The 144179-nt window shown below is 38.5% G+C and overlaps 1 protein-coding gene and 2 pseudogenes across 1 annotated transcript; all 3 read right to left on the bottom strand.

Moving 5' to 3' along the window:
• Positions 1 to 32152: 32152 nt before the first annotated feature.
• Positions 32153 to 91377, bottom strand: FCRL3 (Fc receptor like 3). The gene is made up of 13 exons (XM_087417606.1): positions 91302 to 91377; positions 61329 to 61571; positions 60606 to 60866; positions 60072 to 60356; positions 58968 to 59255; positions 51406 to 51684; positions 43288 to 43566; positions 42810 to 42977; positions 38277 to 38304; positions 37270 to 37382; positions 37000 to 37068; positions 35484 to 35515; positions 32153 to 35397 (listed from the first exon to the last, which is right to left on the bottom strand). Exons 1-13 carry the CDS (start codon positions 91375 to 91377, stop codon positions 35254 to 35256), a joined length of 2265 nt encoding a protein of 754 aa, XP_087273732.1. The 3' UTR covers positions 32153 to 35253.
• A 110-nt stretch (positions 91378 to 91487) lies between these two features.
• LOC101391010 (non-selective voltage-gated ion channel VDAC1 pseudogene) lies at positions 91488 to 92304 on the bottom strand (annotated as a pseudogene).
• A 13764-nt stretch (positions 92305 to 106068) lies between these two features.
• On the bottom strand, positions 106069 to 114896 carry LOC106802759 (Fc receptor-like protein 2; annotated as a pseudogene).
• Between the last annotated feature and the right edge of the window lie 29283 nt (positions 114897 to 144179).

The following is a 144179-nucleotide window of genomic DNA, read 5'->3' as shown; positions in this document are numbered from 1 at the left end:
ACAAGAATTAGTGTAGGCCAAGGGGAAGCTCTCTGTAGGATGGACTGGGTGTGAAAGGAGTCCACTCATTTCAGGCATCAATAGATGATGGTCTGGAAGGCTCCTTGCTAGGAAGTTTGCAGTCAGGATAAGCACCCCACATGTCACATGACCACCTGCACGTGCACTCCTTGGCAGTAAGTCCCTGAGTCTGTCCCACTATGTCTCTTGCCCCTGGCACAGTGCCTGGCTTAGAGTTAGTGTTTAATATATGTTAGTGGAATGAATTAAAAATGTGAAATGCCCGTCTTCCCAAGGGCAGATAGCACATGCTTCACACCTGGAAAATTTAGTGATTTGGCTACTGGCTGTGTAACCTAAGAGAGTCACTTAGCTTCTGTAGACCTTGGTGTACTCTCTATGAATAAGAGTGTGGCACACTCGAGCAGGAGTTCTGGGGCCACGCTTCCTCGGCCAGCTGCTAGCTGGGTCACTTTAGGTAAGTTACTCAACCTTCCTGAGCCTCCGTTTGTGTGTCTGTGAAATGTAATAATAATGATACCTCTCAAACGAAGATTAAATTAGTTAATAACATGCTAAATGATAGTAACAGTATTTGGTACATGGTAAGCACTCAATATTTGCTATTATTATTTTATTATTATTGTTAGTTTCAATAATTAGCCCAAACCTGGCTGTGCATTTCAGTTACCCAGGGAACCTAAATAAATACAGTTTCTTGGGCCTCATTTCTGGAAATTCAGATTCAGTAAGTCTGGGGTAGAATGGACTTTTTAAAAATCTGTGGATGGTTCTGTTGAACAGCCAGATTTACTGAATCTAGGACCATGTTGCTCAACTCTACGGAGTGGTATCTATATAAACCACAATGTGTATGACATCTTCTGGAGTTGTGCAATGTGATAACTCTGACCTGTTTTTTTCCAGTTTTAAGAGTCTGTGATTCTGTCCTGTCTCCCAAACAGGCACTGTTCAGTGCAATCCCATAATATAAATTCAGGGCATACTTGCTGTTTTGAAATTAAGGGACCTACAATTTTGAATCCTTGAGGATTTTAATTATTTGGTCATCACTCATTTGCTTTGCACAGGTAGTGTGTACTCCCACCTGGAAGGTTTAAAAGGTGAGTATTCAAATGAAATAAGCATGAACTATAATGGGTACCCTCAGCAGGGAGGGCAGCCTTCACTCTGCTGGAGCCTGTATTCTTCCTTCTTCTGTCCTCCAGGTAAGGCACTTTAGAATTCTCTAGAAGCCCTTCAGGGCCATGGAGACCTGGAACCTCCCTCACTAGTTTGATGAGAGCCAGGCTCACTTTGTCCTTCTGGGTAGTTCTTCATGGCAGGCAACATTTCGCTCTGGAGCCCTCCTGCAGTCTCTTTCAGCACAGGGCATCTTAATGGGCTCTTTTTGTGACTGAGGGACACTTAAAAAGGGCTGGGATCTTTTTCCTTTCCCCCGTGTGTTATGCAAAATTTAACCTAATTTTGGCACTTATCTTTATGTGAGCTTGCTGGATATTGGGAGGGCTCATAAGGATGGAGGTGCTGTCCTTAGCACCAACGTGCTGGAGCTCCCTAATCCACCTAGTAAGTGCAGTATGTCATAATATTACAAGAGCCTTTTAAAAGAAGGTGCAAGAACTGGACAGACTCCCCAAAGAGAAACATCAAAGCCTCTCTTAAGATAAACCGCTTATTTTAATGGCGTAAGGATTGAAGAAGGTGATGGGAGGGGGCTAAATTGGAAGAGGAATCATGATTATTTTATTGTGGGTAAAAGACCTAGCCTGTATAAATTTAGGGACAAGTGACTTCTTGGAGTTGAGGTAGTGATATCTGATTGCCTATCACCAGGCTGCTAGCCGGCTTTGCATGCCCAATAAAGACTTCTTTCTTTGGGGAAGCACCTCTCGCCTAATAGATGAGGACAGTGCTTGGTTCACGTGGTTCGGGTGGAGTTGACTTCTCCTTCCACACCCCTGTGAAGTGTGGGACATGTTTCATTCATGCCGCAAGCTGACTCAGGCAAAGTCCTCCTTGAGACTTCTGCAGGAGCAATCTGGATTCTGAGCATTAAGAAAGAGGCAGGCTCTGTCAGAATGGCTATAATTAACAAGACAGGAAACAACATGTGTTGGCGAGGATGTGGAGAGAAGGGAAATCTCATACACTGCTGGTGGAAGTGTAAACTGGTGCAGCCACTATGGAAAACAGTATGGAGATTCCTCAAAAAATCAAGGATAGAACTACCATATGATCCAGCTATTCCACTGCTGGGTATTTATCCAAAGAACTTGAAAACACCAATGCATAAAGATACATACACCCCTGTGTTCATTGCAGCCTTATTCACAATAGCCAAGACTTGGAAGCAACCTAAGTGCCCATCAAGGGACGAGTGGATAAAGAAGATGTGGTATATATACACAACGGAATACTACTCAGCCATAAGAAATGATGAAATCCAGCCATTTGTGACAACATGGATGGACATTGAGGGTATTATGCAAAGTGAAATAAGTCAGAGGGAGAAGGTCAAATACTGTATGATTTCCTTCATTAAGTAGTAGATAATAACAACAATAAACAAACACATGGAGACAGAGATTGGATTGGTGGTTACCAGAGGGGAAGGGGGGAGGGAGGAGGACGAAAGGGGTAATTTGGCACATGTGTGTGGCGATGGGTTGTAATTAGTATTTGGGTGGTGAACATAATGTAATCTATGCAGAAATAGAAGTATAATGATGTACACCTGAAATTTATACAATGTTATAAACCAATGTTACTGCAATAAACAAAAAATTAAAAAAAAAAAAAAAAGAAAGAGGCAGGCTTAGGGCAGCCAGCACCATCCTGCTGCCAAGAGGGACGGTCTGGGACCTGCCTGTGTAAGAGTGCAAGCCGAGGCAAGCAAGCTGTGGCTGACTTCCACTTATTTATGTTTTCCATGGGCCTAATTCTCTATTTGCACTGCCTTCTTCCCTAATGGTGTTTTTGGCACAAGCTTTCTCAAGTCCTTCATGGAATGAGTTGGGGGAATAAATAAATAAGTAAATGAAGTAACACATTTTATATAAAATGATTCTGTATCTCATGCTATCCTTAGAATGCCTCTACGAGGACAAGATGTGGATGCATTGATATTCCCATTTTCAGAGAAAGAAAATGAAGCTCAGAGAGATTAAATTATTGTATGGGTAGATTTTTAATATCCCCCACCCAGTATGAGGCAGAACTGTGGGTAGAACTCATCTCCTTACTTCCAGTCCAATGCTCTTTCTATTCTATTCTATATTATTATATATGGTTGTGCATAATATATTAAATTATATGTATTGTATTATAATATATTATAATTAATATGCCTATTATATTATACTTAATATACACATTATATTGGGTCATATAATACTTAGAATACTCAGACTATTTATTTTATTTTATTTTTTTTTTTTTTTTATTGCAGTAACATTGGTTTATAACATTGCAAAAATTTCAGGTGTACATCATTGTACTTCTATTTCTGCATGGACTACATCATGTTCACCACCAAAATACTAATTACAACCCATCACCACACACATGTGCTGAATTATCCCTTTCACCCTCCACCCTCCCCCCTTCCCCTCTGGTAACCACCAATCCAATCTCTGTCCCTATGTGTTTGTTTATTGTTGTTATTATCTACTACTTAATGAAGGAAATCATACGGTATTTGACCTTCTCCCTCTGACTTATTTCACTTTGCATTATACCCTCAATGTCCATCCATGTTGTCACAAATGGCTGGATTTCGTCGTTTCTTATGGCTGAGTAGTATTCCATTGTGTATATATACCACAGCTTCTTTATCCATTCGTCCCTTGATGGGCACTTAGGTTGCTTCCAAGTCTTGGCTATTGTGAATAAGGCTGCAACAACAAAAAAACTACCAACCCAATTAAAAAATGGGCAAAAGACCTGAACAGACATTTCTCCAAAGAAGATATACAGATGGCCAACAGACACATGAAAAGATGTTCAAAATCACTAACTATCAGGGAAATGCAAATCAAAACTACAATGAGATATCACCTCACGCCTGTCAGAATGGCTATAATTAACAAGACAGGAAACAACATGTGTTGGAGAGGATGTGGAGAGAAGGGAACTCTCATACACTGCTGGTGGGAGTGCAAACTGGTGCAGCCACTATGGAAAACAGTATGGAGATTCCTCAAAAAATCAACGATAGAACTACCATATGATCCAGCTATTCCACTGTTGGGTATTTATCCAAAGAACTTGAAAACACCAATTTGCAAAGGTACATGCACCCCTGTGTTCATTGCAGCCTTATTCACAATAGACTATTTATTTTAAAATCTAGCTCCCTGTTGTATTTCTCTTGCTTATGCATCTTTCATGGAGATTGTTTCTAATTGATAGCTATTTGACTAAAGAGTTCTATTCAGGAAAAAAATTTTAACATATAACTCTGGGTTAAATGCTTTCAGTCTCAGTTGACTCCACATAAGTAAAGCACTTTCTCAGAGGTTTGAATTTCTTGAACTGACAGCCCCACCCACTGGGTGAGAGCTTCCAAACCATGTGTATGCTATCTGCCACACAAATGCAGCATTTTTGATGATAATCAATGACGGAATAACGAAGAGTAAATGCAGAAATTACGAATCTGAATTCCTCTAGAACAGTGGGTAAAAAAGTAGAACAGTAGTCGCCAGGAAACCAAGCAGCCCCAGATCACTACAGCCAGAAGGTGGCTCTTGTCCTCTGCAGGCTCTGAGGAGACATGCACATGTGTGAGGCTCAGAGGGCGGGGACTCAGGCTGGAACCCCGCCGACACGGCAGGGGAGGGGCAGTCCCAATGAGTTTTGCCCTAGTTTGAAGTGGTTAAGTGGATGTTCAATTATTTGTACAATGACCTGGAGTGTAGTCCACTCATTTCAGGTTAGTGTGAGGAGGAGAAAAATAGCCACCTGCTAACTCGCACTATCTCAGGTCTCCATTTCTAATACAAGTCATTGAGAAAATCCCAATCTTAAACCAACCACAACCAAATGCTCCATCTTATAGACTGGCACCCTTGGAGTCTATTCTCTGGAAGGAGATCCCCTAGCCCATGCTCAAGCAACCCACTTATGACATTGGGTAACACCTCCTCACTGCGCTGGACCCCTAGGCCATTGTCAGCCTCACAGGAGTTTCCAGAATGTTCTCTGGTCAGAGAGAGGTTGAAGGATTCTCCTTCTCCAGGGGGGCTGAGCTGTTTCCCAAGGAGACATCCTCATCCTAAAACTGGTACAAGATCAAGGGTGAGCCTCTCTGGGCCTCACAGTGAAGCTCCACCACATCCCCCACCACAGTCTGGGCCCCGGGAACCCTCAGGGTGAAGACAGAGCAAGACACAGAACCTGAGGAAGACAGTGGGCTATCAGAGAGAGTCTCTTCTTCTTGACAGTTTACAATTCCCCCCTGCATCCACTGAGCATAACACATCCTTGAACACTCTCAAATCTCACTCTCCTCACATTCCAGGTTTAATTCTTAGAGCAGAGCTGTCCAATAGAACTTTCTGTGATGATGAAAATGTCTCACATCTGTGCTGTCTGATACGGTAGCCAATATCTACATGTGACTATTGTGAGCTTCACATGTAGCTAGTGCAAATGAGGAGTGAATTTTTTATTTTAATCAATTTAAATGTAAATAGCTAAATGTGGCTAGTGGCCACTGTATTGGACAGCACAGCTGTGAATGCATTTACCCCAGAGCTGTGAGGATGAATTCTAGGATGCCTTTCTCTAGCTTGCTGACTATAACACTCTTCTTTCATCTTACTATTTTCTATACCATAACCAAATTTATAGCTCCCCTAAAGCATTTATTTATTTTGGAAGCTCTGCCTTTGTCAGAAAAGAAATAGCTCTTCGTAGCTCTGGTCCCTATGACCACCTTGAAATGTTCTTATGATTCTATAGGATCCCTGAGCCCAGTTTGAGAGCCTCTGGTTGAACTGTGGGAGGGTGGAACTTACCTCTCACAGTGATGTTCACTGCCTCACTCTGGATGAGGCCATAGCCATTGTCAATTGTGCACTAGTATCCCCTGGCATGGTTCTTCCTAATAACAGGGATTTCCAGTTTTGCTCTCTGGGAATGCCGAGTTTTCCTCCGCATACTCTTCTTCGTGTTCTCTTTGTGCCAGGAGAACGTGGTGTCCCCTGTGCCTCTTAACTATGGAGCAGACAAGGACCAGAATTTCTGTTTCAATCTCCTGCTCCCCTGGGAGCAGAGTTTTCATGGAGACTCGAGACACAGGGATCCCTGCAGAAAGAGGAGAAAGCATCATGGCTGAAGTTGTTGTTATCACCCTGTAAGTAACAGCAGATGGAGCTGGAAAATATAGAGCAAGACCAGAAAACAGAAATCTTTGTAGAGTGAGAAGTGAGGCTGGTGGGTGTCAATTGTGAATATATTTCTATGGGAGGCAAAGAGCCCTATCTCTCACCCTTCAGTACATGAGCTTTCTCATTTAATTGTGTGCTCATTTCAGGAGGCTGATTCCCCTTGGGGGGTTGGTGGGTGACTCCAGGGGAAATATTTGGGCATGTTATTGGTGACTCAATGGGTAAAAGACTTGTATTGAGAGCTAAGAAGGATAATGGGAAATATTAGCCCTTCTTTGAAGTGATGTCACACGAGCTGATAAATTGCCTTCTCTCCTGTCTTTTCAGACCTAGCTCAAGACCCCCTGTTTCTATACTATCTTCTCTAGTTACTCCAATCCCCATAGGTCTTTCTGTTCTTTTAATCCTTATTGTGTTAGAGTGGGTACTAGGTTATTCTCTAGGGGACTGTTAGTTCCCTGCCCATAGCAATTATGCCTCACACGCCATTTGTATCCTCCGCAGCCTCTACAGCATAATTGTGTGCACCCAGTATATATCTGATTATTTTGTAATAGGAAAGGGAAAGTTAAGAGGAATGTGGTGGTCATTGAGAACTTTTGTGATTCTTGAAGTCTCTTGATAACCATTCCAGTCCTAATGCATTAGTAGAAACAAGAGGAGCTCAAGATAGCACCAGGATCTCTCTGGAAGAGACCTCCTTTCCCACCTCACAGGAAAGGAAGGAGCCAAGGTCTAAATGATGCTCCTGCTCTGCCTTCCTCTTTTCAGCTGCAATGTCCCTTTTCACCAAAACTCACTCCTCTTGTGAATTTGGGCTCTCTGACACTGTTTCTGCACACAGGAAGTCACTGTCTGTGCCTCACACCGGTAAGACCCTGAATGTTGTCTCCACATGACAGTGATCCAGAATTCCAGGGAGCTACCCTAGCCTGACTCCAGGGCCCAGACATCTCTGAAGAAGTGGACTTGGAGTTGGGCATCTCTATGGAGAGAGGTGGATTTCACAGGTCAGGGTCACTGGACTCCCCTTGGTGGCCAGAGAGTGCTGGCTCTCAGAGCAGGAGGTAGAAACAGCTCTAGAGAGAATAACAAGCATAATCCCAGGGCAGTGAGGCTCAGAGCTCCTGGAGACTCAACTGTTAACTGTCTTATAAAACCAAGTCAACAGAATTACCGCCCATCTCCCTGACATGACTGAATTATCTGAGTTTCTTTCCATGGCTTTGTAAGGGACCTTGATAAGCACATCCTCTGTCTCTCCACTCCTCGACAGGGCTTGTTTGCACTCAACCCTGTTACACCTGGAGTGTACCCATTCCATTTTGACCCTTACAAGGTTTGGAGTTCTTTTCCTTTGGGACACCTACCCTTCCCCAGAAGCAGTGCAGTTATCAAGCCATTGTTGCTGGGGACTGCTTTTGGTATGATGAAGCTTGAGTTCTTTGTAAAAGCAGCTAGTTTTTCCCATCTTTGTAGTAAATCACTTCATTCAATTCCTCTTCCTCCCTTCCTTGGCAACTCAGAATCACTCTACCTCCTTCCAAGATAGTGTGTGGACATGGAGAACCAGGCAGTCTGCAACAGACAGGGGACACTCAATTCACTCCTTGATTTTCCCTCCTCCACATGCCTGTTAATATCTTACACCCACTTTTCCCACAAAACCTGCCTGCTCATAGATTCCCCAGTGACAATTATGCTTTTTCCTCCTTAATTTTACCCTTACTCAGGTGCAGGTGATTTCTGAAGCCTGACTCTCCTCTCCCTCACCTTAAGAGACTACCAGGTGCACAGGGTCTCAGGGACTCGAGTTCAGGGTACAGCATTGGTGCATACTAGCATGTGTCTCTTGAATAGTGTTTCAAAGGAGATTTTTAGTGCATCTTCCCTCAGGCCCACCGTGCTCTCTCCACCGTGCTCTCTCTGTTCTAGGGTAGAGAGATCCTTTCTATGTCATTGTTACTGCTTCACCTTGGAAGATGGTGCTCCATGGAGGATGGAAGAACAACTTTTGGATGGGCAGCTGATGGAAGGAAACTGACATGAGTTGCGCTTCCACTGGGTACCAGACACCTATTTGTACTCTTTATATGAGGTCATTGAATCTTTACAAATACCCAGAGGGTTGTTATCATCATGCCTAATTTTTAAACAGTCAACTGAGTGAGACTCAGGCGATTTTGCCCATGGTAATAGAGCTAAATGTAACAAAGATCAGATTTTTACTTCACTGTAACTGAATTTTAGGACTATACTCTTTCTACTAAACTATGCTCTCTGCTTAAGTAAGAAAGAGGAGTGACCCTAAGGTTGGATAGGCTGCCTGAACCCTCACCCCTTGCTAGGTGGTTGCCAAGGAACACATTCACTCTGGGGTAGTTATGGAACTTGCTTGTATGATTCCTTATGAGTGTCGGGGCCTGAAATGAATCAGAACAAATGATTAAGTATCTGAGGACAGAATGTTCCTCCTTGTACATCCAAAACAGCTTTGACTCTTGTTCAGACTAGGGGCTAAGAAGTTGAAACAGGGTCATATCAAATACTGAGTTTGTATATAAAAATGGTGGAAATGACAGGAGTCTGTTCTGAGCTTGGATCAAAGATTTGGGTGTAAGACAGTTTCTGCAAATAGCTGCCTCCCTGTTCCTAATATGGACTTCCAGCTGGGGATCCCCCAGGAGCCTTAGTGCACCTGTGACAAGGTGAAGAAACTGTCTCCATGCATGCCTTCCTTGGTCAGGTGTGCCCTCCTCCCTTTGCAGAAGGGGTCAGAAATCAAACTCTTGAACAGAGCAGAGCAGGAAGGTGTCAGGAACAGAGATGTAGACAGGACTAGAGTGACTGGGCCTAGTGGAAAGGGGTACACTCCCCCACAGCTGTTGGGAGAAGGATTGGGAAGGGCTCCTGTGCTGGGCACTATAACTCCAAGGCCATGAAGAAGAAACAGAGAGGATCTTACAGGACCCTCCTCTGCCAGGAACTGTAACAGTGAGAGGCATGAGAAATTAACACAGCAGAGGATCCTTTCCTCAGCGGCACCCTCACACTTTTTCCTCCTTTATGTGCCTTCTCTATGTCACCCTGTCCCTGCTCAAACAGCTGATGGACCCTTATCCAGTTCATCATCAGGACCTATTGGCTACTCAGCAGTTCCATTTTCTGGTCCCCGACACTGATGTGGAATAGAACAGAGGCAGGAAGGATGGTGGAGCAAGAAGTCTAGCCCTTTCCTTTTCTAGGTGCTGGTCTCTCCTACTGCTCTCTGGTTGATTTTGCTGTCCAGAGGAGGGTTTAACAGATGTCTGATCTCAACAAATCCTATTTGAAGGGCTGTCCCCTTGCAAGGGCACTCAGCAGAGGCAACTTCTTTGTTCATTCATTCATTCATTCAACAAGCATTTGGTGAATACTTACTGTGCCAAGAGTGGATCTAAATATTGGAGCTACCAAGAAGAACAAAACACTGCTCCTACCCTCAAGAAACTTACAGTCTAAAATGGAGGCGATGCTGAGTTAATAAGCAATTACAATACAACGTGGTAGAGCTATGACAGTGGGAAGAGAGAGGATTGTAAGAGCACAGAAGGGGGTGTCAAACTTCTCCCTTTTACTGAATAAGAAAAGACCACTTATGTAGTTTGTGATGTAACAGGGCTAAGTCAGAGGCAAAATATTAAACCTATCATCATAATTAAATCTTGAAATTATTTTTTTCTTTTATCATTTTTCAAATATTTTAAATATGAGTTATATTTTTAAAAGCATAACAGTCCAGGGGCTGGCCCCATGGCCCAGTGGTTAAGTTTGGTGTGCTCTGCTTCTGTGACCTGGGTTTGGTTCCTGGGAATGGAGTAGGTCCACTCATCGGCAGCCATGCTGTAGTGGCAACCCACATACAAAACAGAGGAAGATTGGCACAGATGTTAGCTCAGGGAGAATCTTGCTCAGAAAAAAAATAAAAAGCATAACAGTCCACGCATACTCACAATTCCATAGCTCATTGTGTTTCACTATTTCCTTGAAGACATTTTTCTTGTATGTGTATGATCTTAACCTAATTTTAGTGAGTGTGAAGATACAGTTTAGAATTCTGCTTTCATTTCTTCAAAATTATCGTATCATAATAAATACAATGAACATCATTGCGTGTCTTATTTTCTCCACGCTTACCTCTTTATTTCAGGTTCTCAGAACTGGGATTACTGAGTCAAATGCATGCCATTTTTTGTTAACTGGCTTTCCAAATATGCTTTATCATTTCTGTTGTCAGTAGCAATTTGTGATGGTACATCAATCTTCCCACACTGGGTAACTAGCATTTAGTCTTTTTGGATTGTTGTTGCTGCAAATTTAATGACTGTAAACTGTACCTCCATGTTTAATCTGCACTTTTTGAATGGATTTACTCATTTATACAAGAAATATTTATTGAGTGCCAGCTATGCGCCAGGATCTCTGCTAGGTTTGGGGGATAAACAATGTTTTATTGTAAAGCTTGTAATCAAGTAATCAGCTGCTGGAGGAAGTGTTTTTGTATTACATAATCATGATCTTTCTCCATTTACCCAATAACATTGTCAAGTTTTCTTGTCAATTTATATGAATTTTTTTTACATCAATTCTCAACTCTTTGCCTTGTTTGCTGCAAATGTTTTTCCAATGCAACATTCATTTACATTATTATAGTTGTATTATTATTATAATATAGAAATTTCAAATTTTTATTTTATAAAATTTTCTTTGATTTTTCTACTTCTTTAGTGTTTAGGAAGACATAATCTATATAAAAACCCAATATAGCCTTAATTTCATTTTCCTTCACATTTTTGAGAATTAAAAAATACACTTCTCTCTTAATTATGTGAAGTTTATTTTAAAATTTTCGGTGGAATCTGTAAATATCTATTGTTTGATGATGTCTATTTATCACACATTAAGCTAATATGTAATTAAATATATTTATAGGTTTCTATTATTTTCCATTTTTCTATATTTGTATCTTAAACCCACGACACCATCTTTTTTATATTGCTCTGGAATCTATTTTAAAAACATATGAATTAGATTTCCAACATTACTCTTAAAATGATATCTATTCTTTGATACTCTCTCCAATGTATTTTTCCAAATACGTTTTTAATATTTTATTGAGTTCCAAGGAAAATTCTGCAGGTAGTTTGAATGAAGTTATATAGAATCTGTAAATCAGCTTGGGGAGAAATGACATCTTTATAACATTTCTACTCTAGTGCTCCTATCCAGACTAATGACATATCTTCATCGAAGTTTTCTTTGTACAGCTTTATAGATGTCCTGCAATAGGTTAAAAAAAATCTTTTTATCATGCCTATTTTTTTCCACTTTTGTTGCTATTTTGGATGAAATTTTCTCACTATAATCTCAAACTGGTAATTGATGATATTCAAGGATTTCACTGTTTTGGATATTTATCTTGAATTTTCCTAATTAATTCCTTCTTTATGCATTTCTAACCAAACCGCATAGATGATATAATCAAGAGCAGAGGCTGTATAATTCATCACAACAATAGCAAACAGGCAGTTGCCAAATAAGTGTGGTGGGAATGAATAAAGAGTGAATAATGATTTTTTAATCTTGCCTTTCAATATGTATGCCTTTTACTTTTGCTAATGTTAGTGTGTTGGCAGAATTTAAAAACTATTACAAATGATAATGATAGCAAGCATCTTGATTCCAGCTCCAATTTGAATGGCAATTTTAGTGCTGTTCTGTTATGCATAATATTGGCTGTCAATCTAGAACAAATATTCTTTGTCATGTTAAGTAAGTATTCTTCTGTTCTTATTTAAATGATACTTATTTCAGGAATAGATATTGATTTTTAATACCTATTCTAATACCTTTGGCACCTGCTGTTACCACATGATTTCTCTTATTTAGCATTTTGATGTGGTTTATTATATAATAACAGTGGATTTTCATATATTCTTTAATTCTGACAGAAATCCTACTTGGTGATAGTTAGTGTAAAGATGAAAACACTTAACACATATAAATTACTAGTGAGCACTCAATAGATATTAGCATTTCTATTATCATCATTTTTACTTTTATATGCTGCTAAATTCTTATTTGAGAATCAAGGGGCCTATATTCCAAGGAAAGCTTGCCCAGTCCCTTGTAAGCCTAGAGAATGCCTGAGGGAAGACTGGGGGGAGCTTTTATAGGCATCTGAGACTACTGCTGTGGGGAAAGCTGAAGGCTCCATTCCACCCAGGTCCTGCTCCAAGGTGTCCACTCACCTAGAAACAGCAGCAAAGGCCACAGCAGCATGGAGTCCTGTTCCAGGAGACTCAGGGGAAGTTTCTCTTGGAAACAGACAGGTCTGTGGACTGAGACTGTCCACGGTGGCACCAATAAGCATGGCCTAGAAGATTTTGAAGAGGGGAAGCCAAGGACACTACTATTTGCCAATTGCTATTTCCTCTGCTGTGGGTCCTAAGGAAATAAAATTGTTCTCTTGTTTATAGATTTGCTTATATACAGGTCAACACTGTGGCTAAACTAGACAAGGAGCCATCCAGGGACTGTAAGATTTGATATCTTACTATAACAATTCAAGTCTCCTTGTGTCTGTGTCTGGGGGACTTCATTCACTCATTCATTTAACAACTATCTGTCAATTATTTACTGTGTTTCATGTGCTGAGTCATATAGCTGAGTTATATCTCCCTGGTTGTATAGTGATGAACAAAGCTGACGTGATCCCTGCCCTCACGTAATTTTTAGTCTAATGAGGGGAGAAAAACTTTATAGAGAATGACATACCCTCTGTTGTCCTGTTAGGATCCAAAAATTTACTCGATGTCTTTCAACAGAGTGCTTCCTACCTACCACTTACTTACACTTCATGTGGTTCCTTGTAGTTTCTACTCTGCTTACACCTTGCAAACACATTCATTGACTCTAGGGCCTATTGGATCTCACCTTGAGCATAAATATCAACTTCTTCATCATTATTAAATGAGTTAATATGTGAAAGTACTTAAAATAGCACCTGGCACATATAAGAAATAAATACATGAAAAGGGGATGTCTGTCTGTCCCAACTCAGTGTGAACCAAATTGTTCCAGTCCACTTCCAGAGTATATGCACTCCAGCTTTTTCTCCACCCAGTGAGTCCTAATGGCCTCATGAGTCTTACAAGTATCCCAAGTCTTACAAGTACACCCCAGTCTTACACACCCAGGGTGTGTCCTGTCGCAGTTCCACAGGTAAGTGGTTGTCAGTGCTCTGAAGCCCATGGATGACAAGGATATCACGCATGTTGTAGGGAGGCTTCCTTGGAATGAGTGCCTTTAGGGTGGGTCCTCTGTTTTAGCCACCACTGCTGGACACTATCAAGATGCCCCTTGCAGTAGTAGAGTCTATGATTGATTGACCCTGGGACTTCCTGTGACACAGACTGGTACTGGAAACAGTGAGAGGGAGACACTTAGGACTGCCATCTGTTCAGGAGCAGAGGACTACCTCCCTCCTTGACCCAAAGCCTCTCTTTCTTTCCCTTTATTCTCATTCCAGGTCCATTCTCCACTGCCTTTGCCTTCTGAACTCAAAACATCCATTTCCTTCTTCAAAGTAGAGAATAACTGTCTATTAGGAAGGTCTTCGCCCATACAAACCCATAAAGGCCTGTCTATTCTTTCCGGGATTAGCAAGGGTTCAGTACTTAGGAGCCCAAAGGCCTCTTTATCCTCTTGGGGGCAGAGATCACTGTTCCCCCAATCCTTCCTCACACTCTGCCCCACGTGCACATTCACACAAACATATACAGCAAGTATAGATGAGGACACTTCCTGTCATATTCTTGCTAAAAACCATAAAAGAGTCTCAGATTTCACTGGAATATATTGCTACATATAAAATTATTCAGACACATAACAGCTGTTTGCACAGATATAAGCTGGCTTCTTGAATTTGATAGCTGCTTTTTATGAAGAGATATGGAAACAGTTATCTCTACTTCAGGTGTCATCCCTATTCTTTTCTGAGTCTGCTGACTGTGGTGTGCAGTGTCAGGGAGTGTAGAAGGCAGGCTTTTAGAAGTCTGAAGAGGCCTTCTCTATGCAGTCTTGCTTAAATTTCAAATATAGTAACAATAATAAACATAATCGTTAACATCATCATCATAGCTAATACTTATTAAGCACTTACTAAATGCCATATGTTGAGCCAAGTATCTGATTTTCTCCTCACAGAATCCCTATAAGTCAGATGATATTATTATCCCCATTTCAGGACGTCTTCAAAGTAAAGGCAAATTGCTGCAACCCGTTATCACTAAGAAAAGGCACAGAACTTAGTGGATGCCTTTAGATTTTGAAGGCAACATATTCCTTGAAGAACATTGAAGTGTACTGCTTTTACCCAATTATTGAGTAGCCCACAATGCTGTCAGTTTCGAGTGAAGCCCAGGGCAAGAGAAGGCTCTGCAAGTCCAGACTGCCATGGAAGCTGCTTGACCACTTGAGACATACGATACAGCAGATCTGATGTTTCCTGAAGTAACTGTAGCAAATCTGAATGTTGTATGGGTCTTCTGAGGAGCCAGGAGAAGAGAATTATAGCACAGGCTCCTAGAATTTTAGAGCAAAACTGCCTTCTCATCTGGAGATAAATGTTCTTTTTTTGAGAAATAGCATCTAGTTTGCTACTGGGTCTTACCATAAATTTGATGCTTAACCATGGGACATCAAATGACCGTGCAATCTGAACTGCTCATCATGAGCTAGGTCTTATCTAATCATAACATTGTGCCTGAAGAGCAGCAATCCATCCTCAAGAGGAAATAACCTAAAAAACAAGACTGGGATCAAGCAGACATAAGTAAGTTGTATGAACAGATAGCTCAGACTGCCAAGCCACCCACTTTTACTGCATTCTCCCTTCTCCTTCAGTCCACACCTATAGCCTCATGTAGAACTCATTATAACTAGTTAACTAAGGGAGAAAAACAGGGACCTATTTCACAAATGATTTTGCATAATATGCTGGAATTAATTGGCAGTGGACTTCTGTAGCATTTCAACACAAACTTGGATTGTTCCTGAAAGAAAATGATGAAAGAAATCCTTTCAAGGGCAAAACTTCAAGCATTACATGTGGTCATCTTCTCAGTCAGTCTGACTTGAAACCAAATGAATTCTGATTAATTCATCCTTACAGTTGAGGTTCACTGAGCGCCCCTCCACGGACCAGGAAGTCTAGCTTTTAGCTAGGGAGACAGAAACAGCCCTGGGGATGGGAGACAGTTACAGTTTCCAGAAGTGTTCAGAGAACTGGATGAGAAATGGCTAAGAGTTCTTAACACCAGTAAACAGGACACACAACAGAACAACCACTATCCTCCCTCTGCTAAGGCTGTGAAGAAACTGACATGCTAGTGGAGAAGACCAATATTATACAAATAAACAATTAAGTAAACAAGATAATTTCAGATAGTGGGAAGTTATAAGAAAGAAACAAAATAGAAATCGAGATATATGGGCAGCTGGAATAAAACAAGCATCAACAACAACAGCTAATATTTGGGTGATTAGTAAATTCCAGACATAGTTTTAAGCCCTTCACATGTGTTAACTCATTTAATCCTCACAAAATCTTATGAGGTAGATATTATTATTCTTATTTTAAGATGAGGAAACTGAGGTGTACTGAGGTTGAGTAGCTAGTACAAGAGCACAGTTGGCATGAAGTGAGGTCAAGATGGCAGCGTAGGCAGACTCTGAACTCACCTCCTCCCGCGGACACAGCCAATTTACAACTACTCGTTGAAAAATTACCTCTGAGACAGAACTGAAAACTGGATAAGAGGAACTCCTGCAACAACGGACAACACTGACTGAGTTGGAAGAGGCAGAAACTCCCTTCTGGAGAGGAAAAATGCAGGCTTCACAAGACGCAGCGCCTCACGGCCACCCGGGAGCAACCCAAAGGTACACAGCCCTCCCTGGAGGAGTGGGGCCCTGAGCAGGGGAGTGCCCCCGCTGGTGGCACTTTGTGGACCCAGCACAATCGAGACGAGTGGCATAATATCTGACTTTGCCTGCTGCTAAAAATTGGGGAGTACCCCCAGAAAAGCTGGTTCACAAAGAAAGTAAAACCGGCTCTTGAAGGGCCCATGCGCAAACTCACCCATTTCAGAAAACAACCTAAAATCACCAGAAAGAAAGGTGCACAGTGCTTTGGTGAAAAGAGACTCACCTGATAGGTGCTGAGTGCATCTCGGTGACAGGTGAGACCTCTCCAGGGACTGGGACATTGGCGGCGGCCATTGCTGTGGCCTGGTGTGGGCGAGCTGACATAGATGCCATTGGAGTTCTCCCTGAGACCTGCTAGCCCAGGGTCAGCCCCACCCACTAGAGCACCCATTTAATCCAGCTCAGCCAGGGCAGGCAGCCCACCCTAGAGACTGGCCCCACCCAACAACAAGTCCTCAGGCAACTTGTGGGCCTGCATAGATTGGTGACTAGATTCTCTGCAGTCTGGCAACAGAGCCAAGTTCAGTGGGGCAGGGTGTGCACAAGGAGTGGGTGGAGAGTGGGGGGCGGTGGTGGAGTGTGTAGGGCTCCCGCCGTGGAGAGACTGGGTCTGCTTCGGGAGGTTGGGGCACGCACATGGGGCAGGACTGTGTTGACTGTGTGTGTGGACCTGTGGGTCGCAGGGCTTGTCAGCTGATGAAGACTTGTGCTTCTCAAAGACCCACATAGGGGCTTTGCCCCACCTTCCAAAGCATGAAACAATTGGGTGCTCCCGTGCCTGAGGCCAGCCCCACCCAGCTGCAATCCTCAGAGAGCTGACAAGAGACCTAAAGGCTGGAGGCTTATAGCAATTGTAAGACCCTGAGCCTAACAACCTGCCATGCTGGGGGCCTACTCACTTAAAAGAAATGCTGCAACACAAATGTGGTATTAGAACTTAAAGCCAACTGTGCTGGGGCTCCCCACACCTGATAAAGAGACTGAAGGGCCCACAACAACTACAAGAAGCTGAGCATTACAACAGCTAGCCAGGAGCATAACTTGGCCTCTCTGGGAGCCTGCAGGGAGAGCAAACAGGCCACAACAGAAGGACACACATAGCCCACATAGAGGTCACCCCTGAAACATTGAGAACTGAGGGAAGCACACTGCAGGCCTCCTAAGCCACCACTTACATAAGGTCACCTATCCAAGAGCAGGAGACGTAGGTGACCTACCTAATATGTAGACACAATCACGGGGAAAGAGGCAAAATGAGGAGGCAAAGGAATACATTCCAGGTCAGGGAACAGGACAAAACCCCAGAAAAGGAACTAAGTGAAACAGAAATGAGCAACCTACCCAACAGAGAGTTTACACAAAGAGTGTTAAGGATGCTCACTGGTGTGGGGAGAAGAATAGACAAACTCAGTGAGAATGTCAACAAAGAAATGGAAGATATGAAAAAGAACCAATCAGAAATGAAGAATACAATACTGGAAATGAAAAATTAACTAGAGGGACTCAAAAGCAGAGTAGAGGATACAGAAGAACGGATCTGCTGGCTGGATGAAAGACTAGAAGACATTACCCAAGCTGAACAGGTAAAAGAGAAAAGAATTAAAAAGAGTGAGGAAACTCTAAGGGACCTCTGGGACAAAATCAAGCGCACTAACATCCATGTGATAGGTGTCCTGGAAGGAGAAGAGCGAGACAAAGGGGCAGAGAATCTATTTCAAGAAATAATAGATGAAAACTTCCCTAACTTAAGGAAGGAAGCAGACATCCAGGTACAGGAAGCACAGAGAGCCCCAAACAAGATAACCACAAAGAGGCCCACGTGAAGACACATCATAATCCAAATGCCCAGAATTAAAGATAAAGAGAGAATCCTAAAAGCCGCAAGAGAAAGTAAAATTACATACAAAGGAAACCCAATAAGGCTATCAGCTGACTTCTCAGGAGAAAACTTACAGGCTAGTAGAGAGTGGCATGATATATTTAAAGTGCTAAAAGGAAAAAACTTACAGCCAAGAATACTCTACCCAGCAAGGTTAACATCCAAAATGGAAGGAGAGATCAAAAATATCCCAGACAAGCAAAAATTAAAGGAGTTTGTCACCAAGAAACCAGTGCTACAAGAAATGTTAAAGGGACTGATTTAAGGGCAAAAGAGAAGACCACAAATAGGCAAAATTATCTATATGGATACAAATGCACAAAAAAGAGGTTAGATATGATATCAAAAACATAAAACGAGGGAGGAGGGGAGTTAAAGAGTAGAGCTTTCAGACAGAGGTCAAACTAAAGAGACCACCAATTCTGTATAGAAGAAGAAAGGAACAGAGAAGGACTACTAAAACACTGAGAAAAAAAGTTAAAAAATGGCAGTAAGTACATACTTACCGATAGCTACTTTAAATATCAATGGACTAAATGCTCCAATTAAAAGACATAGGGTGGCTGATTGGATAAAAAAACAAGACCCATACATATGCTGCATACAAGAGACACACGTCAGACCTAAAGACACTCACAAACTGAAAGTGAAGGGATGGAAAAAGATACTCCACGCAAACGGCAATGAAAAGAAAGCTGGGGTAGCAGTACTCATATCAGACAAAATAGACTTTAAAACAAAAACTGTAAAAAGACACAAAGAAGGCCATTACATAATGACCAAGGGAACAATCCAACAAGAGGATATAACACTTGTAAATATCTGCGCACCCAATGTAGGTGCATCTAAATATATAAAGCAATTATTGACAGACATAAAAAGAGAAATAGACAGTAACACAATAATAGCAGGGGACTTGAACACTCCACTTACACCAACGGATAGATCATCCAAACAGAAGATCAATAAGGAAACATTGGCCTTAAACGACACACTAGAACAGATGGACCTAGTAGATATATACAGAGCATTCCATCCAAAAACCGAAGAATACGCTTACTTTAAAATGCACATGGAACATTCTCCAGGATTGATCACATATTAGGCCACAAAACAAGTCTCCATAAATTTAAGAAGATTGAAATAATACCAAGCATCTTTTCTGACCACAATGATATGAAACTAGAAATCAACTATAGGAAGAAAATCAGAAAAGTCACAAATATGTAGAGATTAAACAAAATGCTACTGAACAACGACTGAGTCAATGAAGAAATCAAAGAAGAAATCAAAAAATACCTGGAGACAGGTGAAAATGAAAATACGGCATGCCAGAATTTATGGGATACAGCAAAAGCGGTTCTAAGAGGGAAGTTTATAGCGATACAGGCCTATCTCAACAAAAAAGAAAAATCTCAAATAAACAATCTAACAATGCACCTAAAGGAACTGGAAAAAGAAGAACAAACCAAGCCCAAAATCAGTAGAAGAAGGGAAATAATAAAAATCAGAGCAGGAATAAATGAAATAGAGACCAAAAAGAAATAGAAAAAATTAATAAAACCAAGAGCTGGTTCTTTGAAAAGATCAACAAAATTGACAAACCTTTAGCTAGACTCACCAAGAAAAAAAGAGAGAAGGCTCAAGTAAGTAAAATCAGAAATGAAAGAGGAGAAATTACAACAGACACCTCAGAAATACAAAAGATTATAAGAGACTACTATGAAAAGCTGTATGCCAACCAATTCGACAATTTGGAAGAAAAGGATAAATTCTTAGAATCATACAACCTTCCAAAACTGGATCAAGAAGAAGTAGAGAATTTGAATAGACCAATCACCAGTAAGGAGATTGAAACAGTAATCACAAACCTCCCCAAAAATAAAAGTGCAGGACCAGACGGCTTCCCTGGTGAATTCTACCAAACATTCAAAGAAGACTTAATACCTATCCTTCTCAAACTCTTCCAAAAAATTGAGGAGTGGGGGAAGCTCCCTAACTCATTCTATGAAGCCGAAATTACCCTGATACCAAAACCAGACAAAGACAACACAAAGAAAGGCCAATACCACTGATGAACATCAATGCAAAAATCCCCAACAAAATACTAGCAAATCGCATACAACAATATGTTAAAAAGATTATACACCATGATCAAGTGAGATTTATTCCAGGTATGCAGGGATGGTTTAACATTTGCAAATCAATCAATGTGATACACCATATTAATAAAATGAAGAATAAAAATCACATGATCCTCTCAATAGATGCAGAGAAAGCATTTGACAAGATCCAGCATCCATTTCTGATAAAAACTCTGAATAAAATGGGTATAGAAGGAAAGTACCTCAACATAATAAAGACCATATATGACAAACCCTCAGCTAATACCCTCAATGGTGAAAAACTGAAACCTATCCCTCTAAGAACAGGAACCAGACAAGGATGCCCACTGTCACCACTCCTATTTAACACAGTACTGGAAATCCTAGACAGAGCAATCAGGCAAGAGAAGGAAATAAAAGAGATCCAAATTGGAAAGGAAGAAGTGAAACTGTCACTATTTGCAGATGACATGATTTTATATATAGAAAACCCTACAGAATCCACCAGAAAACTTTTAGAAGTAATAAACGCGTATGGTATAGTTGCAAGATACAAAATGAACATACAAAAATCAGTTGCATTTCTATACATTAACAACGAAGTAGCAGAAAGAGAAATTAAGAATACCATCCCATTTACAATTGCAACAAAAAGAATAAAATACCTAGGAATAAACTTAACCAAAGAGGTCAAAGATCTGTAGAGTGAAAACTATAAAACATTGCTGAAAGAAATTGAAGAAGACACAAAGAAATGGAAAGATATTCCTTGCTCTTGGATTGGAAGAATTAACATAGTTAAGATGTCCATACTTTCCTAAAGCAATCTATAGATTCAATGCAATCCCTATCAAAGTTCCAACAACATTTTTCACAGAAATAGAACAAAGAATCTTAAAATTTTTATGGAACAACAAAAGACCCCGAATAGCTAAAGGAATCCTGAGAAAAAAGAACAAAGCTGGAGGTATCACACTCCCTGATTTCAAAATATACTACAAAGCTATAGTAACCAAAACAGCATGGTAATGGCACAAAAACAGACACACAGATCAATGGAATAGAATCGAAAGCACAGAAATAAACCCAGACATCTATGGACAGCTAATCTTTGACAAAGGAGCCAAGAACATACAATGGAGAAAAGAAAGTCTCTTCAACAAATTGTGTTGGGAAATTTGGATAGCCACATGCAAAAAAGTGAAAGTACACCCTTACGTTACACCATACACAAAAATTAACTCCAAATGGATTAAAGACTTGAATGTAAGACCTGAATCTATGAAACTTCTAGAAGAAAACATAGGCAGTACGCTCTTCGACATCAATCTTAGCAACGTATTTTCAAGCACCATGTCTGACCAGGCAAGAGAAACAATAGAAAAAATAAACATATGGGACTACATCAAACTAAAATCCTCTGCACAGCAAAGGAAACCATCAGCAAAACAAAAAGACAACCTAACAATTTGGAGAAGATATTTGCAAACCATACATCTGATAAGGGCTTAATCTCCAAAATATATAAAGAACACATGCATCTCAACAACAAAAAAACTAAAAACCCAATTAAAAAATGGACAAAAGACCTGAACAGACATTTCTCCAAAGAAGATATACAGATGGCCAAAAGACACATGAAAAGATGTTTAAAATCATTAACTATCAGGGAAATGCAAATCAAAACTACAATGAGATATCACCTCACACCCATCAGAATGGCTATAATTAACAAGACAGGCAACAACATGTGTTGGAGAGGATGTGGAGAGAAGGGAATTCTCATACACTGCTGGTGGGAGTGCAAACTGGTGCAGCCACTATGGAAAACAGTATGGAGATTCCTCAAAAATTCAAGGATAGAACTACCATAGGATCCAGCTATTCCACTGCTGGGTCTTTATCCAAAGAACTTGAAAACACCAATGAGTAAAGATACATGCACCCCTGTGTTCATTGCAGCTTTATTCACAATAGCCAAGACTTGGAAGCAACCTAAGTGCTCATCAAGGGAAGAATGGAAAAAGAAGATGTGGTATATATACACAATGGAATACTACTCAGCCATAAGAAACGATGAAATCCAGCCATTTGTGACAACATGGATGGAAATTGAGGGTATAATGCAAAGTGAAATAAGTCAGAGGGAGAAGGTCAAATACCGTATGATTTCCTTCATTAAGTAGTAGACGATAACAACAATAAACAAACACTTAGAGACAGAGATTGGATTGGTGGTTACCAGAGGTGAAGAGGGGAGGGAGAAGGACGAAAGGGATAATTGGGCACATGTGTGTGGTGATGGGTTGTAATTGGTATTTGAGTGGTGAACATGATGTAATCTATGCAGAAATAGAAGTATAATGATGTACACCTGAAATTTATACAATGTTATAAACCAATGTTACTGCAATAAACAATACAAAACAACCAAAAAAAAAAGAGCACAGTTGGCAGGTGGAGGAGTCTTCTGTAGGGGCAGATTATTGCCAAGGTTCCCACAGCATCCCACCTTCTGATTCCAGTTCATTCCTAACCTTCTTTACCAGTATTCTAAAAGCCATCCATTTTTAATGTAATAAATTCTCATTTCTATTTAGGGTCACATAAGTTTTTCTATGTTCCCTGATAGGGAAAAAGTCCTGTCAATATTTTATGAATAAAAGACAAATTCCTACTTTCAGTAGATTTAAACCTGTGTGGAGAGCTTGTCTCTTTTCTTTTCCATATTGGTGTTGGGGGCTTTTCTTTCAACAGGTACTGAGGGACAAAAGGAGTCTGTGTAAAGAAATATTTGAGGCACCTGGTTAATCTGAAGCTGAAGCTAAATACCAGGGTTGGATGTTGAAAACAGATGATGATCACAATGATACTACTTTATTCTGGACATGGAACATCAATTTATCTGTAAGATTCCCTTTATGCATATTTGTTTTCAGGATCCATCTCACTGCAGTCTGTCAACGGCTGAACCCAAAGGACATTTATAGCACAGACATTGTTCCATCAATAGCCACCTGTAAAACCTGCCCTATCTTTGAAGATCTCTTATCCCTTTCTCAGAGTTCCTTGGCAGATATGGTTACCGTTTAGGTTGGGCCCTGCTCACAAAGAATAACAGGTAGGTAACTGGAGTGCCGATGGGTGTCATTACAGAGCTCTCTTGGTCTCAGGTGACAGGGGACCACACTCTTGTAGCTGTTAGAGAGAAGGGCTTAGATAGATATTAATGAGTCTCCTGGGCACTGACCAGCCAACCTTGCCTGGAGATTGTGAAGAAGGGACATAAGTTGCAGACTTTTTTTTCTTCTTCCTAGAAGAAGAAGAACAAATCACAGAGAATAAACCAGAGACTTGCACAGAATTGTTCATTTTCTAATCTTTTCAATTTGCAACTTTCTGAGCACTTTCTCAGCAACCCACTAACCACTACTTCTTTCTTTTGTGCCTACTTCCCTGTCTTCCTTTTTTACCTCTAGCACCCTATGTAAAGTAGCCCTGTCCTAGTTAAAAAGCTGAAGAAATAACAACTGTTGAAGCAGAATCACGTTGATTATCCATTGATAGGGAAGAGGGGAGAGATTGATTTTAAGAGTGGCTTGTGCAGAAAAGTCCATCCAACATTCTTCAACCCAAGGAAGAGAAAGAGAATTTACAATTTTCAGGAGAGTAGTTCGTAAACACGATTTCATCTACAAAAAGTTTAGCATTGGAGGAAACTGAGACATCAAAGTGACCTGCGAGAGGCTACGGCATTGTCAATTAAAATTCTTGATATAAATGTCTCTTTATTGATCAACAAGATACTGCTTATGGCTTGCATATTAAGAGTATTTCCCCTATAAGTGTGTAGTACAGACAAAATGTATGTGTCAATCCATACTTCACCATTTTTGGAAAAATGAAGTTGTTCTCTAGGTGGAGTAACCCAAAGATTATGGTTCTCTTAAACAGTAACCCTTACTCAATGATTCTGGAATGATCTTTTGCTGTTAGTGATTCCCATCTTTAATTCTTTGTCTGTAACACCTAATTTTCAGAGGTCTTGACCATCAAGACACTCTGCTTTGGAAAATGGAGTTGGAGAAGGGGCTTGTTTTCCACATTACACATGGGTATTTCCTCTCTTCAAACCAAGTTTTGGTTTCAAGTTTAGAGAAATTTAGAGAAGTCTCAGCAAGACATCCTTATGTCCCTTAAGCCATGGCTTGAAAAGGGCAGCTTAGTAAATGAATATGTCTTCATAATCTATTAGATAACTTTGGAATGTTAAAATACCATAAACAAAAGTATAATACAAATGACATACCATGAGTATCTACACCACACATAATGGATAAAGGTTTAGTATCCTTAGTTCATGAAGAACTCATATAATTCATTAGGAAAAGAGTATTCCAATTTCTAGAAAAAATGTAAATTTCTTATCCTAAACTGACAATTAATTTAAAAAAAGAACACTACTCAAAACACATAAAATGATATTCAACTTCACTAACAACCAAATATGTCAAAATTTAAACAATAAAATATAATTTCTATCATTTTTGTAAAAATAAAAAATTTAAACCACCTACTGTTGAACATCATGTACAATGTTTCTGGACATTATAAAGTATAAAGCTTTCCTTGATTAAGAGCCATAAAGTTCTTTACCTTCCTTTTCCCAATAAGAATTTATTGTGAGAAATAATCAGAAATGCAGACAAAATTTCATCTCTAATTTACATTACACTACATCTATATGATACAATATTATAAAGCTATTAAATTCAAATTTTAGAAGAATATTTAAAAGCATGAAAAAAGTCCAAATATATTAAGCTAACAAGTATTTAATACTTGTTGGAACCCATGTGTGTAAAATACATAAACATACATATGTGTACATATTCTGAATGACCCAGACTTCATCAACCAATGAGTACAAATGTGTCAATTTATAGTAAAGCTGGAATCTCACTTTTGGTATAATGTTGTAAACTCCCTACAGTCAAGCCTTCCAGCTGATAACAATTATATATGCTGATTAAAATGCAGAAAACAACTACCCGAGGATTCTGTAGAGTAAAGGAGCAGGAAGCTTGTAGAGGAAAGTTGAAATTTGGAGAAGTGACTGACACAGGGGTGAGTTTTCCACTTTTTTGTGGATTTTACCTGATGGCAGGTTACAGCATGAAGAGGTACTTTGTAGGAACTTTAATAGAAAGCTTTCAGTCTTTCTCTCCAGAGAAAATAAGGAATGGAGCCTGGTTAATTGCAGCTACTAGAAAGTGAGGGGAGAATTCTAGAGAGGAGAGAAACAAAGAAGGAGATGCCTTAATTTCCTGTATGAATAATGCGCAAGTCTTGGACCCACACCTGAACCATATACACAGAGAACAGTCCTAAAGCAATGCAACAGAAAAAATAAAGAATTGAATTAAGATTTGAGCTACCACCTATAGAAATAAACACAGAACTTACACATTGGGTCTAGCTGGGTTAAATGCCTACTAAAACAAAACCAACATTCTTCAGATGAATTTAACAGAGCACGGAATATACACACCATAACATTTCTAATGTCCAAGATATAATTCAAAATTACTTAATATACAAAAGACCAGGAAAACGAGATCAATTTTCTAGGAAAAAGACAAGTAATAAACACCAATTTCAAATGCCTCTAATGTTGGAATTATTAGACAAGAATTTTAAAGCAGCCACTGTATTTATGTCCAATGAGGTAAAGGAAGACATACACGAAATGAATGAAAATGCAGAAAATCTCAGTAAAGACATATAAATATTAAAAAAACAAACAAAAATTTTAGAAATAAAATTTATAATATTTGAAAAATTTACTGAATTCACTTTATAGCAGAATAGATAATACAGAGGGAAGAGTTAGTGAAATTGACAATATATTAATAGAAATTATTCAATCTGAAAAATAGAAAAAAATTAGAAAAAAATGAACAGAACCTTAGGGACATGTGGAACAATATAAAAAAGTATAACATACACGTACTTGGAATCCCAGCAGGAAAGGAAAGAAACAATTGGACAAAAAAAGATATTTCAAGAAATTATAGCTTCAATAGTCCCAAATTTGGTGAAAAACATAACTTTACAGACTTGAGAAATTCAATGAACTCCAAAGAGGATAAATTCAAAGACAATCATAACTAAGAACATCATAACCAAACTGCTGAAAGTCAAAAATAAATGGAAAATCTTGAAAGTAGACACAGAAAAATACCATATTATTTGCAGAACAATTATTTGAATGAATTACAAACTTCTCTCAGAAACCATGGATACAATAAGACAGTGGAATAACATCTTTAAATTATTGAAAAAAATAACTTGTCAAACCAGTTTTCTATATCCAGCAAAAATACCCTTCAAAAATGAATGCCAAATTAAAGAAAAAATTCTTAGTTAAAGAAAACCCAGAGACTCATTGCCAGAAGACATGGGCCAGAAGAAATTCTAAAGGAAGCTCTTCAGGATGAAAGGAAATGATATCAGTGGGGCACTTTGATCTTCAGAAAAAACTAAGAATGTTGAAATGGTAAATATCTATGGAAAAATAAAAGATTATGTTTTTCTACTTAAAATATGTACGGCTACTTAAAACGTAAATTATAATAATTGCTTATGTGATTTTTTTAATGTATGAGATGTAATACCTATTACAACTATACCATAAAAGATTAAAGGGGCAGGGATATAAAGATACCTATATGGTTTCAAGATATCTACATTTTTTTTGGAGAAGTAGAATATTAATTTTAAGCAGATTAGGAAAGGTTAAGAATGCATATTCTAATTTCTAGATCAGCCTCTAAAAATAATACAAAGACATATAGCTAAAAAAGATAATTATATTAAAATAGAATACTAAAAAATATTCAAACAATCTAAAAGAAGGAAATGGAGAACAAAGGAACAAAAAACAGTGGAGACAAATAGGAAGCAAAAAATAAAATAAATAGATCCAATCATATCAATAATTACCTTAAATGTAATGGTCCAAACACTAATGAAAAGAAAGAGATTATCTGAATGGGTAAAAAAGTAAGATCCAACTATATGTTGCTTATAAGAAACACACTTGAAATATAAAGACACAAGCAAGTTGAAAGTAAATTAATGGAAAAAGATATATTATTCAAACAGTAAGCATAAGAGAGCTGGAGTGGTTACACTAATGCTGGATAAAACAGACTTCAAGACAAAGAATATTTTTAGAGATAAAGGGGGATAATTCATAACGATAAAAGTGACAATTTCAGGAAGACATAATTATTAATGTGTATGCATCTAGTGCCAGAGCCTCAAAATATTTGAAGCAAAAATTGATGGTATAAAGTGAGAAAGAGATAATTCCACAATTATAGCAGGGAATTTAACATTCTTGTCTCAGTCACTGATAGGACACTAGACAAAAACTCAATAAAGACACAAAATTTGAACAACACTCTCAACTTCCTTTACTTCATTGATATTTATAGAGTACTACATTCCAAAATTGCAGAACAGATGTTATTTTCAAGTGCACTTGGTATGTTCACCAAGACAGATCATATACTGGGTCATAAAACAAGTCCCAATAAATCTGAAAGGACTGAAATAATAGAATGTTCTCCAATCACAATGTAATTAAATTAGGAATCAATACAGACAGTCCCCAACTTGCAATGGCTCAACTTACAATTTTTTGGCTTTATGATGGTGCGCAAGTGATACACATTCAGTAGAAACTGTACTTCAAATTTGAATTTTGATCTTCTCTTGGGCTAGTGATACATGGTACAATACTCACTCATGATGCTGGGCAGCAGCAGTGAGCCACAGCTCCCAGTCACCCCCGGGACCAGAAAGGTAAACAACTGATACACTTACAACTATTCTGCACCCATACAACCATTCTGTTTTTCACTTTCAGTACAGTAGTCAATAAATTACGTGAGATATTCAACACTTTATTATAAAATAAATTTGTGTTAGATCATTTTGCCCAACTGTAGGCTAAAGCAAGTGTTCTGAGCACATTTAAGGTAGGCTAGGCTCAGCTATGATGTTCAGTAGGTTAGGTGCATTAAAGGCATTTTTGATTTATGATGTTTTCAACTCACAGTGGGTTTATCGGAATGTAAGCCCATCATAAGTAGAGGAAGATCTGTATGCATGAGATACTTGGGAAAATCCCAAATACTTGGAAATTAACAACACATTTTTAAATAATTAATGTGCTAAAGAAAAAAATCATGTACGCTATTAGAAGCTATTTAGAACTGAATAAAATACTGACAAATATACAAACAACCTAGAAGAAAGCAGGAAGAGTGAACAGAGAAATAAAAATCAAGAGAACAAAAAACAAATAATGAAATGGAAGGCCTAAATCTAACCATATCAATAATAATAAAATGTATGGGATGCACCTAAACCAGTATTAGTAACAAAATCTTATAGCTTTTAGTGCTTATATTAGAAAGAAAGAAAGATCTAACATGAATAATCCAAGGTACCACTTTAAGAAGCAAAAAAAGAGGAACAGAGCAGACAATGCATTCACTTTCTATTATTGTGTAACAAATTACCACAAATTTAGTAGCTTAAAACCACAAACATTTATCTCACAGTTTCGATGGGTCAGGAGCCTGGCACATTTCAGCTGGGTCTTTTGCTCAAGGTTTCACAAAGCTGAAATCAAGGTGTCAGCTAACTGCACCCTCATAAGGAGCCTTAACTTGGAAGAGATCTACTTGCAACTTCCCTTCATTTCCTTTCGATTGTATGACTGAGATCCTCTTTTTCTTGCTAGCTGTTGGCTGGGGACCACCCTCAGCTCCTAGAAGCCGCCCCTCTCTTCATAGGCATTTCTCAACATGACAGTTTGTTTCTTCTTTGAGGCCTGTAGAAAAATCCCTTTGCTGCTTCATTTCTTTTTAAAGACTTACATGATTAGGTAGCCTAGGAAGATCTCCTTTCTGATAAGTCAAAGATAAATGATTAGTAATCTAGTCACTGAGTGACATCCCATCATATTTACAAGTCCTGATCATACTCAAGAAGAAAGGATAATACAAGGGTGAGGGTCATGGGGAGCAGGAATCTCGGAAGCCATCAAAGAATTCTGCCTGCCACACACAAAATAAGTAGAAGGAATAAAATAATAAAGATAAAAGCAGAAATCAAAAATATAGAAAACAAAAAAAGATAGATTCAATTAACAAAGACAAGGCTGATTCTTTAGAAATCAAAATTGAGAAACTCTTAGCTAAACAGATGAAAAGAAAAAGAGAACAAATACATCAACAATCTTAGGAATAAAAGAGAAGTTAACACTACAAACGCTTCAGATATTAAAAAGATAATAAGAAAATACAATGTAAAATTTTATGCTAACAAATTTGACTACTAGATGAAATGGACATTCTCCTTGGAAAATACAACTTGCCAATATTGATACAAAAAGAAAAAAATGTATAAAGACTCCTTTATCAGTTAAGAGCTTAAATTCCTTATCAAAACACTTTCTCACACAAAAAACTCCAGGTCTAAACAGCTTCATTGGTGTAGTCTATCAAATATTTAAGGAAAATAAAATATCCATCCTACACAAACTCTTTCAGAAAATTGAGGAATATTACCAAATAATACTAGAAATTATAAAATGAAGTAAAAACTTCCCTTATATTAACATACAATATAAAATAATTAGGAATAAATTTAATAAAAGATGTGCAAAAAGGAAATTAAAGAAGAACTGAAGAAATGGAAAGTTATATAAATATATAACTTTATATAACATCACAAAGTTCTTGGATAGGAAGACTCAATGTTGTTAAGATGGCAATTCTCTTCAAGTTGATGTATAGATTCAATGCAATCCTAATCAAAATTCTAACAGGCTTTTTCAAATAAATTAAAAAGCCAGTGTAAATGCTTACATGGAAAGGCAAAATACCTAGATTAGTTAAAACAGTTTTGGGGAAAAAACCCCACAAAGTTGATGAGTTTATACCAACTGATCTCAATTCTTAATACAAAGTAACAGTAATCAAGAAAGTGTGGTTTTGGGATTAGGATAGATGTATAAGATCAATGGAACAGAATAGTCCAGAAGTAGACCCACATTTATGTACTCGATTGTTGACAAAGGTGAGTAGATATTTCATTGGGAAACAGGTAGTTTTTTAAAGAAATGGTGGTGAAACAAATAGATATCTGTATGGGAAAATATTAACATAAACTCTCACCTCATGCCATATACAAACATTAACTTGAAATGCATCACGTATCTAAATACAAGAAGTAAAACTATTAAATTTCTAAAAGAAAATGTAGACAAAAGTCTTTATGACATTCAGTTAGACAAATTGTTTTTAAACAGGGTATACAAAACATTAACTATAAGAGAAAATAATGATAAATAATTTCCATTAAATTAAAAGTGTTTGCTCTTTGAAAGACACAGTAAAGAAAATGTAAAGGAAAGTCAAAAACCAGAAAGAAATATTTGCTAAGCATAAATGTAACAAAGGGATATATATCCCAAATATATAAAGAACTCCAGTAACTCAATAATAAGAAGGCAAACAACTCAGATTAAAAAGAGGTAAAAGAGGGGCTGGCCCAGTGGTGTAGTGGTTAAGTTCACATGCTCCACTTCGGCAGCCCAGGGTTCACTGGTTCAGATCCTGGTGTGGACCTACACACCACTTGTCAAGCCGTGCAGTGGCAGGCATCCCACATATAATGTAGAGGAAGATGGGCATGGATATTAGCCCAGGGCCAATTTTCCTCAGCAAAAACAGGAGGATTGGCAACAGATGTTAACTCAGAGCTAATCTTCCTCACCAAAAAATAAAAAAGAAGTAAAAGAAGGTTTATTCAGCAAATAGTGCTGAAACAACTGCATATACACAAGAAAAAAATGAACACTTTTCCTCACACTATGCACACACATATACAAATTCACTTTAAATGGCACATAGACCTAAATGTAAAAGAGAAAAGTATAAAAAATAAGAGAGAATCTTTTGACCTTGGGGGGTGTACTTTATAGATAGGAAACACAAAGCATACTCATAAAATAAAAAAGTTGATAAACAGGAATTTATCAAAACTAAAACATTGCTCTAAAAATAACACCATTAAGAAAATTAAGGACAAGCTACAGACATGGAGAAAATATTTGCAACATATAAATCAGACCAGAATATATTTTTTAAAAACTCTTGCAACTCAATAATAAAAAGGCAAACAACTCAACAAAGAAGAGATGAAAGGTGTGAACAGACACTTCACAAAAGAAGATCTATAGAGAACCAATAAGGACTTAAGAAGATAATCAATAGGATTAATCATCAGAGAAATTAAAACCACAATGAGATAACACTAGACTGCACTACACACTCCTTAGAATGACCAAAATTAAAGACTGAAAATACCAAGTGTTGGCAAGGATGTGGAGCAACTGTAACTATCATACACTGCTCTTGGGAATGTAATATGGTACAGTCATTTTGGAAAAGAGTGTTGCAACCTTTAAAATGTTAAACATAAATCTACTATGTGACCCAGCAATTACACTCCTAGGTATTACAAAGGAGCAATAGAAACATATGTTCACACAAATACTTGTACATGAATTTTTATAGCAGCTTTATTTTTAATAATGACAAATGAAACAATCCAAATGTTCATTAACAAGTAAGCGGATAAGCAAATGTGGCATGTCCATACAATGGAATATTACTTAACAATGAAAAGGAATATACTATGGATACATGAAACAATGTGAATGAATCTCAAAATCTTTTTGCTTAGTAAAAGAAGCCAGACACAATAAAAGTATATACTGTAGGATTCTATTTATATAAAATTTCAGAAAATACACTTTAATCTGTCGTGACAGAAAGCATATTTGTGATTGCATAAGATGGAGGTGGAGGGAAAGATGTATTGCTTAGGGGACAAGGAAATTTTGGGGGGTGATGGAGATATATGGGATCTTGATTGTCATGGTTGTCTCACGGATGTATATTATCTGTCAAAATTCATTGACTTGTATACTTTAAATATGTGCAGTTTATTATGCATAAATTATTCATCAATAAATTTGTAAACGAATAAAATGAATAAATTGTAAAGAAAGAAATTATAGTAATGCCTCAAATCTTGATGCCTCAATTGTTACCTTCTTGACTAGTTGGAAACATAATTTCCTCTTTGATCTTTTCCCAAATATTCCTTAGACTCTTCCTGACTGCTTACAGGTACTACTATTTGCCCTCAGTTTGAGGACATGGATAAGAAGTTCTGGGAGGGAGGTCCCCATACACTTGGAGTTATTCTGTGCACTGTAGAGTCCCTCTGGTCCCCATCTCTCGCTGGCATTTGTCAATTCTCTTTGTCTTAGAGGCTGCTGTCCTTGGTGCTGATGCACCATTGTTATGCATTCCCGGAGAGTGACTCTCACCATCCATGGGATGCTGCCTAGAAGCTGTCTTTCTCCTTTAGGAATTTTCTCTCTCTTAAGTCAATAAAGAAACATTTGTCTTTTTTCACCACTCTTTAAGATGGATTTCTCAGAGCTGGCACTTAGTGACATGTCCCCCTCCGCCATTATACAGCTTTATTCTTCCTGGATCCCAAAGTGGGGAGGCATTTGGAGAAAAATTTAAGCACAGAGATAGATTACACCTATAGATTACAAAGATTACATGAATTCTTTTCACCTCTAAAGGTCAAGCATACATTCTAGATTTCATTTTGTACCTACTAATATGCAGACAAGACATTTAAGTCCTCTTTCATAATAAAAATATGTATCTCCTCTTTAAGAAAGAAATATTTTTTTTCCTTGGCAAATTAGCTTGCTAGTTGAATTCATAAGCCTATAATTAAAAACCTCAAATCAGATTGCATTTTTCTAAAGTATATGTTACACTTGCTGTTGTCTAAGCTTCTGACCCCCAAGGGGAAAAGCATAAAATTGGAAATACATTTAATACTTTTATGCTTGAGCTCTTTTCCAGGTTCTCAAAGCATTATTGTGTTATTTATTTAAAGTCATGAACAATGGCTGGTGTAAAATCAATGATGTCCATAAATTGTATCAGTTGATATACATCAGTCATCAGTGAATTTACAGATCTTTTCTTCAGGTCTATTGTTTTCAGAGCTATAAAAAGTTCAGTGTAATACTGGGTGATAGAGGCTAACAATTTCAGTTATTCCTTTCCTGCCTAAGCAGAACTTATAAATAAAAGTGATTCTGCCATTTTTCCTGAGACTTAAGCACAAACGGCATGCTTTTTTAAAATTTTTTCTTCGGTGGTAGTTGCTCAATATTTGCCAGTCAGTTGAGGAAAGGGTTAGGAGTCTTTGAGCAATGGGAGGGAATGTCCTCCCTTGAGCCCACTGATTGCCTTGCATCTATCTCTACATCCACCGCTAGCTCAGGTCATGAGGGCTCCCAAGTGACGCTAAGCTTTGTCATGTGAGTCATGTGAATCATTGGCTCTACTGGGCTTCCAACGTTGGTGCTGATGCTTCTGTAGCTTTCAAATAGTGGATGTTTCATAATTATACAGTAAAACTGAGCTGCTACAGGTAGAAGGAATGTTTAGTCTTGTGAAAGAGGAAGTATCTTGAAGACATAAAATTCTGCGTAGGCTGAGAGTGTGTGTGTGTCATATATTTGCATCTATTTTATTTATCTATCATTATCATCATCATCATCATCATCATCATCATCATCATCACTAATCATTTATCATCTATAAATCTATGTTTAAATCTGTATTAGTCTGCTCTGGCTGCCATAACAAAATGCCACAGACCAGGTGGCTTAAACATCTGACATTTATATTCTCATAGTTCTAGAGGCTGGAAGTCCAAGATCAAGGGGCTAGTAGGGTTGCTTTCTGGTGGGACTTCTCTTCCTGGCCACCTTCTGGCTGTGCAGATGGCTGCCTTCTTGCTGTGTACTCACGTGACCTTTCTTCTGTGTGCATGAAGAGAGACAGAGATATTCCCAGTGTATCTTCTTCTTGTAAGGACACCAGTCCAATTGGATTAGGGCCTGCCCTTATGACCTCATTTAACTTAATTACCACCTTAAAGGCCCTGTCTCCAAGTATAGTCACACTGGAGGTTAGGGCTCGAACATATGAAATTTGAGGGAACACAATTCAGCCCATAATACTATTTAGTCAGATAATTTGGAAGCTCTCTCCCATTAAATAGATTGGGTTATTTTTTAAAAATTTCTTAGTACTGATGCACATTGCATGAAGAAATAGTACACAAGTAGATAGAATCAATCCTTTAGGTCATTTCCAATTTGGTAGCTGAAACATAGTATATACACCAGAACATCAGCAAAGCCACTATCAACCACACACAAAAGGAAAAAAAAATGTTTAGAGCGAATTGTTTATGCAGAGATAGTACTTTAAAAGCTTTTGATCATGCTTAGATCAAATGACCATGTAATACCCTCTTGATCCTGCCTAGACCTTTTCCCTCTCCTCCTCTATTCCACAGGCCCAGGTGCCAAAGGCCCACCTGCCTTCATATGTATCTCTACTGTGAAAAGAATGCAGCATTTACTCAAATGCTGCCCACTCTGTTCCTAGAGATCACACAGACTTGGGGACAGAGCAGGCTGGCAGATATTTCACACAGTCTCACATCCCCTACTGCCCAGCCTCCTGGGAGACTGGGTCCTGGAGGCAGAGGGTGCACGGTTGGAGAAAACAGGGAGAATGGCACGGGCTGCTTTGCAGGTTCTCTGGGGGCCGCTCTGAGTAAAGGGCTAGTGGTCCAAGGCTGATGATGCACATGGGACATTCTCATAGTTTTCTGTAGCATCTCCATGGGTGCTGCCTCTACTGCTAGCCTGCACTGCAGAGTCATCTGGATGTGCCTTCTTCAACTCTGAATAGATGACTGTAGGTCCCTAGTGGGAAAAAAACATAAACAGTAAGTACCTAAATATAGGTGAGGAAGAACAGAAGGGAAATAAAGCCAGAAAAAGTGACCCACCTTATGCTCCCAATGCATCCTTGGTGCACTTGCTGTTGGATGGGAGGGGGAAAAAAAGTATTAAACTGTGGGTGATATATTCTAACTTAAAATCTACTCACAGTGCATTCTGAGACAATCTTTTCTCTGCTGACTCCTCTCTTGACTGTTTCCTCTGCTGAATTCTTCCAAGTCCTCACAGACAAAGCATTCTACCAACGCCCTCCCCTCCACACACACACTCATAAGCCTTTCCCTTGCCTATCAAATGCCCAGAATGACTTTCTTGATGATTTCCTTCTTTCTCCACTGCCATCACAACCCCAGCAGAGAAGCTTCCCACAGCACCCCCCAGAGCCTCTAAGACTATACTGATCATCTGGGAGAAGGTGGCAGATATGATTCACTTCATTTTGCATAGGGAAATTGGAGGAGGACAGAGAGGGGCTTGGTATTCTAAGGCCACACAGCAATTTCCCAGGAAGCCAAGGATTTGCAGTAGAGCATTAAGGAAATTCAGTATGTGTATTTCTTCCATTCTTCCTAAGGGTTCTTTGGATCTCTTTCACTTATTTATTCAGCCAATAAGCATTCATTGAACAATGACCTTCTATTAAGCCTTGATAAGCTGTAAGGAGACAGAAACCACACAAACTCAGTCCATATGATCAAGAAGCCTATAATTTTTAAAGGGAGGAATAGACATGGAAAAATGCAACAAGTATTATGGGCACCAAGATAGACATACACATTGAACTACACTACGTAACTATGAAAAGGTAATCAGTTTCTCCCAGGTTAGGACATAAGAAGGGCTGGTGGAAGTCACTCAAAGTTTCATAGTGGCTCCTGAACTGTGTCTTGAAATGTGAGCAAGGGTCAGCAGGTAAACTAAGGTCAAGGACATTGCAAGACAAATAAGAAGCATGAGTACCAAAGCATGAAACAGCCCAGTATGATCAGAAAAATGCCAAGAGATCAATATGGCTAGAATAAGGACATAAGGAAGAGCTTAGAGGAGAGCCAAAGTGCAGAGGGAGGTGAGGGTCATGCTTGAGGATAGACAGTCATTGCAGGCAGTTAATCTAGCCAATGATGTGAACAATTGGGCATCTCAGAGGGATCATGCTGGAAACAGATTGTTGGAAGGTTGGAAGAGAAGAAGATTAGAAATAAAGAGACTAGTTAAGAGAATTACAGTTGTCTGCACATTAGATTATGAGAAGCTTAATTTAGCAATTATGTTCATTCATTCATTCATTCAAAAAATATTTTAGTTTTCTAAGCATTGTACTAGATGCTATTGATACATTAATGAAAAATTATAGTGTCTGTCTTCAAAGAGTCTGTGGGGTAGTGGTAGCAGTGTAGACAGGTAAGAGGGAATTGATATGATTATATGATTGGCAATACAAGAGAGGCAGGTAATTTCTTCCATTTTGGACTCACATTTGAGATGACTTTTTGATCAAAGACTTCTTGCTAGATCTGATAACACACTGTCACCTCACCTCTACTTGGCTGGAAGGTGTCTTACCTAAATTTTCTTTTGTATGCTGGATGCTCCAGATCTGGGAATAAACCAGTTCGCTATCTCCAGGATTCACTGTGAGAGAATAGATCATAGCTGGCTGTACTCAAGAGCCCACATTCTAGATCCTTCCTCCCAGCCACCAAGTTCTATTCCCAACATAGTAACAGGAATGCCATTTTTAAATTTAAAGTGACTGGGCCATGGACTGTTGCTCAATCTCTCCTCCCTCCCTGGCTTGTCTCTGGAGCCCTTTGCACCTTACAAAGTTCTCACCATTGCTGTACACTGGCTGCAGCTCCATTAAGGCTGGTGGCTCAGAATAAGTGGGCTCTTGGGGGTCTATCCTGAAGGGCCTGGATGAGGAAGGCTCCTGACACTCATTGGGACTGTAATTGTGACAGAGGGGGAAAGAGACAAGGGAGAAGCATTTGTATATTATACAGAGTCTCAGGGAAATCAATACCCAGGAAGAGACTAGCAGTTCATGCAAAAGTATCATGGCTGCTGACTCTAAGAATCTGCATGACTCTTTCGAGAAAATGTCAGAAGGGATGTGGCACAAGATGAAGCCCAGAGCAGCAATGCAGAGAAAGCTGGCTGAGGCAAGGTCAGAGGGCAAATGCTCCACAGTCTCAAGGTCACTTTGATAGAGTAAACACTTGTATTTGCCTAATTTTTTATTTTAAAAAATTTAAATGCTTCGACATTGATACACAAAGACTTCTGCATTCTCACAGAATTTGACTTTTGTCTTTTGTAAAAGATCCCTTTCAATTTTCTATCTCATATTACAATAATCTACATTTCTTGTAAGTTACCATGAAGGCTTTTCATGAAAAGTGTTGTGGTTTTCTCCCCCAATTGCATTTCCTTCTACAGTTAATATTATGAATTGAACATTGCAGGCATTCAATAATAATTTCTTGAATGAGTGTGTGAGTGGAGGAATGTACAATAAGGCAATGAATGAATTGTAGCCCTATGAGATATTAAGATGTTAGTGGTCAATTCTCTACTGGAGCACAACTAAGGAAGCAGATAAATTAACATGGATAGCAAATAACATGAATTCTGTATATAAGTAGGTATAAGTGAGTATTAGTCACAAATGTGATTGAAAGTGGCCTTCTTAATCACATTTTTGGACTTAATAAGAATTTGAAAATGTTAATAGGAAGTCCCATCAAATATTTTGTTTAATGTACGTAATTCCATGGCCCTATCTTGTGAGTATAAATAAATCATGAAAATGTTGACAGCGCAAGAAACAGAGACCTCACCTAGGTGTTCCAGTGGCAGAAAGTCCTCCTGAAAAACAAACAAAAGAACATTGATGATAAGTGAGCTGTGTGGATAACATGCTCTATGTTAGAATGCCCTTTCCTAGATATCAGATTCATTCTAGATCTCAGCTACAGTGAATCTTAGAAAACATCCAACCCCACCCCCCATGTCATGTTGTAGATAAGGAAGGTGGGGTTTTGAAAGACATTTGCCCAGAATAACGATTATTCTGAATCTTTATTCAATCAATAATAGCAGCGTGAACTCTAAGTAGTTGTGACCAAGTAGCAGAAGAGAGACAACTAAATGTTTAACCTGGGCCAACTCCTTGCCTCACTCCCACTCATCTATCCTGACTGCAACCCTATGAGGAGAGACAAGGACACTAAGGCCTCAAGAGGGGTTAAAACTGATACAGAATTCTTAAACAAGCATGAATCAATAGGACTACCACAATAAGCTCAGATCTCTCTTTATTTATGACTCTTGCAAAGCCATTCCAACACTAGGTGCATATTGTTTTCTCCATACCCTTTCATTCCTTCTCTTTTCCCTGGCTAATTCCAACTTACTTTTCCTTCTCCAGAGCTTTCCCTGATACCAGCAGGCTGGATTAAGTGATCTATCTCCATGCACATAGAACCCTGCAATATTAAAATTACTATATGTAATTTGTATTGTAATATGTAATATCTATTTCTACATTTGTCTCTAACTCTCTCCTTCATGAAATGGTGTGTAACTTGAGGCTGCAAACCTTGTCTTAATTATTTTCTATTCCTAGTGCCTAGAATGTTGAAAATATTCTCTTCATTTGTAAAAGAGAAAACAGACCCAGAAGGTGGCTATTTATAATACAAGCTAATATTCACTGAAGATATATGGGCCAGGCACTGTGCTAAGCAGTTTACATAGATTGTCTCATAGCACCTAAAAGGTAGGTACTATTATTATGACCATTATATAGCTAAAGAAACTGGGGTTTGGAGAATTTAATTTAGTTGCCAAATACTTGATACTGGAATTATAAACCATGCAGTTAATTATAGAGTCAATAAATTTATCACTCCCTCTGGTAACTTGTATGATACAGTCAGACTTAAGGAGCAAAACTGTTCACATTGAGAAAAATTTGGAAGGGCTGAGCTCCTCCCTGAGAAGTCTGGCCAATAATGAGAAGGAAGATTTTACTATGAGGAAAGTACAGTAGGCAAGATTTTGAGATAAGAAAGGAAGAGAACCTCTGATTGGTGGACTGTCAGAATTCCCTAGTTGAGTTTGCTATTTAAAATAACACTTCCCCTAGATATGGAATGACAGGACTTCCTGGGCTCCTGCCCTCACGGATCACATAAAATGATGGTTGTTGATCTTTCCTTCCCTGGTGGTGTTGGTGTTGGTGTTGTGTTGACTGAGCAATCTGTTTTTTGAATATTATCAACTTCAACACTGAGGTTCTGATGTCTGCACTTCTAGTATATTAGGGATTGATAAATGACATCCCAGATAAGCAATGAGATAGAAAAGTAATTTTGAAAGTAGGAGGTGTGACCAGCCTTCTACAAGGCATCAAGGTGTAATGAAGAGAATATGGACCCAACGGTTAGAAAGACCCAAGTTAAGCCCTAACTCTGACTCTTAATAGATATGTGAATTTGGAAAGGTTACTTAACTTCCCAAAATCTCTATTTCTTCTCTCTAATATAGTGATAATAATATCAGTTGAATTGAACTGAAATGTACTTATTGAAAAATTGGGAAAATGAGACGAACTACAAAATTGCATGTAATAGACCCCAAAAAAATGACAGATTTTGTGATGAGTACTATTGGAATTAGTGCTCTGATTCTCTTTACATATTTTTTAAAATTATATATACACATAATTTTATATGTAATTTTATTTAAGAAAATACTAAGTAGCTTTAAATTATCAATCACAATGTTGATGCCATTTTTCATACAAAGAAACAGAAGAATGGAAGCTCATTGATTGACATGAAAAGAGGGGTAAGAAGACAATGCTTGAGAAGCATCATTAAGAAAAATATGTAAGCTTTTTCATTGAACTGAGATCCATATCTTTCATTATTCGTTTATTTGCTTGATTTTCAGTATGAACCCTGAGAAAGGGAGAACAGAAAGAAGCATTTAGCCTGATAGAAAAGGAGTCGCCATGTTACACCACATAGAGAGAAAGACAGAAAGTAAAGGATTAGTAATTCCAAAATATAAAGTCTTGAAACCTTAGAAGCACCCAAAGCACTGTGTAAAACAGTCCATACATTCAAAGATTCCTGATCCACAAAAAAAATATTTAGAGAGAAAAATAAGTAGTCTCCCATCGAGGGTATTATGCAAAGTGAAATAAGTCAGAGGGAGAAGGTCAAATACCATATGATTTCCCTCATTAAGTAGTAGATAATAACAACAACAACAAACAAACACATAGAGACAGAGATTGGATTGTTGGTTACCAGAGGGGAAGGGGGGAGGGAGGAGGGCGAAAGGGATAATTTGGCACAAGTGTGTGGTGATGGGTTGTAATTAGTATTTGGGTGGTGAACATGATGTAATCTATGCAGAAATAGAAGTCTAATGATGTACACCTGAAACTCATACAATGTTATAAACCAATGTTACTGCAATAAACGAAAAATTAAAAATAAATAAATAAATAAATAAATAAAATAGAAGAACAAAGATAAGAATAATAGCAGATTTCTTGTCAGAAACAACTCACACAAGAAGACAGTAGAGCAATATCTCTAAAATACTGAAAGAAAAAAATTTTCAACCTAGAATTCGATGCCAGCAAATATATCTTTCACAAATGAGTGCAAAATACTTTTACAGACACACAAAAGCTGAAATAATGCATCACCAGAAGACCCATACTATAAGAAATGTTAAAAGAAATCTTTTGGGCAGAAAGAAAATGATACCAAATGAAAATATGGATATACATAAAGGAATGAAGGACATTGGAAGTTACTACATGAATAAATATATAAGATTTTAAAATTATGTTTAATTTTCTTTAAAAGATAATTGATTGTTTGCAAAAATAAGAATGATGTAGCCAGGAGAGGAGAAATGGAGTACACTACAGTAATATTCTTATACTATATGTGAAGTGATATAATATCACTTGAAGATAGACTGTGATGTTACATATGCATACTATAAACCCTAAAACAATGACTAAAATAACAAAGAGTTATATAGCTAAAGCCAACAAACGAAATAAAATTGAATCATGAAAAATACTCAATTGATCCAAAAGAAGGTAGAAGAAAAGGAAAACAAAGAACAGCTGGTACAAATAGAAAACAAATAGCAAAATAATAGACAAATCTAAGCCTATCAATAATCACATTAGTGAACGGAATGTGGTAAATAAGTAGGTATTGCCTTGACATCAATTCAGAAAAAAGCACGACAACAAAAAGCAGCTACCAACCAATAACCCTTATGAACATAGATGCAAACATTCCTAACAAAATTTTAGCAAATCAAATCCAACAATCACGGCCAAATGAGGTTGACCCCAGAAATGCAAGGCAGGTTCATTGTTCAAAATTAAAAATCCATAGCAATAGATTAGAAAAGAAAATCATATGATCATCTCAAGTATGTAGAAAAAATATCTGACAAGCATTTTTGCCTATAAAAACTCTCAGAAAATTACAAATAGTAAGGACTTCCTGAGCCTAATAAGGAGCATCTACAAAAAATCCATAGCTAACATATATTTAATGGTGAGAGAAAAAATACTTTCCTCTTAAGATCAGGAACAAGACAACAATGTCTGCTCTCACCACTTCTGTTTAACATTGTATAAGAGGTTCTAGCCAGTGCACTAAGGCAAGAAAGAAGTAAAAGGAATCCAGATTGAAAAGGAAGGAGTAAATCTATCTTTATTCGCCAATGACATGATCACCTACATAGAAAATCTGACAAAATCTACAAAAGAGATGCTGCAACTAATAAGTGTGTTTAGTGAGGTTGCAGGATATGAGGCCATACAAAAATCAATTGTGTTTCTATATACTAGCAATAAACAAACAGAAATTTTAATTTAATTTAATTTCATTCTCAGCATTCTGTGTTAATTTTATCCAAATTACACTATATTTGACAAGAATTCCAATATATCTCAGAGTTTATGGTTTACACCTATGGCTATTGGCTTTTTGTTGTTACAAATAGAGGACTTTATTCTTCATTCTTTTTGTTTTCAGTAAGCTTTGGACTGGGGGTAGAACAGTAAGTACTTAACTTTCTAATTTTTAATTGGAAGCAAAACTCTGCTACCTGATTTAAATCTCAAACACATGGAATAACAACTTCATTGAAAAACTTATTCTATCTTTTTGTCACTATTGCCTACAGAGTGGCAGTGATTAGAACTGAGAGCCTAGTACTTGGAGGGAATAATTGACATTTATCAGATGCACCACACAAGTCCAAATTATTATAGCAATGGCGTAAGTCACAATATCAAAAGGTAAGAAGTAGATACCCACCTGATTTCCTTTGGGTCTTGAAGTTGCCCATCAGAGCAGCAGTAGCAGCAAGGCCAAGGATACTTAGCAGCCCCCCGATGACTCCCACAGTGATAAGGATTATTTTGTTCCTGGAAGACCCTAAGTGGAGAGACCTACACGTGAGTTCCAGTGGCAAATATTTGTGATCTAGATAAAAACCATGTAGGTGGGAGCTAGAGATCGATAGACAGATTTTTGCCAGGTTCTGATTTCTCCATTTTAATTATCACTAGTATATTTCATAAATTTCAAAATAATGGCATATTGATCGGCAGCATTTAAGATTAAAATTTATTCCCTTTTCCTCTCCTCCATGAAATCAGTACCAATCTCCAGAAGTCTCAAGCCTTGGTGTCATGTTCAAAAACTCTTTGACATTAATAGTATTCATACAACCTGTTGGAGAAATATTTTATTGACCATAACTGTAACCTATGCCCAGATACCACCAACCCACCTGTAAAGTTGAGTGTCACCATCTCACTGCATTGGACCCCCAGGCCATTGTCGGCCCCACAGGAGTAGTTCCCAGAATGCTGTGCCATCAGAGAGAGGTTGAAGGATGCTCCTCCTCCAAAGGGGGCCAAGCTGTTCCCCAGTGTGTCATTGTCATGATAAAACCAGTACAGGATTGGGGGAGACCCTCTTTGGGCCTCACAGTGAAGCTCCAACAGTTCTCCCACCACAGGCTGGGCCCCAGCAGGGTTGACAGTGAGGACAGGGCGAGACACTGGAACTGAGGGAGGAAACATAGTTCACCGGAAGTTTTAGTTAAGTATATATACAAGATCACTTAATAAAGGAAACACCCAGCATAGTTTTGGAATTCAGGAAAACCTGAGTTTGAATCCTGTTTCTGTCCTTTATTAGTTCTGTAATCTTGGTGTTTTAAAACTTTTTTATCTCTCTGAGTCTCAGTCTATTCCTTTGTAAAATGGAGCTAATAATGATTATATCTCAAGCTATTAGTAAAAAGAATCATATATGTAAAGTGTTCGATAAATCTTAGAAATTATTATTGATAGAAATAATAACTAAAAACAAGGTTCATTTCTCAACATTACTGACACCTGAGTCTTAGCTTTAAACCTATACTTCCACACCTATCTAAAGTAGGATCTCATTACTCTCTATCCAATTACCTTGCTTTATTTTTCTATACAGCATTTAGCACTAACATCTATCTATGTATGTATCTATCTCTCTCTCTTCATCTATCTATCATTGTTGTATATCTGATGCCCGCAATAAAATGTAGGTTTCATAAGAGTGAGAACTTATCTATTTATTCATTGTTGTATTTCCAGCTGCTGGAACTTTGCCTGGCATGCAATAGTTCCTCAATAATTAGTGATTGTATGGGTGATCAAATTGATCCAGATTGGCATAAAAATATCCAGAACAGCAATAGCAACAGTGATTTCCATTTTAATTGATGATTATAGAAATAGGACAGCCAAGAAGAACAGAAAATAATTATGTTTTTTATTAATATATGGGATTATTAATAAATAATGTGGAACGTGAACTGTAAGATTGCTGCTTCTGCTAACCTGGATGAGCCAGTCTGCGTGCAGTGCTTTAGATATAAGCTGTGTGCGTCATTGGCAAGAGAACATTGGTAAGGATCTTAAGCTCTTCTTTGCATCAGAGATTGGCTAAAAGGGAAGGAGTATGGGGACCATTCCTTGAATGGGAATGATTCGACTTGAAAATGTACCGTGTGTTGGCTGCAAAACAGGTGGCACCAGCTGCTTAATCAGGGTGGAAATGCCAAGTCCTGCTTTTGATGTAGGGGTCCTGCTAAATCTAAATAGATGGCTTGAGTTTGGCCCTTCTGTACATCCTTTGCAATATAAAGTGACCTGGGCCAAATGCTAAGCGCCTCAGGGGTAAGTCTTTACATGTACTTTGTGCATCTTAGTGTGCCTTTCCACCCATGTCAGGCCTCATATTTCTTTTTTTCCCAACTTTTTTTTATTGTGGTAAAATACACATAACATAAAATTTACCATCATAATCATTTTTAAGTGCACAGTTCAATGTCATTAAATACATTTATAATGTGATCCAAACATAACCACCATTTATCTCCATAACTTTTCATCTTGTAAGACTGAAACTCTATACCCATTAAAAAATAACTCTCCATTTTCCCACTCTCCAGTTCCTGGAAACCACCATTCTACTTTCTGTCTCTATGATTTTGACTACTCTAAGTATCTTATATAAGTGGAATCATATAGTATTTGTCTTTTAGTGACTGGCTTATTTCACTTAGCATAATGGCCTCAAGATTCATCAATGTTGTAGCACATATCAGAATTTTTTTTCTTTTTAAGTCTAAATAATATCCCATTGTATGTGTACACCACATTTTGCTTATCCATTTACCTACTGATGGATACATGGGTTGCTTCCATGTTTTAGCTATTACGAATAATGCTGATATGTACATGGGTGTACAAATATCTCTTTGAGAACCTGCTTTCAATTTTTGAAGATTTATACCTAACAGTGGAATTTCTGGATCAGATAGTAGTTCTATTTTTAATTTTTTGGGGAACCTCCATACTGTTCTCCATAATAGTTGCACCATTTTACATTCCCATCAACAGTACACAGGGTTCCAATTTCTCCACATCCTTGTCAACACTTGTTATTTTCCATTTTTTTAATAGTAGCCATCCTAACGGTTGTGAGGTGGTATTTCATTGTAGTTTTGATTTGCATTTTCCTAATAATCAGTGATTTTGAGCATTTTCTCACGTGTTTATTGGCCATTATATATCGTCTTTGGAGAAATGTCTATTCAAGTCCTTTACCCACTTTTTAATTGGGTTGTTTGTTTTTTTGTTATTGAGTTTTAGGAGTTCTCTATATATTCTGGATATTAATCCCTTATTATATATATGATTTATAAATATTTTCTCTCATTCTCTGGGTTGCCTTTTCATTCTGTTGATATTGCCTTTTGATGCACAATTTTTTTTAATTTTCATGAAGTCCAATTCACCTATTTTTTAATTTTTTTGCCTGTGTCTTTGGTGTGTGCCAAAAAAAATGTATAAATCCAATGTCATGAAGTTTTTGCCCTATATTTTATTCTAAGACTTTTATAGTTTTAGGTCTTAAATTTAAGTCTGTGATCCATTTTAAGTTAATTTTGTCTATGGTGTTAGGTAAAGGACAAACTTCATTCTTTTGCACGTGGGTATTCAGTTTTCCCAGCAACGTTTGTTGAAAAGGCTATCCTTTCCCTATTGAATGGTCTTGACACCCTTCCCAAAAATCACTTGACCATATATGTGACCGTTTATTTCTGGGCTTGCTATTCTACTCCATTGGTCTATATGTCTGTCTTTATGCCAGTACTGCACTATTTTGATTACTGTAGATTTGCAATAAATTTTGAAAGAAGGAAATGTGTTGCTTCCAGCTCCATTCTTTTTCACGATTGTTTTGGCTATTCGGCATCTTTTGAGATTCCATATGAATTTTAGTATGGATTTTTCTACTTCTGCAAAAAACATCATTGGAATTTTGATAAGTATTGCATTGAATCTGTAGATTGCTTTGGGTATTATTGACATCTTAACAATATTAAGTCTTCTAATCCATGAACATGGGATGTGTTTCCATTTATTTTTGTCTTCTATAATTTCTTTTTTTTTTTTAATTTTTTGTTTATTGCAGTAACATTGGTTTATGACATTGTAAAAATTTCAGGTGTACATCATTGTACTTCTAATTCTGCATAGATTACATCATGTTCACCACCAAAATACTAATTACAACCCATCACCACACACATGTACCGAATTATCCCTTTCACCCTCCTGCCTCCCCCCTTCCCCTCTGGTAACCACCAATCCAATCTCTGTCCCTTTGTGTTTGTTTATTGTTGTTATTATCTACTACTTAATGAAGGAAATCATATGGTATTTGTCCAAAGAACTTGAAAATACCAATTTGTAAAGGTACATGCACCCCTGTGTTCATTGCAGCATTATTCACAATAGCCAAGACTTGGAAGCAACCTAAGTGCCCATCAGGGGATGAATGGATAAAGAAGCTGTGGTATATATACACAATGGAATACTACTCAGCCATAAGAAACAATGAAATCCAGCCATTTGTGACAACATGGATGGACATTGAGGGTATAATGCAAAGTGAAATATGTCTTCTATAATTTCTTTCAGCAATGTTTTGTACTTTTTACCGTACAAGTCTTTCATCTCCTTGGTTAAGTCAATTTCTAAGTATTTTATTCTTTTTGATGATATTTTGAATGGAATGGTTTTCATAATTTCCTTTTCAGATTATTCATTTTTAGTGTATAGAAATGCAGCTGATGTTTTCATGTTGACTTTGTATCCTGCTACTTTGATGAATTCACTTATTAGCTTTAAGTTTTGTGTGTGTGTGTGTGTGTGTGTGCAATCTTTAGGGGTTACTACATATAAAATCATGTCATCTGTGAACAGAGATAATTTTAAATTCTTCCTTTACAATCTGGATGCCTTTATTTCTTTTTCTTGTCTAAATGCTCTGGCTGGAAATTCCAATACTCTCCTGAATTGAGGTGGCAAAAGTGGGCATCCTTGCCTTATTCCTGGTCTTAGAGGAGCACCATCCTGCTCCATCCTGCCTGGGACATGAATCATCCCTTCGTCCAGCATATCCACATTGTATATGCTACCTGCCCATTTGTCACTTAGTAGCCATCTCGATTATCAGATCTACTATCACAGTATTGCAGTGCTTGTGTTCACGTAACCCTTATTTTACTTAATAACGGCCCCAAAGTGCAAAAGTAAGGATGCTGGCAATTCAGGTATGCCAAAGAGAAGCTGTAAAGTTCTTCCTTTAAGGGAAAAGGTGAAAGTTCTCAACTTAATAATGAAAGAAAAAAAATCGTATGCTGAGATTGCTAAGATCTATGGTAAGAACGAATCTTCTATCCATGAAATTGTGAAGGAAAAAGAAATCCATGCTCGTTTTGTTGTCGCACCTCAAACCACAAAAGCTACGGCCGCTGTGCATGAATAAGTACTTAGTGAAGATAGAGTTCAGTACTATCTGTGGTTTCTGGGATCCACTGGGTGTCTTGGAATGTATCCCCTGCAAATAAGGAGAGACTACTGTAGTTCTCTTAAATTCTTTGTCTAGCATGTCTGAGATCAGGTCTTTTTTCGGAGCCAGTTTCTGTTGATTTATTATTTTTTTTTCTTTGAATGGAGCATACTTTCCCGTTTCTTTGTATGTCTTATGATTTTTTTTGTTGAACTGGACATTTGAACTTAGTAATCTGGTAGCTCTGAAAATCAGATTCTCCCCCTCTCCCAGGGTTTGATGTTTTTCATTATTGTTTTTGTTTATTGTTTTTACTTTTTGATTATTGTAGGCTGTTCTCTGTGCCAAGGATCAGCCTGAGGTGTAAACTTAAGGTCTTCTAAGGTCTTTTCTGACCCTTTCCTTGGGCATGCACACTCACTTTCTAATTATTCCTGTATATGCAGTTTATGAATCTCCTAGTCCTTAATGTCTGGCTCCAAAAAGAAGAAAAAGAGAAAGATGAAGAGGGGAGAAAAGGGGTGCCAACCCTTTAAATCCTCTGGAAGTCACTTCAGCTGGAGGGCGAGGAGCTTGCAAGAGAGGGAGGAGGTACAACAACCTAGGCTGCCTGACTTTTTGTACTTCTGTGATCAGAAGCAGCAATTAGGAATGAGAGCACAGATTACCCAATATTTGGAGGCCAGGGTCCTTTTTGCCCACCCACCCCAGCTCCCCACAAGCTGTGTGCAAGCTGCTCAAGGAACACATGCACAGCTGCCTGCTACAGGGTTGAGGGTGGGAGTTGGGTAGTTGCTACTGTGCTAAGAGCTGAAATTGACTGAAGTAAACTTCAATTTACTGACAAAGCCTTTCTGTGGGAGTTTCAAGCTCTCAGTAGAATCCAGAATCCCAAAATAATTACATCAGACAGATTTTGCCAGTGCACTTCTAGGTAAGAAGACAGATTCCTGGTGCTTCCTACTCTGCCATCTTCCCAGAATCCTCCCAGCCTCCTATTTCTCCAGGCTTTTGTAAGATGGGAGCAGTGATTCTCAGCTTCTTCCCATACATTTCTCCCTCCAGGGTTCACCAACCTTCTGGTTCTATATACACATCCCCACAAAATCAGAGAATTTTAGGGCTGAAAGAGACCAAGGTTATCATCAGGTTCAGTGAGCTCCAAGATGGGGTCCAAGACAACCCAAAGGAGTGAGGGAAGAAAATATGACAATGTTTGAGTACTTAGTTTTTAACTTTAAGGTAAGAAAGAAATTCAGATTTACTAATATTCATATTGGCACTCTTACTCAGGCCATGTGTCGTACCCTGTGCTAAGATCTGTAAGGGAGTTCTTGTGAAGGCAGTGAGATCCCCACAACATGGAAGAGTGGACAGTAGAGCGTTCAGCTGTTTGTTCATTTTCAGCATATGGGAACATATTGCCCTTTTAGTTAAGTATTTTTACAGATTATTTTAACTTAAGTGTTTAAATTGCTTTGTAATGAAATTGGGTAATAACCACAACATCTGTTTGTACCACATAGAAGTTTTTCAATTATTTTGTGGCAAAGTTCTAAAAAGGAGGAGGTAAATATAAAGATTATCTGTGTGTTTTTCTATGAAGAAAGATCATTATTTTATTTTTGGTGATTTTATATATTTATTTGTTTTAGTAATCAGTGACCCAATAGTATAATATTTAGTCAGACACTTAAAAAAAGATTTTTAACAGTACTCATATTATTAATGCTTTCTAAATAAACTCATGTGATAGAGATAATATTTTGTAAAATTGTTTAAAAATATTTATACTTCTATATGGTTTTATTATCAGAAAATTTCAATATATCAACTTCAAAAATTTATATCTACACATGTAAAAATGTGTGGAAACAGCATGTAGCAATGAGTTTATACTTCTTTCAAAGCTTAAACTCATTTGTAATAAATTTAAATATGCAACACTTCCCACTTATTTTATAAGAATTTCTCGACATTAATAAAAATGGAAATCTACTAGCCAAATTTCAATGAAAATCTTTGCATAATTACTGCATGGGATTGAAAAATGGGTATCAGAGATGCTCTGTTTCCACTTGGATCTGGATGTCTTGGCAAGATAACTTTTAAGTAATAGCAGCCACTGAAACCAATTGGAACAAGACAAACTCATAACCAGGCATCAAATAACTGTACCACAAAGAATAAACCAAGATTTTTAAAATAAAAAAATCATATTCAATTACTATTTTAGTCAAAGATTCTAAGACTATTTAAAAATATTTTATCCTTATTTAATTTATATTTCTGTGTTTTATAGTGTGCATATTTAGTACAGTAGTACATGTATATAATTAATAAACAAGTATTTAGGATACATGTTCAACACTTTTGACAGAAAGTGGTGTAGGCTCAGGAATGTTTGTGCCTCCATGATTTACTTGACTCAACTACTTTATAAGTGAGGAAACTGAGGACAAGTCTAGTAAAGAGACTTGTTCAAGGTCACATAAATAGATATTTTCTTGTTCGAGGCTGGAATCCCAGTTTCAGCACACTGTCTGGCTCTCCTAGGTTCTAAAAACTCCCTCAATCATAACCTAAATTTGGCCCATAGGAAGAATCATTATTAACCAAGATATCATAAGTATTCCAATAGTTCAGAATAGTTGGAGAACAAGAAGCCATGGCAAAATCCAGAGAATGTAAATATTTGAGGAGCTGGGAGTCATCACTGTCTCTTTTATCCTGCCAATTCTTCCTAAGTTCCAGGGCTCCACCTCACCTTCCAAATGCTGGGCATTTTGGAATAATCATGGCACAGACTAAGGGTCTCTCCTAAATGGATGGGCACATCGCTAATTGTCAACGTGATGGAAGTAGGAAATAAAGATTCCTTGATAACTCTGGTGAAGAAATATTTTGTTTGGAGATACTGAGAGCATCATAATAAATGATATCCTAACATTCAAAGAGTCAGAAGGCATTTGGAGAAAGTGAGAAGGCCAGACAGGCCATTAATCTGAAGGCCATGAGAAAGCTCTACTGCTCTTATAGCTGTGGGTGTCCACAAGGAGAGACACTTTGTCTGGTAATCCAGAGAGCCAAGCAGGAATTTAGATTGTATGGGAGTAGGGGCAGAAAACTTTGGCAAGGAATGGTCTTGTCATTTGTTCTTGGACAAAGGAATTTAAAAATTAAGCTTTCTATATTATGTTCTTTCATCAGAAATTGCTGAACCATCATATATCTGGTATTTTGGGAAATCTTTGTGCCTCTACTAGGGAGACTGTGTGGAATATATGGCTGTTGGTGACAATGACAGAGGAAATAAAGGAATTGTCTAAGTTACTGAATGTATAGTCAGAAGGAAGAATCCCAGAATTTCAGGTGGAGGCAGAAAAAGTGGGGAGTCTGCTGGGATATTACACCAGCAAATAGCCCAAAGGAGCTCTGTTTGGGAGAGGACATAGTCTGTTCTTGGCTCTAACTGCCACGGGCATAGCCTACTTACCAGTGATGTTGAGAATCACTCTGTCACTGTGTTGGGCTCCCAGGCCATTGTGAGCCTCACAGGAATAGGCTCCAGAATGTTCTGCAGTCAGAGAGAGGTTTAAGGATGCTCCACCTCCAGAGGGGGCCAAGCTGTTCCCCAGGGTGGCATCTTCATGATAAAACTGGTACAGGATTGGAGGAGAGCCTCTCCAGGCCGCACAATGAAGCTCCACCACATCCCCCACCACAGCCTGGGCCCTGGGAGCCCTGAGGGTGAGGATGGGGCGAGACACTGGAACTGAGGGAGGAAAAAGAGCTGTCAGAGAAGGACTCTGAAGCTGTGGCAGATTCATAACCCCACTCAAGAAGCCTGAAAATAGGTATATTTCTTGAGTCATGAGGAGTAATCTTAGATAATTTTGTTTTTATCACTACTCAATCCTCTCCACAGAAGTAAGGTGTCTTCGATTTATTTTGCCCTCTTTGCCTTTCCGTGGTTAGCTTTTAAATCTTCACACCTCTGTTTCTTTGTCTTCTTTAGAAGATCCTTGCTGGATTGGTATCAAGATGGTGGCATAGGCAGACTCTGAACTCATCTCCTCCCATGGACACAACAGACTTAACTATTACTCTTGGAACAATTACCTCTGAGAGAGAACTGAAAACTGGATAAGAGGAACCCCTGCAACATGCGACAGTCCTCACTGAGGTGGAAGAGGTAGAAATTCCCTTCTGGAGAGAAAAAAAGCCAACTTCATAAGCTGCAGTGCTTCAGGCTGCCCGGGAGCAATCCAAAGGTACACAGCTTTCCCTGAAGGAGTGGTGGGCCTGAGCAGCGGAGCATTGGTGCTATCAGCATTTTTTAGACCCAGCACAACCAAGGTGAATGTTATAATACCTGGCTTTGCTGGCTAATAACAACAATGGGGAATACACCCAGACAGGCTATCTGACAGAAAGAAAAAAAAGCCAACTCTTAAAGGGCCCATGCACAAATTCACCCATTCTGGAAAGCAACCTAAAATCACCAGAAAGAAATATGCACAGGCCTTTTGTGAAAAGAGACTCACCCGATAGGCCCTGGGTGTGTCTCAGTGAGAGATGAGACCTCTCCAGGGACTGACATTGGAGGCAGCCATTGCTGTGACCTGGGGCAGGCATGCTGATACAGACACTGGCAGACGCCGTTAGAATTCTTCCTCCAGCCTGTTAGTGCAGAGGTCTGCCCCACACACTGGAGCACTGAGTGAATCCAGCTCAGCTGGGGGGCAGCCTGCCCTAGGGACTGGCCTCACTCAACAGCAAGCCCGTGGGCAACTTTTGGGCCTGCATAGGCTAGCTGCCTGGATTCACTGCAGGTGGTGAGTGGGTCCACCTCTGCAGGGCAGGGCCTGCACAAGGAGTGGATGGAGGGGGTGGGGCATTGGTGGAGTGTGTACGGCCTCTGTGTGGGGTGACTGAGTCTGCTTCAAGGGGTCAGAAGAGGGGGTCACAAGAGGCAGAACTGTGTTGATGGTGTTTGTGGCCCTGTGGGCAGTGGCGTTTGTTGGCTGCAGAAGACTTGTGCTTCTCAAACAACCAGACAGGGGATCGGCCCCACCTTCCAAAGCCTGAAACAACTGGATGATCCCCTGCCTGGGGGCAGCCCCACCCAGCTGCAGTCCTGAGATAGCTGACAGGAGTCTTATAGGCCAGAGGCCTACAGCAATTGTAATCCCCTGAGCCTAACAACCAGTCACACAGGGGGACTACTCACTTAACAGAAAAACTGCAAGAGGAATGTGCCATTAGACCTTGCAGTGAACTGTGCTGGGGTTCCTTACACCTGATAAAGAGACTGAAAGATCCATAACAGCCACACCAGGTGAGCATAACAACCAGCCGGCCAGGGGAACAGCTCAGCCTCCCTGGATATCTACAGCAAGAGCAACCATGCCACAACAGAAGGACACACACAGCCCACACAGGGGTCACTCCTGGAATATTTGGAACTGGTGAGGAGAGGGAAGCACACTGTTGGGCCTCATAAGGCATCTCTTACATAAGAACACCTCCCCAAGGTCAGGAGATGTAGCTGACCTAAATAATACATAGGTACAAGCACAGAGAAAGAGGCAAAATGAGGAGGTAGAGGAATACGTTCGAAGTAAGGGAACAGGACAAAAGCCCAGAAAAAGAACCAAATGAAACAGAAATGACCAACCTACCTGATAAAGAGTTCAAAGAGTTATAAGGATGCTCACTGATCTTGGGAGAAGAATGGACAAACTCAGTGAGAATGTCAACAAAGAAAGGGAAAAAAAGAACCAATCAGAAATGAAGAATACAATACTGGAAATGAAAGATTCACTAGAGGGACTTAAAAGCAGAGTAGATGATACAGAAGAATGGATCAGCAAGCTGGATGAAAGTCTACAGGAAATCACCCAAGCTGAACAGATAAAAGAAAAAAAGAATTAAAAAGAGCGAGGACAGTCTAAGGGACCTCTGGGACAACATCAAGCACACTAACATCCATGTTGTAGGTGCCTCAGAAGGAGAAGAAAGAGACAGGAGCAGAGAATCTATTTGAAGAAATAATAGCTGAAAACTTTCCTAACCTAAGAAAGGAAACAGACATCCAGGTACAGGAAGCACAGAAAGCACCAAACAAGATAAACCCAAAGAGGCCCACACCAAGACACATCATAATTAAAGTGTCCAGAATTAAAAATAAAGAGAGAATCCTAAAAGTTGCAAGAGAGGGGCAACAAGTTACATACATACCCCATAAAGCTATCAGCTGACTTCTCAGCAGAAACCTTACAGACTTGTAGAGAGTGGCATGATATATTTAAAGTACTAAAGGCAAAAAACCTACAGCCAAGAATACTCTACCCAGAAAGGTTATCATTCAGAATGGAAGGAGAGATAAAGAGTTTCCCAGCTGAGCAAAAATTAAAGGAGTTTATCACCAAGAAACCAGTCCTACAAGAAATGCTATAGGGACTTACTTAAGGGGGAAAGAGAAGACCACAAATAGGAAAAAATTATCTATTTCCATGATAAGAGTTTAACAGATAACAAATGCACAAAAAAGAGGTTAGATATAATATCCAAAACATAAAATTGAGGAGAAGGGGAGTAAAAGAGTAGAGCTTTTAGAAAGAGGTCAAACTAAAGAGACCATCAACTTAACATAGATTGCTACGTACCTAGGCTATTATATATTAACTTCATGGTAATCATGAAAGAGAAACCTATAATAAATACACAGAAAACTAAGAGAAAGGAACTCAAACATAATACTAAAGAAAGCCATCAAACCACAAGGGAAGAGAGCAAGAGAAGAAGAAAGGAACAGAGAGGATCTACTAAAACATACAGAAAAAAATTAAAAATATGGCAATAAATACACACTTATCAATAGCTACTTTAAATTTCAATGGAATAAATGCTCCAATCAAAAGGTTTGCGTTGGCTGATTGGATGAAGAAACTAGTGATGAAGATACATATAAATACTGCTGTGATGTATAAGGAAAGAGTCAGACACCATGAAGTGCACAGAATGGGATTCCAGTCACATGAAGCTCAAAACAGAAAAAACTAATCCATCTGATAGATACCCGATCAGGGATTGCTTGGGTGGAGGAAAGGGGTTGATTTAAAAGAGATTTGAGGGACTTTTATGGGATTATTTGAATGTTTTATATTTTAAATGCAGTGGGTAAAAGAGTCATCAAAAAAAATAGTTAAAATCTCTGCATTTTATTGTATGTCAATTATACTTCAATTAAAAAATAAAGAGACTGGGGAAAAAAAACACACAAGACTCATATATATGCTGCATACAGGAGACACACTTCAGACCTAAAGACACACACAAACTGAAAGTGAAGGGATGGAAAAAGATACTGCATGCAAATGACAATGAAAAGAAAGCTAGGGGAGCAATACTTATCTCAGACAAAATAGACTTTAAAACAAAAACTGTAACAAGAGACAAAGAAGGGCTCTGCTTAATGATCAAGGGAACAATCCAACAAGAAGATGTAACACTTCTAAATATCTATGCATCAAACATAGGAGCAACTAAATGTATAAAGCAATTATTAACAGACATAAAAGGAGAAAAAGATAGTAACACAATAATAGTAGGGCACCATAACACTCCACTTACACTGATGGATAGATCATCCAAACAGAAGATCAATTAGGAAACACTGACCTTAAACGACACACCAGGCCAGATGGACTTAGTTGAGATATACAGAACTTTCCAACCAAAAACCACAGAATACACATTCTTTTCAAATGCACATGGAGCATTCTCCGGGACTGATCACATTTTAGGCCACAGAACAAGTCTCCACAAAGTTAAGAAGATTGAAATAGTACCAAGTATCTTTTCTGAACACAACAGTATGAAACTAGAAATCAACTACAGGAAGAAAATCAGAAAAGCCACAGGTATGTGGATATTGAACAAAATGCTACTGAAAAACAATTGAGTCAATGAATAAATCAAAGGAGATATCAAAAAATGCTTGGAGACAAATGAAAATAAAAACAAGACACACCAGACTTGGTTGGATACAAGAAAAGTGGTTCTAAGAGGGAAGTATATAGCAATACAGGCCTACCTCAACAAACAAGAAAAATCTCAAACAATCTAACAGTGCACCTAAAGGAACTGGAGAAAGATTAACAAACAAAGCCCCAAATCAGTAGAAGAAGGGAAATAATAAGAATCAGAGCAGAAATAAATGAAACAGAGACTAAAAGTACAATACATAAAACCTCCCCAAAAATATAAGTCCATGACCAGATGGCTTCCCAGGTGAATTCTACCAAACATTCAAAGACTCAATACCTATCCTTCTCAAACTCTTCCAAAAATTTGAAGAGAAACAGAAGCTTCCTAACTCATTCTATGAAGCCAAAATTACCCTGATATCAAAACCAGAGAAGCACAACACCAAAAAAGAAAATTACAGGCCAATATCACTGATGAACATTGATGCAAAAATCCTCAACAAAATACTAGCAAATCAAATACAACAATACATTAAAAAGATTATATACCATGGTCAAGTGGGATTTATTCCAGGGATGCAGAGATGGTTCAACATCTGCAAATCAATCAATGTGATACACCACATTAACAAAATGAAGAATAAAAATCACATGATCATCTCAATAGAAGGAGAGAACGCATTTGACAAGATACAGCATCCATTTATGATGATAACTCTGAATAAAATGGGTATAGAAGGAAAGTACCTCAAAATAATAAAGGCTATATATGACAAACCCACAGCTAATATCATTCTCAACGGTGATAAACTGAAAGCTATCCCTCTAAGAAGAGAAACCAGACAAGGATACCCACTTTCACAGCTCCTATTTAACGTAATAAATATCCTATCTAGCCACATTGCCAGAGCAATCAGGCAAGAAAAAGAAATAAAAGGGAGTCAAATTGGAAAGGGAGAAATAAAACTGTTATTATTTGAGGATGACATGATTTTATATATGGAAAACCCTAAAGAATCCACCAAAAAACTTTTAGAAATAATAAATGAATATGGTAAATTTGCAGGATACAAAATCAACATCCAAACATCAGTTGTGTTTCTATACACTAACGAAGAAGTAGCAGAAAGAGAAATTAAGAATACAACCCCATTTACAATTGCAAGAAAATGAATAAAATACCTAGGAATAAATTTAACCAGAGAGGTGAAAGATCTGTACAGTGAAAACTATAAAACATTGTTGAATGAAATTGAAGACACAAAGAAATGGAAAAATATTCCTTGCTCCTGGTTTGGAAGAATTAACATAGTTAAAATGTCCGTACATCCTAAAGCAATCTACAGATTTAATGCAATCCCTATCAAAGTTCCAACAACACTTTTCACAGAAATAGAACAAAGAATCCTAAAATTTATATGGAACAAGAAAAGACCCAGAATAGCCAAAAGTATCCTGAGAAAAAAGAACAAAGCTGGAAGTATCACATTCCCTGATTTCAAAATATACTACAAAGATATAGTAACCAAAACAGCATGGTACTGGGACAAAAATAGACACACAGATCAATGGAATAGAATCTAAAGCCCAGAAATAAACCCACACATCTATGGACAGCTAATTTTTTACAAGGGAGCCAAGAACATACAATGGAGAAAGGAAAATCTTTTCAATAAACGGTGTTGGGAAAACTGGATAACCATATGCACAAAAGTAAAAGTAGACCATTATCTTACACCATACACAAAAATTAACTCCAAATGGATTAAAGACTTGAATGTAAGACCTGAATCCATGAAACTTCTAGAAGAAAACATAGGAAGTACGCTCTTTGACATCCATCTTAGCAGCATATTCTGAAGTACCATGTCTGACTGAGCAAGGGAAACAATAGAAAAAATAAACAGATGGGACTACATCAAACTGAAAAGCTTCTGCACAGCAAAGGAAACCATCAACAAAATGAAAAGACAATTTAACAATTGGGAGAATATATTTGCAAATCACACATGTGAAAGGGGTTAATATCCAAAATATATAAAGAACTCATACATCTCAACCACAAAAAAACTAACAACCCAATTGAAAAATGGGCAAAAGACCTGAACAGACATTTCTCCAAGGAGATGGCCAATAGGCACATGAAAAGATGTTCAACATCATTAACTATCAGGGAAATACAGATCAAAACTACAACGAGATGTCACCTCACTCCTGTCAGAATGGCTATAATTAACAAGACAGGAAACAGCAAGTGTTGGAGAGGATGTGGAGAGAAAGGAACTCTCATACACTGCTGATCGGTGTTTCAACTTGTGTGGCCACTATGGAAAACAGTATGGAGATTCCTCAAAAAATTAAGAATAGAACTACTATATGATCCAGCTATTCCACTGCTGGGTGTTTATCCAAAGAACATAAACACCAGAATGTGTAAAGATATATCCACCCCTATGTTCATTGCAGCATTATTCACAACAGCAAAGACTTGGAAGCAACCTAGGGGCCCATCAAGGGACAAATGGATAAAGATGTGGTATATATACACAATGGAATACTACTCAGCTGTAAGAAATGATGACATCCAGCCATTTGTGAGAACATAGACGGACCTTGAAGGCATTACGCTAAGCAAAATAAGTCAGAGGGAGAAAGTCAAATACCACATGATCTCACTCATAAGCAGAAGATAAAAACAACAACAAACAATCACATAGTGACAGATTGGATTGGTGGTTACCAGAGGGGAAGTGGGGACGGAGGAGAGTAAAAGGGATGATTAGGCACCTGTGTGTGGTGATGGATTGTAATTAGTCTGGGTGGTGAACATAATGTAATCTATACAGAAATTGAAATATAATGATGTACACCTAAAATTTATATAATGTTATAAACCAATGTTACTGCACTAAAAAAAAATACTCCACTAATGTAAAAAAATAAATAAATAAAGATACATACTGAAATATTTACAGATGAAAAAAACAAAAGATCCTCATGGCTGACAGAGAACCTAAACCATGGCTTGCAAACCAAGGCTGAGTAAAAGGAATTGGGAACTTACTTCTCAGTGTGACTGTAATCCATTCACTGAGGATGGGGCCTTGAAAGTTGTCAGCTGCACAGTAATATCTCCCAGCATCGCTTTCCTTCACAGTGGGTATCCAGAGCTCTGCTGACAGAGAACGCTGGGTCTTTCTTCCCAAACTTCTTATTATGCCCTCTCTGTGCCAGGAGAATGTGATAGTCCCTGTACCCTTGGCTGCTGAGCAGATAAGGACCAGATTTTCTCCTTCAATCAGCTGCCCCCCAGGGGGCTGCATTTCTATATTCACATCAGATACAGGGACTCCTAGAAGGACACAAGATGACACATGAGGGTCTCAATGGCAGGGACTTCAGGGTCAAGGGGAAGGCTGGTGCTGCCATGAATAAGCCAATAGCAATAGGTGCTATAGGCAGGGGTCCAAAGTAGGAAATAAAGAATTAATTATATATGTTATTATAAAGGGAGCAACATCCCCTCCTTCCACACATAACAATTACCATCCTTGGGAAATGTGGGCACCAAGCCCTTAATCTTAAACCTAATGTTGACTGCAGTCACGTTTTATGGACATTTATCTCTAAGGAATCTTTGATGCACCAATGGACAACAAAATAAGAGATCACAGGAATTACTTCTATCCTAAAGTGACTTTACTCAGAATCCAACCCCTCTCCTATCTTTCAAGACTCTTCTCCAGTATCACTTCTATCTTCCCACGTTCTTTTCTGACTATTCCAGTTCATGTTTGTCTTCCTCTTTTCTGATTATTTTGGAGCAATTTTAGGTCAACACATGGAAGCACTATGGGGACCTCTAAAGAATGCATGTGGTCATTTGTGCTTCTAGTTATATGTTGACTCACGAGAGAACATATCATATGTGTCTCTGTAGCCCTCAGGGGGTTGGGAACCCAGTAACTGATCAATAACTACTATTACCTGACTTAGATGGAAGAGGATATTCTAGGGAGATTAGGCTAATGTTAGTCCTAAAGAGAGAAGGACACCAGGATGGCTGGAAGCACCTCTCTGTTATGTTCACTATCCCAGGGAGCAGAAGATGTCATTGTTCTGTTCTCCTCTCCCTAGCTGTGAATCTGAAAGAGCCACAGACACTCACTCTGTACATGTATCTGGGATTTCAAGCTTCTTTTCATGACACTGTGAGTCACTGTCCCTGCCTGGCACCAGTAAGACCTTGAGTCTTCACTCCATATGGCAGGGATCTGAAGCTCTGGGGAGCTGCTCCAGCCTGACCCCAGGACTTTGTCTTCTCTGAAGAAACAGAATTGAAGCTGAATGTATGACTTCTGTGGAGGGAGCCAGGTCTCACACTTCAGGGTTACTGGGTTCCCCTCTATGAGCTGGGAGGAGCTGGCTGTCAGCAGAGGAGGTGGAAACAGCTCTAGAGAGAAGAACAAATACAATTCCCGGGGCAGTGAGGCTCAGAGCTCCTGGGGAGATGCACCTGTGTTTTCAGCACCGGCCATCAGGGGATAGGGACCCAAGCAGATGGAATCACTTCTCATCTCCCCCCCATGGCTAGGCCAGAAGAGGCTTTTCATGAAATCCCCCCTGATGAGCACCCTCCCTCAATCCCCATGCACTCAATTTCCCCGCCAAGCCCTATTACCCACAGGAGTGTAGCCATTACCTTGCACTTGGATCCTTAGAGGTTTTGAGGTTTGTTCCCATCGTCTCCAAAAACCTCCCCCAGAAGCAGTACAATGATATTTTCCACTGATCCTGGAGATTGAATTTAGTCTGACGGAGCCTGAGTCATAACTAACAACAAGTTTTTCTCCATCTTTGTAGTAAATCTTTTCCCTAATATCTGCTTCTTTCTTCCCCCGGCATCTCAGAGTTATATTATCTCCTTCAAAGACAGGGTGGGAAGCTTGGAGGATCAGCCAATCTGCAAAGAATGGAGGAAAATGCTTAATTTATCCTTGCTGCTTCTTTCTTCAAGCTCTCTTTTCTTCCCATGAGGAAAGAACTACAGTCCTATACACACTTGCAAATGTCCTCCATCAACATTTCCATGTGGTCCCAATACCCGACTCTCCCTTGTCCTGGGTTAGTGAACTAATCCCAGGATATGTCTTTAAGAAATTTCCATACATATCATTAAAAGAGGAATTTTATACCATATCTTTCTTCAGACCTGGATCCCTTTTTGCCTAGCGACTTCTGGGTTACCAACACTTCTCTGGGTGGAGAAGATGGACAATGCAGCATCCTGCTGCTGCTATATCTCGTTATTTTCTGGGGCAGCACTTCCCATATCCTCATGCCTCATGGGCCCTCTGCATTAACCCAGCCCTCAGACATGCTGCCCAGTGGCTTTATTTCAGAAACTCTTCCTTTCTTTCCTTACCAGATAAAAATTCCACATGCACAGGGTCACTGAAGGAAGATCTTTGGGTCTTGCATTTGTAATATCCGGACATATTTATCTGGAGATCTCCAGATTCTTTTTTCCAAAAATTGTCATTATAATACCAATATATGTCCCCCTTGGCTGGAGAATGGGAATCCCAGCATGTGAGAGTCACTTTCTCTCCTTTGAAGTTTGTGGTCCATGAAGGAGTGAGGAGGAGAAAAGCCTTTGGAGCTAATCCTGAACAGGAAATAGAAAGATGAAGGCAGGTGAATGGGAAGAGAACAGGTAAATGGGAAGTGAAGAAGGAAGGTGAATGGGAAGAGAACAGGGGAGGGCCTGGCCTGCAGCTGGGAGTTTTCTTGGCCTAATTCTTATTAGGACCAGGATTAGAAATGGGACAGAAACAACCTGGGGAAATGCCTGGGACAGGATCTGTTCTTCCTCATTCTTTGCCTAGCCTGGAGGTGGACAGGTGGGTGTCATAGGAGATAGCTCTCAGGTCCCTGGTGTGGGCTCAGAAAAGCTCAGGAAATGTGATTTGTTGTTAGGAAAACACTGTGAGGGCCTCCAAAGGTGGGCTGATTCTGAAATGATCTTGTCCTATACATTCTTGTCAAGATAAATATGAGCCTGGAATGTATGTACCTCAGAGGCAGCTTCTAGACTTTGAAAAACCACTTCCTACTTACTTGTTAATATTTGAGGAACAAGTGTTTTTTAAATTTTCATTACTTTTAAACCTTCTTAATTTGAGATTCTATGGGGAAAACAACTTTTTTCTACTCTCCATCTAACTTGGAGGCAATCAATAGTTGAGGGATACAAGAATTTGAATGAAGGGGCATGGGGCTGCTTGAGAAGTCATATATACAAATCATATTTGTGTATAGAATTGCAACTGACCGATGTGACCAGAAGTCAAGGCATGACAGTGACATCAGCTCCTTTTGGAGATGTATAAAGATTTGGCTGTAGCATTTTCCTCTGTGGATGGGAGCTATTTCTACGCCCTTTGATAATGGCAGTAGCTTGGACATACAGAAGGAGGGGTCTTAGGGAATAAAAGAGATCGTATCTAAGGTTCTCTCAACATCAGTCTCCTGCCTCTGCCCTTCCCTCTGTAAACGCTTCCTTCTCCTACACTGAGGCATCTGAAGATTGGAGAAATCAAAGGAGAGTCTGTTCACCCACCATAGCAACAGGCGTGACCTCAGAGTAGCAACACCACTGATGTTGGCACAGCCCTGCAGCCTTCATTTATGGAGACAGGCTGTGCTTACCAAGAGGACAAATGCCCAGAGACCAAGAGGAATAGAGAGAAGGGAAAACTGACCTGATTGTTCTCTTCCAGGAGCTGTGAGGGGGCCAAGATTTAAAGATTAGCACAGAGCAATGTTTTTAAAACATTTTCAGTTAGATATTCTCTGAGAAATTTTCCAACAACCCAGCCACAACCACTTCTTTAGTTTTTCCTTCCTGTTTCTCTGCCCCAGTTCTATACCACCATAGCCTCCAGACAAACAAACAAAGTCACCTATATTTTATAAACATGAATGACCGTATCCACAACCCTGACTCACCTCTTTGCTCTGCATACTTCATTCCCTCCCTCTCTTCTCTAGCCTGAACTTAGCAGTACAGAGGCAGAGAAGGGCTTGGAGAAATGATTTATCCTCCCCCTCATTTCTTGGACATTGTTCCTCCTACTTTTTCAATCTCTGGTTAAACAGTGGCTTAAAATCTCAGGAAGAGAGTCATGTTTCTCAGTAGGTCTTCCCTCACTTGCCTAAGTTTTGGAGGTAACTTTTTATCTGAGGGACTTAGAGTGGTTTGGCAGAAAGAAAAATCCAAGCTTCCTATGAGATTAAAAAGAAATGGATGAGAAACCAAGGGTAACATTCTTGACTTGCCCTGATAGCTGTATTCAATGCCCTTGGTTTTCCTAGTGATAAATAAATGGCAAGCAATAGGATATATTGGAGTATATGAGGAAGCCAATTTGTGTAAAACTAATTCAGCCTGAATTGTTTTTCCAAAGGTCTGACATAGCCATCGAGCATGCATTGTATATCTGCTTTAAGTATTTACTATGTCCCAAAGACAAGAACAGTACCCTTAAAGATAAAGATGTAACATCCCCCCCATTGGTATTTCCTTAAGGATAAACATCTCTCCCTAGGCTACAAATTAACTGCTGGCTGCTGCATTCACCTTGTGACCACGCAGCTTGAGACCACAGACCTGCCACTTGCTGTATTCACCACTTGCTGTGTGAATCGCTGTGCCAGCAAAGCAATCTCATGACTATTGTAAAAGAGACATTCCAATCGTATGCGATACATGCTCTTTGATGGTATATAACCACTCTGTCAACCCCCACTTCTTTGGAGTGCTCCATTCCTTTGTGAAAAGAATCTCCTAGACTATATGGTCTTCAGATCTGGCTCATAATACGCTCAGCCTAGTTTTGATTTATAGATTGGTTACAGATTATTTTCATTGACATTGGGAACCCAGCTCTGCTCGTATTCATTCTCTTGCTATCTGTCTCTGAACCCTAAGTGGAAGTGGAGACAGAAGCTCCTTCTTTTTTTTTTTTTTTCCTGGCTGACATTAGAAACTGATTGGACCCTGTCCCGGTCCGATCAATCTACTCACCCAGGATCAGCAGCAGCAGCCACAGAAGCATGGGGACTTGGCCTTTGGGTGAGGGCAGGGAAAGTCTTTCTCACCGAAAGCCAAACTTATCCTCCATGCACACAGGAGGACAGGAGGGTTGTACTCAGATGAGATCTGCAAGAATTATAAAAGGGGAAGTAAAAATCATATCTTGCCCTGGATTCTAAAAATATTAACGTAGCTATCTTTCTGAACACTGTTTGTATTTCAACTCTGGCAGCTGTGCATTTCTAGATGTTGGTGGTCATATTCCAACAGTTCAAGTCTCTCAGAAGAAATATCTCCAAGGTTGTACCTGGGTTTTCTGAGAATGCCAAGCCGTGGATTTTCTAGTATTCAAATAACTTTTTCTTTATTTTTCAAATGGAAAACCCCTTTATTGCCATGAATTCACACAACCTTTGGTTCCACATGGGGCTCCTAATATGGGCACACCTGGTGAGTGTGGTGTCTTGCTATATTTTATCGTGTGAATCATACAAAGTCAATGTGTCAAAGCAGATACCAAAGACTTTTTGACATTTACATAGGCTGACATGAAGCTGCTAGAGAGGAAAATAAGAGAAAATTGCAAATTAGTAAAAAGGCTGCTCCTATGTATTACACAGATCTGTGCAAATTAGGAGATAAATGAACAGGCATACAAATAGGAACTTGCCTTGTGCTGGTCTCAGTCTATGGATGATCAGTATTGTGGCTGGAGCATCCCTTGTGGTTCTTGCTATGATTGCAAGATGCCCTCAGCAGAAACCATAAGGAAACTTTGAAAGAAAAAAAAATGTTTATTACTCATAGGTCCTGGAAAGCACATGGCACACGTGGGGCCATGCATTGAGGTCACAGGTCTGGCATTCTGCTTTTATTGAGGTTGAGGGTGGGGCCTAGGGTGGCGTGGGCTCACTCTTTTTTGGTGAATTTAAAACATAAGAGTGAGAATTTAAAGCATGGGAAGAGAAAAAACAACCTTCCCAAATGATCAGTTATCAGAAATCAACCAAGTTCTCTAAAACGAAGGAGTCTAGGGGGCAGGGGTGAGGGAAGGTGGCCTGGCTCTTTGTCTGGTGGCTGGCAGCGTCTTTGTTCAAGATAGCCATCTTTGAGGTGTAGGCCTTGGCAATGAAAGTTTAGGGGAGGCACTTGTGTTACAAAAAGGAAAAAACAACCACCAGGGCTTATACTATGGAACCCCTGTTTTCAAAGCCAGGGCCCTTCTCAGAAAGACCTCCCATGGCCTTGCCATCAAAGAGGTCTAATCTTATTATTTTCTGTTTCAGGCCCTGTGTGGTTTTTCACAGCATTTATCATAATCTGTAATTATTTCCTCTACTTTCTTGCTGTTTTTGTGTTTTCTCCCTGACTAACACTCATGGGCCCATGTTTACCCTATCCATCATTATATCCCCCCTGCCTCTAACAATTCTTTCTTGAAAGCAGCCTCTAAATAAATATCTTTTGAGAGGCTGGAGAGAGTCTGGACCAGTGTTTCTCAACACTTTTTTCATTATCACTCCATGAAGGGGCCTTTTCAGACTTTTTTTTCTAGCCACCTCCCTCCTCCATGAAACATTAAGACCACAGATATACTATATATCTGTTTATGTACTGTATATATACCTATTTTTATACCTAAAAATAGTAAGGTTTTTTTGCCTTCCAAGAATCAATTTTTGCTGCCTTAACGATGATAACACCACTGCTGGGAGTGCATGCTCTAGACGTAGAGACAGACCATTCTCAACAATCTAAGTACCAGGATGGAAATTTAGGGCCATTCAAAGACACCTTTATATCAGAAACATAAAATAATCTCAGGTCAAATGTTTCTTCCTTGGGGAGGTCATCTTGAGTTTATAATGGAAAGAGGTCCTCTTTAATCAAATAGCATTCCATTCTTTCCCCCATGATAGTGTGGGGGATCAGAATTGGCCATCCCAAAATGTGTCTCTTTGTCTTGGTTTGATTATTTTTAAGAACAAAACACTATGAAAGAAACCTTGGCCTTCTCCCTAACTGCCTAAAAGAATTTAAGATAAAAGACCTGTCCCCAGGCCAGGTCACCACCATAGATAGCTCTGGGTATCAATAGACTGGGAGGGTCCTTGCTAAGCCCATTCTTATCAAAGTTCTGTTTACCAAATATTTGCTTTTCCTTTCCACGTGAATTACCTCCCTTTCCTTTGAAGTCCCAAACAACTACTCCCAACATCCTCCTTTGTCTTTAGCTGAAGCTGGCATTTAAGATTAGACCCTCCACCATTTTGTTGAGTTGCTCAGTTTTCCTGAGTCTCTCCCATGTATACATGTTATATGGCTTTGTTTGATTTTTTCCTGTTATTCTGTCTCATGTCAATTTAATTCATAGCTCAGCCAGAAGGACCTAGAGTAGGTAAAGGATATGTCTTCCTCCCCTACAGTTTGGCAACTTGCACAGGATAAAACTTCACTGGCTGGATGCTCTTCACTCCTGGACTACTGCAACTGAGAGATCCTGGACCCCTGACAAGAGCCTACACGAGGCAAGTGTTCTTACCACATCAGTCTATCAGATCGCTGCCTTGAGGGTCCAGTGCAAGTGAGAGTGGTGAGTTTTTTTCCTTTTCTAAATTTAGAATAGCAGGAGAAAATATTGATGAAGCTAGCTTCTTGGACTCAGCGACTCTGAGATTTGGTTGAGTACTCATGGGTTGTAGACCCTTTTCCTCCCAGAAATAGTGTTTTTCCTTGTCTCTGTCTTTTTTGTCATTTGTCATAAGACACAGGCATCTCTGTAAGCCCATTGTCTTGGAATATGCACACGAGGTGAAAGCTGTTGCTAAGGGCATCTGGAAACAAAAAAGGCCACAAATTTGGTGGGTGTGGGTTGAGCAGTTAAGAGCCATTAGGGAGTTCACCACCTCAAGAAGTCTCCCATGAAAGGATGAGTTGGGTCACAGAATGGGGTAGATGACACATGTCCCCCACCAACTTCAAGAAAATGTCCATGCAACAATGAGGTACTCTGTAAAGCACACATCATCCCCAACCATGTGGCACCTCCCTCCTAGGTATTATTCTGGCTCCAAGAGACCAAAGGCTTAGCCAAAGCTGTTAACATGTATATCAGATGAGGTTTTTCTTTTGTCTTGTTCTATGTCTTGAGAGCTTGGCTTTGTGACCTCGTTGGTCTCTGCCATCTAGAGGATACATGTACTGACATGTATCTTGGTGGTCAGTTGAGTAGACTGGGGTTCTGGGACACACTCTCTTTGTCTGGCTGTGCCAGCTCTCAGGGAAGTGTGTAATAAGGGGTCCCAATTGCTTTCATTAGGGGCTTTTGTCATCTCAACCTTCATTGCTTGTTGTACAATGATGGCCTTTGCTTTCTTAGGTTATTTTGGGCAGTGAGTTTTCTGGATCTCTTTTGGGGACACCTCTTGCATCCATGGTTAAGCTTATAGGTATGAGTCACTGTTAAGATCTTACTCATCAATGTGGCCAGACGATGGATCACTGAAATTGGGAAAACTTCTAAATTGGGGAAGAAAAATTATGGGAGCTCTCATCATAATTGTTTTATTGGTACATATAAAAAGGCCAAATTAAAAAAAGGAAATACAAAACAAGTAATGACTAGCCTTAAGACCCCAACTCAGGTTACAATTAAATTGAGAAAATGTAAACGTGTCAGTGTTGATAACATTATAAAGGTTGGAATGTTTGAGCTAATTTTATATACAGAGGTTATATCAATTTTGCCTAAGTATGTTTTAAAATGTCTGACTGGGAATGTTTCCCTTGTCCAAAATTATAAGACCAAGACCTATTGATAAAGTCCTAGTGAAAAGTATGACTAGAGGTATAAGAGTTTGACAAAATTCAGAGGAAATTTTGTACAGACATTGATATATTTATGGACTTTTATGTGAAGTGATTGTATCTCTTTTTGCCTGATTATATTACAGATTGTGTTGTGGGGATAGACATTGTGTCTCCCTGGGGAACGTTTCCCCTGTCCGATTGTAAAACAGGATATAAATCTGCCCTTAAGACAACGGTAATTAAATTCCCAAAAGGGAAGTCAATAGGATTGCCTGAGCCCACACTGTATGAGATAAAACCTAGAGGCTAATATCAGGTACTAATTAAAAAGATAAAATAAATGCTCCCCCTCCACAAGGTAAATTGGTCTAGGGTTGAATTGTACACTTAGAAGATAGGGTCTCTGTTAAATGCTTTGTACAGACTTTTAACGGTGTGATACATTGTCCTGCAGTTTTAGAACATACAAATCTTTGATTCACCTCTTAAGTTAAAAATTTCCCTGATATAAAGAAGCAATTAGAAAAACAATGTAGCTGGCAGGGTGGATCAACCTCTTTTTGTCACTCGAAATGTAATCCAGTTCTTTTGGGAACTGGAAGCAACCATCTTTGTCTTACAAATCTATGCAAGGCTGGAGGTATGGCCCTAGAAATCAATTAAAAGTTCACCTGTTTTTTGCCAATCCCAAAACCTCCTGTTCCTCAAAATGCTCCTAGATATTGAGACAAAAGATTGAAACATTAGAAACAGATAAGGCAAATAAGCCCCACAAACTCCATCTTGAAGAAAGCTTGACTACTTTCTCTGTGCCTATATGATGTAGATTTTATGCTCCATCTTCTCTAGGACCTGAAAGGTATTCTTTGAAATGCAAATATTTCTCACAAACTAGTGAGTTTTGTATTGCACCTGATTCATAACAAAAATTTAACATCTCTGTCTCTCTTCCTGTGTGTTTATGTGTGTCTATATGTATTATATACGTGTGTGATATTTTAGCTCTGGATGCTATAGCCAAAATTAAGACCTCTGTTTAATTGACTTAAAGTAAATGCTTACATGTCTTTCAAGTTAATGTGATATGAAATAATCTTTGGTAAACGAATGCTTTAAGTTTGTTGGTTTGATTAAAATAGGCGTGTCTCTAGAGTTATCAGCATTGGATACGATGCAGACATGCAGCCTTTATTCTACATTTATTGGTCAAAGAAGCTGATGTTATCTTTATTACAAAACTGGTTAATAAAAATAATAACTTAAAATAACAGCTTATTTTTGTCTAATGTCTCATGAAGTTTTCTTGTGTAATCTAAACATAATTGTTTGGAACAAATGATTTAGAATTTATAGATAAACTTTTAGCAATAATTATATTTTATGACATGCATTTAATCTAGCTTCCAAAATCTCTTTGTTTACTTGATACTTTGAAGTTTTGCTAGGTTACATTAAATGATAAAAATTCATTAAGTATTTAGATCATTTTGAAATAAGATAAGATATTAGATATTAATTACTAAATGTAAGTTTATCTACTTTTGGCTGCTTATTACAGAGAAACTAAAAGGTATTTTGGGTCTATTGGTAAACATGCCTTGTATTTTATTAAAAGATTGTGTTATAAAGTAACATGTTTCCAGAAATTATAAAAAGCATTTATAAATTTTCCAAGCCACAGAATGCTAATGTAAAAGAAGGTTTATAATTGCTTACTTAGTTTTCACTAAAAATTAAATTTTCCAAGGGTTAAAAATTCTAATGTGATTAAAGCTACTTAAAAAAAATAAGGAAAATATGTTTGAATTCAAGGAAAGTGAGGTATTTTTTCATTAAAGAAGGTATAAATAATGGAAATACTTTTGTTTGGTTGGTTAAGAAAGAAAATTTGATATAAAGTACTAGAAGGAAAAAAGGAGGGCATGAGACAAATTCTGACTATAAAAAGAAAGTTATAAAAGATTTGTAAAAGAGGAATTCTGAAAAAAGAGTTTTGTATGTGGTCAAATTGAGTAAGATTAAAATAAATTAATTAAATGAGTTTTAATATCAAAAGTAAACTGGTGGGCCGGCCCAGTGGCTTACCAGTTAAGTGTGTGTGCTCTGCTACTGGCAGCCCGGGTTCAGATCCTGGGCACGCACGGACACACCGCATCTCCGGCCATGCTGAGGCCGCGTCCCACATACAGCAACTAGAAGGATGTGCAACTATGACATACAACTATCTACTGGGGCTTTGGGGAAGAAAAAAATGAGGAGGATTGGCAGTAGATGTTAGCTCAGAGTCGGCCTTCCTCAGCAAAAAAGAGGAGGATTAGCACGGATGTTCGCTCAGGGATGATCTCCCTCACAAAAAAAAAATGTAAACTGGTGCAAAATTAGAATTTGTTTTTTATCCTCTCTTAAAAGGATAATTTTCTTAAAGTTTTAGTCTGCTCTTGGTAAAAAGATTATGAAAGGTTTTTTCTTTGAATAGTCTGCCAGAAGGGTAGGAGTTTTATGATTTATCAAAATAAATTTCTTGTATTGTTTTTATCAGGTTTTTAATCACAGGTGCTAAGAGTTTTCTTACAGCTATTTAGTCTTCTACATTCACCTGAAAATGTTTAATTATCTCCATGGTTAGGTAGATAACTAAGCATTGTTTGAAAGGGACCTACAGTATTATGTGGGTAAATGTTACTAATATACGTGTTTTAAAAATTATATATCATTCCTAGAATTCTGATCTGTCCTGGTAATCAGTCATAATTCTAGTTACTATCTTAAAGTGTTGTATGCAACCGAGATAACAAAGTTTCATTGTCAATTGTCATTCTTAAGTCTTTTGGTGTTTACAGATAGTTATTATTTTAGTCTGATGCTTTTGCAAATATTTTCCTCTTCAGAGAGATTCATGGAAAGGACTCTGACATTTACTTTGGAATACAGGTTTCTGACAAACTTTCAGATTATAAAACTGAACTGGGTAAGAAATTACAAAACTCTAACCGAGAAATTGATGGTCCCATAAAACTGCTAACAGAAGATTAAGATCAAAAATCAATTACACAAGACTGAATGCACTGATGTAGATGATTACGACTTTTATGACTTTTTGTTTAAAATATTGCTCATTTCTAAAAAGAATATTTTGTTTTTTAAGATTTAAGAAAAACTATTTCTCTTTTCTCATAAGCTAACAATGAGATAACAATTTGATGTAATAATTTTTTATTGTGGTAACATTGGTTTATAACATTATATAAATTTCAGGTGAACATCATTATGTTTTAATTTCTGTATAGATTACATCATGTTCACCACCCAAAGACTGATTACAATCCATCACCACACACATGTGCCTAATCATCATTTTCACTCTCCTCACTCCTCCCTTCCCCTCTGGTAACCACCAATCCAATCTCTGTCTCTATGTGATTGTTTGTTGTTGTTTTTTTCCTTCTGCTTCTGAGTGAGATCATACAGTATTTGATTATCTCCCTTTGACTTATTTCACTTAGCATAATACCTGCAAGATCCATCCATGTTGTCAAAAATGGCTGGAGTTCATCATTTCTTATGGCTGAGTAGTATTACATTGTGTGTATATATACCACAACTTCTTTATCCATTTGTCCCTTGATGGGCACATAGGTTGCTTCCAATCCTTTGCCTTTGTGAATAATGCTGCAATGAACATAGAGGTGGAAGTATCTTTACCCTATTGTGTTTTCTTGTTCTTTGGAAAAATACCTAGCAGTGGAATAGCTGGATCATATGGTAGTTCTATCCTTGATTTTTTGAGGAATCTCCATATTGTTTTCCATAGTGGCCATACCAGTTTGCACTCCCATCAGCAGTGTACGAGAGTTCCCTTCTCTCCACATCCTCTCCAACACTTGTTGTTTCCTGTCTTGTTATTTATAGCCATTCTGACAGAAGTGAGGTGATATCTCATTGTAGTTTTGATTTGCATTTCCCTGATAGTTAATGATGTTGAACATCATTTCATGTGCCTGTTGGCCATCAGTATATCTTCTTTGGAGAAATGTCTATTCAGGTCTTTTGCCCATTTTTCAATTGGGTTGTTAGTTTTTTTGTTGTTGAGAGGTATGTGTTCTTTATATATTTTGGAAATTAGTTCATTATCAGATGTATGGTTTGCAAATATATTCTCCCAATTGTTAGGTTGTCTTTTCATTTTGTTGATGATTTCCTTTGCTGTGCAGAAGGTTTTAGTTTGATGTAGTGCCATTTGTTTATTTTTTCTATTGTTTCCCTTGCCCGGTCAGACACAGTACTTGAAAATATGTTGCTAGGACTGATGTCAAAGAGTGTACTGCATATGTTTTCTTCTAGGAGTTTCATGGTTTCAGGTCTTACATTCAAGTCTTTAATCCATTTTGAGTTAATTTTTGTGTATGGTGTAAGATAATGGTCTACTTTCATTTTTTTTGCATATGGTTGGTCAGTTTTCCCAGCACCATTTATTGAAGAGACTTTCCTTTCTCTGTTGAATGTTCTTGCCTCCCTTGTTGAAAATTAGCTGTCCATAGGTGTGTGGGTTTATTTCTGGGATCTCAATTCTGTTCCATGATCTGTGTGTCTGTTTTTGTGTCAGTAACCTACTGTTTTGGTTACTATAGCTTTGTAGTATATTTTGAAATCAGGGAGTGTGATACCTCCAGCTTTGTTCTTTTTTCTCAAGATTACTTTTGCTATTTGGGATCTTTTCTTGTTCCATATAAATTTTAAGATTCTTTGTTCTATTTCTGTGAAAAATGTCTTTGGAATGTTGATAAGGATTGCATTGAATCTGTACTTTGCTTTAGGAAGTACAGACATTTTAACCATTTTAATTCTTCCAATCCAAGAACAAGGAATGTCTTTCCATTTCTTTGTGTCTTCTTCAATTTCGTTCAACAGTATTTTATAGTTTTCACTCTACAGATCTTTGACCTCTTTGGTTAAGTTTATCCCTAGGTATTTAATTCTTTTTGTTGCCATTGTAAATGGGATTGTATTCTTAATTTCTCTTTCTGCTACTTCATTGTTAGTGTATAGAAATGCAACTGATTTTTGTGTGTTGATTTTCTTACCTGCAACTTTACCATATTCATTTATTATTTCTAAAAGTTTTTTGGTGGATTCTTTAGGGTTTTCTATATATAAAATCATGTTTTCTGAAAATAGTGACAGTTTCACTTCTTCCTTTCCAATTTGACTCCCTTTTATTTCTTTTTCTTGCCAGATTGTTCTGGCTAGGATTTCCAATACTATGTTAAACAGGAGAAGTGAGAGTGGGCATCCTTGTCTGGTTCTGGTTCTTAGAGGGCTAGCTTTCAGTTTTCCACCATTGAGGATGATATTACCTGTGGGTTTGTCATATGTGGCCTTTATTATGTTGAGGTACTTCCCCTCTATGCTCATTTTATTCAGAGTTTTTATCATAAACAGATGCTTTATCTTGTCAAATGCTTTCTATGCATCTATTGAGGGGATCATGTAGTTTTTATTCATTTTGTTAACGTGGTGTATCACACCCATTGATTTGTGGATGTTGAACCATCCTTGCATCCCTGGAATATATCCCACTTGATCATGGTGTATGATTGTTTTAACATATTTTTGCATTTGATTTGCTGGTATTTTGTTGAGGGTTTTTGCATCAATGTTCATCCGTGATATTGGCTTGTAATTTTCTTTTTTTGTGTTGTCCTTGTCTTGTTTTGGTATCAGGGTGAAGTTGGCTTTGTAGAACGAGTTAGGAAGCTTAACCTCCTCTTTAAATTTTTGGAAGAGTTTGAGAAGGATACGTATTAAGTCCTCTTTGAATGTTTGGTAGAATTTACCAGGGAAGCCGTCTGGTCCTGGACTTTTATTTTGGGGGAGGTTTTTGATGACTGTTTCAATCTCCTGACTGGTTATTTGTCTATTCAAATTCTCCTTTTCTTCTTGATTCAGTTTTAGAAGGTTGTATGATTCTAAGAATTTATCCCTTTCTTCTAGATCATCCAATTTGTTGGCATACAGCTTTTCGTAGTATTGTTTTTTAATCTTTTGTATTTCGGAGATGTCCATTCTAATTTCTCCTCTTTCATTTCTGATTTTATTTATTTGAGCCTTCTCTCTTCTTTTACTTGGCGAGTCTAGCTAAAGGTTTGTTAGTTTTGTTTATCTTTTCGAAGAACCCACTCTGGGTTTTATTGATTTTTTTCCTAATTTCTTTTAGTCTCTGTTTCACTTATTTCTGGTCTGAGTTTTATTGTTTCCCTCCTTTTACTGATGTTGGGCTTTCTTTGTTCTTCCTTTTCCAGTTCCTTTAGGTGCACTGTTAGATTGCTTATTTGAGATTTTTCTTGTTTGTTGAGGTAGGCCTGTATTGCTCTAAACTGCCTTCTGAGAACCGCTTTTGCTGTACCCCATAAAGTCTTGCATGTCATATTTTCATTTCCTTTTTTGTTTTTCCAGGTATTTTTTTTTTATTTCTCTTTTGATTTCTTCATTGAGCCAATCGTTGTTCAGTAGCGTTTTGTTCAAAATCCACTTACCTGTGACTTTTCCTATTTTCTTTCTGTAGTTGATTCCTAGTTTCATACTGTTGTGGTCAGAAAAGATGCTTGGTATTATTTCAGTCATCTTAATTTTATGGATACATGTTCTGTGGCCTAAAATGTGATCAGTCTTGGAGAAAGTTCCATGTGCACTTGAAAAGAATGTGTATTCTGCAGTTTTGTGATGGAATGCTCTGTGTATCTCAACTAAGTCCATCTGGTCTGGTGTGTCATTTAAGGTCAATGTTTCCTTATTGATCTTCTGTTTGGATGATCTATCCATCAGTGTAAGTGGAGTGTTACGGTGCCCTACTATTATTGTGTTACTGTCTCTTTCTCCTTTTATGTCTGTTAATAACTGATTTATATATTTAGTTGCTCTTATGTTTGGTAAATCAATATTTACAAATGTTATATCCTCTTGTTGGATTGTTCCCTTGATCATTAAGCAGTGTCCTTCTTTGTCTCTTGTTACAGTTTTTGTTTTAAGGTCTATTTTTTCTGAGATAAGTATTGCTCCCCCAGTTTTTGTTTCATTGTCATTTGAATGCAGTATCTTTTTCCATCCCTTTGTTTTCAGTTTGTGAGTGTCTTTAGGTCTGAAGTGTGTATGCAGCATATATATATGTCTTGTGTGCTTTTTTTCCCCATCTCTTTATTTTTTAATTGAAGTGTAATTTACATATAATAAAATGCAGATATTTTAACTATTCCTTCTGATGACTTTTTACCCACTGCACTTAAAATATAAAACATTCAAGTAATCCTATAAAAGTCCCTCAAATCCCTTTTAAATACCTCCACCCAGGCAACCCTTGATCTGGCATCTATCAGATGGATTAGTTTTTTCTGTTTTGAGTTTCATGTGACTGGAATCCCATTCTGCGCAATTTGTGGTGTCTGACTCTTTCCTTATACATCATAGCAGTATTTATATGTATCTTCATCACTAGTTTTTTCATCCAATCAGCCAAGCCAAGACTTTTTATTGGAGCATTTAGTCCATTGACATTTGAAGTAGGTATTGATAAGTGTGTATTTATTGCCATTTTTTAACTTTTTCTGTGTGTTTTAGCAGTTCTTCTCTGTTCTTTTCTTCTTCTCTTGCTCTCTTCCCTTGTGGTTTGATGGCATTCTTTAGTACTATGTTTGAGTTCCTTTCACTTAGTTTTTTGTGTATTTATTACAGGTTTCTGGTTTGTGATTACCATGAAGTTCATATATAATAACCTATGTATATAACAATCTATGTTAAGTTGATAGTCTCTTTAGTTTGACCTCTTTCTAAAAGCTCTACTCTTTTACTCCCCTACTCCCCAATTTTATATTTGTGATATCATATCTAACCCCTTTTTGTGCCTTTATATCTATTACCCTATTATCATGGAAATAGATAATTTTTTCCTATTTGTGGTCTTCTCTTTCCCCCTTAAGTAAGTCCCTTTAGCATTTCTTGTAGGACTGGTTTCTTGGTGATAAACTCCTTTAATTTTTCTTGTCTGTGAAACACTTTATCTCTCCTTCCATTCTGAATGATAACCTTTCTGGGTAGAGTATTCTTGGATGTAGGGTTTTTCCCTTTAGTACTTTGAATATATCATGCCACTCTCTTCTAGCTTGTAAGGTTTCTGCTGAGAAGTCAGCTGATAGCTGTATGGGATTTCCTTTGTATGTAACTTGTTGCCCCTCTCTTGCCGCTTTTAGGATTCTCTCTTTATTTTTAATTCTGGACACTTTAATTATGATGTGTCTTGGTGCAGGCTTCTTTGGGTTTATCTTGCTTGGTGCTCTCTGTGCTTCCTGTACCTGGAAGTCTGTTTCTTTCCTTAGGTTAGGAAAATTTTCATCTATTATTTCTTCAAATAGATTCTCTGCCCCCTTGCCTCTCTCTTCTCCTTCTGGGACACCTATAACATGGATGTTAGTTTGCTTGATGTTGTCCCAGAAGTACCTTAGACTGTCCTCACTTTTTAAATTCTTTTTTTTTTCCAATCTGTTCAGCTTGGGTGATTTCCTGCAGACTTTTGTGCAGCACGCTGATCTGTTCTTCAATATGCTTTACTCTGCTTTTGAGTCCCTCTAGTGAATTTTTCTTTTCCAGTATTGCATCCTTCATTTGTGATTGATTCTTTTGTATATTTTCCATTTCTTTGTTAACGTTCTCACTGAGTTCATCTATTCTTCCAAATTCAGTAAGCATCCTTATGACTCTTTGTTTGAACTCCTTGTCAGATAGATCGCTCATTTCTGTTTCATTTAGTTCATTTTCTGTGGTTTTGTCCTGTTCTCTTACTTGGAATGTATTCCTTTCCTTCCTCATTTTGCCTCTTTCTCTGTGCTTGTATCTGTGTATTAGGTAGATCAGCTACATCTCCTGATCTTGAAGAGGTGACCTTATTTAAGAGATGCCTTATGAGGCCCAGCTGTGTGCTTCCCTCTTGTCACCAGTTCCAAATGTTCCAGGAGTGAACCCAGTGTGCTATGTGTGTGTCCTTGAGTAAGAGAGTTTCTCTCACTGCAGACGCCCAGGGAGACTAAGTTGTCCCCCTGGCTGACAGATTATAACGTTCAGCTGTGTGGGTCTGTTAGGGACCCTTCAGTCTCTTTATCAGGTGTGGGGAGCCCCAGCACAATTGGTTGCAAGGTCTAATAGCACATTCCTATTGCAGTTTTTCTGGTAAGTTGGTAGGTCTCCAACGTGGCTGGTTGTTAGGCTCATTGGCTTACAATTGCTGTAGGCCTCTGGCCTATAAGGCTCCTCTCAGGTGTCTCAGGATTGAAGCTGAGTGGGGCTAGCCCTAGGAAGATGTCTTGACATGAGTGGAGCCATGTTTGGCCGTTCCATTAACCTACAGCCACCAGTACACAAAGAAATATAAAGCTGATTTCTGTGTGGTGGGAACTGGCCTTTTTCCCGGGAACTGGCTTTTCTCCCATGGAGATAGTTGCAATTTGTAAGAATTTTAAGGTCCTTTGGGCATCATGGCCTGGGGCGGACTGGCCACCTGTGCAGGGCTGGGATGATGACCAGGGAAAACAATGCATGTACACAACTGCCGGGCTGGGACAATAGCCAGGAGGCTCAGCTCATGTATGCCACTGATAACCATTTGTGCATGGAAACACTGAATGCTTGCTCTGTAAACTCTGTAACTGCTTATATAAACTGCTGAAAACCAGGGCCTGGTGAGAGTCTCACCTGTGGAGGAGAAGTCTGGCCCAGGACCTCTGAGGATCGGATTCCCGCCCACGCATGTCAATTGAAGGGACTCTCCCCGGCAGTGGGGCGTGGATGTTGTGAGTAACCAATCTGAGGTGTTCTCTTTTCGGTCAACCTGGTGTTTCTCTTTCCAATTGATTTGTGTCATTTCCCTTCAGTTGATGTGGATGTTTTCCCTTTCCAGTCGATCTGATGTTTTTCCCTCTCATTATATGATCTATTCAAATCTGCTGCTATCTCAGTCGATGTGGATGTTTTCCCTTTCCAGTCAAGCTGATGTTTTTCCCTCAATATTTGATCTATTCGTATCTGTTTGTGGACTATCGCCTTTACTCTCCTCTATATAATAAAATATACCTTCAGTCCATTTGTTTGGGGTGGAAAGTTTCTTTTACATCTCCAATAGAATCCCTTAACCTCTCATAACAGAAGGGGAGCACCCAGTTGTTTCAGGATTTGTAGGATGGGGCCAATCCCCTGTGTGGCTGTTTGAGAAGCACAAGTCTTCTGCAGCTGACAATTCCTACTGCCCACAGGACTATGCACACTGTCGACACAGTCCTGCCCCATGTACATATCCTGACCCTCTGAATTGGACCCAGTCACCCCACCCAGGGTCCCCACACACTCCACCTGCTCCTCACACATGCCCTTCCCCACAGAGATGGACCTACTTTCCCAGCTGCAGAGAATACAGTCACCTAGCCTATGCAGGCGCACAAGTTCCTAAGAGCTTGTTGTTAGGTGGAGCAAGTCCCCGGGGGTGGCTGCTTGCCATCACTGAGCTGGATTATATTGGTGATCTAGTGGGTTGGGCGCTCCCTGGGCAGAGAGGCCATGAGAAGAACTCCAATGGGATCTGCCAGGGTCTGTGTCAGCACATCTGCACCAGATCACAACAATGGCTGCCACCAATGTCTCAGTCCCTGGAGAGGTCTCACCTTTCACCAAGATGCACTCAGGGCCTATCAAATGAGTCCCTTTTCACCAAAGGACTGTGCACCTTTCATTCTAGTGATTCTAGGTTGCTTTCCAAAATGGGTGAATTTGTACATGGGCCCTTTAAGAGCTGCATTTTATTTCTTGTGTCCGACAGCTTTTCTGAGGGTATTACCCATTGTTGTTAGTAGACAGAAAATCCAGATATTATGACACTTGTTTCACTTGTGCTGGGTTCAAAAAATCCTTATAGCAGCAATGCTCCCCTGCTCAGTTTGCCCACTCCTCTAGAGAAGTCTGTGTACATTTGGATTGCTCCCAGGTAGCTCTGAAGCACTGTGGCTTGTGAAGGTGGCTTTTTTTCTCTCCAGAAGGGAATTTCTGTTTCTTCCACCTCGGTCAGGATTGTCACATGTTGCAGAGGTTCCTCTTATCCAATTTTCAGTTCTCTTGCAGAGATATTTGTTCCAAGAGTAGTTGTAAGTCTGTTGTGTCCATGGGAAGAGGTGAGTTCAGAATCTACCTATGCTGCCATCTTGACACCAATCCAAATTATACTTTTGTAGTCAGAACTGAAACATTTACTTTTTTCTCTCTACCTGATCCCTCCTGAATTTGGAGACTCTTAGTAAGTGAATATTCTTGTTTCATGGCAATATAGTTATTTGCATAAGTTAAATAAGAATGTGTTCGTCTATTCTTAAAAAAATTAAAAATAGAAATACCCTGTGATCCTGCCATCCCACTACTGGGAATCTATCCAACAAACCTGAAATCAACAATCCAAAGAGGCTTGTGCACCCCTATGTTCATTTCTGCATTATTTTCTATAGCCAATAAGTGGAAGCAACCCAATTGTCCCTTGACTGATGATTGGATAAAGAAGATGTGGTGTATGTATACACAATGTAATGCTACTCAGCCATAAAAAAAGACAAAATTGTCCCATTTGCCACAACATGGATGGACCTGGAGGGTATTATGTTAAGTGAAATAAGCCAGAGAGAGTAAGACAAACACCACATGATTTCACTAATATGTGGAAAATAAACCAACATGTGGACAGAGAGAACTGCATGGTGGTTACCAGGGGTAAGGGGTTGGGGAGTGGGCACAAGGGATGAAGGGAGACATGTAAATGGTGACTGACAAACAGTAATGTCCAACCAAAATTTCACAATGTTATAAACTATTAAGATATCAATGAAAAAAAGAATAACAGGACATAATTGGAAACATTGGTTATATGACCAAGCTTTGACTGGTATGTCATATTTGAAAGAAACATACATAGACTCAGCTATGATCAGACAGCTTTTGAGAGACAAAGATTGGTCTTTATGGAATAAAGCTACTTGGAAATATTGGCCTGGTACCTTGTTTACAGTGTTTCCAGCCACCTTACTGGGTAAGTAAGGAAGATCACTTATCTGGCAGGTGCCTGGAACTTCAATATTTTGGGGAACCACAAAAGAAGGGAGGAATTCACCTAAATCTGTAGGTATTACAGGAAAGTCTGATGACGAAGTCCTTTGCTTGGCTTTCCTGTCCCTGAGAGGCCTTTAAGGTTCAATCTGAGATTCCTTGTAAAAAGTTCCAGCAAAGCAGATTTAAAAGACACTATATGGGCCGGCCCCGTGGCTTAGTGGTTAAGTGCACACGCTCCCCTGCTGGAGGCCTGGGTTCGGATCCTGGACGTGAACTGATGCGCTGCTTCTCCAGCCATGCTGAGGCTGCGTCCCACATACAGCAACTGGAAGGAAGTACAACTATGACATACAACTATCTACTGGGGCTTTGGGGGAAAAAATAAATAAAATTATAAAATAAAGAAAACCTTTAAAAAAAAAAGAGAGACTATATGATCAGTTGCTACTCTTGCCATACTTATGTAAATAATTGAGTCAAATTTATTGAAACTAGACTCATTTTACAAACCAGTTAACCTTATTTTGGCTGTTTTTGGTAAAAATGAGGGTGATTTTAGAAAGAAAAATGATTTCAGTAAAAATGATAGTATACATTTGTGGATATTAGATCCTAGTTTTGTTAATTGTCTTTGAGGTTTTAGTTTTTCTACCTGTAAGCTTGACTGGATCCTGAATTCTTCCAGTCTCCTGAAATATCTGGCTACAAATCTCCAAGCTAACACTTCCAATTTTATCCATCATTTTTATTTGGAATAATTGAGATCTGAAACCACTCTTGTCCTTGAAGCCCTACAGACTAAAGCTGGAGAACTTGATATAAACTTAAGAGAGATTACCACAATAGCATGCCTGTTGCTATGTAAGCCACTCAAAAGGATACCTGAACAACTGATGACATCATCAGAGACATTTCAAGCTGTAAAAGATGCTTTGACACTGACATCGAGCAATCTTCTTAAGTGGCTGTTCTCTAAACTCAGAAACTGGTTTATAATTTGCTCCAGGCATTAACCTTGTTTTTCTTTTTGTTTCCATAGAAATACTTCTTATTAAATACCTGATTGCTTGCTTCCACAATATAGGACTAACTTTGGGAGCCCACCTGCATCACTGCCTTCTAAAATGAATTTAATTCGACTGATCTATTATCAGGACTAAGACATGTGTTCAGTGAGATGGAACAATCTACCACTCAGGTTCTGGACAAAGAAACTTCCTAAAGTTTCAAAGGTAGGACGGTGGGTGATCAGAATTGGCCACCCCAAAATGTGTCTCTTTGCTTCGGCTTAATTATTTTTAAGAAAAAAAGACTCTGAAAGAAACTTTGGCCTTCCTCCTAACTGCCTAAAAGTATTTAAGATAAATGTCTGTCCCCAGGCCGGGCCAGCACCATAGATAACTCTGGGTATCAATAGACTGAGAAGGTCCTTGCTAAGCCCATTCTTATCAAAGTTCTGTTTACCAAACATTTGCTTTACCGTTTCCGTGTGAATTGCCTTCCTCCCCTTTGAAGGTCCAAACTGCTACTCCCAACATCCTCCTTTGTCTTTAACTGAAAATGGTATTTATTGAGTTGCTCAGTTTTCCTGAGTTTCTCCCATGTATACATGTTATAAGGCTTTGTTTGATTTTCTCCTGTTATTCTGTCTCATGTCAATTTAATTCGTAGCCAAACCAGAAGGACCCAGAGTGGGTAGAAGATATGTCTTCCTCCCCTACAATAGTTACCAAATTTTTTCTTTCTATATATATTTGCGTGATTGTATGACATCCCTTTCTCTCATTAGACTGTAGTGTCACAAGAGCCAAAAAGAGTCTGGCGTATTCTCCATTGTGTTTTCTTTCTTTCCTTCCCTCTTTCCCTACTTCCTTTCTCCCTTCCTTCCCTCTTTCCCTACTTCCTTTCTCCCTTCCTTCCCTCTTTCCCTACTTCCTTTCTCCCTTCCTTCCGTTCCTGCCTCCCTCCCTCCCTCTCTTCTTTTCTTCTTTCCTTCATTTTTTTATTGTAGTAAGAACACTTAACACGATATCTATCTTCTTAACAAATTTTTAAGTATACGATACATTATTGTTGACTAGAGATGCAATGTTATACAACAGATCTCTAGAGCTTAATTTAACTTAATCTTGCTTAACTGAAACTTTATGCCCATTGATGAGTAACTCCCCGTCTCATCCTCCTGGCAACCGCAATTCCACTCTTTGATTCCATGAATTTGACTATTTTAGATATCTTATATAAGTGGAATCATGCAATATTTGTTTTTCTGTGACTGGCCTACTTCACTTAGCATAATATCCTCATGGTTCATCCATGTTGTCACATATTGCAGAATTTCCTTTTTTAAGGCTGAGTAGTATTACAATGTATGTGTATACCACGTTTTCTTTATCTACACATCTGTTGATGGACATTTAGGTTTTTCCCACATTGTGGCTATTGTGAATAGTGCTTCAATGAACATAGTAGTGCTAATAATATCTCTTCAAGATCCTGAATTCAATTATTTTCGACAAATACCCAGAAGTGAGATTGTTAGATCATATAGTTCTATTTTCAATTTTTGGAAGAACTTCTATTCTTTTTTCCATAACCACTGTGTCATTTTTTTTTTATTCCCACCAACGATGTCCAAGAGTTCCCTTTTCTCCATATCCTTGCCAATATTTACCTTTTGTTTTGTTGATAATAGCCTTCTTAATAGGTCTGAAGTGATATCTCATTGGTTTTTGACTTGCGTTTCTCTGATTATTGGTGATGTCGAGCACATTTTTATATATCTGTTAGCCAGTTGTAAGTCTTCTTTGGAAAAATGCCCATGCCCATTGCCTTTTTTTTTTTTTTGGTGGGGAAGATTAGCCCTGAGCTAACATCTGTTCCCATCTTCCTCTATTTTGTATATGGTACACTGCCACAGCATGGTTTGATGAGCGGTGCATAGGTCTGCACCTGGGATCTGAACCTGTAAACTCTGGCCTGCTGAAGTGGAGTGCACAAACTTAACCACTATGCCACCTGGCTGGCCCCTATCTATTTTTCAACTGGATTATAAATTTGTTTACTATTGAGTTGAAGAGTTCATTATATATTTTGGAGATTAACTTCTTATTAGATACATGGTTTGCAAATATTTTATCATATTCTGTAGGGTGCTTTTCACCCTGTCAATTCGTTTCTTTGCTGTGCAGAAGCTTTTTAGTTTGATGTAGTCTCATATGTCTATTTTTGTTTTTGTTGCTTGAGCTTTTGGTGTTATACCCACGAAATCATTGACAAGACCAATATCAGGGGCTTTTTCCATATATTCTTTTCTAAGTGTTCTACAGTTTTGTGTTTTATGTTTAAGTCTTTAATCCATTTTGAGTTGATTTTTGTGTATGATGTAAGATAAGAGTCTTATAAAAAATTATTCTTTTTCATGTGGATATCCAGTTTTCCTAACACCATTTGTTGAAGAGACTATCTTTTCTCCATTGTGTATTCTTGGCACCCTGGTCAAAGATAAGTTGATTATATATGCATGAGTTTATTTCTGGATTCTCTATTTTGTTCCATTGGTCTATAGGTCTGTTTTTATGCCAGTACCATACTGTTTTGATTACTTTAACTTTTGCCATATATATATTTATTGAAGTAACATTGGTTTATAACGTTATATAAATTTCAGGTGTACTATTTTGACTTCATGTACACTATATCATATTCATCACCAAGAGTCTAGTGTCCATCCATCACCATACAAATGTCCTCCTGTACCCCTTTTGTCCTCCCCCCACTCCCCATTCCTTCTGGTAGCCACCAATCTAATCTCTGCATCTATGCACTTGTTTGTTGTTGCTGTTTTCTATCTTCCACATACAAGTGAAATCATATGGTATTTGTCTTTCTCCATCTGACTTATTTCATTTAGCATAATACCCTCAAAGTCTGTCCATGTTGTCGCAAATGGCAAAATTTAATCTTTTTTATGGCTAAGTAGTACTCCATTGTGTACATATGTGTGTGTATGTGTGTGTGTGTGTGTACACACTTCTCTTTCCTTTCATCTGTCTACGGGCTCTTAGATTTTTCCCATGTCTTGGATATTGTAAATAATGCTGCAATGAACATAAGAGTGTATATATCTTTTTGAATTAGTGTTTTTATATTCATATTGTAAACTAATAATTATGGAGTATGAGTGCTACTTCTTCTAAGAGGTCTTCTCTGACTTTCTGAATTTAGGCTAGGTGTTCCTCTCATGTTTCATTAACACTTTCATTTCCTTCGTCACAGAATTCATCACAGTGCAGTGTAATTTCCTGTTTCTTTGACAATATTTCTCAGTAGTGTAAGCATCTTTAGGGAAGGAAATGGCTTTGGCTCACTTTGATATCTCTGTGCCTAGAACAGCTGTCAACAAAGTGAAGGATCAATTGAATATGGATAGCTTTGAGATGTAGTGTGTCAAATTCAGACTTATTCCATACTTGACTAAATACAATGCATTTCATGGTCAAAGGTGAAGATGTTAATGATTCCTGCTAACAATTGTTTCCTATAGTTGGAAAGAGATGCTCAGAAAGCAGCTTTTTGAATGTTATTACCTATCTAGTGCCAAAAATATTGGATTTTCTGTCTTCCTCTCTATTAGGCAGGGACTATGTCATGTTCACATTATAGTGCCAGCACCTAGCACAAAGCATGAGATTAATTGTAGTGTTGCCAGATGAAATACAGCGTTCCCAGTTAAATTTGAATTTCAGATAAAAAAACAAATAATTTTTACTATAACTATGTTCCATACAATGTTTAGGATACGATTACACTAAAAAGTAGTCATTGTTTATCTGAAATTCAAATATAACTAGAAGTCTTGTATTTTTATTTGCTAAACTGGCAAACAACTGAACAGAATCACTTTTAATTTGCATGAATAAATTAACGAGTGATTGTGCTGGGGGAACACTTGTTTTCTTCCATGTATGTGCAACTCCAACTCTACTCCTCTCTCTGCTCCTTAACTCACCCTGCCCCAGAAGAAGTGAAATTACTTATCTGCTGGGTAAATTTTGGGGAATAATAAATGAGATATGCTTAACTCAGCTCCATGATTTTCATCTCGGATGCAAGACTGCTGGTAGAGAGGTCTATATACAGTGCAGGTCTATATACTTGCCCTTCATTGTAGGGGAGAATATAGAATTTTGAGAGCAAATTCTCAGAGACACAAACAACTGGGGCATGGGCTTAAGTTTAACAGAAATAAAAACAAAAGAACAAACATATGGAACAAACATATTTATAAGGTGAGGCTTTTGGCAGGACCAGGCCCTGTGGCTTTCAGCCTTGGGCTTTAATAAGAGAGCAGGGCATTTTGTAGATTGAAGAGGCTCATACTGGGTCTTTTTAACTTTACTGAGCTTGAGCAAGAGGCTGGTTTTGTGACCTTGATGGGTGACATCAGTGTGTGATGGCTTTGTTTATAAGCCAGTGGATGTTTCTATAGAGGCAAGACTGCATTCACGGATATCAATAAGCAAAAGGTACAAGCACCTCATCAGGGGCCTGAAGAGAGTGGTGAAGGCCTTTGTAAATAGGAACAAATGAGGCAAAGGTTTAACTGTGCTCAGTAGGCATATGGATGACCATGAGGTGTGCCCAGCAACAGAGCCTTGGGGGCTACAAGGTGGCTCAACAAAGGCCCAGGGTAGCCTGCTTAGCTTTTTTAGGCAGTCATTGTTGAAGCAGATAATCTTTTTTAGAGAAAGTAGAAATCTCTATAACTTTTTAAGGCACTGGTGACTGGAATAATATTTTTTAGCTATAAGACTCCTTGTGTGCTACAAAACACCAATAAAGATCTAGCTCTAAATTGCTACTGTCAAGCCTAGAAAGGCTCCCTGTATCAGTCACCCCAAATTCCACCCTGTATTCAGACCCAAGGAGCAAACTGGAGGGATCACTCTCGAATTCGTGTGGTGTTCCCTAGGCTCAAGAGTGGAAAATATTTAAAGAATTACTGGGTAAGTTTCAAGATTGCATAGTTATTATAAACGGGCATGCAGATCTTGCCTGTATCCTTTGGGAATGTGACTGATAAATTTGTGGAATTAATAAGGGGAGGAAAGTCAGGTTCTTGGGATGCACATTCGGGAAGGCATAGTTCTCACTGGACCCATTGTGGCACGGGCTTCAGAAACATACACAACATTTTCATTTCCAGAATCTGCTGAGATATACTTCCCCACTGAAATAAATCAGTGGGCAAGGTGAAAATGTCTCCCAGGTTGCAGGCTTCTTAGGCCAATGCAATTGCATAACAAGCAGCAGCCAGTCTGCTTACTCGAGAGTGCAGATGCCATGTCACTTAAGAGATCCCCCACTCGGTTCAGAACCAAGGTATGAGAAGCACTTCACTCAATGGGGAAGTGAAAACGAAGAGGTTTTGAATAGATTTAACTGGAAAAAAGACACAGAAGAGGTGGTTCCACACACCCCCAAAATAGTTAATGCTTAGTGTCAATATTGTGCTGGAAGATTTCTCATAGTTGAGTTTAAATTCAAAGGTTCTGGGTTAACTGGCATCAACTGGCACCAACTGACTGGCATCCTACTGAAGTTAAACAAAGGATTTATCTACTCTTCTTTCCTCCTATGTGACTAGATCTCTGTTATGGTCTTTGGAGACATTACATATGGGTTCTAGGAGTATAAGTCTGCTTGGTATAACATCTCTAGTGTTGGAGATTAAAATCAGAGGATTTTAAAAAAGTAAGTGAGTATGGGGCCTGTGCTGTGATAATTTTTTATGTCTTATTAACTCTTTGAACGTATTAAAACTGTAGCTCATGAGAGTCTTGGCATTGAACCAATACAACCGCCAAGGTCCTGAAAGAAATTATTCAAGTCTTCTATGAGATGGTACAGACAGTAATTACTCAAACAATCTCAGCTCCACCCAGACATTGAGAACCTTCTTTTGGCTGAAATTGAGCAGAATGAAAAATCAGAGGTGAGGGGTTACTTTAATGTCTTTAAACTTTTAACTCACAAAAGATAATTTGATTTAAAACTTTAATTTATTTTGATTTTAATGTGTCTGGAATTTTTCTTACAAAGGAATTTAATCTTTAAACTTTAATTTCTTCCTAGGGATGTTAAAAAAGGGAAGGAGTTGACAGTAAAATTTATGGCATCTCAGTGTTGTAATTTAACTGTTAGAGGATCTTATGTTGTTTTTTAATCTCACTGCAGAAACTCTGAACAGCTTACTGGACTTAATTTGGGATGTAAAACTGTGCTAAGAAACAAATTTTCAACCTTCAATGCCAATAAAATTGGTCTTATGTGATTAAATTTTTTTTTCTGAGTCTTTTGGGAAAATTGTACACCACTGCCCACCAGCAGTACCATGAGGATACCCACAGGAGCAAAGATGGTCCTGGGGAAGCAGCTTCATCAATGTGGGTGATAACTTCTGGGAATTCCAATAGCAACTATCAGCAATACAAAGAGTAATGAGATAGGATTCCTAAAAATCTGCAAAGAAGTACACAAGTTCTATCAGCGAAGGGCAACAAATGTGATAAAAATTATGCTTGCGAAGTATATTACCTTTTTCAAACATTTGCAAGTATTTGTGTAAATTTGGTATTATTTCTTTCAAAATATTTTCTAGAATTACTAAGCAAAGCTGTTCAGAGCCTGGAGTTTTCTTTATAGAAAGTTTTAAATCATTGGTTCAATTTCAATAGTTACAGCACAATCTAGGTATTCTATTTCTTCCAATATCCTTTTCAGTTTATTGTTCAATTTTTCTTCCTGGAAAAAATAACAGTTTTTCTAGGAACTTGTCCATTTCATCTAATTTTTATTTTTTGATAAAATTACGTATTATCCTTTTATTTTATTTTTTACTAACTGCAGAATATATAAGCATGGCCTGTTTTTCATTCCAGATATTGGGTATTTGTGCCTTCTCTCTTTTTTCATCTTAATCAGCCTAGCCAAAGGTTTGATTTTTCTCTTGTTTCTTCTGATTGTTACTCACAGTGTCCTGTTTCCTTCTGTGCCTATCTTTGTGTGCATGTTGCACTTGATGATTTATTTACAGAAATTTTCTAACTTAAAGTCTAAGTTGATTTTATTTTTTCCCCGGCACATTTAGTTTGCTATAACCCAGTTTGCGAAAACTCAGTATTCTGGAGACACTAACAGTGTGGGACCACTTTAATTCAAGTCTAAGCACTATGGTTTCCTAGGCCACCCAAATGACTTGAAGCCAGGCATCAATTTGTATGAGGGCTAGCTTACTTCCAATTCCCTCTTATAGCTGTAGCAGACTCCTTTGACAACTCAACTCAAAAGAAAGGATGATTTACTAGGTTCTCAGAACTTTACAGACCCTAGTCTTTGATTTTTGTTGCCAGCCTTACAAGGCTATCTCAATCTCAGCTCAGCTTCTTGCCAATATTTTTATATTGGCTTCTCCCACCCCTTACTGCCACAGGGCATAAACTGTCCTAAAACAGCTCTTTGCATTCTGATCTTTTCCAGATCTCTGCCCAGTAACTCCTTATTGTTTTGTTAGAATGTTTATGTTTTGAACTTATATAATTTTGCTTTCTCAGTTGTCTTTTACCTAATGATTTGTAAAAATTATCTTGCTTTCCATTGTGGGAAGTAGAGGACCCTAACTTAGTCTTTACATGTAACCAAAGAGATCTTTCTTTAGCCTAACAGTCTGCTTTTCATATAAACCAACTTTTTATTTTAATGTCCATATCTCAGTAACTCAAGAGCATTTCCTTTTGACTGCTTTATAAAGTCATTTATTTGATCAGGTTTCCCAGCCCCAGATATTTCCATTTTTCCATGGGAAATACTAGCCTTATCCACAAATCTATCTTTATCGTCACTCCACCTCAGTCAGGCATCTGGCTCTGGATACTAGCCACTCTTTCCACATATCTCTGATTTCTGTGCTCTAGATTACCTCCAGCTACCTTAAGCTGCTACCATCTTTTCTTATATCATTTACATCAAGCCTCAGCCCAGAATTTAATCTCCACAAAGATGACTTAAACCTAAATGTAACATGACACAAATGTATTGAAGACTTGGGGGAAAACAGAATGGACAGAAGCATAGATAACTTAAAATTAGATACTAGATGTGGTGCTTCCCAATTTCTTTCAGAGGGTCAATTTCTGATTAAGATGCTGCCTCCTATGAGTTCTTCTTACTCTTGGATTTTCGGATGCCATATCATTGTCATTGTGGAGCCTGGACTAGAGGTTCTTCACCCTGCCCACGCCTCTGCTATTTGTGCAGGAGGCACAGAGCAAGAAGCTCTTATCAGTACCCCAGATCTGGAAATAAACCTCATTGACACTGCCAAGATTCACTGGTGAAGAAGACAAGGATTCACAGATGTCTCCAGGACTACCTTCCCAGCCCTTAGGGTCATTTTTTATGGGGAGAAACTAAGCTTCAGCAGGGTCTGGCAGCCAGAAAACCTTTCATCCGTGATCGCTTCTCCAGGTTCCTCCTTTCTCTATTGCCCTAGCCCAGAGCCCCTCCTACACAGTAGAGTCTCACCATTTCTTTACTCTGGCTGTAGCTCCCCCATCTCAGCAGGTGGGCTTTTCAGGGCCAGAGCTGAAAGCCCACCACTGTGAGACACAGAGACACATGAAAATACTGGGGACAGTGACTGATGCCAAGAAGGAGAGAGTCTGAGGAGAAAGGGTAGGAGAATGAGCCAGGAAGACACAGAATCTATATGATTCACTGAGTGATATTATGACTTTATAGACAGACTGGTTGTGTGAGGTCTTTCAGGAGAAACACTTGAGATATGGAATGACCCCAGATGAAACCAGGATGGCACTGCAGACAGAGCCAGAGATTATTAATTAATACTAGCCAATTAGAGCTTCTAAAAAGGGAAAGACAATAGCTTTAAATATCTGTGTGCCTAGATGATCTGAAGCCTGCTTTTTTCTAATCTTGCTTTCCCATGTGGTGGCTCTAAAGTTGTTGATGCCACTTGGGGAAATAAAATTGAGAAAAAGAGATGAAACTAAGCACATTCAACACTACTTTTTCACTGTAGGCTTTCAGCATGAGACACACTGAGGCTGAGAGAAGGGGGATGATTTGATGTAATTCAAGTTTTGAATTTTTATTAATATCTGAGACTGTGACATCCTAAGTAATAAATTGAGAATTAAGTATGCAACTTACCTATTATCTAAGATTGTGAAGAAAAAGCATGGGGCCTACCTGAATTTTATCTGTGGAAAAGGAGAATTTTACCACCATAAAATTCATTTTAATAGTAAAAAGGGGACAAAAATAGTTTGATTTTGAATTAGTAATTCAAAAAGTATTTATTTAAATTGATTATATTGAACTGAAATCATATTATTTGTGTTTAGCAATTGTGTTCTATATTTCTGAATGTATTTTTGGTTCTTGTTTTAAAATTGAATCTGAGAGTCCATGCCTTTTGATTGCTGAGTTTAACTCATTTATAATTATTGTAAGTATTTTGCTAGTGGAATCTAATTTCTGCTGTTTTATTTTGTCATTTCTGTTTACCTATATTTTCTTTTTCATGTCTTTTTTCACCCTTGTCTACCAGTTTTCATTACAGAGATTGAACTTTCTTTTTACTTTTTTAAGGTTTCAATATTTTATTCAAGTTTTATTTTGATGTTAACTACAGAATTTGAAAGGAGGATTATCTAATTCCACACAAAATAGAAGACTCAAAAGTGTACCAAATAAACCGCTAAAAAATAAATCAAGTGATAAGAATACAACAGAAGTCCAGTTTAGATTCTGAGTATTTTAACCATGTGATTACGGCTGAAAAGAGTCTTCCCAGCTTATAGCTGGAGCTCTTGGAAGCTATTTCATACTCTGGTGCATGAGGAAAAAACCACATGAGAGGGAATTAAGTCCTGAATTATTGGCTTCATCATATCTACCCTCTCTACCCCAAAATGGCACAAAAGAAACAGCTACCACACTCTGCAGACTATTTTTGGTGTAAAAGAGGTGTGATGGACTAGAGTGGAAACAGGTCATGAAGATCTGTCTAAAAAAAGCCCCTTTCAGATGATTTTGTACACACCATTAAGCAGTGAGCTGCTCCTCAATTAGGGTAGGAAACCAAGTTTCAACTCTCAGGAAGTCACAATTTCACTCATTTACTCAATAAGAATTTACAAAGTGCCCACACATTTTTAGCTTTCACTTATAGCCATTTCTAGATAAAAAAAGAAAACTGATATATCTAGAGGGCCCGTCAATTCCCCCCAAGTCTATAGCTACCAGAAAAGACCTTTTTTTGGAATTGGATTTCCTCTGTACCTCTGAAATTATAACACGTTTGAGCTGAATCGTCTTTAATCTGGAGGTCTAGCATGATATTTAGCAATAGTCGCATCTCAGCTATACAATATTAAAATGTATACTAAATTTCAAATATAGTTATGCTGAAAAACAGTTTAAAATTAAATGATTTTACAATATTCATTTATGCTCAAAATTCCAGCCTTAACTATTCATGTGGCGACCAGCGTTGACATTCTTCCCAACCAGCAGAGCTGACAGGTCGTTTGATACCTGGCTTTAGGGTCTGAATGTACCCGAAACCCATCAGCCTGGAGTTGTTCACTTTAGCCAAGAAGCAGGCATTAAGATCGATCTGATACTTGGCTGCTATTCCTAAGCTAGTGTTACTGTTTTCTGCTGTCCCGGTGAGATTGACAGTGGTCTCCAACTTCTTGTTCACCTTCTGGTAAATAGAGATACCAAACTCTATCCTATTGTTCACCTTAGTGTGAAGGTGCAAGTCATCAATCTTGTAGCCAGTTGCAAAGTTGTCCTGGGTCACTGGGGACTTTGTGGTCTAAAAATTCATTTGGTAGCCAGCCACCCAATCCTCACAGCTCAGCACAGAGTGCCCCAGATTGAAGGCTCAGTGATGTCAAAATTCACATCACAGCCCAGGTTGATATGCTTCCACTTATACTGTCTTGATTTTAGCTTTTATTTCCCCACAGTGTTAAATGAGAAGGATGAGTCAAACGTTAGGCCTGTTCACATGTAAACTGATCTTCCATGGTAATCTTGGGGCCTAGTGTGTTGTCGTGTTCCATTTCTCCATAAACGTCAGACCATATTTGGTCTATCTGTACCTGGTTTCCAAACTGCCTTTCACTTGGGTGATCTCAGTGTTGGCAGAGCCTGAGCTGGTAAATTCCAGTCCATTTTAAGATTTTGTGTTCAAATCAAATTTTATTAAGCCAAATCCATAGCCCTTGGTGAAGTCATCCCTGGCATATTTGCCAAGATCAAAATACATGGGAGGTACAGCCGTCTTCTTCTCAGCAGTGGCTATAGCCCTGTTAGAGGTTGAATTTTTTTATGCTGCTCTGAAAGTTACACATCCTGTTTTTGTTTTCTGGTGGTGAACACTAACTTACTAAGACGAATAACAGCATCCATTTATTTTTCTTCAAAACAACTCCCTCCCACCGTTCAATCGTGTTATCATACTCTTGAGTTTAAGTAATAAAATTTTATTAATTTATTTTATTTCTTCTTTCTATATATTTTGTCATTGTTTATTCAAACAACAAAATTTTACTACTTGATTAGTCAAACTTACTTTCCATATCTTATGGTATATTCCTGCATATATTTTTCTTCTCACTATAGCACTTCCTCTAAGAGTGTTTTTAGAGAGGTGTGTGTGTGTGTGTGTGTGTGCGCGCGTGTGTGTTAAAATCTCAAGGCCTGTTATCCCAGAGAATATCTTTATTCACTTTCATAGTTAAATGAAAGTCTAGTTAGATATAAAATTTTAGGTGTGGCTTTTTAGTCTAGTTAGATATAAAATTATCTCTCTTCATCTAGCTAGATATAAGATTATATGTTCCACTTTGAAAATACTATTTTCCGTTGATTTCTTGCATTTACTGTTATCGTTAGGAAGTTTGAAATCAATCTGATTTCTGTGACTTATAAATAATGCCTTCATCCTCTTGAATATTTCAGAATTTTCTCTTGGTCTTTGATATTCTTAAATTTTACTTTAGTAAAATTTAAATTTACTTTAGGTTTTTCCTGTCTATTCAGCTTAGCAAGTTATGACACTTTCAATGTGAAATCTCTCATCTTTGTCCGATTATGTAAAACTCTTGGTTATTATTTTTTCCACAAGTTTTCTCCTTTTCTTTTGTTTTTATCTGTAGTACATACATTATACAGATATTGACACATCCCCTGCCATCATCCATATTTCTTAATTTTCATTTTATAGCTTCATTTCTTTACCCCTTTTTGATATTTTTAGGGGATTTTTGTCTGATCTTGCAGATTACTATCTTTTTCTTTAGAATTGTTCTATGTGCTAATTAATCCACTAGTTATTTATTTTGACTATTATAATTTTCATGTTTATGATCTCTACTTGGCTATTCCTTAAGCTGTGCACAGTTTGATGTGCCTAGTGAGTATGGAGGAATGTTTGCAGGCAGAAAACCTCCAGAGCTCTAACTCGACACAATCATTCCCTATTTGCCTGCCCACTAGAGGATTTCTCTGTACTTCCACCCTGGTCTCTACTCTTTTCCAAGGGATTTCTCTGCCTCTTTCAATGATAATCACTCAGTCCTTGGGCTGTGGATAGCAGTGGGGAGACAGGAATTCCCACGAGCCCAGCAGTACAACTGTACCCATTGTTATCTGCTGCTTATAATGGCTGGGTTCTAGTGCTTCTCTTATAACTACTCCACTGACTCTGATGGTAGAAGAATTGCCCAGCTGGATCGGACAATGATCAGTTCAGAACAATAAAAGGGAGAGAAGAGATCTCTCCCAGAAACCACTCCCTAACCTCCCATCTGCCTCTTCCTCTCTAAGCAGCTTCTACTTCATATATTTCTGTCTCTTTATGTATTTATGATAGTTTTTATATAAAGTTTTGATAGACAGCAACCTCCATCTTGTTTATGTGGTATTTCTGAAATATAGTTTAGGAGGAGGAGCCTAGAGCCATTTTGTCCACAAATGTAAAGTCTTTAACAATAATAAAACAACATGCTAGTGAAACAAAACAGGTCTGTGAGCTAGAGACAGGTCCTAGACCACCAGTTTCGAGCCTCAGATTTAAAGAGTAAAGAATTGGAGACCTTTAAAAGATCAGATAGCATCTGTCCACTCAGCAAAACATGCATATTTTCAGAGCAGATATCATGTGAAAACAGAACAGCCTGGGCCTGAGAAAACAACTAAGCATTTGCATGTCTAGCAGTCCTCAATCTCATCTGTCTGAGGTAGAACCTTCATGCCTCCTGAGCTGGTCTGAAGGGCAGCATTTCTCAAAATCTGTAAGAAAAGGAACAGCAGGGAAACTGGTACTAAGTTATTCACTGACCAGAGCTGCAAGGGAGAAAATAATGAGAAATGAGCACAGAGCAGGACCCTCATCTCTCTTCAATTTGTAATTCTGAGGACTTTCCCAGTTCCATTCCACTCTTTTCTCTTTACCTCTTCCTTTCATATTACTCTCATATTCCACATCTCCCCAAAGGCTATACATTTTCCAACAACACTGCATTTCATACTTCATTTTACACAAAGGAAGTTTCCAACATATGCGTTGCTTATTACTCAGGGCTGTTCTCTTTTCCAAGACGTTCATCTACACTCTAGTGTTTATTCCTTTCACTACTACATCTACTTCTCCAGATCCCCAATATAGCTTAAGACACAGATCCAGGGAGCAAACACGGAGAAGAAGAGGAGCTTCTCCTCCGTTTTGTACGACGTGCAAGTCCCCCTTTCCCAACTTTAGGCCAAGTTTTGGCTTAAGAATCCATTCCTTCATTCTAAGATTATGTACAGAATGTCTATCAAATACAGAGAAAGGAGTCATGTTTCTTAGCAAAGTTCTGATCTTCCTTTGTCCACAATTAAGCAGTAATACCTTACCAAGGGGTCTCATTGTCTATCATGAATTTTAACCTGTTATCTAGATAGTTTTGATTTTTATTCAGTATGGGAAGGAATAGATTACTGGGGTTTAGTATTGAAAAAAATCCCAAATTACATCAAGTTTCCTATATGATCAGAACAGAAATTCATGACAAAGGCTTTTTTTCCTAATAGAAATTGAAATGTATCATTTTTATGAATTCTTGGAAATCTGGTCTTCTCATTTTTTCAGTTCTCAAATATCTCTGGAGACTGAAATGGAAGTGGAGACCCAGCGTCGCTGCTAGGCATAGGCCAGAGATGTGGACTCTGAGAAAGCCCCAAGGAGCGCTACATACTCAGGTCTCCATCCTCCTGCTGCCCCACATCTCATTCCAAGTTGTCCACTCACCAAATACAAACAGCAATGATCACAGCAGCACGAGATCCTCCTCATTCCACATTTTGAGAAGAGACTCTCTCAGCAACTGACCTGAAGAGGTCTTTCAAAAAGTGACAGGAAGCAGGGACCAGAAGCTACTCTTCAGAATGTTCTGTATAAATAGAAAGCCAGGAAGGAAGAGACTCCTCCAATGTTTGATCTCTATTTTCTCAAATAGAATGCTGAGAAAGTGAAGATTGCTCTTTTCTATAAAGTTGTCTCAATTCTGTATCATGATAGTAATGTATAATAAGCTGATCGACACTTCACAGTGAAGTATTAGTAGCAATTGTCTCAGAGTGATGGAAGTATGAGTGATTTTAATAGTTATCTTTTTAATCTTATCGATTTCTAATTTTTGTACAATGAAGACATATTATCTTATATATAAAAATCCATAGGTTCTTGTGGCCCTTCTCAGCTCAAAGGGTCCAGGCAGTAGTCCACTCAGATTTCAGAATAGTTGGGTCGTATGTATGTGTGTTAAGTGTGCGGAGGAGAGTTAAATGGCAGCTCTTAGATAGTCTCCATCTAAGATCAGAGTGGTCACTGGCAACTTAACCATCGAGCCAGACTTTGGTAACATGGAAAGTTTCCTGAAAGCCTATAATTTCCCACAGGTTCTAGCAAGCCAGAAGTATGTAGATAAATAATTATTAGTAGATGAGGGTGATTTGGAGTGACTAGAGGAAAGGCTGAGCAGAGATAGACCAAATTACCTATTTCCCGGCACAATTTTGATATATTCCCCTAGAGGTTTTTATGCCATAGTTACTATTAGTAATGGGAGTATATACTATCCCCCAGGGATGGTTAGATGTGAATAATAGCTAAGAGTAGTTCATCACTGCTAAGGTGGTACCAGGGTTAATTGTAGGGTTGAGATTTCCCTCGCTTTGTAATAAATCTATGGGATATGCTAGCTCTCAGTCCCTGATGCTAAGAGCTCAGAAGTTAGGTGGTCTTGCCAAGGATGTATAATTATTTCCATATAAAAATTTAAATTCTTAATTATTTATTTTTTCTGATAAACTTCAAAATCATTCTGTATAGTTTATAAAACATTCTAAATTATTTTTAGTAGATTAATTATCAAATCTAAGCCCACAGTCACCTATGTCTCTCCCCTTGGTGAACTATCTTTGGCAGGGGAGGAAATTATATAGAATGTTAATCAAAGAGGTGTTGTGGTGAAAATTCTGATAGCTGCATTTGATAGTCACTTGGTAAAAGACTCATATTACTCAGGTTTTTGAACTCTCTTAGTGCCAAGTTTAAGTCTAAGTGATAATTATGCATATTTTATTTAATGAACACTTATATAGTGATACCTATATGCCAGACATTGTTCAAGGTGATTTGTGAACATTTATTTAATCTTCATAATAACCTATGGGTTATCCCCATTTAAACGGGAAGAAACTGAGGTACAGGGAAGTTAAGTAGTTTGCACAACACCACACAATTAATAGGGGACGAAGTTGGGACACACCTCAGGCAGGAGGTTCTAAAGGCTGTGGTCTTACTCCCTACGTGATGGTGGCAAAGGTAAAACACTTAGCATTTCAAAAAGACATAAACATCCTGTCAATTTTAAATCAATGTGAATTAGTGTAAAAACTGAACATTCAAGAGTGGATAATATGGCAAGCTAACTCGAGCTGCTGTTTCCTCCCACAAACTCAACCCTAAAGTTTTCACGAAAGCAAGAGAAGATTCTATTTAAAACTTGAGATCTCTGTGGAGATAAAAGACAATGAAATCCCAGTTCGGAAGGGAAAGAAAAATGCAGAAATGAATTCTGTTTGCATCACCTCAGAGTAGGTAAAAGTGAGACCTTGTCTCTCTTGTTCATTATTCTTTCTCAGTTCTTTGGACATTGACAGCTTAAGAGAAGATAGCAGAAATAATTTCTTTTCATTATGCCTTGGATGTAGTATCAGTTCAATAAATATTTAATAAATAGAAGAAGATATTGGGAAAGGAACAATATGAGAACAAAAATGATGACACAGGTGTCTTGCCAAGAGTCCCTGAAGCACATTTTGTCTGTGGCAGGTTTCGAAAGTTGAGCATTTTTATAAGATTTTATGGCAATCCTTAGGGCTGCTCCATCCTTGCTGGTGATCTTCCCCTCTTGTTCCTCTAAGTGTTATGTCTTCTTCACATAGGAGTAGATGACTTGGGAGTCCTAGAAGAGACACACAGGATGAAGGACTTAAATGAGCAAGAGAAGTAACATGATGGAGGGAGACAAGATGAAGAACTTCCAAGGAGTCTAGCTCAATATGTTCTCCAGAAGTGTCCTTCTGGTGTTTGCTGTGGAGAAAAAAATTACTGAGCTCTCGAGTTCCTACTTAGACCTCACTTCCAGATTTTATGCCCCAGGACACAGAACTGCCATGCTTAATGCGTTGATTTCCATCTTCTCCTGTTCTTCTGTAAAATCCATCCTTTAATGTTGCCTACTCTGAAGTCCTTCTAAGGCTCCATCCATCCTCTAGGCCCTCCACCAACATTTATTAAACAAAGCCATTCTTATTTCTGATGCAGCTTCCGTGGGTTATTGTTCTTATGATCTTCTCCCTTTTGGCTTTTCTGACCATTCTGTCAGAGCTCATTTTCCTATCATTCCTCTATGTTCTTTAGATAACCAAACATAGGCGGTTCACCTCACTGTATAGAAGGAAGTTGGAGACACAAATAAGAAAGCGATACCCTGAGCCACACAGCAGGTTGAGAGTGTGGCTGCAGGGGCTGCTTAGCTGTGTCTGTTTCTTTCTTCTTTCTTTCCAGGTAGGCACAGTGGGACTGAATCTCCTTCCTTCCCTTAGCCATAGATCAACACCTAGAGGGCCTGAAGATAAACATCCAGTGGAGATGATTGTACCTTTTCAATTTTGCTGGGCTAGTCACAGACAGAGAAGAAGAATGACAGGATAATTCATCCTCTATAGGAAGCTGCAATGGCACAACTATAAGCAACGCTAGCAGAGGACCCAGCTTCAGAGGTTCAGAGGAGAGGAACTGGATGACCATCTCCCAGGAAACTCAGCTGAGCTTCTAGCAGCCGCTGGCTCCATCAGAAGCATCCAGGAGCACAGATCAAAGGAGAGGTTTTAAGGTTGCAGCTTCAAGGGCACTTGGGCAGCAGCTTGAAGGAAATAGCTCTGCACTGTTAATAATTATTGTCTCAGTTCTTGCAAAATTACATGTCAAAGTGAAAATTCTCTAGGTTAGGTGATTTGTTTAGTGACTCCTTCCATCTCATTCCAAGAATGCAAGTCCTTTAAAAGAGGCACTGCAAGACCCTCTTCAACTGAGACAATTCCTCCTGGACTTTGGATACCGTGACATTAGATATTCTCACTCTTGCCTGATTTCATCCCTTTGCCTTGTATCCCAGATTCTCCCTGTCTATTCCCATCTGAATGAAGACTCAATGGACCACCTGTCTTTTTTTTTTTTTTTTCCAACTCAGCTTCTCCACAAGAACCTGCTCAAGTATTTCTTGCTCTCTCTTGGATCTACAGATTTCACATCAAGGGCAATTGATGTATTTAAGCATCTATTGTACACACTGTGCCACTTTCCTGGGAAGACGCATCTGATAAGAACCACTTTGCAGTTTCTCACCTGAGCTTTCTGGCTGCTGGATGCTCCATAACTTAATAAACCACATTCATATCTACAGTGCCCATTGCAGGGTTCACAGTTGTCTGAGGACAAGGGTTCAAACTGCGTACATGTCTCCCAGTCCCCTGCTTCATGACTACCCTCCCAACCCTAACATAATTCTGAGGGAGTCATTTATTTATTTGGGAGTGACTGGGCCTCATGGGGGTTTAGGTGGCTAGCCCACTTCGTGGTCTTTTCTATGCTCTCTCCTCCCTCCCGGCCTGAGCCCCAGAGGCCCTTCCAGTGGGGAGACTCACCATTGACATACACTGATTGCAGCTCCTTGATGGCTGAAGTGGAGTGGAGTGGGAGTGGGCTGGAGTGGCTGGACTCTTGAGAGTTTGGGCTGGAAGCATCTCTGTGAGAAAGTGAACTAACTAGCTGATAGTCTCCAGGGCAGTGAGTGAGAACTGAGGAGACAGGCTGGGGAGAGCATGGCACTCTGGGTGATCTTATGGCCCTTTGTACAGACTGCATGTGGTCTTTCAGGTTGTCACTGCAGGTGGGCAGCCAGACATAAGTCAGATAATCACAAAGTATTTTCCTAATAGGATAGCCACTCTGATTTGGCACAAATTTTCTGTTTCTCATTCTTAGCTTTTTCAAAACTTATAAGACAATGATATTGCCCCAGATTTATTTTTCTCTCTTGTAAACTCTCATAGAACTTCATCTGCCTCTTTCTCATTACTTGATCTCTCTCTTTTTCTTATATTCCATTCATATTTTACATTCTCTGTATAGACAATATGTCCCTTGAGGAAATAAACTCTATTCTATGCGTATTTTCACCTCTCAAAATTCAACAAAACCTTACTCATACAATAGTATATGAAACTCAATAAATAGTCTTGAATGTATGAATTAGAAAATTAATTTAAAAATATCTAATCCTATGCAAGATAACACCTAGAGTCATGTGGACCACCCTAAGATAGCACCCTAATAGCATAAATGTAATAAAGTAGAGACATGAGTAAGTGTTATAGAAGGATACCATTTAATCAGATAGCCTTGATCCTTATGTACAGAGTAGTAATATGTATTTAAAATTGTGAATGAGGGAAGCCTCTAGAGTTGCAATTTTGAATGAGAATTCTCACCTGGGTGCATTGTGGCAGAACTTCCTCCTGAAAAACAGATAAAGGAACATTCATTTCAGGAGAAGGAGCTTTATTGCTTAAAGCTTTTACATGAGTTAATCATGTGTAATCGGCTGGTAAAATATAAGATACAGAATAGTAATTCAATTATATTCCATCTAGTGACTACTTATTCCTTTCAACGCTGTTAGTTGAATAATCCATTCCTTTTTTCCCCACTGATTTGAAATGCTACTTCAAATGGCAAACTCCACATGCATTGTTCACTGTTTCTGGATATTCTATTCCATTCTAATTGTCTCTGTCTATTCATGCACCTGTACAATGCTGTTTTAATTATTGTAAAATATGTTTTAATTGTTGATAGCTCTAATTCTACTTTACTACTCTTCTTGTTTAGACTTTACATGACCATTCTTACTTTTTAAATTTTTTGATATTTACAAAATCGACTCTATAGCAGTGGTCTTGGGGTAGGCCTTATGTTGACATCCATAAGACGCAGTAGGCTCTCTTTGGCACCATTTAGCTTTACAGAGAGATACAGAATAAGAAACACAGATATCAGCATGGATGTATCAGGTGTGTCATCAGAAGGAGTCTTCATAGTGGTCAAGGAGCTCTTTTCTAGTCCTAGTCCTCCAACTAACAGCTCAGAGGACAAAGTTACATAGATGGGCATAGAGTCCACTGCAAGGGACATACTCAATTTCAGGAGTCACATTGCACTTGAGGTTGCCCCTATTTCTGCTTCTGACCAAACATTTTTAATCCTGATCAGAGTCCTCTCAGTTTAGACATGGTTTACTAATCATGAAAAATGTCACCTGGTGACACAGCCAATGTTTCAACTTTATCAGGTTTCCTGGAAAACAGTGTTAGAAGGTTAATCTAAGTTTATTTTCCCAGAGAGAAAGAGAAACTATAATTTTTTTCATCTTTGAGAAGAGGAAGAATGACCTCAGGATTTTCTAAGCTAAACTGTCATTCAAGCCTACAGCAAGGGGCATACATTTTCAAACAGTATGAAATCAGTGTGTATGATTCCAGCAACTCTTTCTTGAATAAATTATTTTTAAAATAAACTTCAGTCTACTTTCTAAGCACTGTTGAACAATAACAAAAATTGATATGTTGCCTCACATAGAAAACCTCGAAAATATTCCAAAAACTGGATATGATATAAAGAATCTTCTCTGACTATAATGCAACTGGTAATTCATAAAACGGATGATTTTCTAGGAAAATTTCCTAGAAGCGAAAAAAACGTAAACATATTGTAACAGTCAGGATGGAGTATGTTACGCTGTTATACAAACCTCAAATTGCAGTGGTTTAAAGCAACAAAGGTTTATTTCCCACTTGTGCCACAAATACATCATTTATCTGCCAAGGAGCTCTATTCATTACAGTTACTCAGGAACCTAGACTAATGGAGGCTGCACCATTCTAAGATGCTGTCAATTCATCATGTTTCCATAATCATTAGAACATGGGAAGGGAGAATGCAAAATCAACCCTTCACTCTTAAATGCTTCTGCCAGGAAATGACACATACCACTTCTGCTAACATTTCACTGGACACATCTAACTTCAAGGAGACAGGCAAATGCAAACTTTCCACATGCCCAGAAGTAAAGGAGAACTGCATGTTAGTGAACATTAGTAACATCTCTCACAAGACTAGTTACAAGAGCAGAAATAGAGCAAGTTGTCAAAGAGCTGCTCCTTCAAAACCCCACCAGACACAGATGGTTTCACAGCAGAGTTTCACAAAATCTTTAAAACACAGATAATTATATTGCTATGTAAACTATTTCAGAATATACTAAAAGAAGGAAAATGTTGAACTTCCTTTGGTAAATATAGAAAAACATCGATTGTAAAACCCCAAAAAGAGCACAATAATGACAAAACTGGAAAATCTCACACATTAATATTGATGAAAAAATCTTCAATAGAATGTTAGTTTATATTTAAAAATACATCATTAAAATTGGCTTTTTACCAGGAATGCAAAAGTTATTCAATATTAGGCATTCTGCTTTAATGTAATTAATTGATTTAATAGATGGAAAAGAAATATTATATGATTATTTCAACAGGTAATAACAAGATATTAGCAAAAATTAAAAGTTGTTCCTGAAAAATAGTCTTAATAAAATAAGAATGCTAGAACTTCATTAAAAGGAGTATTTGAATATATTACATATTAAAGAAATACTATAAAAATTTCACTTAAAAAGAAGAACTAGACAAGGCTATCCACTGTAACTACTATTATTTAACAATGTACTAAAGGCCCTTAAGCATATAATTAGACATTAAAAAATAATTTGCTTAAAAATTGGAAAGTAGAAAATAAATGCTTTATTGCTTTGTAGATTACTTGCTTCTATGTTTGAAAAAATCAATGGCATTGGTATGTTACTTGAAAAAATGAACGACTTCATCACAGTTAATGAATTAGAAATCATTTTACATAAACAAATAACCTATTTCATATACATATATTTTATATCAATTAGAAACTTAATTAAAGAAAGAACAATTTCCAGTAATGTTAAATGGGAATTTTCTGTTTCCATTTTGGCTGAAGCATGAAAACAATAAGTTACAATTATGTCCACATTACAAAGTGACACATGAGACACCTGAGCAGAACATGCAAGGACTAGTTTTGTGATGCTTGGCTGACCACTTTTGTATATAAGAGATTGGAGAGGCCTCAAGAAGGGAATTAGAAATTGGAGAATTTATTTGGAAAGAATAGTCATTGTGTCCGAACCGGAAAGTCTGATATGAATCCCTTAGGGGATGTCAAAGAAAAACTGCACTGAACAAGTTAAACAGGTAAGGCAGATTTTATTCAAGACTGCGGCAATGGTAGAGAGAGACTGAACCCAACAGGGCTAAAACAAAAGGCAGGAGAGTCTATAAGGATTGGAGCAAGCTAGCGGAAAAGTCCTGGAGGACATTAGAAGGGGGTTGATCAATGTGATTAGGTCATCTGTGTTTATTAATTGTTGCTTATCTATATTAGTCTCCTAGTGTCTCACAGAAACTGGGAGATAGAGGCCCTATCTTTCTTGATGATAACGTTTCAAAGAGATGGCTCCCAAGTCTTTGAGAAAGACATTCCTATTGGTAACTCTGGCAAGAGGCTAGGAGAAGATTTATATCTCAAAGAGGCAAAGAAAGAGTTTACAACTGCGAATTTTGTAATGTTAATGCTCCCAGAAAAGGGAGATGAGGGGCCTATTGTCAGGAAGAAACCTGTCTAATGTTTAGTCAAGCTGAGGAGAATGTTAAGACTGTCTTAGTCTTTTTTTTTTTTTTTTTTTTTTACTGCAACATTGGTTTATAACATTATATAAATTTCAGGTGTACATCATTATATTTTGATTTCTGTGTAGATTACATCATGTTCATGACCAGAAGACTAATTATAATCCACGACACACATGTGCCTAATCATCACTTTCACATTCCTCCCTCCCCACATCCCCTCTGGTAACCACCAATCCAACCTCTGTCTCTATGGGATTATTTGTTGTTGTTTTTAACTCCTATTTATGAGTGAGATCATACAGTATTTGACTTTTTCCCTCTGACTTGTCTTAGCATAATACCCTCAAGGTCCATCCATGTTGTCACAAAGGGCCAGATTTCATCATTTTTTATGACTGAGTAGTATTCCATTGTGTATATATAGCATATCTTCTTTATCCATTCTTCCTTTGATGGGCACCTACATTACTTTCAAGTTTGGGCCATTGTGAATAATGCTGCAACGAAGACAGGGGGCAAGTATCTTTATGCATTTGTGTTTTCATTTCTTTGGATAAATACCCAGCAGTGGAATAGCTGGATCATATGGTAGTTCTATTCTTAATATTCTGAGGAATCTCCATACTGTTTTCCATAGTGGCTACACCAGTTTGAACTCCCACCAGCAGTGTATAAGAGTTCCCTTCTCTCCACATTCTCTCCAACACATGTTGTTTCCTGTCGTCTTAATTATAGCCATTCTGACAAGTGTGAGGTGATATCTTATTGTAGTTTTGATTTGCATTTCCCTGATAATTAGTGATGTTGAACATCTTTTCATATGGCTATTGGTCATCTGAATATCTTCTTTGGAGAAATGTCTGTTCAGGTCTTTTGCCCACTTTTTAATTGAGTTTTTAGTTTTGTTTTTGTTGAGATGTATGTGTTCTTTATATATTTTGGATATTATCCCATTATCAGATATATGATTTGCAAATATCTTCTCCCAATTGTTAGGTTGTCTTTTCATTTTATTGATGGTTTCCTTTGCTGTGCAGAAGCTGTTAGTTTGGTGCTGTCCCATTTATTTTTCCTATTGTTTCCCTTTCCTGGTCAGACATGGTACTTGAGAATATGCTGCTAAGACCAATGTCAAAGAGCGTACTTCCTAGGTTTTCTTCTAGAAGTTTCATGGTTTCAGGTCTTACATTTTTGTCTTTAATCCATTTTGAGTTAATTTTTGTGTATGGTGTAAGATAATGGTCTACTTTTGTTCTTTTGCATGTGGCTCTCTAGTTTTCCCAGCAACATTTATTGAAGAGACTTTCCTTCCTCTGTTGTATGTTCTTGGCTCTCTTGTTGAAAATTAGCTGTCCATAGTTGTGTCGGTTTATTTCTGGGCTCTTGATTCTGTTGCATTGTTCTGTGTGTCTGTTTTTGTGCCAGTAACATGCTGTTTTGGTTACTATAGCTTCGTAGTACATTTTGAAATCAGGGAGTGTGATATCTCCAGGTTTGTTCTTTTTTCTCAGCATGCCTTTGGCTATTCGGGGTCTTTTGGTGTCCATACAAATTTTAGGATTCTTTGTTCTATTTTTGTGAAAAATGTTGTTGGAACTTTTATAGGGATTGCACTGAATCTCTAGGTTGCTTTAGGAAGTATGGACATTTTAACTAGGTTAATTCTTCCAATCCAAGAGAACGGAATATATTTCCATTTTTTTGTGTCTTCTTCAATTTCTTTCAGCAATGTTTTATAGTTTTCAGTGTATATATCTTTCACCTCTTTGGTTAAGTTTATTCATAGGTATTTTATTCTTTTTCTGCAATTGTAAATGTGATTGTATTCTTAATTTCTCTTTCTGCTACTTTGTTGTTGGTGTATAGAAATGCAACTGATTTTTGTATGTTGATTTTGTATCCTGCAACTTTATTGTGTTCATTTATTATCTCAACATTTTTTTGTGGATTCTTTAGAGTTTTCTATATATAAAATCAAGTAATCTGTGAATAGTGACAGTTTCACTTCTTCCTTTCCAATTTAGATCCCTTTTATTTCTTTTTCTTGCCTGATTGCTCTGGCTAGGACTTCCAATACTATGTTAAATAGGAGTGGTGAGAGTGGGCATCTTTGTGTGGTTCCTGTTCTTAGAGGGCTAGCTTTCAGTTTTTCTCCCTTGAGAATGATATTAGCTGTGGGTTTGTCATATATGGCCTTTATTATGTTGAGGTACTTTCCTTCTATACCCATTTTATTCAGAGTCTTAAGGAGAGAGTCTGCTGTCATCTTCGTGAGGGAAGAGCTACTCATCTATGGGTGGGGACAAGGCTGCCTGACCAGGGCTGGGCTCTGTGGAAGAGATAGCTTGCCTGAGTGTCTCTTGTGGACCAGGACTGAGCTCTGTGGAAGACATAGCTGGCTTGGAGCCATTTCAAAATCTGGCCAAGAAGACTGCATATAGGAGGAAGGGGATTCCAAGTCGAGGGTTGGGGAAACACGGAAAATCTCTAGATTCCTAGGCACTGAGAAGAAATGTTAAGTGATCCCTTGGAGAAAATGAATCACCTACATTGCAGGAGTGGTAGTCAAGAGTTCCCAGTTGGGGGGCTCTGGAAAATCCACAAATGCACCCCTAAAATAGAAGCCAATTTGCTCATCCCATCAAATCTGGAGAGCTTTAATGGTCGGCCAGAGCTGGAGGTAATCAATGCCCACCATGGAAGCTTCAAAAACAAAGAGGAAAAAGAGAAGCTTCTGACCAGGACCCCTTCCACGCTGCAGATCTCCAGATGGCAGAGGGCTTGAACTGAGGCAGCAGGCAGGGAAAGCTTTAACCTGGAGTCAGAGAGATATTAATCATTATTACATGACACCAAACATATTAATTACTGAACAAAGACTCTTTGGGGAAACTAGGTGTTTGTTTTTGTTGCTGTTATTATTTTTTGCTTGTTTGTTTAAAATTATCTAAGAGTAAGTGGATAGACTATGAGGCTGCCTGAGATTTCATCCAGGGGCAGGGAATATATAAACCCCACAGAACGAGTGTGAATGAGCAACGGAAAGAAGGAGAGAAAGAATTGTTTTATGATTGTGCTTTAAAAGTCTCCTTGTTCAATGAAGCAATTATAATAGCAAAAATAAATAAATAGACAAATAAATAAATATCTTAGAACTAAACTTAACAAGAAATGAGGAAGGCTTATATAAATAAAGCCTTGAAATACTATGACCCAAAATCTACCTAAAGGAAATGAAAAGACATACTCTTGGATAAGAAAATTCCATAACATAAAGATGTCAATTCTTCTTTAATTAATCTAAAATTAAAGATCTTAATAAAAATACTAACTTTCTTGAGAGAAGGTGATTATATTGTTCATAGGGAAAAAAAAATTAGCAATAGTATCCGGAAAAGTTCTGGGAAAATAACACTATTACGATGAGGAACATCTTTGATGGAGGAAAAACAATTATAAAGTTAAAAGATACAAGTATAAAAAAACCCAGTAGAATAGACCACTATAATACATCTGAATATAATCAGGTATTTAGTATATTATGAAGGTATCATTTAATTGAGGAAAAGATGAATTGTTACATAAATGGTATAAGAATAACTGAGTAGCTATCTGAAAAAAGAAATGTTAGGTTCTGATCTCAGCACTTATTTGAAAATAATTTCTAGATGAATCAAAAATTTAGGCATAAATATGAAACAATACAATTTTGAAAGAAAATAGAGGGGAATTTTTTATCATCTAAGGGTGGAGAAGACCTTCTAAAATATGTCAAAAAAAAATCCAGAATCCCTAAAAGAAAAGATTGATAAATTAGACTGCATAAAAATGATTATTTTTTACAGAGCAAGAATAGCAATATGAAAGACAAAGCAAAGTGAAGATTGAGAAACTTTTCTACCATTCATATCAGAGACAAAGAGCTAATATATTTAGTATGAAAAGATTGTCTACAAATAACTAAGAACAATACCAAAAATCCAGTACAAAATGATGAAATGACATGAACAGAGAGCTCAGAAAAGAGAAAAACAAATCAAAACTACACGGCACTAATGTTTCTCAATTAATGGGCAGGGCAGACAAAAATACAAAACCTAAAAGTGTGTGGCTAGTGTATCATGAGACAAGAACTTACATATCCCTATGGGAATATAATTAGGTAACCACTATGAATAACACTTGACAATATCCATAAAATTAGGAAGATATTTACCTTGGATTTAGAAATATTACTTATAGTAATTATTTCTACAGATATATTGACACATATAAGAAATGACATCTAAGCAAGAATATTTATTATAGTATTGTCTGTAACGGAAAACGACTTGAGACAACCTAAATTTTCATCATTAGGGAACCATTAAAATAACTATTAAAAATCCAAAAATAGAAGACTGTGCAATCACTAAAAAAGGTTTTCCAATTCTACATGTACTGATATTCAATAGTCCCCAAATAATATTCATAAAATATCTAAGTGTAGTACATAGTACAGGGTGTGTCATTATTTGTGTGAGAACAAAGAATATATATATGAAATGATATTTATGTAGGTCTAAAGTATCTCTGGAAGAAAACACAAGTCATTGCTAATAGCAGGAGCCTCTGAGTGACAGGCCAAGGAACAGAAGTGAGAGAAAGAATCACATTTCACTGTATATTCTTTGGAATCTTTTGCATGTTTTACAACATGTATTTGTTATCTATTTATTTAATTATTTTTTAAAGAAAAAATAAAAGGCATTGTGCCTCTTTGGGAGGAACCGTATGAACAATTTATTTTAGAAGGCATCCACAGTCCTGGGAATGGGAGATTTGGAAATAAATTAAGATATTTTTATTAGGCAAGAGCCACCACCTTGTCCATACATTATTCTTACGCTACGCAGAGCTCAACAGTTAATGAGTTGAAGTTTGGATAATTACACAGAGACCCAAGGACCTTCGTAGAAGCAAAGAGATCTGACTTTCTTTTGTTATAGATCATTTTTGATGGATTGAGGTGGTCACAATTCAGTCATCTGCTTAAAAAAAAAAATAGATTCCATAAGTGAAACTCTCTTTGAAACTTGTTGTTAATGCCAGATATCTGAAGGTCAAAGCCATGATCAACTTGTACTTGAGAGTGAAAACTTCTTCTTAGTCGCCCTAGCTTTATAAGCAAATCTAGGGGAAAATGGTGTTATGTGGGTGTGTGCGGGTAAACTAAAAAGCAGGGGGAAGTTATAAGACTGGAAGTGTCAACAAATGAATACATGGTAAATTGATATAATGGCCTCAATTTGCTCCTATCCTCCTGTATACATCACTTTGCAATGTGACTTTGTCATTCCTTAATAAAGAGGCAGAGACTAGTTCTCTACCACTCACATTTGGGCATAACCATGTGACTTGCTTTTGCCAACAGGACCACAGCAGAGGTGACTAAACAGGAGGCTTGAAAGGTGATTTCACATGGGCACTTGCTCTCTCTTGGACATTCTATGCTTTCTTTATGGAAAACAACAAACATCCCCTTTTGTAAGTCTAGAAGAGCTGAAGATAGGTTAGGTGTATCCTGGGATAGATCTGAGGTAACTTTATTTTCTTATTTTGTGGATGAGAAAGCAGATCAGAGCTGGTTACCCACATAGAAGTTCCTGGAAGTCCATCTCATCCCCAAAAAGAGCAAAGCAGTGATGGGGCAGGAGGTTCAAGGAAGGAATGGGGGGGGGCCGGCCCCATGTCTTAGCGGTTAAGCGCGCGTGCTCTGCTACTGGCGGCCCGGGGTTCGGATCCCAGGCACACACTGACGCACTGCTCGTCTGGCTATGCTGAGTCGGTTTCCCACATACGGCAACTAGAAGGATGTGCAACTATGACATACACCTATCTACTGGGGCTTTGGGGGGAAAAAGGAGGAGGACTGGCAATAGATGTTAGCTCAGGGCCAGTCTTCCTCAGCAAAACGAGGAGGATTGGCATGGATGTTGGCTCAGGGCTGATCATCCTCACAAAAAAAAAAAAAAAAAAAAAGAAAGGAACCAGGACCTGGGAAAGTTATTTTCGAAATAGAGAAGCAGAGAGGAATTCAGTTGGTGTAATATCACAATTCCTTTGTCTTAGATAGTCTGTCTAAAAAAATATATAACTTCCATTGGACTTGAAAAAACTGGATTAAATTTTTACTATATGAAAAAAGATTGATGAGTTTACAAAATTTCTTTCACTTGGTGGCAGTAAATAAGTCTAAGGAAGCAGTTCGCAAGAGTTTAAAGGTTTATATTGCGATTCTGGTGTACCTCATGCTTGTCCTATATCTTATAGATTAAAGAATAACACCTGGGCTGGGGCCAGCCTGGTGGCGTAGTGGTTAAGTTCGCATGATCCGCTTTGGCTGCCCAGAGTTTGTGGACCCGGATTCCAGGCACGGACCTACACACCACTCATTAAGCCATACTGTGACAGTGTCCCATACACAAAATAGAGGAAGATTGGCACAGATGTTAGCTCGGGGACAATCTTCCTCAAGCAAAAAGAGGAAGATTGGCAGCAATTGTTAGCTCAGAGCCAATCTTCCTCACCAAAGAAAAATAATAATAATAATAACACCTTACTGAAATGGGTGAAACTTGTAAGAGGAAAATAATTAAGGTAAGGAGGGGCATCAAAGTCAGGTTTGAGGCTTTATGGTCAGGCAAATATGGATTCTGGTCTTAGCTCTGCCCTCTACTGGCCATGTGAACATGGCAAACTACTTAACTTCCCCAAGATTGTTAAACATGGGCAATAATATACACTTAAAAATTAGTTTTTATAATTGCAGATAATATATGTAATCTTTCCACACGTAATAGACCCAATAATTGGTCATTGGTAACATTTTTTGGCTAGTAGAATACTGGCAGGGGTCAGTATGAGATATCATTTAAAGGAATTCTCTAAATACTTGATCTTAAAAATAATATGTTACAAAGAGATATAGATATGCTGAAAATGCTAAAAACACAGCAGCTTTATGAAAGTGTTGGTTATAAAAGACTGCTGCTTTTATGCTTTCAGTAATGATGGAAGAAGAAATTGAACTAATCTTTCTTCTGAAGATAACTAGAAATGCTGGGCAAAATACTTTTAAAAGTCTATTTAGGGCCGGCCCCGTGGCTTGGCGGTTAAGTGCGCGCACTGTGCTGCCGGCGGCCCGGGTTCGGATCCCGGGTGCGCACTGACGCACCGCTCCTCTGACCATGCTGGGGCCGCATCCCACATACGGCAACTAGAAGGATGTGCAGCTATGACAGAAAACTATCTGCTGGGGCTTTGGGGGAAAAATAAATAAATAAAAAATCTTTAAAAAAAAAAAAGTCTATTTAAAGATATTGAAGTGGTAATAAGATGGTGAAGAATTTCTGAGACAAGATTAGAGAGAAGAGAAGCTCAGGGAGATAAATCTGGCTACTGGAACCACTTGTTCCTTGGGGCATTTGCCAAGTCCAGAGAAGGCAACCAAGAGGCTTGTGCTTTTTACATAGTCTTATGGGATTGGGAGGCATGGATTGGAATTCACGGTGGTGCATGTGGAAATTTTAAAAATATGGATGCAAATTCTTTGACAGTTCTCCCATTTAGAGGTGGAGTCTATGCTCCCTCCCCTTGGATCTGGATAAGTTTGTTAGGCACTAGGACCCAAAAAAATTGTGGTGGAAGTGACACTGGATGATTTTGAAATTAGTTGATAAAATATGTTGCAGATTCACTCTCACACTTGCTTTTGAAGCCTAAGCCAACATGTAAAAAGTTTGACTACCTTGAGGTCACCATGCTATGAAGAAATCCAGGCCACATTGAGAGATCACACACATGTGCTCTAATTGACAGCCCTAGTTGAGGCCTCAACCCATAGCCAGCATAGACCACCAGACAGCCCCATATGATCCATATAATAGGTCTAAGAATTCAAAAAGGGGTCACTACTTTTGTCATGAATGGGATAACTAATAAGAAATGGATAAATAAAAGAGAAAATATTATACTAAATTGTTTTAATTCCTTTAAATCTAGCTCCTGATTACATTTTACTCCATTGTATATAAGCTAATGATGTCTATTGAAAGTTATTAAATTATATTTAATAATTGAACCTTTTTATTTAGAATGAAGGAATATGTTAATAGTTTTAATCTCAAGTGATTACACACAGAAGAAATGACATATTGTAAAATTAGTAATATGGCAACATTGCCTACTCCAGTGAACCTTCGAAAATTGTGAAGTATAAAGAGAATTGATCAGATATTGGAAGGTTTTCTTTTCTTTTCTTTTTTTGCAAATCCCATCTATGTCAGTAATGGGAAAGGTCACAGCAATAAAGGGCAAACAAAACAAATAGTAGATACCAACCTGATATCTTGTCAGACCAAGCAATAAAACCAAGGACACCAAACAGCCCCCAAGAACTCTGGCTGTGACAAGTTCTCTTCTATAGACACCATTCCCTGAGGGAAGAAACCAGTGCTTCAGCCTCAGAGGTTAAAGGCTTGTGCCCTGAAATCCTTATCAATACTTGGCAGAAATGGTAAATATAAATTCATGTAACATTATCTAAGTATAGTGTGTAATTTTCAGGTTAGTGTGGAGAGAAGATAAGCAGCCAGGCACTGAGATCACCTTCTCCAACTTCCTACACACAGCAAACATCACCTAGACCTCCACCTGTCTTCTGAAACCCCAATACGATACCAATAAAGACTGCTGGAACAGAGCCATGGCTCGTAATACTCCTGTTTCCAGTATTTCCAACCCCCCTGAGATGGAGAGTGGCACCACCTCACTGTGCAGAGCCCACAGGCCATTGTCAGCCTCACAGGAGTAGTTTCTAGAATGTTCTGCAGTCAGAGAGAGGTTGAAAGGTGCTCCTCCTCCAGAGGGAGCCAAGATGTTCCCCAGGTTGATGTCCTCATGATAAAACTGGTACAGGATTGGGGGAGAGACTCACAGTGAAGCTCCACCATGTTCCCCATCGTAGCCTGAGCCCCAGGAACCCTGAAGGTAAGGACAGGACAAGACACTGGAACCAACAGACAGAAAGGGGTCTATCAGAGAGTATTTGTGATGCTGAAGTAGGTTTACAAACTCCCATACTTGGATCTCAGCAAAGGGCCTGGCCCTTGGTCATTGTGTATTCCTTCCATTCTCACATCACCACTAGAACAATCAGAAGTTATTTTCTCAATGTCTTCAGAAATTTGGGGAAATATCGATTCTAGGGTCCTGTCTAGAAACACGGTCATTTGTTGTTCTCATCTTATTTCTTTCTAATGCCAATCCAGTCTTCTTTATGTTTTCTTCTATGAAAAATAAAGATGTCAACAGTTTAATATGCAAGGGTAACCCATCCTCAAATTGCTGTTGCTTCTCTACAGCATGGATTTTTAGGAGCTCCTGGAATTCCCTCTTGACTCCTGGGTACTGTGACCTTGGTTTGGGGATTTTTCTGTCTAAGATGAATGAGAATGCAACTCACTTCTCACGAGAATATTCACCACATTTCTCTGAAGGGGATCATGGCCGTTGTCAGCTCCACGGTAATAGTGGCCAGCATTGTGCTCCTTCACAGCTGGGATCTGCAGCTCGGCTGACGGGAAATACTGGATCCACTTTCCCAGAGTGGTTTCTGCAAATTCTGTGTGCCAGAAAAATGTGATGTTTCCTATGCCCTCAGCCACTGAGCAAAGTAGGACCAGATTCCCTCCTTCAATCACCAGTCCGCCCAGGGTCCTGGGTCTCTAAGCCTACATTAGAGACTGGGACTCCTGGGTGGATAGAAGATAACATATGAGAACCCTGATGAAGACTTTGGGACCAGAGGATAGACTGATTTCACTCTCTAATGTAAGGAGTGGAAATATGCGTATTGTATATGTAATCCACTATAAGTATACAAAGGTAGAGAATCCATGGTAATTATTCTTTAAGGATGTGGATACTTGCATGTCCTAACCCTGATCCTGGTTAATTTCGTGGGTAGCAATCATTAAAGAATTTGTGATGGATCATCCACTGCATGAGACAGGAAACATTTTGGGAGGATGAGTCACCAGGCAGACAGATGCCTTCTGCACAGAATTAAGAGGGTCGTTGGTAGCATCCATCCTAAGCACTGTTCCTAATAGCAATACCAACAACAAGTCCTCCATTATTCCCAATTTCAAGGATCGATACAAATCGCAACCCCTCCTCTGACCACTCCAGTTCACTTTGATTTCTGATTTCTCTGATGCTTCATTTAGCCCCACATGCTGTAGCATCACGTTGACTCCTAATACGTCAATTTGTGTTGGAATCCAGCATGTGGAGCTATTTGGAGAGCAGATGCCTTGCCTTTTAAAGTTCCCAGCCCAGTGCTAAATGCCAAGACACACAGTCAGGGATCGATGAAGATTTGATTAATGAATATTACTTATCTAATAAAGAAGAGAAAGACTATGAGGACCTTAGTCCATTTGTTAGTGTTATGAAGAGAGATGCCAAAAGCAATTTGGAGAGTTTCTGTATCCCAGTTCCCAATTTCCACAAGGACAGTTGCAGAAAGAAACACAAAGACTAGCAGTCCAAGCTGAAGCTATAGCACTCCTGCTTTTTCCCCATGCTCAGCCCCACTAATATCTACTCTGCACAGGAATCTGGGACTGGAGGATCCATTTTATGACACTGAGTCACTGTCTCTGCCTCACATCAGTAAGATCCTGAGTGTTCACTCCACATGGCAGGGATCTGGAGCTCTGGGGAGCTGCTCCAGCCTGACCCCAGGGCCCTGCTATCTCTGAAGATTGGCATCTGATCTCTGTGGAGAGAGCTGGGTCTCACAGGTCAGGGTCAGCAGGCTCCCCTCAGTGAGACAGGAGGGACTGGCTCTCAGCACAGGACATAGAAATAGCTCTAAGGAGAAGGATCACAACAGTTCTGAGAGCAGTGAGATTTATGGTTCCTGCTGAAAAGTACTTGGTGAGAAGCAAACCCAGCAAACAGGACATTCAGAACCAAACATGTCACTCATAATGTCTCCCTTGCATGGTCAAATCACAGACACTCCAGAATAAGCTGATTACTAGAATAACATCCAGAATCTTTAGTTCTCAGAACTTTCCACTTGAATGCTTTCAAAAATTTTCTCCCATCCATTCAATGTATAATGAGGTAGAGATGAGTTTTAATCCAAGGTTCTGCTCTTAGTTGACTGATTATAGTGAGAAAAAAATCATTGCCAAGGACAAATGTCCTCCCCCAGGTCTGCTCTTCTTAGATTGGTCATGGATTCTCTAATTTCTACCCTGTTACTTCACGTATTTATAGTACTAGAGTATATTCTGTATTTGCGACATCTGCATTATATTTTAGGATTATCGTTGAGGATTTTGACCTCCAGGTGAGGAACTAAGTTCTATCTCAAATAAAAATCTTCTCTCTACCACTGTTCAGCTGTACCATGACTGCCGGAATTTGGATTTGCACTGTAAGGAAGCAGAAATCAGTCAGATAAGGAAGCAGAGGTCTGTCATATAAGAAAAGTGATGCCTCATAATATACCACTGCAGAACCAGAGCCAAAATACCACAAGAAGCTTGTGGAATTTGGAATTGTAATATTTGGAAAAAAACATATGGTTTGCTACTGACTGTTCCAGGTGGAGAACCAGATTTACCTGTTGGACATTGGGAGACAATCAGTTTTTTTTATGATTATCAATTTTTTTAATGAAATTAGAAGAGCAGAAAAGGTGGGCTGCAGAAACAATTAGCTTGGTTCAAGATTTTTGCCCTCCTTCACAGATGGAGACTAGATCCCATGGGGACTTTGTTGTGGGACTTATAGTCAAAACAAATTTTCTTTTCTTTTTTTTTAATATTATAATTATTCTTTAATTTTTTGTTTATTGCAGTAACATTGGTTCATAACATTGTATAAATTTCAGGTGTACATCATTACATTTCTATTTCTGCATAGATTACATCATGTTCACCACCCAAATACTAACTACAACCCATCACCACACACTTGTGCCAAATTATCCCTTTCGCCCTCTTCCCTCCTCCCTTCCCCTCTGGTAACCACCAATCCAATCTCTGTCTCTATGTGTTTTTTTGTTGTTGTTATTATCTACTACTTAATGAGGGAAATCATATGGTATTTGACCTTCTCCCTCTGACTTATTTCACTTTGCATGATACCCTCAATGTCCATCCATGTTGTCACAAATGGCTGGATTTCATCGTTTCTTGTGGCTGAGTGGTATTCCATTGTGTATATATACCACATCCTCTTTATCGATTCGTCCCTTGATGGGCACTTAGTTTGCTTCCAAGTCTTGGCTATTGTGAATAACGCTGCAATGAACAAAGGGGTGTATGTTTCTTTATGCATTTTTTCAAGTTCTTTGGATAAATACCCAGCAGTGTAATAGCTGGATCATATGGTAGTTCTATCCTTGATTTTTTGAGGAATATCCATAGTGGCTGCATCAGTTTGCACTCCCACCAACAGTGTGTGAGAGTTCCCTTCTCTCCACATCCTCTCCAACACCTGTTGTTTCCTGTCTTGTTAATTATAGCCATGATATAGGCGTGAGGTGATATCTCATTGTAGTTTTGATTTGCATTTCCCTGATAGTTAATGATTTTGAACATCTTTCCATGTGTCTGTTGGCTATCTGTATATCTTCTTTGGAGAAATGTCTGTTCGGGTCTTTTGCCCACTTTTTAATTGGGCTGTTAGTTTTTTTGTTGTTGAGATGCATGAGTTCTTTATATATTTTGGTGATTAAGCCCTTATCAGATGTATGGTTTGCAAATATCTTCTCCCAATTGTTAGGTTGTCTTTGTGTTTTGTTGATGGTTTCCTTTGCTGTGCAGAAGCTTTTTAGTTTGATGTAGTCCCATTTATTTATGTTTTCTGCTGTTTCTCTTTCCAGGTCAGACATGGTGCTTGAAAATATGTTGCTAAGACCGATGTCGAAGAAGGTACTGCCTGTTTTCTTCTAGAAGTTTCATAGTTTCAGATCTTACATTTAAGTCTTTAATCCATTTGGAGTTAATTTTTGTGTATGGTGTAAGGTAAGGGTGTACTTTCATTTTTTTGCATGTGGCTATCCAGTTTTCCCAACACCATTTGTTGAAGAGACTTTCTTTTCTCCATTGTATGTTCTTGGCTCCTTTGTCAAAGATTAGCTGTCCATGGATGTGTGGGTTTATTTCTGGGCTTTCGATTCTATTCCATTGACCTCTGTGTCTGTTTTTGTGCCAGTACCATGCTGTTTTGGTTACTATAGCTTTGTAGTATATTTTGAAATCAGGGAGTGTGATACCTCCAGTTTTGTTCTTTTTTCTCAGGATTCTTTTAGCTATTCGCGGTCTTTTGTTGTTCCATATAAATTTTAGGATTCTTTGTTTTATTTTTGTGAAAAATGTTTTTGGAACTTTGATAGGGATTGCACTGAATCTATAGATTGCTTTAGGAAGTATGGACATCTTAACTATGTTAATTCTTCCAATCCAAGAGCATGGAATATCTTTCCATTTCTTTGCGTCTTCTTCAATTTCTTTCAGGAATGTTTTATAGTTTTCAGTGTACAGATCTTTCACCTCTTTTGTTAAGTTTATTCCTAAGTATTTTATTCTTTTCGTTGCAATTGTAAATGGGATTGTATTCTTAATTTCTCTTTCTGCTACTTTATTGTTAGTGTGTATAAATGCAACTGATTTTTGTATGTTGATTTTGTATCCTGCAACTTTACCATATTCGTTTATTATTTCTAAAATTTTTTTGGTGGATTCTTTAGGGTTTTCTATATATAAAATCATGTCATCTGCAAATAGTGGGAGTTTCACTTCTTCCTTTCCAATTTGGATCCCTTTTATTCCTTTTTCTTGCCTGATTGCTCTGCCTAGGACTTCCAGTACTATGTTAAATAGTAGTGGTGACAGTGGGCATCCTTGTCTGGTTCCTGTTCTTAGAGGGGTAGTTTTCAGTCTTTCACCATTGAGGATGATATTAGCTGTGGGTTTGTCATATTTGGCCTTTATTATGTTGAGGTACTTTCCTTGTATCCCCCATTTTATTCAGAGTTTTTATCATACATGGATGCTGTATCTTGTCAAATGCTTTCTCTGCATCTATTGAGATGATCATGTGATATTTATTCTTCATTTTATTAATGTGTCAAAACAAATTTTCAACCACTAGTATAGTCTTCATCCAGAAACTGGAAAAATTCCCAGGGAGAATCTGTCAGGGATAGGAGAGAAATACTCTGAGTCATTACAGATGCTATTAAAAAGCGAATAATGGCAGCCTCACAGGCTCAGTGCTGCAGTTGACTAAGCAAGCCTTTGAGTCAGTCATCAAGGATTATTCAGAGGACAGAAGGAATACAAGAGATAAGTCTTGCTCCTGAACAATCTCCAGGCCAGAACTCCTGTAGATGTCCCTGGGCATCCCTGTTCCATTAATGTCTCACCATTAAAGGTGAGAGAATAATTTGTTTATTCCAGTACAGTTCCCTAGAGCCCAAATTGCTCCTTCCACTTGGTGTTAGCATTGGATAGGCAAGGGAACAATTATCCATTTCTTTAGATTTAGTCTTGGCTTATATGAAGATTTTATATATAGAATAAAATATTGTTTTCATTCACTTCCTTTGTTGAGCACACAACTTTAAATTAAGAAGAATAAGATGAAGTTAGTTTTAGTTATATAACTTTAGAAAAGCAGCAAATGAATGAAAAAATTGAGAATTAAATAATGGTCTAGAGTAAAGGTTTGTGAACTATGGCTTGTGAGCTGGTTGGCTGTCTGCTGTTGTAAATAAAGTATTATTGGAACAATGCCATGCCCATTCATTTACACGTGCTCTATAGAGGCTTTCCTGCTAAAGGACAGGGTTAAGTGGTTACAACAGAGACCTGAAAAGCCTAAACTATTTACTCTCTGGCCTTTTACAGAAAAAGTTGGCTGACTCCTGATCTAGAGCTAGAGAAACAATGATGACAATGGTTATTCTGACCATGCAGAAGTTCTTAGCCATTTTCCTCAGAGAATAACCATTTTCAGAGCTGTGAGGATGTTCAGTGATGTTGAAGAGTTGTGGTTTTATGGACAGGAAAACAATTCTCTCCAAATCGACCTTCTGTCCAGTCTTCACATCCTCTTTCAGATGTCGCTTCCCTCCCTACAGCAGGGTTTTTGACAAGGAGGCCAACAGTGGGGACTTGGGAAGGTTAGGAAGGGCCTGATCACCCTGCCAAACAGGCAGCTTTGGGAGCAGAGATTGTGTGACCTCGGAGCAAGTTGGCCCATGGGAGCAGTAACACTTTAGATATCTTCCAAGTCTTTCTACTTCCATCTCTACAGGACCTTGTGGTAGCTGGGTGGCTGATATACCAGAAACCAAGAACAATAAAGACAAGGAGTGGATCAACTGCCTGTTCACTGACCAGAGTTGTGAGGGGATCAAAAATCAGAGGTTATCAGAGCATTTACTCTCACAATTTATAAATTTGTATTATTCTGCTAAATTGCTCAAAAACTTTCCATCTTTTCCTCTTTTTCTACTTACAGACTGCGTTATCACCAACAATTCAATTTCCCTGAAACATACAACTAAGCTTCATGCCTTTTACAATCACAAGGCAAGTTGCAAACCCATCCCTTGACCAAAGGTATTGCCAGGAACAAGTCCCACGGATATTGGATGTTTAGCAATGCTCTCTTTCATTTCATTTTCTTTCCCCTTTCCCCCATGGCCCTCACGCCCACGGTTTTCAAGGGTAGACACACTGCTGCATAATATCATGGTCTCAAGTCACACAGAGTTCATCAGGAAACATCCCCAGTGAGAGTTATGTGACTTGAACCAATCCTGAGTTGATCCCTTTTCTCTGGTCACATTTTATGTGAGAGTCCTTTTACTCAATTAACATTTATTTAGTGACAACTGAATGTAAAGAAAGGAATCTTGTTTCCCAGCATCAGCCCTCCTCCCCCTCATAACCCATGATTAAACAGATAAACGTTTGCAAAGGGTCTCAATACATCTTCTGAACGCATATGTTGTAGATAACAGTCTAAGTAGCTTTTATGGAGGAGTATTAAGCATTGAAATCATGAAAATTTTATGAGAACATATTATTATATGAGATCTAAGATATCAAAAAAAAAATTCATGATCAACAAACAGTAAGGTGGCCTGCCTTGAACATTAAGGATTAGGATACACTGCAATTTGATTTTCCTGGGGTCTACTACTTTGCATCTGCCTTTGAAATCTAAGATGGAAGCAGAGACCTGAGCATTTCTACTGGTCCCCGGGATCTGATAAATCCTTAGACCTTTCAGGAGCTGGAGATCTCATCTTGCTGCCACCTCAGTTCTAACTCAATTTAATGAACTCATCAAAGGTGATCAGCAATGACCAAAGCAACATGAAGACCTGGTTCAGTTATTTGAGAAGAGATGTTCCCTAAGCCACCAGCTATGGCCTGTGTGCAGGGAATAAAAATTGCTTTTTAAAATGTTTCATATAATTAGCAAAAAAAGGAAGCAAAAGAGCTCTGCAATGACCATTGTCTTCTTTTCTGTAGGTGCTAAGAGAATTAATGATCCTCTCAATGCCAGAGAAACTCCACATCCTGACATTGATGATAGCTAACACTTGTATATGACTGTTAATGAGTTGGACACAATTCTAAGTGCCTTATGCTCACAAAGTTATTTAATACCCTCAGCAAGCTTCTGAAGTCAGCACTATCCCCTTTACATAACTGAGGAAACTGAGGCACCAGAAAAGGCAAGTAAGTTGGTCAAGATCAACATGGTCAATTTCTAGTAATAACAGCTGGGAGTCAAACCTAGGCAGTCCAGTTCCACAGTCTAGATCTTAAACACTATGATATCTTACTATGATATATTGCTTCTCAGTGTTCCTTAAGATAACAGGGCCATTGTTTCAATGGCTCAAGTTTCGTAAGCGAAATTTTCCTTAATCAATTTCTAACTCTCTGAATGGGATTTTACTAAGATTCAAAACACTTGCGCTATATCAAGGCAAAAATGGTCCCCTTCCCTATTTTTAATCCACGTTGCTATTTATACCAGAGGCTGGTCCTAACATAGCCACACCCTGCAAAGAATGCATCATGCCAAAGCCTATTATCATTCTCATTTTGATTAGCTGTAGTCCCCATAAATGTTATATATAACAATGTGCTCAGGATCAGGCTGTCCAGGCAGATGTAATTTGCTCTTTTGGACCTTATGCAGCGTGAAACTTTAAATCACAAAGTCATAGGTGTTTGTAACCTGGTGACTGACTAATAGTAAGGTCATAATCAGACTCAATGTCATCTGTTAAACTGAATACTTAGGATTATCACTCACTCACTATAAACCAAGTTTTAACTTGGGAAATTCTGATGTATATATATGATATCATACATCATTATAAAAGTGTAAAAAGAAAATGCTAAAAATACCAACAAAGGCAGATTAAAAAATAAATTATATACCAGACAGTGGACTACCAAGCATCCATTAAAATGATTCTGTAGAGAAGATGGCGGCGTAGGCAGACTCTGAACTCACCTCCTCCCGTGGACACAGCCAATTTACAACTACTCGTGGAAAAATTACCCCTGAGACAGAACTGAAAACTGGATAAGAGGAACTCCTGCAACAACGGACAATCCTAACTGGGGTAGAAGAGGCAGAGACTCCCTTCTGGAGAGGAAAAACGCCACCTTCACAAGCCGCCAGCTTCACGGCCGCCGGGAGCAGCTCACAGGTACGCAGCCTCCCTAGAGGCGCGGGGCCCTGAGCCGGGGAGCGCCCGTGCTGTGGGCATTTTGTGGACCCAGCACAATTGAGACCAGCAGCATAATATCTGACTTTGCCTGCTACTAAAGCATTGGGTAGCACCCCCAGAAAACCAGGTTCACAAAGAAACTAAAACTGGCTCTTAAAGGGCCCGCGCACAAACTCACCCGTTCCAGAAAGCATCCTAAAATCACCAGAAAGAAAGGTGCACAGTGCTTCGGTGACAAGAGACTCACCTAATAGGCCCTGAGTGCATCTCGGTGAGGGGTGAGACCTCTCCAGGGACTGGGACATTGGCGGCGGCCATTGTTGTGGCCTGGTGTGAGCGTGCTGACACAGACGCCATTGGAGTTCTCCCTGAGACCTGCTAGCCCAGGGTCTGCTCCACCCGCTAGAGCACCGATTTAATCCAGCTCAGCCAGGGCAGGCAGCCCACCCTAGAGACTAGCCCCACCCAACAACAAGCCCTCAGGCAACGTGTGGGCCTGCATAGATTGGTGACTGGATTCTCTGCAGCCTGGCAACTGAGCTGACTTGAGCGGGGCAGGGTGTGCACAAGGAGCGGGTGGAGAGTGTGGGGCGGTGGCAGAGTGTGTGGGGCTCCCGCCGTGGACAGACTGGGTCCACTTGGGGAGGTCGGGGCGCTCACACGGGGCAGGACTGTGTTGATTGTGTGTGTGGACCTGTGGGCGGCAGGGCTTCTCAGCCACAGAAGACTTGTACTTCTCAAAGACCCACATAGAAGGTTTGCTCCACCTTCCAAAACCTGAAACAATTGGGTGCTCCTGTGCCTGAGGCCAGCCCCACCCAGCTGCAATCCTCAGAGAGCTGACAAGAGACCTAATAGGCTAGAGGCTTACAGCAATGGTAAGGCCCTGAGCCTAACAACCTGCCACGGTGGGGGCCTACTCACTTAAAAGAAATACTGCAACACAAATGTGGTATTAGAACTTGCAGCCAACTGTGCTGGGGCTCCCCACAGCTGATAAAGAGACTGAAGGGCCCACAACAACTACAAGCAGCTGAGCATTACAACAGCTGGCCAGGAGCATAACTCAGCCTCCCTGGGCGCCTACAGGGAGAGCAAACGGGCCACAGCAGAAGGATACACGTAGCCCACATAGGGGGCACCCCTGGAACATTGAGAACTGAGGGAAGCACACTGGAAGCCTCCTAAGCCATCACTTACATAAGGTCACCTATCCAAGAGCAGGAGACGTAGCTGACCTACCTAATACGTAGACACAAGCACAGGGAAAGAGGCAAAATGAAGAGGCAAAAGAATACATTACAAGTAAGGGAACAGGACAAAACCCCAGAAAAGGAACTTAGTGAAACAGAAATGAGCAGCCTACCCGACAGAGAGTTCAAACTAAGAGTGTTAAGGATGCTCACTGATCTGGGGAGAAGAATAGATGGACTCAGTGAGAATGTCAACAAAGAAATGGAAGATGTAAAAAAGAACCAATCAGAAATGAAGAATACAATACTGGAAATGAAAAACTCATTAGAGGGACTCAAAAGCAGAGTAGAGGATACAGAAGAACGGATCTGTGAGCTGGAAGAAAGACTAGAAGAAATTACCCAAGGTGAACAGGTAAAAGAGAAAAGAATTCAAAAGAGTGAGGACAGTCTAAGGGACCTCTGGGACAACATCAAGCGCACTAACATCCATGTTATAGGTGTCCCGGAAGGAGAAGAGCGAGACAAGGAGGCAGAGAATCTATTTCAAGAAATAATAGATGAAAACTTCCCTAACCTAAGGAAGGAAACAGACATCCAGGTACAGGAGGCACAGAGAGCCCCAAACAAGATAAACCCAAAGAGGCCCACACCAAGACACATCATAATCAAAATGTCCAGAATTAAAGATAAAGAGAGAATCCTAAAAGCCGCAAGAGAATGTCAAGTTACATACAAAGGAAACCCCATAAGGCTATCAGCTGACTTCTCAGCAGAAACCTTACAGGCTAGAAGAGAATGGCATGATATATTTAAAGTGCTAAAAGGAAAAAACTTACAGCCAAGAATACTCTACCCAGCAAGGTTATCGTTCAAAATGGAAGGAGAGATCAAAATTTTCCCAGATAAGCAAAAATTAAAGGAGTTTGTCACCAAGAAACCAGTGTTACAAGAAATGTTAAAGGGACTGATTTAAGGGGAAAAGAGAAGACCACAAATAGGAAAAATTATCTATTTCCACGATTAGAACGTAATGGATACAAATGCACAAAAAAGAGGTTGGATATGATATCAAAAACATAAAAGGAGGGAGGAGGGGAGTTAAAGAGTACAGCTTTCAGACAGAGGTCAAACTAAAGTGACCATCAATTCTGTATAGAAGAAGTAAGGAACAGAGAAGGACTACTAAAACACTGAGGAAAAAAAAAAAAAGTTAAAAAATGGCAGTAAGTACATACTTATCAATAGCTACTTTAAACGTCAATGGACTAAATGCTCCAATTAAAAGGCATAGGGTGGCTGACTGGATAAAAAAACAAGACCCATATATATGCTGCATACAAGAGACACACTTCAGACCTAAAGACACTCACAAACTGAAAGTGAAGGGATGGAAAAAGATACTCCACGCAAATGGCAATGAAAAGAAAGCTGGGGTAGCAGTACTCATATCAGACAAAATAGACTTTAAAACAAAAACTGTAAAACGAGACAAAGAAGGGCATTACATAATGATCAAGGGAACAATCCAACAAGAGGATATAACACTTGTAAATATCTACGCACCCAATGTAGGTGCACCTAAATATATAAAGCAATTATTAACAGACATAAAAACAGAAATAGACAGTAACACAATAATAGTAGGGGACTTTAACACTCCACTTACACCAACGGATAGATCATCCAAACAGAAGATCAATAAGGAAACATTGGCCTTAAACGACACACTACAACAGATGGACCTAGTAGATATATACAGAGCATTCCATCCAAAAACCGAAGAATACACGTTCTTTTCAAATGCACATGGAACGTTCTCCAGGATTGATCACATATTAGGCCACAAAACAAGTCTCCATAAATTTAAGAAGATTGAAATAATACCAAGCATCTTTTCTGACCACAAAGGTATGAAACTAGAAATCAACTATAGGAAGAAAATCAGAAAAGCCACAAATACATGGAGATTAAACAAAATGCTACTGAACAACGACTGGGTTAATGAAGAAATCAAAGAAGAAATCAAAAAATACCGGGAGACAAATGAAAATGAAAATACGACATGCCAGAATTTATGGGATACAGCAAAAGCGGTTCTAAGAGGGAAGTTTATAGCAATACAGGCCTATCTCAACAAACAAGAAAAATCTCAAATAAACAATCTAACAATGCACCTAAAGGAACTGGAAAAAGAAGAACAAACAAAGCCCAAAATCAGTAGAAGAAGGGAAATAATAAAAATCAGAGCAGAAATAAATGAAATAGAGACCAAAAAAACAATAGAAAAAATTAATAAAACCAAGAGCTCGTTCTTTGAAAAGATCAATAAAATAGACAAACCTTTAGCTAGACTCACCAAGAAAAAAAGAGAGAAGGCACAAATAAGTAAAATCAGAAATGAAAGAGGAGAGGTTACAACAGACACCTCAGAAATACAACAGATTATAAGAGAATACTATGAAAAACTATATGCCAACCAATTCGACAATCTGGAAGAAATGGATAAATTCTTAGAATCATACAACCTTCCAAAACTGGATCAAGAAGAAGTAGAGAATTTGAATAGACCAATCACCAGTAAGGAGATCGAAACAGTAATCAAAAACCTCCCCAAAAATAAAAGTCCAGGACCAGACGGCTTCCCTGGTGAATTCTACCAAACATTCAAAGAAGTCTTAATACCTATCCTTCTCAAACTCTTCCAAAATTGAGGAGGGGGAAGCTCCTAACTCATTCTCTGAAGCTGACATTACCCTGATACCAAAACCAGACAAGGACAACACAAAAAAAGAAAATTACAGGCCAATATCACTGATGAACATCGATGCGAAAATCCTCAACAAAATACTAGCAAATCGCATACAACAATACGTTAAAAAGATTATACACCATGATCAAGTGGGATTTATTCCAGGTATGCAGGGATGGTTTAACATTCGCAAATCAATCAACGTAATACACCACATTAATAAAATGAATAACAAAAATCACATGATCATCTCAATAGATGCAGAGAAAGCATTTGGCAAGATCCAGCATCCATTTATGATAAAAACTCTGAATAAAATGGGTATAGAAGGAAAGTACCTCAACATAATAAAGACCATATATGAGAAACCCACAGCTAATATCATCCTCAATGGTGAAAAACTGAAAGCTATCCCTCTAAGAACAGGAACCAGACAAGGATGCCCACTGTCACCACTCCTATTTAACATAGTATTGGAAGTCCTAGCCAGAGCAATCAGGCAAGAGAAAGAAATAAAAGGGATCCAAATTGGAAAGGAAGAAGTGAAACTGTCACTATTTGCAGATGACATGATTTTATATATAGAAAACCCTAAAGAATCCACCAGAAAACTTTTAGAAGTAATAAACGAATATGGGAAAGTTGCAGGATACAAAATCAACATACAAAAATCAGTTGCATTTCTGTACACTAACAACGAAGTAGCAGAAAGAGAAATTAAGAATACCATCCCATTTACAATTGCAACAAAGAGAATAAAATACCTAGGAATAAACTTAACCAAAGAGGTGAAAGATCTGTACACGAAAACTATAAAACATTTCTGAAAGAAATTGAAGAAGACACAAAGAAATGGAAAGATATTCCGTGCTCTTGGATTGGAAGAATTAACATAGTTAAGATGTCCATACTTCCTAAAGCCATCTATAGATTCAATGCAATCCCTATCAAAGTTCCAACAACATTTTTCACAGAAATAGAACAAAGAATCCTAAAATTTATATGGAACAACAAAAGACCCGAATAGCTAAAGGAATCCTGAGAAAAAGAACAAAGCTGGAGGTATCACACTCCCTGATTTCAAAATATACTACAAAGCTATAGTAACCAAAACAGCATGGTACTGGCACAAAAACAGACACACAGATCAATGGAATAGAATCGAAAGCCCAGAAATAAACCCACACATCTATGGACAGCTAATCTTTGACAAAGGAGCCAAGAACATACAATGGGGAAAAGAAAGTCTCTTCAACAAATGGTGTTGGGAAAACTGGATAGCCATATGCAAAAATGAAAGTAGACTCTTACCTTACACCATACACAAAAATTAACTCCAAATGGATTAAAGACTTGAATGTAAGACCTGAAACTGTGAAAGTTCTAGAAGAAAACATAGGCAGTACGCTCTTCGACATCAGTCTTAGCAACATCTTTTTCAAACACCACATCTGACCGGGCAAGAGAAACAATAGAAAAAATAAACAAATGGGACTACATCAAACTAAAAAGCTTCTGCACAGCAAAGGAAACCATCAACAAAACGAAAAGACAACCTAACAATTGGGAGAAGATATTTGCAAACCATACATCTGATAAGGGCTTAATCTCCAAAATATATAAAGAACTCATGCATCTCAACAATAAAAAAACTACCAACCCAATTAAAAAATGGGCAAAAGACCTGAACAGACATTTCTCCAAAGAAGATATACAGATGGCCAACAGACACATGAAAAGATGTTCAAAATCACTAACTATCAGGGAAATGCAAATCAAAACTACAATGAGATATCACCTCACGCCCGTCAGAATGGCTATAATTAACAAGACAGGAAACAACATGTGTTGGAGAGGTTGTGGAGAGAAGGGAACTCTCATACACTGCTAGTGGGAGTGCAAACTGGTGCAGCCACTATGGAAAACAGTATGGAGATTCCTGAAAAAAGCAAGGATAGAACTACCATATGATCCAGCTATTCCACGGTTGGGTATTTATCCAAAGAACTTGAAAACACCAATTTGCAAAGGTACATGCACCCCTGTGTTCATTGCAGCCTTATTCACGATAGCCAAGACTTGGAAGCAACCTAAGTGCCCATCAAGGGACGAATGGAAAAAAAAGCTGTGGTATATATACACAATGGAATACTACTCAGCCATAAGAAATGATGAAATCCAGCCATTTGTGACAACATGGATGGACATTGAGGGCATGATGCAAAGTGAAATAAGTCAGAGGGAGAAGGTCAAATACCGTATGATTTCCTTCATTAAGTAGTAGATAATAACAACAATAAACAAACACATAGGGACAGAGATTGGATTGGTGGTTACCAGAGGGGAAGGGGGGAGGGAGGAGGGTGAAAGGGATAATTGGGTACATGTGTGTGGTGATGGGTTGTAATTAGTATTTTGGTGGTGAACATGATGTAATCTATGCAGAAATAGAAGTACAATGATGTACACCTGAAATTTTTACAATGTTATAAACCAATGTTACTGCAATAAACAAAAAATTAAAAAAAAGAAAAAATGATTCTGTAGAACACTATTTAATAGCAATAAAAGATGCTCATAGGGGCCTGCCCGGTGGCTTAGCGATTAAGATCATGCGTTCCACTTTGGTGGCCCACGGTTGGCCGGTTCAGATCCTGGGTGCAGACCTACTCACTGCTCATCAAGCCATGCTGAGGCAGCATCCCACATAGAGGAAGTACAACTCTATAACTATGATACACAACTAGGTACTGGGGTTTTCGGGGAAAAAAAGAAAAAAAAAGAGGAAAATTGGCAACAGATGTTAGCGCAGGGCCAACCTTCCTCAAAAAAAAAAAAAAAGATGCTCATGATATATTGTTAAGGAAAAAGTGTCTGCCAAATGCACTTTATGTGCTGCACAAAACTCCTCCACCACCCAGTAAAAAATGTCTGGGACAATAAACACCAAAGTGTTAGTGCAATTATATCTGAACAATGTAATTAAAGGTGATTTTTATTTTTCTCATTTTGCTTCTCAGTGTTTTCTAGTATTCCCTACAATAAATATATGCTGTCTATATATTTGTATAATATTCATAAAAATAAAGCCCAGGTTTTATGTGTTTTGTGGCCTCTATCACATCAAAGTACATCAGGCAATGCTACTTTAGCTTTCTACATACACAAATGGCTTATTTGTGTTTGGAAGAAAGTGAATATGCTTTTCTCTCCCTGGGACCAGAGCTGGTCATTGAGCTTCTCATCAAGTCCTTGCCTGACTGGAAGGGTTTCTAGGTGGCCTATAATACCTTCTCATCTTGACCAGCCAGGAAGGTATAGGATTCTGATGGAAGGAAGAGAATTAAGGAAGAGAGTAGAGAGAGGAGCAAGCAAAAGATGATGGAGGAGTTGGTGGTAGGTATAAGTTTTTCAGAGACATTTCAGGAGATTTTTCAAAATATTCATATCCTTTCATTAATTCCAATAAGTCTTCTACAAAAATGTGGCTTCTTCAGTTGAGAATTAATATTTCCTAAGGTGTTACCAAATGGTATGAGTAACTATTTCATGGTTCGTGTGAAAGTGAGTGTTGCAGGTGGAGAAGAGAAATGAGTTGTTAGAGACAAATGTCATAGTGAGGTGAATGGTTCACAATGGTGGCAACATGTCTGCTAGGAAGACACGCTCCATCTGGGTGCTGCTCTGTTTTTGACAGATGGTGACATTTACATGTGAATAAACATAGCCCAGAAGCATATCTAAACTTGAATGCAAACTAGGGACCACAGCCAAAGATTAGGAGGCTTAGCAGTTCAATAGAGGAAAAAGTAACTTAATTTTTAAGATTATTGTGGCAGAAGTGAAATTGTGTGTGGGAAGGTTTGGCCAAAGTGAGAGAGAAAAATACTTCTTGTGAAGGCCAGCCTGGCGGTGTAGTGGTTAAGTTCATGCACTCCACTTCGGCAGCCCGGGGTTCATGGGTTCAGATCCCGGGTGTAGACCTACACACCACTCATCAAGCCATGCTGTGGTGGCATCCCATCTACAAAGTAGAGGAAGATTGGCACAGATGTTAGTTCAGGGATGATCTTCTCTAAGCCAAAAGAGAGAGATTGGCAGTAGATGTTAGCTCAGGGCTAATCTTCTTCACCAAAAATAAATAAATAAATACTCCTTGTGCAAGGATATTTAGCCACCAGCAAGATGAAATTACAAGTACCAGAGGGAAGCAGAGTTACATATAGATATAAAAGCATCATGGATCCACCATGTACACCCGTGACTTGGAAATTCTACAGGTAACAGCATACAGAAGGATACTCTGCCAGAAGCAGAGCAACAGCCATCTCTGTAAACTCTGTTCAATGTCTTGAATGGGACACAAAGTACAGCCAAAAGATGGGGTATGCCAGGATTGAAACAGAGGCAAAGAGAGTCCTCATGAAACACAATTCAGAACAAAAATAAACAACATCTCCTGTTTGAGGAAGTTGATTACTAGGACAGGATGGAATGGAAAAATGAGGCTGGCTAACTTCAGAGATCTCTGGATATATTTGATTGAACTCGGGGCTCCAAGGTCACTATGACGGAATTAAATGTCATAATGTATATAAATCATTTAACATAGCAATTGCTACAAAAATGGCGGTAGAAGTAGTTGTTGTCATGGTTATCCTTGTTGCATGACAGTAGTTGTAGCAGTAATTTTAGTAGTTACTGTAATTATCTTGAACAACATGATGTCTTTGTTGAATGGGGCTTGACCTAGAAATTTTATGCCCAGGGTAATAATATGTAATTTTGGAGGTGATACTGTTTGTTGGAGAACTTCTGGAGCAGAATTGGCTAGTGGAAATCTAGATATTGTCTCTGTAGACAATCTCCATATGTTATTTAGGCAGACCCAGACCTTTCTGCCCATCTACAATGCAATTCATTAATTTCTAGAAGTCTACTGTGGCCCTGCATAGGCTAAATAGCATGACAAGGAATTCAGACTAAATAAGAATTTCTGGAAGCTGTTGTCCATTACCTCTATGGCAGAAATGAAGACGGAAATGTTCCATGGATCTAGTTTCTAAAAGAATTATCTACATATTTGTTTCAGGCAATCAGAGAAGAGCAGGAGTAAGTTTTAGTTTCAGATAGTGATGGTTTTAGGAGACTGGAGTTTTACAGAGCTCAACTTTTTCTTTTTCATGAGGAGCACCCTTTTCTTCAGTATCAGTAGAAGTTATTATAAACTACTTCTAAAGAAAACATTGCTATTTCAATTGTGGGGAGTGGAGGTGAAACCAGTCCTGGAGTCTGAGGGGAGACAGAGGCACAGGAAGACTTAGTGAGGCTCTTGGTAGATATCTGAGCAGCATCTGCAGTAGGTAGCAGTCCTCCTTTCATGCATGAAAATACCTCTTGATAAGTGGCTTGGACTCCCTGGGGACAGCAGGTGTGGAGAGGCCCCCAGAGTTAAAGGCAATTCAATCTGAAGCTTTCTACTTTCTGTTTTAATTGTATGTGTGTGGGTTTTCCAGAAGGCGGATGAATTATGACTTTCCAGGCAGGAAGGCCAATGACCAAGGGGAACTGTGGACCATGGGTCATTGACTATACCAACCCTTAATAGAGTCACCCACAGCAGCTCCCTGTGGGTATCTTCTTGGCAGTTGAACATAAGTTGTTGGTTGCGGAGTAAAAACCAAGAACCAAGATCCAGATTGTACTTCTGGCTTTCAATCTTGATTTCCCTTCAAGGGGTTTTGCTCACTCTTCTAACATACTCTGCTAACAACTCCTTCCCAGTTCACAAATGTTGATCTCCAGTCAGCAGTGGCATTAAATTTTTTATTCATTGATGGGTGAATATTATTACATAATTTTTAAAGGCATAGCCAAATATGTAAGAAATAAGGGAAATGCCCCCATTACAGATTAAAAAAGAAGCAAAGTGTTAAACATGTAAATTGACATTACTGGTCTCCTGGGGAGGAGTGGGGGAGGAAATGTTACACTAAATAATTTTTATGAAGTTAGTGTTTAAAGTCCATGTGGAACTAGGAGACAAAATCTTGGGCCTGCAGAAGTCATAAACTTGAAACTAAAACACCTACATAAAATCCAGACCATCAGAAGACTTTGCTTTTAACAAATGAGTGGTTTTTGGGGAAAAAATTCACCCACCAGCACAAAGGAATGACAAATAATCTTGTGTTTGTATGAGCTCTGGGGTAAACAGAAAGTTTCCCCTGAAATAACAAAACCCCAAGACTGTGCCATCCTCATGGGTGTGCTCTGGGAAACTCCAAATAAGGAATTATTATAAAAATTGGTCCTGGGCCAGTGACCGCACAGGGCTTAGAAGAAGCAAATACAAAATGGCTTTTGAGGGACACAATCAGAAGCCCGGGTCACACAGAATTCCTACACCGCACAAGAAGCTTCTTAATCTAAAATCACAAAAGCCACAAAATTATGATGGACAAGATTCAAAATATGTGATAAATGCAGGCTTAAATAACTAAAACTTCAGGTAGAAAAACTATCTAAGAATTATAATAAATTAAATGTATTTAAACTAATTCAAGGTTGTTAAAATAATAAAATGAATTATTATGCCTCTAACAGTAAAACATTATAAATAACAAAAAGGCAAATTTAAAAATGGATAGTAATAATAATATTTGTTTTTGACCACTTAATGTGTGCCAGGTACACTTTTAAGAATTTTAAACAAATAATTTTACATAATTAGCAAAATGACATTATATATTAGATACAACTGCTATCCCGATCTTAAGCATGAAAAAATACAGAGATGTTAATTACTTTGACTGAAACTGCAGTGCTAGTAAATGGTGGAGCCAAAATGCAAATATGACAATTCTTCAGAAACCATGCTTTTAAACATTTGCCTACTAATACCTCTCAAAAAAAATGTAGCCCATGAGCACCCATAGTACTGCTGAGCCCTGAAAGAGAAAGTGTGCCCCAGGGCGACTGCAGGAAGAAGCCATGGCCACCCTTAACTTTCTTGTAATCACTTTCTCGGTGGAGGGGGTGAGCCCACCATGCCCCTGCAGCCCCAAGGAGTGGCCCTTGCTCGGTCCCTGTGAAGAACCCCCCCACCAAGCACAGTCCACACACTGGACTGGACACTCCCCGGGTCAGTGCAAGTGCCTGCAGTACCCCCACAACTTCCAGCAGATGGGATGGGACCAGAAACTCTGTTCCTGCTCCCCCTAGCAGTAGCAAGTGGAATCTGTGACCTAATACTACCACAAATGCCCCAACAAAAGATTAGTTCATCAAACACCACGAGAAACCACAGCACAATTCAGACCAGAAGGAAAATGACAATTCTTCAGAAACCAACACTGAAGGCAGAGAAATTTACAATCTAAATGTCAGAGAATTCAAAATGGCTGTCATAAGGAAACTCAGCAAGTTACAAGAGAACACAGAAAAACAGTTCGATGAGCTCAGAAATAAAATGAACCTCTTCACCCAATAGATTGAAAGTATAAAAAAGAAATCAAGCAGAAATTCTGGATATGAAAAACATAATCAACGAAATATAAAGCAATATAGAATCATTAAAGAATAGAGCTGATGTTATGGAGGAATGAATTAGTGATTTAGAGGATAAAAATATAGAAATGCTACAGGTGGAGGAGGAGAAAGAAATAAGATTTTAAATAAGAAGGAATTCTTTGAGAGATATCCAACTCAATTAGGAAAGGCAACATAAGAATTATAGGTATTCCAGAGGGAGAAGAGAAGGAGAAAGGAGCAGAGAGCTTGTTCAAAGAACTAATAGCTGAGAACTTCCCAAACCTGGGGAAAGAACTAGATTTACAAATACACGAAGCTAATAGAATGCCTCATTATATCAATGCTAAAAGATCTTCTCCAAGGCATATAATAGTAAGACTGGCAAAAGTCAATGACAAAGAAAAAAATATTAAGAGAAGCAAGACAAAAGAAAATAACATACAAAGGAACCCCTATCAGGTTTTCAGTGGATTTCTTGGCAGAAACCCTATAGGCTAGGAGAGAATGGAAAAATATATTCAAAATACTGAAAGACAAAAACTTTCATCTGAAAATACTCTATCCAGGGAAACCTTCCTTCAGATATGATGGAGAAATAAAAGCTTTCCCAGAAAAACAAAAGCTGAGGGAGTTCATTGCCACTAGACCTCCCCTACAAAGAATAATGAAAGACATGGTCACACCACAAACAAAAGGCAAGGACCTACAAAGCTTTGAGCGAGGAGATAATTAGACAGACAAAAGCAGAAAAGTGCAGTTCTCTATCAGAACAGACACACAGATCAATGGAACAGAATTGAAAGCCCAGAAATAAAACCACACATCTGTGGACAGTTAATATTTGGCAAAGGAGCCAAAAACATACAATGGAGAAAGGAAAATCTCTTCAATAAAAGGTGTTAGGAAAACTGGACAGCACCATGAAAAAGAATGAAATTAGACCATTATCTTGCACCATACACAAAAATTAACTCAAAATGGATTAAAAATTTGAACATAAGGCCTGAAACCAGAAAAATCCTAGAAGAAAATATAGGCAGTACACTATTCGACATTGATCTTAGCAGCATCTTTTCAAATACTGTGTCTGACGGGCAAGGGAACCAAGAGAAAAAGTTAACAAATGGGATTAAATCAGACTAAAAATCTTCTGCAAAGCAGAGGAAACCATGAACAAAACAAAAAGACAACCCGCCAACTGGGAGAAAATATTTGTAACTCACTCATCTGACAAAGGGTTGATCTCCAAGATGTATAAAGAAATCATACAACTCAACATCAACAAAAAAACAGCTCAATAAAAAAATGGGCAGAGGATATGAACAGGCATTTTTCCAAAGAAGATATACAGATGGCCAACAGACACATGAAACAATGTTCAATATCACTAATTATTAGGGAAATGCAAATCAAAACAACAATGAGATATCACCTTACACCTGTCAGAATGGCTATAATTACCAAGACAAAAAACAACAAATGTTGGAGAGGATGTGGAGAAAAGGGAACCCTAATGCACTGCTGGTGAGAATGCAAACTGGTGCAGTCACTATGGAAACAGTATGGAGATTTCTCAAAAAATTAAAAATAGAAATACTGTAAGATCCAGATATCCCACTCCTGGGCATTTATCCAAAGAACTTGAAATCAATGATCCAAAGAGATTTATGCACCCATATGTTCATTGCAACATTATTCACTATAGCCAAGACATGGAAACAATCCAAGTTCCCATCAACTGATGACTGAATAAAGAAGATGTCGTGTATATATATACAATGGAATACTACTCAACCATAAAAAAGACAAAATCGTCCCATTTGCAAGAACATAGATGGACCTTGAGGGTATGATGTTAAGTGAAATAAGCCAAACATAGAAAGAAAAATACTGCATGATTTCACTCATATGTGGAAGATAACAAATACATGGATGAAGAGAACAGATTAGTGGTTACCAAAGGAGAAGGGGATGGGAGGGTGGGTGAAACGGGTAAAGGGACACGTATGTATGGTGACGGACAATAATTAGACAACTTGGGGTGACCACAATGAAGTCTACTCAGAAATTGATAAGCAATAATATACACCCAAAATTAAACAATGTTATAAACCATTATGATCTCAATAAAGTTACTGGGGAAAAAAAGACAGAAAATAAAACGTAATCATTGAAATAAGAAAGAAATAGATTAAACAATAAAGTAGATGTAGCTGAAGAGAGAATTAGTAAACTGGAATACAGATATTAAGAAATTACCCAGGGGCCGGCCCGGTGGCGCAAGCGGTTGGGTGCGCGCGCTCCGCTGCGGCTGCCCGGGGTTCGCTGGTTCGGACCCGGGCGCGCACCGACGCACTGCTTTGGCAAGCCATGCTGTGGCAGCGTCCCATATAAAGTGGAGGAGGATGGGCATGGATGTTAGCCCAGGGCCATCTTCCTCGGCAAAAAAAGAGGAGGATTGGCGGATGTTAGCACAGGGCTGATCTCCTCACAAAAAAAAAAAAAGAAAAAAAAAGAAATTACCCAGAATGCAACAGGAATGATAAGGAAATTAAAAACTGGAAAGACTAATTGAGTCATGAGAATAGAATGAGAAAGTCCAACAAACTTCTAAATGAATTTCTGAAGGACAGAATTAAAACAATAAGGAGGCAGCATATAAATAAAGAGATAATAATTAAGTATTTTCTAAACTCGAAGAAAAACATGAATCCTCAGATTTAAGAAGAATTTATCTCAAGCATATTAAATTCATATTTACACATATCATACTGAAATTACAACACCAAAGATAGAGATACTTAAAAGCAACCAGTGAGAGAAGACAGATTAACTACAAAGGAGCAATGACTAAACTGAGAGAAGTTTTCTCAAAGGCAACAATAGAAGCAGGAAGACCACGGAGTAAAACATTAAAATTGTTGACCAAACCTAAACTACCAGTCTTAAATTGTACTTTTGGACTTTTTGGACAAATAAACTCACAGACTCTAGCAAAAAAGCTAGAAAGTTTGAGTTCATAAGGAAAGAAATTGGACCAGAGAGACATCATTATCATGGCAGAATAAGAGTTTTCTTCTGTATTTCCTCCAAAACTACCAATTTAGACAATCACCCAAGAATAAGAGAGCTTTTGTGGAAATCCAGGAGTCCAGCAGAGAAGTTCCAATACACTGTTGGAGCAAGAAATTAGATATTAGATACATTAAAGAGGATTACTAAGGTGTGCAGTATAACTGAGGAGTGGGGAGCACCTGGTAAAGCAGAATACAGTGCTCTCAGAGAGAACCAAAGGGACAAAAATGCTACTAACTGCATCACGAAATCCATCAGGAAGCCTGCCCATGAGTCACTAGGGATGCCTTACCTGCAGATCCCTCCAACTAGCCCACAGGCACCAATAGCACTCTGCAGACCTCACTCAAACACTCCCTCCCTCCATGGCTGGCTCTCTATGCATGTTCCCAATGACAGTAAGAACCAGCCTTTGAAGAAGGCTAGTGAGTATGAACAGAAAGCCAGAACAACTCTGCAGGCCTGGGAGAGATGACCCAACTTAAGCATTCAGCACCACCATAGGGAAAGCAAAAAGGAATCTGTCAGCACCTGGCCCGGTTTTGCAGGATAAAGAGAAGGCATATAAACTTAAGAATTCTGCTACGGGAGGGAGCACATAATAATAATAGAAAATATCTACGAATGCCTCAGAATCCCTAGAGGGGTTCACAGAAGGTATTTCTCTCCCAACGTCTGTCAGTAAAGATTGAAGGAGCTGACAGCCATCCTCAAATGAAAAGACAGCAGTGTAAGACTTCAAGAAACATGAAAAATCAAGGAACTATAACATTACCAAAGGAAGGCAATAATTTTCCAATAATTGACTCCAAAGAAATGGAACTGTGATTTACCCAATAAAGAATTCAAAATAGCTGTTATAAGGAAACTCAATAAACTACAAGACAACACAGAAAGGAAATTCAAGGAAATCAGGAAAATAATACAAGAACAAAATGAGAAGTTTAACTGAGAGATAGATATCATAAAAAGGAACCTAACAGAAATTCTGGAGCTAAATAATACAATGAATGAAATGAAAAATGCAATAGAAAGCATTAACAATAGACTGTATCAAGCAGAAGAAAGAATCTGTGAAGTAGAAGACAGGTCCTTTGAAATTATCCAATCAGAGGAGAACAAGACAAAAAAATGAAAAAGCATGAAGAAATCCCATGTGAACTGTGGGATACAATTAAGAGAAACAATCTACTCATTATAGGAGTTCCAGAAGGAGAAGAGAGGGAAAAAGGGGCAAAAAAGCTTATTTAAAGAAATAATGGGTGAGAACTTCCCACATTTGGAGAGAGGATTTGGATATCCAGTTCAGGAAGCTAATAGACCACCCAAAATTTGAACCCAAAACAATCTTCTCCACAACAGATTATAATAAAAATTTATAAAAACAAAGAAAAGGAGAGAAGTCAAGATGGTGGCGTAAGCAGACTCTGAACTCACCTCCTCCCATGGACACAGGCAATTTACAACTACTCGTGGAAAACTTACCCCTGAGACAGAACTGAAAGCTGGATAAGAGGAACTCCTGCAAAAAAGGGCAATCCTAATTGAGGTGGAAGAAGCAGAAACTTCCTTCTGGAGAGAAAAAACATCGCCTTCACAAGACGCCAGATTCATGACGGCCTGGGAGGAGCCCAAAGGTATGCAGCCATCCCTGGAGGAGCGGGGCCCTGAGCCGAGGAGCGCCCCCACTGTAGGCAATTTGTGGACTCAGCACAATCGATACAGGTGGCATAATATCTGACTTTTCCTGCTACTAAAACATTGGGGAGTAGCTACAGAAAAGCTGGTTCACAAAGAAATTAAAGCCAGCTCTTAAAGGGCCCATGCGCAAGCTCACCCATTTCAGAAAGCAACCTAAAAGCACCAGAAAGAAAGGTTCACAGTACTTTGGTGAAAAGAGACTCAGCTGATAGGCTCTGAGTGCATTGCAGTGAGAGGTGAGACATCTCCAGGGACTGGGAACTTGGCGGCTGCCATTGATGTGGCCTGGTGTGGGTGTGCTGACACAGATGCTATTGGAGTTCTACCTGGGGCATGCTAGCCCAGGTCTGTCCCACCCACTTGAGGGCAGATTTAATCCAACTCAGCCAGGGCAGGCAGCCCACCTTAGAGACTGGCCCCACCCAACAACAAGCCCTCAGGCAACTTGTGGGCCTGCATAGATTGGTGCCTGGATTCTCTGCAGTCTGGTGACTGAGCCCACTTCAGTGGGGCAGGGGTGCACAAGGAGTGGGTGGAGAGTGTGGGGCAGTGGTGGAGTGTGTGGGGCTCCTGCTGTGGAGAGACTGGGTCCACTTCAGGAGGTTGGAGTGTGCACACGAGTCAAGAGTGTGTTGAATGTGCGTATGGACCTGTGGGTGGTGGGGCTTGTCAGTTGCAGCAGGCTTCTGCTTCTCAAGGACCCACATAGGGGATTTGCCCCACCTTTCAAAGCCTGAAAATATAGGGTTCTCCCACGCCTGAGGCCACCCCACCCAGCTGCAATCCTCAGAGAGCTGTCAAGAGACTTAAAGGCAGGAGGCTTACAGCATTTGTAAGGCCCTGAACCTAACAACCCGCCACGCTGGGGGCCTACTCACTTAAAAGAAATACTGCAACACAAATGTGGTATTACAACTTGCAGCCAACTGTGCTGGGGCTCCCCAGACCTGATAAAGAGACTTAAGACCCCACTACAACTACAAGCAGCTGAGCATTAGAACATCTGGCCAGGGGCATAACTAGGCCTCCCAGGGTGCCTATAGGGAGAGCAAACAGGGCACAACAGAAGGACACACATAGCCCACATAGGGGTCACCTCTGGAACACTGAGAAGTGAGGGAAGAACACTGCAGGGCCTCATAAGGCATCACTTATATAAGGTCATCTCTTCAAGAGCAGGAGACGTAGCTGACCTACCTAATACATAGACACAGACACAGGGAAACAGGCAAAATGAGGAGGCAAAGGAATACATTCCAAGTAAGGGAACAGGACAAAACCCCAGAAAAGGAACTAAGTGAAAGAGAAATGAGCAACCTACATGACACAGAGTTCAAACAAAGAGTGTTGAGGATGCTCACTGATCTGGGGAGAAGAATAGATGCACTGAGTGACAATGTCAACAAAGAAATGGAAGATATAAGAAAAAAATCAGAAATGAAGAATACAATACTGGAAATGAAAAATTCGCTAAAGGGACTCAAAAGCAGAGTAGAGGATACAGAAGAATGGATCTGCTGGCTGGATGAAAGACTAGAAGAAATTACCCAAGCTGAAGAGGTAAAAGAGAAAAGAATTAAAAAGAGTGAGGACAGTCTAAGGGACCTCTGGGACAACATCAAGCACACTAATATCCGTGTTATAGGTGTCCCGGAAGGAGAAGAGCAAGACAAAAGGGGAGAGAATCTATTTCAAGAAATAATAGCCGAAAACTTCCCTAACCTAAGAAAGGAAACAGACATCCATGTACAGGAATCACAGAGAGCCCCAAACAAGATAAACCCAAAGAGGCCCACACCAAGACACATCATAATCAAAATGTCTAGAATTAAAGATAAAGAGAGAATCCTAAAAGCCGCAAGAGAAAGACAAGTTACATACAAAGGAAACCCCATGAGGCTTTCAGCTGACTTCTCAGGGGAAACCTTACAGGTTAGAAGAGAGTGGCATAATACATTTAAAGTGCTAAAAGGAAAAAACTTACAGCCAAGAATACTCTACCCAGCAAGGTTATCATTCAAAATGGAAGGAGAGGTCAAAAATTTCCCAGACAAGCAAAAATTAAAGATGTATGTCAACAAGAAACAAGTGCAACAAGAAATGTTAATGGGACTGATTTAAGGGAAAAAAGAAGACCACAAACAGGAAAAATGATCTATTTCAATGATAAGAGGGTAATGGATACAAATGTACAAAAAAGAGGTTAGAAATGATATCAAAAACATAAAATGAGGGAGGAGGGGAGTTAAAGAATAGAGTTTTCAGACAGCGGTCAAACTAAAGTAACCATCAATTCTGTATAGAAGGAGAAAGAAACAAAGGACTACTAAAAGACGGAGAAAAAATGTTAAAAAATGGCAGTAAGTATATACTTATCAGTAGCTACTTTAAACGTCAATGGACTAAATGCTCCAATTAAAAGGCATAGGGTGGCTGATTGGATAAAAAAATAAGACCCATATATATGCTGCATACAAGAGACACAATTCATACCTAAAAACCCTCACAAACTGAAAGTGAAGGGATGGAAAAAGATACTCCATGCAAATGGCAATGAAAAGAAAGCTGCGGTAGCAATACTCATATCAGACAAAATAAACTGTAAAACAACAACGGTCAAAAGAGACAAAGAAGGGCATTACATAATGATCAAGGGAACAATCCACCAAGAGGACATAACACTTGTTAATATCAGCACACCCTATGTAGGTGCACATATATATATAAAGCAATTATTAACAGACACAAAAAGAGAAATAGACAGCAACACAATAATAATAGGGGACTTTAACACTCCACTTACACCAACGGATAGATCATCCAAACAGAAGATCAATAAGGAAACATTGGCCTTAAATGACACACTAGAACAGATGGACTTAGTAGATATATACAGAGCATTCCATCCAAAAACTGAAGAATACACGTTCTTTTCGAATGCACATGGAACATTCTCCAGGACTGATCATATATTAGGCCACAAAACAAGTCTCCATAAATTTAAGAATATTGAAATAATACCAAGCATCTTTTCTGACCACAGCAGTATGAAACTAGAAATCAATTATAGGAAGAAAATCGGAAAAGCCACAAATACGTGGAGATTAAACAAAATGCTACTGAACAACGATTGGGTCAACTAAGAAATCAATGGAGAAATCAAAAAATACCTCGAGACAAATGAAAATGAAAATACGACATGCCAGAATTTACGGGATACAGCAAAAACGGTTCTAAGAAGGAAATTTATAGCAATACAGGTCTATCTCAACAAACAAGAAAGATCTCAAATGAACAACCTAACAATGCACCTAAAGGAACAGGAAAAAGAAGAACAAAAAAAGCCAAAATCAGTAGAAGAAGGGAAATAATAAAAATCAGAGCAAAAATAAATGAAATAGAGACTAAAAAAAAAAAGAAAAATTTAATAAAACCAAGAGCTGGTTCTTTGAAAAGATAAACAAAATTGACAAACCTTTAGCTAGATTCACCAAGCAAAAAGAGACAAGGCACAAATAAGTAAAATCAGAAATGAAAAAGGAGAAATTACAACAGACACCTCAGAAATACAAAAGATTATAAGAGAATACTATGAAAAGCTATATGCCAACCAATTCGATAATCTGGAAGAAATGGATAAATTCTCAAAATCATACAACCTTCCAAAACTGGATCAAGAAGAAATAGAGAATTTGAATAGACTAATCACCACTAAGGAGATCGAAACAGTAATCCAAAACCTCCCCCAAAATAAAAGTCCAGGACCAGACAGCTTCCCTGGTGAATTCTACCAAACATTCAAAGAAGACTTAATACCTATCCTTCTCAAACTCTTCCAAAACATTGAGGAGGGAGGGAAGCTCCCTAACTCATTCTATGAAGCTGACATTACCTTGATACCAAAACCAGACACAAGGACAACACAAAAAAAGAAAATTACAGGTCAATATCACTGATAAACATTCACGCAGAAAACCTCAACAAAGTACTAGCAAATCTCATACAACAATACGTTAAAAAGATTACACACCATGATCAAATGGGATTTATTCCAGGTATGCAGGGATGGTTGAACATACGCAAATCAATCAACGTAATACACCACATTAATAAAATGAAGAATAAAAATCACATGATCATCTCAATAGATGTAGAGAAAGCATTTGACAAGATACAGCATCCATTTATGATAAAAACTCTGAATAAAATTGGTATAGAAGGAAAGTACCTCAACATAAATAAAGGCCATATATGAGAAACCCGCAGCTAATATCATCCTCAATAGTGAAAGACTAAAAGCTATCCATCTAAGAACAGGAACAGGACAAGGATGCCCACTGTCACCACTCCTATTTAACATAGTACTGGAAGTCCTAGCCAGAGCAATCAGGCAAGAAAAAGAAATAAAAGGGATCCAAATTGGAAAGGAAGAAGTGAAACTCTCACTATTTGCAAATGACATGATTTTATATATAGGAAACCCTAAAGGATCCACCAAAAAACTTTAGAGGTAATAAACGAATAAGGTAAAGTTGCAGGATACAAAATCAACATACAAAAATCAGTTACATTTCTATACACTAACAATGAAGTAGCAGAAAGAGAAATTAAGAATACAATCCCATTTACAGTTGCAACAACAAGAATAAAATACCTAGGAATAAACTTGACCAAATAGGTGAAAGATCTGTACACTGAAAATTGTGAAATATTGCTGAAAAAATTTGAAGAAGACACAAAGAAATGGAAAGATATTCCGTGCTCTTGGATTGCAAGAATTAACATAGTTAAGATGTCCATACTTCCTAAAGCAATCTATAGATTCAATGCAATCCCTATCAAAGTTCCAACAACGTTATTCACAGAAATAGAACAAAGAATCCTAAAATTTATATAGAACAACAAAAGACCCCGAGTAGCTAAAGGAATCTTGAGAAAAAAGAACAAACCTGGAGGTATCACACTCTCTGATTTCAAAATATACTACAAAGCTATAGTAACCAAAACAGCATGGTACTGGCACAAAAACAGACACACTGATCAAAGGAATAGAATTGAAATCCCAGAAATAAACCCACACATCTATGGACAGCTAATCTTCGACAAAGGAGCCAAGAACATACAATGGAGAAAAGACAGTCTCTTCAACAAATCGTGTTGGGAAAACTGGATTGCCACATGAAAAAAAAAAATGAAAGTAGACCTTTACCTTACACCACACACAAAAATTAACTCAAAATGGATTAAAGACTTGAATGTAATACCTGAAACTATGAAACTTCCAGAAGAAAACATAGGCAGTATGCTCTTCGACATCAGTCTTAGCAACATGTTTTCAAGCACCATGTCAGACCGGGCAAGAGAAACAATAGAAAAAGTAAACAAATGGGACGACATCAAACTAAAAAGCTTCTGCACACTGGGACCAGCCTGGTGGTGCAAGCGGTTAAGTATGCGTGCTCCACTGCCATGGCCCGGGGTTCGCCGGTTCAGATCCCGGGCACGCACCAATGCACCGCTTGTCCAGCCATGCTGTGGCGGTGTCCCATATAAAGTGGAGGAAGATGGGCACAGATGTTAGCCTAGGTCCAGCCTTCCTCAGCAAAAAAGAGGAGGATTGGCAGATGTTAGCTCAGGGCTGATCTTCCTCACAAAAAAAAGATAATAAAATAAAAATAAAAACAACATTTAATAAAAAAATAAATAAAAATATAAAACTTCTGCACAGCAAAGGAAACCACCAACAAAACGAAAAGACAACCTAACAATTGGGAGAAGATATTTGCAAACCATACATCTGATAAGGGCTTAATCTCCAAAATATATAAAGAACTCATGCATCTCAACACCAAAAAAACTAGTAACCCAATTAAAAAATGAGCAAAAGACCTGAACAGACATTTCCCCAAAGAAGATGTATAGACGGCCAACAGACACATGAAAAAATGTTCAAAATCATTAACTATCAGGGAAATGCAAATCAAAACTACATTGAGATATCACCTCATACCCGTCAGAATGGCTATAATTAACAAGATAGGAAACAACATGTGTTGGAGAGGATGTGGAGAGAAAGGAGCTCTCATACACTGCTGGTGGGAGTGCGAACTGGTGCAGCCAATATGGAAAACAGTGTGGAGATTCCTCAAAAAATTAAGGATAGAACTACCATATGATCCAGCTACTCCACCGCTGGGTATTTATCCAAAGAACTTGAAAACACCAATGTGTAAAGATACATGCACTCCTGTGTTCATTGCAGCATTATTCACAATAGCCAAGACTTGGAAGCAACCTAAGTGCCCATCAAGGGAGGAATGGATAAAGAAGATATGGTATATATACTCAGGGGAATACTACTCAGCCATAAGAAACGATGAAATCCAGCCATTTGTGACAACATGGATGGACATTGAGGGTATCATGCAAAGTGACATAAGTCAGAGGGAGAAGGTCAAATACCATATGATTTCCCTCATTAAGTAATAGATAATAACAACAACAAACAAACACATAGAGACAGAGATTGGGTTGGTGGTTACCAGAGGGGAAGGGGGAAGGGAGGAGGGTGAAAGGGATAATTTGGCACAAGTGTGTGGTGATGGGTTGTAATTAGTATTTGGGTGGTGAACATGATGTAATCTATGCAGAAATAGATGTAT

This window comes from Ceratotherium simum, chromosome 2 (genome assembly GCF_057802395.1).
Source record: "Ceratotherium simum simum isolate JZ-2026a chromosome 2, ASM5780239v1, whole genome shotgun sequence".
NCBI classification, from domain to species: Eukaryota; Metazoa; Chordata; class Mammalia; order Perissodactyla; family Rhinocerotidae; genus Ceratotherium; species Ceratotherium simum.
The sequence above is the reverse complement of the archived record's forward strand: the minus strand, read 5'-3'. Positions and strand labels throughout refer to the sequence as shown.

What these genes read in the sequence shown, in the direction of transcription:
- FCRL3 (XM_087417606.1), bottom strand. Translation starts at nt 91,377, where the DNA reads ATGCGACTATTGCTAAATATCATGCTAGACCTCCAGATTAAAGACGAT. An exon ending in AGTGATTCTCAACATCACTG is followed by an intron (nt 43,567 to 51,405) that starts GTAAGTAGGCTA and finishes TTCCTCCCTCAG; the next exon opens with TTCCAGTGTCTCGCCCTGTC. An exon ending in TCTGCCACTGGAACACCTAG is followed by an intron (nt 37,383 to 38,276) that starts GTGAGGTCTCTG and finishes TCACAATTACAG; the next exon opens with TCCCAATGAGTGTCAGGAGC.